This window comes from Polypterus senegalus, chromosome 1 (assembly GCF_016835505.1).
Source record: "Polypterus senegalus isolate Bchr_013 chromosome 1, ASM1683550v1, whole genome shotgun sequence".
Taxonomy (NCBI): domain Eukaryota; kingdom Metazoa; phylum Chordata; class Cladistia; order Polypteriformes; family Polypteridae; genus Polypterus; species Polypterus senegalus.
Window position 1 is genome coordinate 209856068 of NC_053154.1, and position 138414 is coordinate 209994481.

At 38.9% G+C, this 138414-nt stretch overlaps 2 protein-coding genes across 11 annotated transcripts in view; both read left to right on the forward strand.

Moving 5' to 3' along the window:
• Positions 1 to 4171: 4171 nt before the first annotated feature.
• Positions 4172 to 71988, forward strand: si:ch211-51a6.2 (neurotrypsin). Of its 2 annotated transcripts, none has more exons than XM_039768062.1 (14): positions 4172 to 4638; positions 12524 to 12572; positions 23085 to 23327; positions 23420 to 23555; positions 25396 to 25574; positions 27177 to 27324; positions 47921 to 48099; positions 48483 to 48624; positions 49801 to 50015; positions 50880 to 51021; positions 51411 to 51689; positions 63590 to 63712; positions 67349 to 67644; positions 67797 to 71988. In XM_039768062.1, the coding sequence occupies exons 1-14, from the start codon at positions 4567 to 4569 to the stop codon at positions 68126 to 68128; spliced, it is 2535 nt and encodes an 844-aa protein (XP_039623996.1). In that variant the 5' UTR covers positions 4172 to 4566; the 3' UTR covers positions 68129 to 71988. The 2 variants fall into 2 exon arrangements, with proteins under 2 accessions (XP_039623996.1, XP_039624002.1); XM_039768068.1 differs by having other exon boundaries at positions 12527 to 12572; positions 67797 to 71987.
• A 4260-nt stretch (positions 71989 to 76248) lies between these two features.
• zswim8 (zinc finger, SWIM-type containing 8) overlaps positions 76249 to 138414 on the forward strand; it is an 83995-nt gene continuing 21829 nt past the window's right edge. For 2 of the 9 annotated variants that reach the window (XM_039768081.1, XM_039768128.1), the window contains exons 1-17: positions 76250 to 76489; positions 78640 to 78905; positions 80961 to 81218; positions 85200 to 85353; positions 104674 to 104768; positions 118245 to 118417; positions 118702 to 118809; positions 118940 to 119021; positions 130572 to 130692; positions 131375 to 131576; positions 131682 to 131857; positions 132315 to 133476; positions 133647 to 133778; positions 133875 to 134057; positions 134311 to 134494; positions 134724 to 134822; positions 137294 to 137418. In XM_039768081.1, the coding sequence (XP_039624015.1) occupies positions 81041 to 81218; positions 85200 to 85353; positions 104674 to 104768; positions 118245 to 118417; positions 118702 to 118809; positions 118940 to 119021; positions 130572 to 130692; positions 131375 to 131576; positions 131682 to 131857; positions 132315 to 133476; positions 133647 to 133778; positions 133875 to 134057; positions 134311 to 134494; positions 134724 to 134822; positions 137294 to 137418 (3174 nt within the window). In that variant the 5' untranslated portion in view covers positions 76250 to 76489; positions 78640 to 78905; positions 80961 to 81040. Of the gene's footprint in view, positions 76490 to 78162; positions 78417 to 78639; positions 78906 to 80960; positions 81219 to 85199; positions 85354 to 104673; positions 104769 to 118244; positions 118418 to 118701; positions 118810 to 118939; positions 119022 to 130571; positions 130693 to 131374; positions 131577 to 131681; positions 131858 to 132314; positions 133477 to 133646; positions 133779 to 133874; positions 134058 to 134310; positions 134495 to 134723; positions 134823 to 137293; positions 137419 to 138414 lie in introns of those variants that run through there. The other 7 variants (XM_039768102.1, XM_039768137.1, XM_039768110.1 and 4 more) reach the window with 6 other exon arrangements.

Consider the following 138414-nt stretch of genomic DNA (forward strand, 5'->3'; position numbering starts at 1 on the left):
TATGTCAATGAAGTGGAGACTTTCAGCTTTGATTTAAGAGGTTTACCAAAAATATGGTATAAGCTGTTTAGGAATGACAGGCATTTTTCTGCATAGCCTCTCTTTTCCAAGAGCTCAAAAGTATTTGGACATTTGACTGACAAGCTGTTGCATAGCCGGGTGGGAGCAGTTCCCTCATTACTTCATTAACTATTAAGCATTTAAAAGGTCTGAAATTGATTCCAAGTGTGGCATTTGGTTTTGGAAAGTGTCACTGTCACTGTTAACTCACAATATGAGGTCTCAATATGACTGCTGACAGAAGTTGCAGGATGAATTCTGAAGTGTACAGGGCTATACTCTCTGCTGAGATTCAGCCAAATGCTACCAAACTGATAGGACGATGCTTCACAGTACAGATGGACAACGAATCAAAACAAGGCCAAGCCAGTCAACTGAACTCAACCCAATTGGACATGCATTTCATTTGCTGAAGGCAAAACTGATGGCAGAAAGTCTAACGAACAAGCAGCACCTGAAGACAGCTGCAGTAAAGGCCTGGTAAAGTATCATTAGGATGGGAACCCAGCACTTGGAGAAGGCCATGGGTTGCAGACTTGGCAGTCATTAACTGCAAAGGATTTTCAAGCAAGTATTGAAAATTATCATTATATTTATGATTATTTTAAGTTGGTCCAAATACTTTTGGGCCCCTGAAAATAGGGGGACCATATATAAAATATCTTTCTTTCCTAAACAACTCATACAATATTTTTCTTCAACCTCTTAAATCAAAGCTGAAAGTCTACACTTCAATCACATCTTGATTGCTTTGTTTCAAATCCAGTGTGGTGGTGTACAGGGCCAAAATTATGAGAATTGTGTCATTGTCCAAATATTTATGAACCTGACTGTATTTGGAGGGACTGGCATCCCAACTGGAGTCAAGAATGACTACCTGCCCGGCTGGAAGGCCAAAATGTTGTTGAGCCCAAGATTGGAGACACAACCCAGAGAAGCCACTTTTTTCTGCCTATTGATATACTGTATCCTGCAATTTTATTTCTGGCAAATACAAGTCACCCATCTTATCCAAACATGATCCAATCAAAGTTGCTGTAATACAAGGCCGCCCTCCATCTATTGCTTACTCCATAGGTTTAAACTCCTAATGACTCTCATCCACTCAAATTCCATCCCTTCCTTGATCCCCAAAACAGTTGTGCCCCCTTGCTTATCACCAAAAAAGGACCACAACAGTAACTCAAACAGCCCCTCCCCACTGACTTTAAGGCGGTGATGGTCCTCAGTTTCTGTTCCAGTTGGGATAGCCAAATAATGGAAGCGTTAAGGATAAGTCGACCTGTTGTTCCCCAGCACAAAAAGTGGCAGTGCTGCCCTGTCTGGAATCGAGTATGGTCACACAAAGAGTTGTCTGGGTATCATAGTCCAGAAGGGAAATCCTGTTGAGGTCCTTGGGCGCTGCAGGGTGGCATTGTGAAGAATGGACATCACTATTTTGGAGAGCTCCTGTATGACCTAGAAGTGCTTCCTGCATGCAACGCTGTGGCACTGGAAGTGCTCCCTAATGTCCGGCATAAAAGGGGCTGCACTGCCTTATCCCAGGGAGGATGGGGAAGCAGATAGTAAAAACTCATGTGGAGTAGTAAAAGGAGATGGAAGAAGAAAAGAGGGCTTTATTAACAACTAGTACTGTGCTGGATTGTTAAAGAAAGCCCGAGAATGTGTTTCTGGGTAACACAAATCTATTTATCCCTAAACTGTGTTTGGTGGATTTGTGTCTGGCGTATGGGGCTCCGTGGTGCCCCCTTGAGGTCAAAAAGTAAAGTATATAACTGATATTTAAATAAAGATGAGCATCCCTGGAGCCCTGAGATATTTAAACAGTACTTGTGACATGGCCGCTGTTGATCCCCACATCTTAAAGTCATGTCGCCTAGAGTGCTCCCTTGCCAGTCCTCTTTCCAGATGCACAGCTGCTGTGCTCCTCGGAAGGGATGACGTCATACCAAGATAAAAGCCTCCCTGATGAAGAGCACAGAGTCTTTTGGGACTCTTTGATTGGCGTATCAGATTAAATCAGTTAAACGGCTTTGGGAGTGAGGCCATGGTGGAGACACGCCCAGGCTTTCGAGTGTTTTGACCCTTAAAAAGCACGCATCTAATTACTGAATCGCCTTGTTCGCTCTCGAGAGATCATCGCTACTTCAAAAATGAGCTAACAGGTCTCAGGAGAAAGGAAGGCGAAGATTTAAATCACTGTGGTCAGCGAAATCCACGTCAGCGGCACATTTGGATCCACAAGCTTAAACCTGCCAATTAGTACGAGTGTCCGCTGGGGAAAAACGGCAGGCATGCGCGTCCACGTTTTAGGCCTACAGCCTGCTTGAAGAGCAACATTGACCGGTTAAAAAGGGTGGCAAGGTGGGTTCTCCGTTTTGACACGAGGAGCCTGATTGGTGCTTTTAAAGCGGTCGTGTGGGGACGGGCATACTGGTGTATGAGTGGTGGAGTGCCCCCATGCAGAATTCGGTCCATCCAAACCTAAAGTCATTGATTTTGACGAATACAATAATATATCAGAATACGATCCGATCAAAGAGAGATCAAGAATTGAGTAATCCAGATTTACGTAGTGTACTAATCAATTCATATTTCCATTACATATCATTTCCTAAAAAATCAACTCTTTTAAATCGCAGAGAGTTTAATTTGCATTCTCATACATAATTCTTTAGATTGGAATTATATAATTGCATCATGGCTTCGAATTTATACATTAATACACGATTATCACTTTTCATATAATCTACCATAACGTACCATGTTTGAACAGGTCTCATATTTAAAAAGCGTTTGTGAATGTAAATGTATACTTCTGTAATAACTCATACAATCGTATTGCCAAATATGATTAGACTATTATAAAATGAGATTAGGGCGCTGGACGTGAATTCTCTGTAAGACCCTGGTCAAGTCGCGAACTTGCCTGTGCCCCAGTTGTTAAATTGTCCATTCATCAACGTACAGTATTGTTTGCCTCGCTTAAAACCAGTTTAATAGTCAATCCAGTCGAAAGACAGGCAAAAACTGTTTATGCGTCCTTGTTTAGCAAATCGGCTCATTTATAACGATGGCTGCTAATGTACAAAATATTTGTAAAAATTGGCATTTTTCTGTCTCAACTTTATGGATTTCATCCAAAGGGCGATGGACTGGCACATGTATTTCTGCCTTGGCCATGCTGCTTCCGGGAATCTGGTGTCCCTAAAGTCCTTCATAAAATGAAGTGGGCTATTGTTCATGTAAATACAGCATACCAGTCGAAAAGGAGTTGTGATATACGGAAATAATGTTCATTGAACTGCCGTCTCATACCGTTCAGTCAGTCTCCTGTACAATTCAAGACTCCTAATCCGCAGATTATGAGAGAGTTACGAGTCGATCATTTCACGTGTTCCATTCCTCCAACAATCTTTTTTACCCGTTTATTCCACTAAAGGCAGGCTGGTGCCAGTCGCTTAAGCCTCAGGAGCAAGGAGGGAAACGGTTTAAACTGGACGTTTGACAATCGAATGGCACACACAGCCTTACTACTCTCCAATTAAATGAAAGTGCACGCTTTGTAAAGTAAAAGTAACAACCCAGACTTCAAAAAAAAAGGTGCCTCTGAGAGTGTTTTATCCGTTTTCATTCCCGCTTTAGGGTTGTCGGTCCTGAATAGTCTTTCACGTTCGATTGCAGAAACGCGGCATTACTGGATTAATTGGCCACAGTAAGAGGGAACGTACCCTGCAGTGAACTGGATTGGCTGCATGGACGGACCACAAAACCCCTAACCCCCGCACATCACCTATCTTTCTTACAACCTATTTCGAGGTTGATTTGTCCCAGGAGTAAAAAATATTCGATGAAACTACGTGCCCATCCGTTATGCCGTATACATGCAACTGGCAGTCCAACAAGCAAACCCTCAACTAATACTTGCACTTTACAAGACCCTTTACAGCCTTCCTGACCTCACGCGTGCACACCTACAATTTTATTTCTGTGGTTTCCATATGCGCGCACTCGTGTGCTCGCTCTCTCTCTCTCTCTCTCTCTCTCTCTCTCTCTCTCTCTCTCTCTCACGTGCACCGCGCTGTAGCTGTCAGATCTCTACAACTGAGAACGCAGGGACTGCATCTGTAGGACAGGAGGGAACCACCCAGCTAGACCGCTAGGTGCGTCAGCATTTGGGAGCCCTTGGTGCATCTTAATGACCATCACGTCTGTTGTGTGTCTCAACGAGCTAGCAGGGGCAGTGCCACCTGTTTAGGCTCACTGTGCGTGGATCTCTGCGCTGCTATCCACTACCAGCCGGCTCCTTCAGAACACTCGAGCTGCTCGTTAGGCAGAGTGGAGCGCTGCGGGCATCTCTAAAACGATCCAGGCAGAAGGGGGACCTTGCAGAACCACACCCTGGGACCTCTCGAGCTTTCCGCTGGGGTGGTCTTCAACCGGCTTGTGGCGGAGGCGATGGTGAGCGCTGCGTGGTGAATCGAGAAGTAGACCGGCGGTGCCAACATGGTCACGGAGCAGCAGGAAATACCCTCTTTGATCTTTTTGAGTACCTGCCTTCTTTTGGGGCGTTGCCAGGTATGTAACTGCGAAAGTGAAATTGACGCCTAGGAGGTGTGGCTCGACCACAGAGCCCACCAGGTCCCTTTACTTCTGGCGGCTAACAGCCACCGGCTTTCCAAAGCAATGTAGTGCCGTCCCCTATCTGAAAGAACCGTTATCCCTCCAACACTGCCACTTGTTTTGGTCTGAGTGTAAGAAACGCGCTCCAAAAATAAGAGGCTTTAAGTATCTGCAAGAATTACAGTGATGATGGTTATGATAGCCTGAACTTAACACCATACATATGGTGCTCACTTAAAAGTAGTTCAGCGGCACGAGTTTAATTTGCATTGTATTTCATAGATTATTCAGGACAGTGGATGGACACCCTCCACATATGGAAAAAAGGTTGCAATATATTCAACAAAATCAGCAAGGCATATTTAAATTATTCTGTAAGATATACAGTAATAAGACATCTTACTTCTTTATAACACAGATGATAAAGACTTCTTAAATGTTTCAGCGGCTCTAGTTTTAAAGCTTGGCAAATCACATTTATTGAAAATATTTAAATATATTATATTTAAATTTTATTTTAAGATTTTTTTTGCCCTACAACTGGTCTCAAAGTACTAGAGGTGTAGGATTTTAAAGCCATAACAGATTCTCAGATCCTTTAGGCTAATCACTATGAACAATGCTTCTGATTGCTTCTTATTTATAAGCCATTGATTTTGATGGATTATATTTCAAGGCATGTACTGTTCAAGCAGTACATGTTTTTAGTATTATTGTATTTATTTAAACTGATTTTGTAAAGATCTATAATTTTGTCTCCTTATTGTTGGCACACAGCTTATTTTAGAAAGCCATGCACCTGCTAATTACAGAGTATCACTACCTTAAAGATATCTGACATATAGGTGAATAGGAGAGGATAGGGAGATATCAAATCAATATCAAAATAAATTTGCACATTCATATCCATACGCTTCTTTTCTGTCAGTAAATTGATGATGCTCAGTTTGTTGGGTGGAGCAGCACACAGATGCTGCAACATCTCGGGGTTATCATTCTCTCCAACTCTCAGGATCATTTCCAGATTACATACACAAAGTGCCCTATTTATAGAATTGCGACTATTTCAGAGACAGAGAAGTATGTGTGCAAGCTGCTTCTAATTTAATTAACAGCCACTGATATACCAAAAAATGGATTCAGTAGTGCACACACAACTACAGTATTTAATCCCAGCAGAACAGCATCTCCATTACAGTATTAACACTTTGACAAAAAGAAAACGCTAAACCCAGAATCACTTTTCCAATCAGCATGAGAAGTTACTAGTAGAACAGGCAAAATGTAAGTGAGAAATAATTCTAGGAGTTAAGGAAAAAAATGAGTTACAACACATCAGTGTGGTGCTGTGGAGTGTAAAATTGAATGAATCTGGTCTATCGTGAAAGGTCATTTATAAGTAACAGAATTATCTACAGGGTGGGCCATTTATATGGATACACCTTAATAAAATGGGAATGGTTGGTGATATTAACTTCCTGTTTGTGGCACATTAGTATATGTGAGGGGGGAAACTTTTCAAGATGGGTGGTGACCATGGTGGCCATTTGGAAGTCGGCCATTTTGGATCTAACTTTTGTTTTTTCAATAGGAAGAGGGTCATGTGACACATCAGACTTATTGGGAATTTCACAAGAAAAACAATGGTGTGCTTGGTTTTAACGTAACTTTATTCTTTCATGAATTATTTACAAGTTTCTGACCACTTATAAAATGTGTTCAATGTGCTGCCCATTGTGTTGGATTGTCAATGCAAGCCTCTTCTCCCACTCTTCACACACTGATAGCAACACCGCAGGAGAAATGCTAGCACAGGCTTCCAGTATCCGTAGTTTCAGGTGCTGCACATCTCGTATCTTCACAGCACTCTCCAGTGACATGCGGCGAGTGCTACGCAGTGGGCTCTTGCTGAATGAAGCTAGGACAGCCACTGATGTTTCTTCATTAGTGACAGTTTTCATGCGTCCACATTTTGGCAAATCCAACACTGAACCAGTTTCACGAAACTTAGCAAGCAGTTTGCTAACTGTAGCATGGGAGATGGGTGGTCTCGTAGGGTGTCTTGCATTGAAATCTGCTGCAATGACCCGGTTACTGCGTTCACCAGACATCAACACAATTTCTATCCGCTCCTCACGTGTTAACCTCTGCGACATGTCAATGGCTGTACACAAAGAGAAACTTGTAAATAACTCATGAAAGAATAAAGTTACGTTAAAACCAAGCACATCATTGTTTTTCTTGTGAAATTCCCAATAAGTTTGATGTGTCACATGACCTTCTTCCTATTGAAAAAACAAAAGTTGGATCCAAAATGGCCGACTTCCAAATGGCCACCATGGTCACCACCCATCTTGAAAAGTTTCCCCCCCTCACATATACTAATGTGTCACAAACAGGAAGTTAATATCACCAACCATTCCCATTTTATTAAGGTGTATCCATATAAATGGCCCACCCTGTAGAACAGGGGTGGGCAATGCTGGTCCTGGAGAGCTGCAGTGGCTGCAGGTTTTTGTTTCAACCCAGTTTCTTAAAGAGGAGTCAATTATTGCTTAAGTGACATTTTGATGCTTAATTTTAGTGGTCTCGTTAGTTAAGGTTCCGCACCCTTAATTGCTTATTTCATACTTAAACTGCTGCATTCAGTGTTTTAATGGCTCCTTATTAGCAATAAGATGTAAATGACAAAGCAGTCAGCAGTTCTCCATCTAGCTTTTTCTTTAAATAATATCTGTGTGTGTTCATCATGGACAGTGTGATTTAATAAAACATTTTAAAGAAAAATATGACTGAAAATGATCCATTTTATGCTTCAAATTATTTGGATGATATCTTTGTAAAGAAAAAATCTACGATATAAGAACCTTACTTTGCGCAGACTAACAAGCCATACAATTAAATAAGGTCTGAGATTGGCAAGGATTGGTTTCTAATTAAGCCATTGGGTTGGAATAAAAACCCTGCGGCCCTCCAGGACCGACATTGCCCACCCCTAGTCTAGAAGTATCATCACATCAGACTGCCATTAACAGGCAAAGCCATCCAACTACTGTAGATTAAAAAATCTAGATAAAAACATTTGTGAATTTTGTCTGGATTGCACCATTGCTCTCATTGTCTCATGTCAGTATCTGATGATCATCATTCCCAAGGTTGAAGTGAGTCTTATTACTGAGTATAACCCAAGTTCATGGGAACCTGGCATCAGTTCAGACAGTATAAACAGTATTGAGTGGTCCATGTGAAATATTGTTGTAGATGCCATGAATGACAATCACCACTACTGCTTGTCATAGCACTTTTTGAGGCAACACCCTGCCAACCATGGAGGATGCCGCATCGCTATGTACAACTGAGAGCATTGACATAGTGTTGAGAATTCATTAAAATTATTGTAGTTTCAAATTTTAACATTTTGTACAATATTGATTGTTATTTTTGAGTTTACTATTTCTGTCATTATTTTGGTAACACCATTGTGTCACCATTGATTTGCATTTGTTTTCTCCAGGGCAGTGCCATTTTGTGTTTCGAGATTCCATGGGTGGTTTCACTTTGTGAGTCTGGCCATGCACTATAATGCTACATGGTTACTAGGGATGTGATGGACATGCTGTGTGACATATGGCATCACAGTCAAGATATGTAAGATGGCCTCTCATAATAAGCAGATGTCCAAACTTTCCAAAAAATATATTTATAGGAGAAACTCATAAAACAAAACCAATATTGTTTTAGGGAAAGTTATTATAGTTTCTAAACTTTTATTTCTTCAAAGGATTTTACTCAAGATCAAGTGGATTGTTTGTATAAGCCTTCAGAACTCCAAATTTACAAATTATCAACATCGTTAATGGGCCAACCAAGTGTGGACTTGGATGGACTGTTATCAATGATGGGTCATCAAGTGTTGAACTTTGGTTGGCAATTGCTACAGAAAAATCCCCAAATCTCTGCACTTTAGCTGAGACTGAAGAAGTAATTTGGACGAGTGATTAACCATTCCCCAAAACAAACGCTTTGTCCAATTGATGTGAACATAAAGACTCTGGAGTATTTCTACCTTAGATTTCTACCCTTGGACTTTTGGTTTGAGTGATAGCGGTGCTTAATTTGTAAATCATGACGTGCCGGAGTTTACAGTAACTGCCCAAGCGTGGAATGGGTGGGTGGGGGAGATTGTAGGCGGGAGGGAGGGTCAGCCAACAATGGCAATTTGACCACTTGAATGCAGCACGGTTAGTGTTGAAGTATGTCATGCCATGTAATACATACTTGGAATAGGCTTTCATATATATACAGTTGTGCTTGAAAGTCTGTGAACCCTTTAGAATTTTCTATATTTCTGCATAAATATGACCTAAAACATCATCAGATTTTCACTCAAGTTCTAAAAGTAGATAAAGAGAAACCAGTTAAACAAATGAGACAAAAATATTATACTTGGTCATTTATTTATTAAGGAAAATGATCGAATATTACATATTTGTGAGTGGCAAAAGTATGTGAACCTTTGCTTTCAGTATCTGGTGTGACCCCCCTTTGCAGCAATAACTGCAACTAAACGTTTCCGGTAACTTTTGATCATTCCTGCACACCGGCTTGGAGGAATTTTAGCCCATTCCTCCGTACAAAACAGCTTCAACTCTGGGATGTTGGTGGGTTTCCTCGCCTTAACTGCTCGCTTCAGGTCCTTCCACAACATTTCAATTGGATTAAGGTCAGGACTTTGACTTGGCCATTCTAAAAACATTAACTTTATTCTTCTGTAACCATTCTTTGGTAGAACAACTTGTGTGCTTAGGGTCATGTCTTGCTGCATGACCCACCTTCTCTTGAGATTCAGTTCATAGACAGATGTCCTGACATTTTCCTTTAGAATTCTCTGATATAATTCAGAATTCATTTTTCCATCAATGAAGGCAAGCCATCCTGGCCCAGATGCAGTAAAACAGGCCCAAACCATGATACTACCACCACCACCATGTTTCACAGATGGGATAAAGTTCTTATGCTGGAATGCAGTGTTTTCCTTTCTCCAAATATAACGCTTTTCATTTAAACCAAAAAGTTCTATTTTGGTCTCATCCGTCCACAAAACATTCTTCTAATAGCCTTCTGGTTTGTCCACATGATCTTTAGCAAACTGCAGACGAGCAGCAATTTTTTTTTGGAGAGCAGTGGCTTTCTCCTTGCAACCCTGCCATGCACACCATTGTTGTTCAGTGTTCTCCTGATGGTGAACATGAACATTAGTCAATGTGAGAGAGGCCTTCAGTTGCTTAGAAGTTACCCTGGGGTCTTTTGTGACCTCGCCGACTATTACACGCCTTGCTCTTGGGGTGATCTTTGTTAGTTGACCACTCCTGGGTAAGGTAACAATGGTCTTGAATTTCCTCCATTTGTACACAATCTGTCTGACTGTGGATTGGTGGAGTCCAAACTCTTTAGAGATGGTTTTGTAACCTTTTCCAGCCTGATGAGCATCAACAACTCTTTTTCTGAGGTCCTCAGAAATCTCCTTTGTTCGTGCCATGATACACTTCCACAAACATGTTGTGAAGAGCAGACTTTGATAGATCCCTGTTCTTTAAATAACACAGGGTGCCCACTCACACCTGATTGTCATCCCATTGATTGAAAACACCTGACTCGAATTTCACCTTCAAACTAACTGCTAATCCTAAAGGTTCACATACTTTTGCCACTCACAAATATCTAATATTCGATCATTTTCCTCAATAAATAAATGACCAAGTATAATATTTTTGTCTCATTTGTTAACTGGTTTCCCTTTATCTACTTTTAGGACTTGAATGAAAATCTGATGATGTTTTAGGTCATATTTATGCAGAAATATAGAAAATTCTAAAGGGTTCACAAACTTTCAAGCACAACTGTATATGCATGCATTAATGAGTAATTCATGTGGATATCTTGCAATCTTAAATTGATCTGCTGACCACACTCTGTTCAACTCACTTTTATTAGAGTTTTGCTCTCGCCATCATATGATGCATTGTCATTTACCTTGCCTCATGCTATGATGTGGTTGGTAATTTAACTTTTTGCTCATTTATTATTGGGATTCTTTGCTTCCCTTTTAGGATTATTGAAAGTGAGAAATTCATTTCTTGCTACAATGTCTGGTTTTGGTATTTGTATTTTATTTCCACTGGCATTTTATTTATGATAGGCATTACCATACTGAGTACCTGTTGGTAAGCCACTGCTGCTGTAGTTAATGGTGGAGTCTAGGGGGTCGTGGACAATATGAGGGGTAAAAGCATAATCTTCAAATACAATTCACTGCAAATATCTGAGTTTGCAGACCAAAAAACCCTCTTGTGCTTCATGATTTGAATCTTTGTTACTTTTGATCTACTGGTATCAGATCCTGCCTTTCCTTTTTGACCCTGATTTTGCTTTGTGCTATTGGCTTAGTTTATCTGTATAGTTGATCTACCAGTTCTTTGCCTCGCTTGCATTTGATAAAAATCTTCCTCATTATTCTTTCTGATACCTTGTATAGAACAATACCTTGCTTAGCTACATCCACTGTCCCAGAAACAGCTTTTATTTATTTATTTTTACTAGACTGACCTGCTGATTTATTTAGATTTGTGCAGCTTCCAGTGTTTTTGACACGCTTTTCTCTTTTTCCTAGCCAATCATAAATCAGATAGGCAAAATATTAATGAGGTCATTTGTAAAGTTTAAATAAAGTGTGCCTAATAAACATTGTTTACTTCAGTATTATAAAAAAAAAATTAAAAGAAAAACGTTACATAGATTTTGAGGTCCTAGAGCACAAAGGGCTTTAAATCCAAGGTACCAGCTCCAATTAACCTACGCACAAATTAAAAATGAGGTTTTTGCCTTATCCATTCTTTGTGTTATTTGACTCTTGAGTGGACTGGTTATCTTCCTGTTACTCTCCTCAAAGTCTAGTTGCATATCTTCCACATAAAATCTACTTCGATTCTGTTTCACTAGATTCATAATCAAGTCAACACAAGCATTACACATTGGTGCTGTGACTGCATGTTGGACAACCTGCTTGGGGTTTCCAGTTTTTGCCAGCACACTGCCTTGCACCCACCATGATCTCTAACATCAACCCTCTGTCATATCAATGAGGCCAAAGTATGCTGTGATGATTAGGGATGATCACCTAACCTCATAAAGATTAACAATTCATTTTCTTTTAGACTTTGTTAACTGATTGACAAAAAATTGTTCAAAAATGTTTGTTCTGCAACACCTACAGAATTGTCACATTATCACCTTGGTCTGACCAAGTCAGGATATCACCTTTCAATGGTAAACCAGATGAGTGTCTACTACTAGGTGACTGATGTGCATGCCTAACTATTTTTATTGATGGCCATACCTGTTCTCCCTTGCCAGTTTTCATGTAGTTTGGACTACAGCAACAACTTTGTTTTGACAGAGTATGTATTATTTTATTTATTCCAACCATTTAATAGTTAAAATGATCACTGACAAACAGTGTTGTGATTTAGATGCTAAGAAATGAACCTGTATGCTACTGGATAGAAAGACTTTGATTCTGGGAAATGTAGCTTTTACATTTAATGCAGTTAGTTCAATAGAAATATTAAAATATACAATAATCTTGTATAGTTACAAAGTGAGGAAAATAAAGCACCAGTATTAAAAACGACTCTGTAATTGCAGACTGTGCATCACGCAAAACATTGAATCAGAATATGTACTGCTACTTTAAACATGTTCATGAGTCAAAAAATAGATATTTTGAAACTCTTCATACAGTGCATATGTTCTGAAAGTCAAGTTTTTCTTTTTGTGTTAGCAGGATTCAAGGCACGGAGAAAGCTATCTGAACTCCTTATATGACACAGGTAAGCATATTCACAAATATCGACACCAAACATTGTTGGTCTCGACAAAGATTTGTGTTTAAAGGACAACTGCCGCTTTACTTACAGGCATGTCTGTACAGCCCATCATTGACTGTTTTTCATTTTTGACCTTCTTATAACACTCATCATTCTTCATACCCGTCCTTGTCTCAAGCCGTCTCTTGCCAAGATCTTTTTCAGCTTGCTCTTCTGTGAAGGAGATAAGCTAGGAAATCCTTTTAACAGAAATCAAAAAAGCCAATCTTGGTTAGTAAGGTCTATTCACAGACTACCAAGGGATCTCACCTGAGGCAGTGGGGTTTCTTTTTGCACGAATGGCTTGGTTTAATCTTTGCCTTTCTTTGCTCTTAGTCATTGTATTTCATATTTGAAACTGTTAGATGGAAGAAGTGTTTTAATACTCTTAAATATATTCCTTCTCTTCATTCATTTACCTTTTTCATTATAATTCATTTGCCCATTGTATTACTTTTTCTAAAAAATGTTAAAACAATTGAAAGTACACAGATGCATACACATGCAATAAACAGCATCTCATTTAGTGGTATTTTAATTTTTTGTGCATATATTACATGTCTGATCTGAATACAATTTTCAAAGGATATTAAAGAGATTCATTTTAAAAATGCCCTCTGCTCAATTTGCTTGCCAATCCCCGGGTATGGGTAACCAGATGTACATTTTAAAGTGATTGATATATTCATGGGAACTGTTACATATGCATAATAGACCTTAGTATTTTACATTACATTACTCCTGTTTGTTTCTGCCACGTGTAATGTGGAGGAATGTGCTTTTGCATTAACATCTGTTTTATTAAATCCAAAATAAGCCATCGATTTTGTATTTTTTGTTTTTGCCATCTGTAAAGTTTCAGCTTCTTCGCCTTCTTTAAATGGAATCATATTCTGACCTGGTAAATGAATTGGTAATAATTCAATAGAATGACTTCGATCGTACATTGGCAATTGCATTAAATGCCACCTGCTTTCCAATACACTGACATACCCAGTATCTAAATATGCTTGAATTTCATCCTAAACCTGTTCTTTGGATACATTCACGCGTACACTATCGTGCCTTTTATGAATGTACTTGTATATGTAACTAATACTCATAAGCAAAGCACAATACTCAACATTAATATGACAATCAAATCGTTTGAGCAAATACGGATTAGACATTACAATCATTGAATTATCGATCATCACAATTTTTCCATCTTTCTTTCCATGATAAGTGTGTTGTTCGTGACAAATATCTCTGCGCCGATGATCAGGAAAGCCAGCCTTAGTCATATCTGTTGAATTTACAAAAGCTTAAGGAAATTTCTTTAAACACTTTTTTCTTTTTAGTCCCAAAATACTGAATCTTTTAAATGAGGTCTGTGATACATGTGTTTTATGCGTTAGTACCATAATTCAGGACAGCAAAGTAACTAATAAATGCACGTGAGGCAAACCCTGTTTTTGAAATTCGACCGTGTAAATGTATGCTCTGATTTGACTGAACACCGAATCGAGTTCTTTGAATAAAACTAAGACTTTCTGATAAAACTATCTACTTAAAAAAGTCGGAATATTCAGAGCCAAAGTAGCCAGTGTCATTGTTCTCCAGATTCAACGAATTTCTGGCCACTGTGGATTGCAAGTCATTGTAATAAATAAACCTGTCTGACCGATAGTTTGAGATATTGCTATTGCATCATTATATAACTGTTGCAATGCTCTTGGACTACCTTGATATGATGATGGTAATATTACAGCTTTAAATTCAACGGAACTACTGATATTTGAATTTTGAACATGATCAAACACACCTTGCATATGTTCCGTTCTAAGTTTTGCTTGATTCAATTTAATAAAGAAGAGACGATTAACTTCGACTTTTATATACGCATTAATAATGTAATGTTGCAATAGATGTTGAGATGACAGAAATGGGTTAAATACTTTGGGACGTATTGCTATTTTTGACCCAAAATATTGTGTGGGTGTTATTCGTTTTTCGGATTTCGTGTGTTTCATATTATACGACCATCTTGTTTTACCATCAGGGAAAAGCAAAGAGTAAAGGACCTGATTGAGGCGATTAATTAGACAGACACAACGAATCTGGATAAACACGAAAATCAACTCTGTCTTTGATATCTCCGTCTCTCGAAACTATTATCGCTGACAATTCGTCACTTGTTGGTTTATTATAAATGCGAGCGTGGTCTTTTAGATTCATCTAGTAATCCAAAAAAACTTCTCTTTGTCCGTGTTTTAGAATGTATGTATTACAATACTGTCTATAAAAGCTTTTTTAAAGGATGAAACGGAGGACTTTTCCTAAATGTGGAAAACTTTTAAATGTGGAAAATGTTAAAATATATATGAGCTGAGAGCACAGGAAGCGAGTCTGACAAAAGCATTCACACGAATGAGAGTTGATTGGACAGTGAGCGAGGTTGAATATGATTGTGAGGAGAGCCGGACTTGAAATAATCTCCTAGCAAAAGTCTCATCTAGCGGGACTTGAAATTATCTCTTCGAGAAAGTTTCATCCCGGGATTTCCTTTTATAATAGAGAGAAATTGAAGCAGTCTACTGGCTAAAAGCATTAGAAACACAGATGACACTCCTGGCTTTTTTGTAAATTAATAGACAATGCAGGAATGGGAAAAACCACCAGCAAGGCCTGTGGTTTACTGCAATGAAAAGCAGTGGTGACAGAGGTCTGCTAGGACTTCAGTTGGGGATCCCTTGTCCAATGATTTAGAATACTGTTTGAGAAGGCCATTTTAGGAATTCTTTGTTTAATATAGCCCCTTTCTTCAATGAACATATTCAAATTGGAGATCTCTTACCTTATATTTTAGAGTTTTGTGAAAAACTCTTTATTTCAAAGCAGATGGGTTTAATTTATTTATTTTACTTTATTTATTTAAAAAGGGACAATAATAAAATGCAATCCAAAGAAAGAAAAACACACACATCAAACACAATGATACGTTCTGAAGACAATCTATAAAACAGAGCACAGCATTCAACTCCCACCCAACTCAGAGAACTACATAACAAGACAGCCCCATCTAACGTGGTTCTTCATAAAGAATAAAACAGCAACTAAAATACAAAAGTGCCAATGCCCACTGTGGTTACTTTTGCAATAACATTTATGAGTTGTGAAAAAGTTCTGAACAGATCCTTTTAAAGAATTTTGATTATTTTTCCAATTTGAGATAATATTGAACATCACATTCCCATGGAGTTATGGAGGGTGGAATAGGATTCTTTCTAAAAAGCCTCCGTGCGACTAGTGTGGTATAGGATGTTACAACTAATTTGTCTTTGCATAACATTATCCAATGTGGTTTTAAATCAAATATTGCAGTGGAAGTACTAGAAATGATCTTACATCCAAAGGCTAACTCAGACATTTGGATTTCCATTTAGACAATAGTGCATTCCCCAAACTTGTGATCTACCAATGTGGATGCTTGACAACATAACTCACAAATGGGATCTTATCCATTCAAACAATTTTAGATTAAATATATGAGAATGATGATCAAGTTTTAGTCAATTTAAGGTCTGCTTGGCAAATATTAAGCAGAAATATATTCTTTTAATAGAAAAAACGTTTTCCTTTAATTCCATAACATTATCAAGGGGTACATTCCTTAACAATTTTTTTTTTAATATTCAGAAGATGCATTCTAAATCTTCATACAAACTAGCCAGTATCACCTCAGTGATAGATACAAGTGAACGGGCATGTTTTATTTTAAATAGTGCCTCTCTGTAATGAACACCATTCCCACTATTCAGTTGGAGAAGTATGGCAGAATTGTGTGTGTGGTACACACAATATTTTCAGAGTTGGAGTATTGGTAGCTTAAGTGACTTGTTCAGGCACATGCATCTCGAAGAAGAGATTGAACTGGGTGTAATTTAAAGTCCAATGCCTTAGCCAATAAAGCATGCTTACTCCCTGCCGTAAAAGATTAAGGCTATATTGACGAGTTCCCTGTCCAGAGTTAGGTGTCCATTGCTAACAGGATGGGCTTCAGTTTCCTGCAATGCTAAACTAGATTGAATATGAAGGACTGAATGGACTCACAATATCTGAATCTGTGTCATTAACATAAACAAGAAACAGTCACAGCTTCTGAAGGCAACACTCTCCTATTAGATGAACTCTTTGTCTTCTGCCCACTGAGCAGCTCGCCCTTAAATGCAGGATCATATGACAGATTTTGAAAGTCAAAGTAAACTCTTATGTTATATGCCTTGCATTTTCTACTATACCAGTTTAACATTTAAAAATACCACATTTATTTTGTAGAATGCATCACCACCACATCACACTTGTGAGAAATTGTTTTTTTAACTGTTGATTATAACTTTATAATCTTATTAAAGCATTTTATGCATCGATTTTAACACCTCTCTACTAAAAGCTGACAAACAAACAACTTCATTTTGAATCATGGGTATAAATGAAGCCAAAACATTTTTTCTGTTCATTTTGCAATTTTGTTGTCTTATGAGACTTTTTTTTACAGACTTTTACATTAGTTCAATGCTCTTAGATTTAATATGCAATGATTTAGCATGTTTATTTTTAAACTGCGTCACACTTATGCCCAACCTATCAACTCCTATAAAGGAGATGACATATCTGTTCAAACGTTGTGCCCTTAACTCTTTTCTGAGGGATGTTTTTTTGTTAGCCATTTGCAGTTTCCTGCTTTTCAATGTATGATTTGCATTCATATCCTCCCATAGAATTTGTTTTCTATGTAGCAACCTCAAGACATGGTAATATACCATAACATTTTTCAACCTGCTTAATTCAATTCACTGTTACAGGGACGAGGAGTTTCAGAGCCTGTCCCAGCAGTACCGGGTGTAAAGCAGGGTAGCAGTCCCTTTGCAGGGTTCACTCACACTGGGTCAGTTATGATTTGCTAGTTACTTTAATCAAATCTATATGGGAGGAAGACTATACAGACATGGTGAGAACTTGCAAACTCCACACTGAGCTGTATGTTCGTGGAGTGGGGGGTAAAATCTTAAAGGAGCAGACTTTACTATCTTGTCTTGAATTACATGTCTATTTTGACAGCAACATGCTGAGATGGATAATCTACACACTATACAATATGCATCACTCCAAACTGGGACATGTATTGCCAGGTTCTAAAGGGTATGTGCTAGTTACAATATACAATCCAAATGGACCAGATACTATTGATTTAACACAGCAATACTCAATAATTCACAAATTCATTCTCAAACCCATTTATTTCAAATTAGAGGACAGAGTATAACCCAGCAGCCTTGGAAACAAAGCAGTCAGTCCATTTCAGGAACTAGTCGTGTACATACTGTACATATACACTGGGGCCAATTTATAATCACCAGTTAACCTAGCAAAGTTTTGGGGGATGAAGGAGAAAGACCTGAGTAAAAAAGTCAATTTTAAAGAAAACCAAATAAAACAAAAACTTGTTCTGGTAGGCTTCACAATCATTCATATCTTTGAATTAGTCTTAAACATGTTTTCACATCTGTATACTGCAGTACATCTGCACAAATGCTTTTGCTCATTCTCATTTGTAATATCTTTATAAACTCATATGGATGAGTACCATTAGTGAACAGCAGTGCCTCGATTGGTTTTTGCTCAAAGGCACTTTAGAACACAGTGCTGTCAGAGGTTTGGTGCTTCTTACATCTATAGAGAAACTCTTTTGCCAGAGATCCATTGTTAGATAATGCTAAATAAACCCGGGCAACTAACCCTTTAAGAGAGTAGATAAACCTAGTGTGTCAAATGCAGAGAGTTCTGTGTGGTAAAGTGGCTTTGATGGGCTCACCCTTGACCCCCAGAACTAATTTTGATTAGAAGCCTAGACATAACTCCTAGCTAGCCTTATCAGGGTTCAGAAGTTCAGAACAGAGGAGAACAGGATGCCTGGTGCCCAGGCAGGAAGGAGAAGTAGCCATACATTCAAGGCAAAATAGGGAGGCAAAAAACATAAGGAAGTGATGGTGGTGAGGAGACTGGAGTTCTAATGGGAAGACAAACTAGCTGACCCTTCTTTCTGTTTGAGATTCTGCATCAGTTAACATTAACACATATACTTTCAAACAGGCATATGCTCTGACTGCTCTAGTCTGTAAATAAAGAATGTCGCATACTCTCAGTCTATGTCTGCTCAGGAGATATGGATATTTCAGCTCCTATGACCTCTGACAAGGCATGGAAACTTCAATGAGTCAGAAAAGAATTAAAGTCAGAAGCAATTAAAATACATAGATACAGTGTTAAATCTGCCTAAACCAATTCCAAGGCTACATGGGGTCTGGAGACAATCTCAATAGCACCGGTCAAAAGGCAGGAAACAACCCTAGATAGGACAGGCTCACAGGCTACAACACTCACTCCCACTGAGGCCAACTGAGAATTACCAAAAAACTGGCATGCGTTTTGATACATTTAAGATGTGGGTGAAAACAAAACAGAGGATTCAGAGGAAAGTTCACACAAGTACAAGGAGAACACACAAACGCCACACAGAAAACAACCTGGTGTAGGGTTCGAACCCAAGATGCAGGATCTGTTTCTGTTAAGGAGCAGCAGCAGCACTGATCATGTCACTTATTTAAATACTCTTAACAAAAATGCAGAGTGATTTCTCATGTATACTGGGAAACTGTAGGATGAGAATGATGATAGAGAACATACCTGTAAGTGATATGATCAGAGGTATTTTGAAAGGTGGGGGCCTACTGAATCACGTGGTGGGTAGTATGATATGCCTTTCTAAGGTTTCTGTGAATTGTACTGCATCTTGACAAAGAAGTAGTCTCAATCCACAACTGTACTACCACCATGTTTCATGCAAAAGATAAATCTGATGTTATGCTTTCACCAACATGAAAAGTAATATTGCGCTCTAAAAGATAATTTTTTGTCACCTCCGAGCATGAAAACGTAGTCCCATTACGACACAAGGATTCTATTTTGTATTTCCTGCATTTGTAAACTCTTTCTGCAAGCTGCCTCTTTTACCTTCATGGTTTACTATATCGTTCAAACCACATGTTTAAAGTAAAAATAATTTTTGTGAGGTATATGCCCTCTAAAGGGTGGTATAATTAATGTCACATCTGTATCTTTGACAATGGATTAAGGGCATTCATTAAATGAGGCAGTGTATACAACGTCTGGTGTGACAGAATTAACAAGAGAAAAATTGCAACCGGTAAGACGGGTGCAGCACAAAAAAAAGGGGCACCCCAGGCAATACATTCAGTAATGGCAAGTAATACATTAATACATTTTGGGGTTGGGTTCACAGTTGATCACTTGGCACTTCAGACCTAGGAATGCATTCCCTTTTCTGAATGTGCAGTTGTGCTGGCTGTTAATTTTTATGTTTAATTAGCATCTCTTTTGTTTCTGCTACCCTTCTCCACTTAACAGAAGACACACAGGGAGGCACTCTACAGACTGGGAAATGCATATGTTAACAGAACACACACACAGAAAATAGGGCCATGTATTGTATATTAGCAAGCCACCCTAAGTTGTTACTGTCCCATAATTCAAAGTAATTTATTATTACTACTTTTAGTATTGTATGTTTAAGATTTTTATTAGTTAATGTGGTTTTTTGTCAAGATTCCATTTTATTTTTCTTCCCTGACCATACCCAGACAATCATGTTGTACGTTAACTTATTACAAACAGAAATGTTGTTTAGAGTCTGTGCGTTTAGGCAGTGCAGTGAATTGAATGCTTTAACTTTGGGGTTGTTTTCTGTACTGGTTGAAGTGGAACAAAATAACAGGTTGAGCTATGCTGTGGAGGCTTATTAAATGATTGGTGGATGTGCGTACGGCCCATTTCAATCACTGGTTTTTCTCCCTGTAAATGTATTGTAGTGGCGTCTTTGCTGGTAAAAAAAGGAAGGGACAGGAGTTTGAAATGTAAAAATAAAAAAAAAAAATTCATAAAGAAGTGAAGTTCAAAACTGGAGAGAAGGGTTTTACAGAATAGAACAGATACAAAGAAACAATCTCGTGACCTATAACTCCCTTTTGGTCACGTGGGACACGTTAACTGAGCAGCGCTAGTATTTAAAATGATCCACTCACTACCTACATTCTTAAAAATAAGGGTTCTTTAACAGAATTTTGTGGTTGGTTTGTGTGGTTCCTTGTTGAACCTTTGCTTGAGAAAGCACCATTTCGTTGTGGGACAGGTTCTTTGCATATAAAGTTAATACATTGCACTTTGAAAAACATCCTAATACTGTATGTAGAAAAAACTGAAATCATTAATGTATGGTAGACCACGTAGCAGGACATAATAAGAGTCCTTTTAAAATCGGGAAATAATTGGTATTTCACACGTCTGTTATTATCTCTCCATGGTTATTTTGTATATGGAGTGTGGTAAAAAATTAGGCAGTAGACAGAGTAAAGTTTGGGAATGGCCACCCCATATCAGCAAAAGAAAAGAAACACATCTTTACATAAGCGAAGTTTACAACTGAATTGATTAACAGGTTGAGTTTTCTCTATAATTATGGTGGATAGCAGGAAGAGGTGGAGACAGCCAGAACAGGAACTATTGTGGCAGATAGATGGAGTCTGGGTAATGGAAATTATGTTGTCAGTGTTTGGCAGAAGTGATGTCAACAGTGGTTGCACCAGTGGTGATGTCACTGAGAGGCAGGGCCTTCGGCTGAACTGCAGAACAAGAGGAGAGAGGATCAGGTTAGAGCACCAACCCCTGGTCTGATTGACGAATAACACTATTTGTGCCAGTAAACTGTCCCCCATGGACATGTGTGTGACAGGAACCTGTTGCAGATCTAAATAAATAAAGGTTCTTTCTGGAACCTTCACATAGGTAGGTCTTTTCGGAGCCAAAAATGGTTCCTCCATAGCAAGGGTTCTCAAAGTTGGTCCTGGGGACCCACTGTGGCTGCAGGTTTTTGTTCCAACCAGCTCCAGTTTTTAATTGGACTCCTGCGCTAATTAAGTGAACTGTTATTTCCCAGATTCTGTGTTTGGGAACAATATAGAAATTAGAAAACTAAGTTTGGTAAAAAGATATATTAAAATGTACTAAGTAGTTATATGGGAATAATGTATTTTTTTCTTTTTAACAATACTTTCATTTTGATTTTCATTCTAATTTTCCAGGTGTTCTAATTGTTTAATTAATCCATTATTTACTAATTAGTGGGTCTGACACTAAAGTAGTTGCAGCCTTTCATGATTCAGTGTCGTTTGTCTGGGTGTCTGTTCTGCTTGTTTTTAATGGTCATTATTAAGATACAACAAAGGGAGAAAACTGCACAAAGGGCAAAATATAAAGCAACAAAAGAGAGTTAAGCGTTTAAATCTATAGCAAAAATTGAAATATTTCTAAATGTCTTATAATAAATGTAAAAATCATGCCTCTGTGCTTTCTTAATGTAGAATAAAAGAAGAGATCAGTGTTAGCAGTTGTCACTGATTATGAATCTGTTTTAAGTAAAAACCTGAAGCCACAGTTTGTCCCCAGGACCGACTTTGAAAACCCCTGCTTTATGGCATCACTCTGAAGAACTACTCTGGCATCTTTATTTTTAAGAGTGCATTTGTGATGGACATGAGGAAACCCCTTTTTCTGTATTTCTCCCCCCAACCCCAGCAACCTGATTTGAGCTTCATTGCTAAACATGTCTTACTTGAGACATATCATCCTATCCAGTGGTTGAAGTCAAACTGTACAGGAGGTACTCTGTGTTGATGATGCCTTGTTCTTTCTTTCAATATGTTATATATTTTACATTATATTCTAGTCTCGCAGTCCCCCTTGGAGACTGGAGTCTGCGAGGCCAGTTACATCAAATGCTGTCACCAGTATGTGTGGACTGTATAAACTTGCGTGCAAATTTAACAAAAATAATGTTAACATACACCAGATGTTATCATTACACTATTTTTTGCAAGATAACATGTGGACTTTATCAAAATATAACTGGAGAATATAATTTGACAAATGCTCTCGAACTGGACCCGCGGACCTCAAAAGTGGGGCCCCTTTAGGCGCGGGGCCTGGTGCGGTCACCCCACTTGCCACCCCAAACGCCACTCTTGATTATTATTGACAAATATCGACAAATGAAAAATACATATCAGTTAATTTTCTTTTTTCTATAACATCACCAAATTTCAAGGCATTTTTGAGATTTTGGGTTATTTAGTTTTTCTGTTGTGGGGTTAACCCAAAAATGTTGATATTTTGAAATGTCCTTTCTTAGCAGATACCTACTGACCTAGATGTACCATCCTTCTAAATTTCAGCTGTTTAACTAAATGAGAAATAGTGTTTTTGTTGATGAGTGAGCGGGTGAGATTATATATAACATCTCAAAGTTTGTATGTATTCTGCAGCTATTCTTGTTTTCAAAATATTTCTTCTCTTGCCTCTCAGCACCTCTGTCCTGCTCTGAAGGTTTCACTGAACAAGGTTATTACAATGGTACGATTTCACAGACGGACTCTGGCTCAGAGTGCCTCAAGTGGACTGAGTTTCCAGACTACCTCATCCAGTACCCTGATCGTGGACTAGGTGAACATAATTTCTGTAGAAACCCTGACCGTGAATCCAGCCCTTGGTGCTTTTACCGTCAAAGCACAGGTACTATTGGATGGGCCTACTGTGATTGCCACCAAGGTACAGAAGTCTTCTACTGCACATATTGTATGTGTGCATGTCATCCATTATCTGCACATCAGCCTATATCTCATCCATCCTATTATCTCTAGGTGCTGTGCGCTTGATAGGAGGGTCATCGATCAGTGGCCGAGTGGAGAGCTATCTGAATGGCCACTGGGGGTCAGTGTGTAAAAAGCACTGGACGGACCAAGATGCCAGTGTCATCTGCAGGCAACTGGGTCTTGGGTAAGTGCATGTAATAACAGTAAAACACTGCAGCAAAACCTTAGATTTGTATGGATGTGTAACCATTATTTTGATTTTATTATTAAGTAATTATGCCTCATATAATCTGGAATTTTCTTGTCCCAATAATTTAGTGGTTTCATTCCTTTGCAAAGTACCATCCTAGCTTGCCAGTTCTTATAGGCTGGCATGCTCAGTGGATGAGACCTGAAATCAGAACAGACTGGGAAATGGAAATGTTTTTCTACAATTTCATACAGGTCCTGAGAACAACCACATGCAATATTGGGGTATCAAAGAATAGCAAGAAAAAATCCTGTCAGAAATGTTTGTACAACATTTATTGAAACAGGCTTTGGAAGCTCTAACATTTATAGTGATTTTCAACCCCAAAAAATGTGATTTTGGAAACAAGAGTGTGGCTATGTGCTGGCAAACGCCGAGCATCTAACTCTTTGTTAGCCAGTAAGTGAATAATAAGATTAGTTTGTCAGTGAAGCAAATGTGATAGCCATAGATGAGTTATAGCTGTCTACCTTAACAATAAGAGAGTGTCATAGAGCGGTGGTACGCTGCACTAAGGGACCCACTGAAGGGCACTTTACTGATACATGTGTGGTATTTATGTCAACTGGGATATCAGTTCATTTCATTTGTGAAGTATAATCCTGTAGCAAAGTTGGCGAGTTTTGCTTATTAAAGACAATTTTGTTTAATTTAGTTGTGAACTTTTTTGTGAAGTTTTTTTTTTTTTGGTGTGGGAGTCATCTGTGTCATTTACTGTATGTTTTTTATGTCCTTTTTTATTTGAGAAGAACTCATCTGTTATGCTTTAGCTAATGAACTTATTGGTGTCCAATTCTCTTTGAAGGGCTACCTTGGTCTGTCAGGGTTTAAGCTTACTTGCAAGTAACAAGCCATATCTAAAGTTAATGTTGCATCTGCTGTTAATGTGGTTCGTGTGTGTGTAGCTGTTTCACTGTGATATTGTCAGAAGGCTGTGCAAATAGCCAGGAAGTCCTATTTAAAATCTAGGCAACTTTACAGGAAGTGATTCTGAGATATCTTGAATTGCTTTTCAGATATCTCAAAATGCCTATGGACTTATTTTGAAATATCTTGAAATGTTATTTGATATTATCTGAAAATGCACCGGAACTTGTTTCAAATTATCTAGAAATACATTTGAGACCTTAAAATGGACAGAGTATCTTGATCTATCTGTGATATCTCACAATGCATTTAAGATGTTTTGAAACATAATTTGTAATTCATTTGAAAATATCTTGAATGCAATTCCAGATATGTAAAGATGCATTCTGAGATATCTCTAAATGTTTGCTTGACTGTCTGACAGAAATATTTCATGCTGTAGTCTGCCTCTGCCTGCATCTTGCCCTTTAATAAGGTATAATATCATTCTGGAGATCTTTTCTGAAATTTTTAACTGGACTGTGTTCTGGGTTTAAAGAAATAAAACATTTTTTTTAATTAAATTAGTGGTTATACTTGTCCTGTATATTAATAATCTGAACTAGAAATTTTACTGTTTTTCATTATAATTAGATATACTGTATACTCATTTATTATCAAACCTGTTTACCTGCTTAACCTGCTAAAGCAATTTAATTAAACAAATGTCTTACTTAAATTTCTAAACATTAATTTTCTGACTTGATGTTGGTTCATTTTAATTGTACACAGTTATTCCTGAATGTCAGTGATGTACTGTTAATTTTGTAAAGGATTTTTCTGCAAGTTACACATTTTTTGCCTTGTCCTGAGAAACACATTTTACCTGTTACCTGTTGTTTCCCAACTTGTTATATTTTCATCACAGGGAAATTGGTTCAGCACTGAGTCAGTCTTATTTTGGAACAGGATCTGGTCTTTATCACTATGAACGTTTGGGTTGTCGTGGGGATGAAAAGGTTTTATTACAGTGTAAAACAAGGAAGTTTATGACAAGTAATTGTGGCCCAGGAGATGAAGCAGGACTCATCTGTGCTCCTCCTCAGGGTAAGAAATGGGTTACTACAAGAAGAAAAGAAATGGAGAAATATGTTAACTTGATCAGATAGACAAAGAGACTTAAAAACACCTGCCTGACAAGATCTTGGAGAGCTTCTAACTGATTTGTTAGTATATTGGCTTTCTGATTCTCTGACTTCACTGAATAAGAAATACTACACTGACATTTTGCTCTATATGATAGTTTTATTTCAAAGCACTGAAACTCATCTTTTTATTGTGACATATTGTTTCATGTTAAAAGAGATTAGAGATATGCATAATTAATCAATTCCTAAGTTGTGGAAATAAACGTTTTACACAGAGAAACGACTTTCAGCGCAGGATGTAAAGTATTATTCAGTAAAATTAGAGAAATAGTGAAGAAATGGAATATTTTTACAATTTACTTAAAACTCTGGACTTGTAGCCAAAAATATCCAGTTTCAAAATCTATAATATGTCAAATAATGTCAAAAATGCTCATTCTTAAGTAAATGAGATCTGTGGCTATAAAACATAACTTGTATTTGTGTGAAAAAAGAATTGCATATTAATACAAAATAAGCATAGCAAACCTATAAAATATATATATTTGAAATCTTTAAGGCAACAGTGTGGTACTTAGAATTTCACAAGCATTAAGCAGTAATGTCATTCAAAGTAGATGCTGAATCCCCTTCAACATTCTGTAAGCAAAACTGAATAAACACATGCTACAACATATTCATCAACTACAAACAATATCCTATATAGTGATAAGGCTTAGATGCCATCATCATAAGCTTGATTTTTATTTTCCTCATAGTATTATTTAAATCAAAAACATTTTGGTGATGTTATGGTTTATGACTGGACAACATAAGGAGGAGTAGTTGCCTCAAAATGCTAGAATTCCTGGCTACACTGCCTTCTGTTTGGAATTCGATTCCGTTCCCTCTGCTTGCATGGGTTTCTTTTGGAACAAAGTTTTCCTTTCACAGTAAGGGGTATTCTGTTAGATTTACTCTAATAAAACCATGCATAAAGTGATTTTGTATGATTATGTATAATTTGAATCTATGACGGGCTGGCATACCACCCAGGACTGGTTTGTCTGTTACATCAGTGGCAAATGTGCCAGGCTTCCACCACCCTGTACTAGAAAAGTCAAATCCACAATGAATAGAATGGATAGATAGAAAGCATTTCCAGCATTGTGTATATATCACTGCAAATAATTTCAACCATGTTATGCTAGTTTGTTCTGAAGTACCATATGCAATAGTGTGGCACTGCAATTTTCACAAGCTTTAAGTAGTTGTCTTGTTCAAAACATTTTGTACAAGTTTTATATAGTGTCTAGAAAATGTTGAATTGCTAGCATATCCATCTATTACTTAAACCAGGTGGCCATTAAAAGGAATTAATCAAAGAATTTAAATGTCATAAATCTTTAGGTAAACCAAATAAGACAAAAATTAATTACAGTCTTAATTCTAATGCTCCTTAAAACATCCAGTGCAACTGTATAGAAATAAGACAACAAAGCTGAACCAAAAATGGAGCATTATCAAGTCCAAATTACAAAGTTATTCATATCATACTCTTATCATATATTCATGAACACAGGTTTAGGTGCTCCACTGAGGCTGGTAGGAGGCACTGAAGAATTTGAGGGACGTGTGGAAGTTTACTACAAGGGAACGTGGGGGTCCGTCTGCGATGATCAGTGGGATGACACTGATGCCACAGTAGTGTGTCGACAACTGGGACTCATGTAAGAATCATAAGATTATCTGAATATTTTATTGCATTAGATTCTTTAGTAGAGGGGACCACATGCTTAATACTGTGTGAATTTAAATTAGCAGGTTCTTGACCAATTATATACACAATGACTAAACTAGACAGGTAAGAATGGTAAATTTGCTCACCATAATGCATGGTGGTACAAAGCACTGTAAGTTTATGTATGTTTAGCAAGACACTTACTCAGAATTACAAGACAGAATACATGTGTGTGAATGAGAGGGAGGTCAGTGGAATAGTGAGGATGCAGGGAGTAGAGCTGGCAAAGGTGGATGAGTTTAAATACTTGGGATCAACAAGTGCAGGCAGGGTGTAATGGGTGGAGAAGAATGTCAGGATTAATTTGTGACAGACAGGTATCAGCAAGAGTGAATGGGAAGGCCTACAAGACGGTAGTGAGACCAACTATGTTATATGGGTTAGAGATGGTGGCACTGACCAGAAAGCAGGAGACAGGGCTGGGGGTGGCAGAGTTAAAGATGCTAAGATTTGCATTGGGTGTGACGAGGAAGGACAGGATTAGAAATGAGTACATTAAAGGGTCGGCTCAGGTTGGAAGGTTGGGAGACAAAGTCAGAGAGGCAAGATTGTGTTGGTTTGGACATGTTCAGAGGAGAGATGCTGGGTATATTGGGAAAAGGATGTTAATGATAGAGCAACCCCTAACAGGAGAAGCTGAAAGAAAAAGAAGAAGACTATGCAACCAGTTACTTTGACCTGGATGTGTTGTTCACTTCAGCCTAATTTGTGGGGGTGCCAGTGAGACACAGTCATTAATGTATGACTGTTTCACAGCCTAAAGTCTATTTCTTGCCCTGTCACTATCAAGGTTAGTGTTATATTGATGTAAAATTTTTTTGATGACTTTAAATTAGAACTGCTATAGGTATGTTTAAGTGTGCTCTATGATGGACTAGCATCTAGTCTGGAGTTAGTACTACCAAAGTATAAAATAATGAAATGGGTAGAGAGAGTTTAGAGCAGTGATTCTTAACCTTTTTAGAGTCACCGACCCCTTTAAGAATCTGATGAAAGCTATGGAACCCCTTCCCCAGAAATATTCATTTTTTTCAATGGGAAACCGTTGATTGGGACAAGGGGGAGGGCTGTATGGTGACCGATATTTTTCTTGCCCAACATTTTTCTCGTGAGTATGTAACTCATGCATTAGGCTTAGGAGAGATAAATACTTGCGAGAAAAATAATACTCAAGAAAAATAATGGTGAGAAACGTAATGCATGACATAAATCATGTAAGAAACTCATCACACAAGAAAATCAACAGTACCAGGCAGTATAGTGAATATAAATGTTAATTTTTATCTGACCCTCCCAGACCCCCTGAAACCCAGCCATGGACCCCCTAGGGGTTCACGGACCTCAGGTTAAGAACTACTTGGTCTAGAGACTGGAAGAATGAATTGATAAGAAACAAACTCACATTCATATTTTATAAAGTATGTTAAGCATGTGTATGTATTATGTTGGTGTGCACCTGAATAGCTTGCTTACCCCCATTGTAAACAATGGCAACCGTAGCCCTTTTAAAGGGGTAATAATATTTTTTGCAACTTTAAGGGCAGATTACCCATTAGCCATTTTCCTTGATTTGATGCCTACTTACAATACCATTTGGCATATTGTGTTGTTGGTGAAGATTAGCAGAGTTCTACCTATACCCATGCAGTGGAACTGTTCCTTTGAAGCCATCGATTCTGAGGTCATCTCGGTGAACGAATAAACACCTGGAGAATGCAGATAAATGGGATACCACAAAGCTCTGTCCTTTCGCCAACATTCTTCAGCCTCTATACAAACAACCTTCCCAAGACATCATCTTTAAAATAATTTATGCACACAGCATCTGTCCTTTAATTAGATGGAGTGTGAACTGAACAAGAAAATGACTACACTGGCAGATTACTGTCACCAGTGGAGGCTTATCCACAGTTCATCAAAAACTTTCTTGAGCACCTTTCACCTCCAACCCAAGAGTGCAAGCAAACAGCATTATATCACATTATTTCAGGTTTTTTAACAAAATATGAGAAGCAAGACTGCTTAGTGATATATGGCGACACTGTCCACCATCTAAGACTTTATCTCCTTTCCAAGCACCCAATTTGGCGGTTGTCTAGAGACGTTATTGTTGCTGAGGCATGGGAAAAGCTATAGGAGGTAGACCCTAATGAAAACTCTTTCCTGATCAGTGACCTGACCAAACGTGTCCCAGGTTTTGACCTTCCCAGGCTGGACTGGGTCACACTGAACCGCTACCGAACAGGGGTTGGCAGATGTACTGCAAACCTACATAGACAGGTGACAACCTGCTCTGTTCCTATGGACAACAACAAACTATAGCCCATATCGTCAATGACTGTCACCTCCTAAAGTTCAGTTGTGTTAAAACAAACAGTGAACAAAGTAGCAACTGATTATACATAAATGAAAACTGACAGTATCTGTCCATTAATTCATTGAAGAACTATGGCCAATTGAAAATGGAGGAGATTAAAATTCTAAAAGAGAAAGTCAAAAACAAAGTCAGACATAGTCTAGGCCAACTAGCCACTTACCTCCTCCCCTGTGCTTTCTATAGAGGAGTTTGTGCTGATGAGTGAATCTTTCAATCCAATGATTCCAATGCTGTTTTACCCAAGATGACTTTTCCATATGCAGAAGACCAGCCAGCAATAGAGCAGTGTCATCAGGTGCCACATCTAGATACCAGAAAGAGAATAGAGTAGGGTTATTAATGGTTTATAAATACTGTATTACTTTTATTTTTGTGCAAATGACTTAAAAAAAAAAGAAATGCAGTATGCACAGCTAATCAGCAGCTCTAGTCAGGGTATGCTAGATTAAAGTACTGTAATAAGTCTTAAGGCTGGATCTAAATGCTGAGTGCGAATGGGCATCTCTAATATTAGCAAGGTGATCATTCCACAGCTTTTGGGCCCTGTAACTAAAAGCTTGACCTTCCACTGTTATTTTAATCATCCTTGGAATCCTAAGTGGGTTGGCATCCTGAGATCTCAATGTGTGCTGTGGTTTGTAAGTAATTATATGTTCAGAAAAGTAAGCTGGGCCTTGGCCATTTAAGACTTTATATGTTAAAAGGAGGATTTTGCAGTCAGCCATAAGCTTAACTGGGAGCCAGTGGAAGGACTTGAGATGTGTCATTATGTGTTTGTACTTTTTGGTTCTTCCAATAATTCTTGCAGCAGCATTTTGAATTAATTGACAGCTAAATAAACAACGATTAGAACAGCCATTGAATAACATTTTGCAGTAGTAAATTCCAAGTGAAATAAATACTTGAATAGATTTCTCAGTATCTTGAATATTTAGAAAATGTCTAAACCTTTCACCATTTTTAAGTTGGCAAAAATGTGTTTTGGACAGTTTTGTAATGTGTGTTTTAAGTGACATACTAGTGTCAAGGACAACACCTAAATTACATGCTGATTCAGTAAAACTAATGGTAAAGCCAGCTGAGTCAAAAAGTGACAATGTTGTTGCAGTTAACATCATTCCCTGCAATAAAAACATTTTAGTTTTTCTGTATTTAGAGACAAGTAGTTCTCATCCCTCCACTCCTTTAACTCACTAACAGAAGTAATTAAGGACAGCATCAGGGAAACATCATTTGGTGTAAAAGAAAGATATAACTAGGTGTCATCTGCATACGAGTGAAAATGAATGTTATGTTTTCTAATGACAGTTCCCAATGGAAGCATGTAAAGTGAGCAATAAAGGTTCCTGTACTGAGCGCTGCAGAACACCATATTTAACTTACGAATATAATGAAGTGGTACTGTCAGCATATTTCTGTGAGTACTGGAATTGCTGCACTTAAATCTAACAGCATAATTACAGTGGAATTTCCTTTATCAGAGGATATCAGAACATTGTGTACAACACAGGTTAATGCATGTTTCTGTACCATGACCAATCTGGAGGTCAGACTGAAATTTCTCAAATTAAAGTGTGACATGTAAGGTGAGACTGAAGCTGCATGGTGACTAGTTTTTGAAGTATTTTAGAGAGAAAGGGTAAATATGAAATGGGTCTAAAATGATTAAGCATATGTGGGTCTAGCGCTGGCTTTTTAAGTAATTGTCTGATAACTGACACTTTTAGTTCATCAGGAACTGTGTCATTCAGTAATGAACTATTGCTAAGAAGGGGTTCTGCTAGAACATCTAATGACGTTTTTCTAGTTGAGTTGAGACTGGGTCTAAGGAACAAATAGTAGAAATTAAAGTAATGACTTCCTGTTCTATTTCCAAATTAAAATTACTAAAGTGGTATAAACAAGATGAGACAAGGTTTGCTAATCTAGTATTAAGTTTGTAAGGTGAAACTGAAATCTGGGGTCTTATACTGTGTACTTTCTCATTAAAGATGTTGTAATAAGTGGAGACCAGAGACGCGGAAAGGTTTGGGGCAGCCACCCGTTTATTACGGTTTCCCGGCTGCAAAAGTCGTTGAGGCATTGCAATAGTAGTTTACAACACAGAGTCCAAAACAGAACTGCCTGCCTAAGCCAAGGCAGTGAGCTTTATAGTGCAGAGGGCGGAAATGATGTCGTCCTCTGGGCCGGAACTGGAAGTGACATCATCCTTGGGGCGGAACCGAAGTGACCTCATTCTTGGGGCCGGAACCGGAAGTGATGTGTCCTTCCTGGAAATGGCGGTTCCTGGTGGGATTTCCCGGGTAAGACCTGCAGAGAACTCAGAAAGAGCGTCAGTGCACCCGCCCCTGGGCAGATGTATAAACAGTATTTCCTAAGCCCTTCAGCTGCTTCCCATGCACACGTGTGTGACAAGACTCCCCCCTCAGCCCAGACCCGTCGGGTCGGGCGACCTGCACCGAGAGGTCGTGGGCCGGGAGAGGGCATCGGCGTTGGCATGAAGAGACCCCTGTCGATGAGCGGCGTATACTTGTACTGCTGCAGGTCAAGAAACCACCTCGTGACCCGTGGATTCGACTCCCTGTGAAGGGCCATCCACTTCAGAGGTGCATGATCCGTCACCAGAGTGAACACGCGACCCAAGAGGTAGTACCGCAGCTGAGTTACTGCCCATTTGATCGCCAGAGCCTCTTTCTCCACCGCCGCGTACCTGGTCTCCCTGTCCAACAGTTTCCGGCTCAGGTACATAACGGGGTGTTCAACACCGTCGACGCTTTGGCTCAACACGGCACCCAAGCCTGTGTCCGAAGCGTCCGCCTGGAGGATAAAAGGGAGAGAGAAGTTAGGGGAGATCAAGATAGGTGCTGAAGTCAGAGCCCTTTTTAAGTCACTGAATGCAGCCTCCGCTTTATCAGACCATACCACCGTATTAGGAGCTCTTTTCTTTGTCAAGTCGGTCAAGGCGCGCTCTCTCGGAGAAGCAAGGCACAAACCGGCGGTAGTACCCGCCAAACCGAGAAAGGATTGGACTTGCCGCTTGGTTTTGGACGGGCCAGGCCATTATGGCTTGCAACTTGGAACACTGTGGCCTCACAGTACCCCGGCCCACTAGGTAGCCCAAATATTTGGCTTCCCTCAATCCAAAGAAACATTTCTTGGGGTTGATTCGGAGCCCGGCCTCTCCCAGTGTCCGTAATACTGCTGTGACCTGCTGTATGTGTTCCTTCCAGGTGCTGGAATAGATGACACGCCATCCAGATAGGCAGCACAGAACGAGTTATGGGGCGGAGCACTTTGTCCACCAGACGCTGAAAAGTCGCAGGCGCCCCGTGTAACCCGAATGGAAGGACACGATACTGCCAGTGTCCGCTAGGAGTGCTAAACGCGTTTTTTTCCTTCGCGGACTCCGTTAAAGGAACCTGCCAGTACCCCTTTGTCATGTCAAGTGTAGTCAAGAATTTGGCTGGTCCCAGTCTCGAGGAGGTCATCCACGCGAGGCATGGGATAAGCATCAAATTGGAAACTTGGTTAAGCCGACGGAAGTCATTGCAAAACCTCCAACTGCCGTCAGGCTTAGCAATCAAGACGATGGGACTGGACCAGGGACTACTACTTTCCTCGATTACTCCTAGTGCCAGCATTCGCTTGATTTCAAGTTCCACTTCTACTTTCTTTGCCTCCGGGAGTCTGTAGGGTCGCCACGGACGATCACCCCCGGGTCAGTCAATATGTCATGCGCAATCAGAGAGGTCCGACCGGGTTTTTCACTTACCACCTCTGGGACAGAGCGGATAGCTGCTTCGAGCTCTTGTTTCTGCCTGGGGGATAGCTGCTCGCGAAATTAAGGGAACTTACTTCGCCAAGAGAGAGCAGGGCTGTCCGGAGGAGGGATCGGGACCCTCTCCTTCCACGGTTTCAGCAGGTTTACATGATATATTCGCTCAGCTGGTCGGCGATTGGGCTGTTTCACCAAATAGTCAACCAATCCCTTCCTTTCCTTAATTTCAGTAGGGGCCTAGCCAATGGGGAGCAGTTTAGAGTGAGAAGTTGGTACCAATACCATGACGCGATCCCCCGGTTGGAACTCCCGGAGAGTCGTGCCACGGTCATAAAGGCGGGCCTGTGCTGATTGCGCCTCTATATGACTTTTAGAATCGGTCTTATTGCATCAAATCTACGCGCAATTGGGCGATATATTCCAAAATATTAGTGGAGGGCTGTGCCTCCCCTTCCCAGCCCTCTTTTAAAATATCCAATAAACCCCGGGGTTGTCTTCCGTACAGTAATTCAAATGGAGAGAACCCGTAGAGGCTTGAGGAACTTCCGATATGCAAAGAGGACAAGGGGAGGAGTTGGTCCCAATCCCTCCCATCCTTGCTGACTACCTTACGTAGCATTTGCTTGAGAGTTTGATTAAATCTCTCCACTAGGCCATCGGTTTGAGGATGATACACGAGGTCTTTAAATGCTTTATTTTCAGTAACTTGGCAGTCTCCTTGAACGTTTCCGAGGTAAAAGGCGTTCCTTGGTCCGTCAGGACTTCTCTAGGAATGCCTACCCGCGAAAAGACTCCTACTAGTTCCGTGCAATATTTTTGTGGTAGCCGGCGCAACGGAACGGCTTCAGGGAATCGGGTAGCATAATCCACGAGGACGAGTATATATTTATATCCTCGGCTGAGGGTTCTAGGGTCCTACTATGTCAACCCCAATCCTATCAAAGGGAACATCAATAAGGGGAAGGGGAACCAGAGGAGCACGGTCCTCCTAGGAATTTGCCGCAGTTGACATTCCGGACAGGAAACGCAAAAGCGGCGAACCTCCTCATTAATCCCCGCCAGAAAAAACGGAGCTTAATTCGCTCTAATGTTTTATCGGAGCCGAGATGGCCTCCAAGAAGGTGGGAGTGTGCTAACTCGCAAACCTGCCGCCGGTAGGTCCGCGGGATTAGCAACAACTTCGGACCTTCCCCTCATGTTCACCGACCCGATACAACAATCATTATCAACGACAAAGTGAGGTCCCTGTGGCATGGGCAAATGCGCGTTGGCGTTAACGAGAACCACTGCATTCTTTATGTGTTTCAGAGAGTCGTCATTCCACTGTTCTCTCTTGAAAGAAGCGGCGTCGCTCTAAACTGAAAGTGCAACTCAGAGAGCGGGTCCGGTCTGACCTCAAGGGGCGGAGATTCCTCCTCGCTGCCGGGCGCTAGTGGATGACGTAGTAGCCCGCGACGGTCCGGGAGTGTCTTCGTCACTCTCTTGGCCTACCGCCCCACTCCCTGTCGGCTGATTACACGGTGTGGAAGCAACTTGAGATGAATCGTTGTCATCTATAACGAGGCCATAAGTTTTTCGGGGAATGCTTACTAAACTACGCCGTTACTATCAGACCAGTCTCGCCCGAGGATTACGGAAACGGAGGATCCGGATGCACCGCCACGGTAAGCTGTCGAAGGGTTCCTCCAGACATATGTAACACCGGGCGGTATTGTACGCGGATATCTCCGTGTATACATTTTAGACTGGTCTTCTTTTAATCCACTGTTGCGGCAGAATAAAACGGCGAGCAACGACAGACACGTTACTGCCGGAATCGAACAGCGCTGTTATCTTATGTCCATTAATAAGAAGCTCCCCCGTATGTTTATCCGCCAGGGATTGCTAAGGGCACACAAACAACCCCGCCATTGTCCCCTACGGTCCGCCTTGTTCCCCGACAGGTCGCAAGCCAGACGGCCCGGCGACTTCGGAACAAGCTCTGGAATGCGTGGAAGGGACTGCTTTAGTGGGACATAGCTCCCGGTAGTCCACAGAGCGGCTGTTCTGCCCTCCCAGGTTTCACAGCCGGCCTCTGGGTTTGCAAGAGCTGCAGCAGCTCGTCCATAGAATGGAATTCGCCCCAGGCGGCTGGGCAAATTCCTGGGGTAGTATTTTCAGCAGCAGAAAACAGGCCACTTGCTGCACTATTTGTAAGGGGTTAACTCAATGGCGTAGCCACTCACCCACCTGTTGCCAGAGAGCCATAGCCTGCTCTGACAGCCCTTTGCTTGGGTTAAACTCCCAGTTTATGATTTCTTCACCTGCCGGCCTGGGGACAACCCATCGTTAACTGGGACCTTGGTCCCGATGGGCAGCTCGGCTTTCCTGCCAAGGAGAGCATACTGAGCCACTCGTGTGTGTTCCCCAGAAGCCAGCCCACGCCTGTGGGTCCCCTACGTTCTCCACGAGATGGGTGGTCCCCACCGAGTTATGCTCATGGAGCAGAGCCTGCACCGCGTCCTTCCTGACCCTCTGGCGCACTCCCCGCCCTGAAACTCGGCCCGGTACTCACCCACCTGGTTCCATGATAGTTCGTGTCCCGGGTTCATCGGGGACACCATCCTGCCGACTACGCCACTGTAATAAGTGGAGACCAGAGACGCGGAAAGGTTTGGGGCAGCCACCCGTTTATTACGGTTTCCCGGCTGCAAAAGTCTTTGAGGCATTGCAATAGTAGTTTACACAACAGAGTCCAAAACAGAACTGCCTGCCTAAGACAAGGCAGTGAGCTTTATAGTGCAGAGGGCGGAAATGATGTCGTCCTCTGGGCCGGAACTGGAAGTGACATCATCCTTGGGGCCGGAACCGAAGTGACCTCATTCTTGGGGCGGAACCGAAGTGATGTGTCCTTCCTGGAAATGGCGGTTCCTGGTGGGATTTCCCGGGGAAGACCTGCAGAGAACTCAGAAAGAGCGTCAGTGCACCCCGCCCCGGGCAGATGTATAAACAATATTTCCTAAGCCCTTCAGCTGCTTCCCATGCACACGTGTGTGACAATGTTTATAAAGTCTGTATTGCTAATGTCTGTAGGTATGTTGCAAAGTAGTTCAGAATTACCATGTGTTAGATTAACCACTGTTCTAAACAATTCAGTCACTGTTGTTTTCATGGTAGCTACCGTAACCAAGGTCAAATTATAATTTGATATTAGCTGATTTAAAGTATTTTCAACAATTTAGGCTTGAGTTTCCCAAAATATCTATACATTTTGATGCAAAGTTAGAATCTAGATTTTGCCCTGTCCTTGTTTTAATCTATATTGGTATACTGGTAAGGGCAGAACCAAATCAAACATAAATAAGTAATGATGAGAAATAACTTCATTTAAAGATGTAATATTTAAATTTTGAGTGTTAGTTCCATTATTAATAATAAGATCTAATGTGTGGCTATGACTGTGAGTTGGGCAACTGACAATCTGCTAAAATCCTACTTCGTTTAACAAATAAATAAAACACCTGCCGAAAGTGCCAGTTTCCACATCAATGTGTATAAAACCCCCGTCAACACTAAATGATCGTAATATATGGCTAAATCGGATAAAAGGCTGACAAATTTAGTCATGAACAATGAATATGTCCCTGATGGTCTGTAGACTGGTACTACAATTGTGCTGAAATCTGTTTTAATATCTAATGAAGTGTTGTAAAGGATGTCAATTTGCCTAAATTTTCAGAGACTGTTTGGGACAGTATGGAAAATGAAAAAAAAAAAAACGCAGTGATTCTTAAATTTACTTTGACTTTTGTTTCTTTGCAGGCAGTATGAACCCAAGATATTTTATGTTCTCTTAGGTCAACTTCATTTCATTTGTTAATATATACCCATTCCTGCTTTTCAGGTCTGCAACAAATTCCAAAAAAAGTTGGGCCGGGGGCAAATTAGGGACAGTAATGAGGTAAAATAATTAAACAATGATGTGATTTCAAACAGGTGATTGTAATCATGATTTGGTACAAAAGCAGTATCCACAAAAAACAGAGAGTCTGAAGAGCAAAGATAGGCAGAGGATTTCTAGCTTGTCAACAAATGTGTGAGAAGATTATTGAAATGTTAAACACAATGTTCCTCTAAGAAAGACTGGAAGGGATTTTATTAATATTTCTCCCTCTATAGTGCATAATATCATTAAATGATTCAAGGAATCTGGAGGAATTTCAGTGCATAAAGGGCAAGGGCACAAGCCTAAGCTCAAAACCTGTGATCTCCGATCCCACAGATGGCTCCGCATCAAGAACTGTCACTCATCAAAAGCTGATATAGCTACATAGGCAAGGGATTACTTTGGCAACTCTTTGCCAAGCACGGAAATATGGAGTTACATTCACAAGTGCCACTTAAAACTTCACTGTGCAAAAAAGAAGCCCTATGTTAACCATATCCAGGAATGACTTTGACTCCTCTGGGCTCAGAATCATCTGGGATGGACCATCACACAGTGGAAGCGTGTATTGTGGTCAGACGAATCAATATTCGAAATCTTTTCTGGAAGAAATAGAAGATGTGTGCTCTGGATCAAGGGGATAAAGGACCATCCAGAATATTATCAGCAACAAATCCAAAAGCCAGGCTCTTTCATGTTATCAGGCAAAGGTAATTTATACTTCTGTGATGGCAGCATTAATGCAAAGAATTGCATTGAGATTTTAGACCAACATATGTTCCCTTCAAGATGACATCTTTTCCATGGATGTCCATGCATTTTTCAACAAGACAATGCACAACCACATTCTGCACACATTACAAAGGCATGGCTGTGGAGGAAGAGGGTAAGGGTACTGGACTGGCCTACCTGCAGTCCAGACCAGTCCCCTATAGAAATTGTGTGCAGAATTTTGAAAAGAAAAATGACAACCCTGTACTGTTGCATACTGATGTGTTTGCAGGAAAAATGGGACAACTAACACCTGAAATTCTTCATCACTTGGTATCCTCAGTGCCAAAATTTCTTTTAAGTGTTGAGAGAAGGAATGGCAACATTACAAATCGGTGACTCTACTGTCCCAGTTTGTTTGGAATGTGTTGCAGGACTGAAATAAAGGAATGGATGTTGTGACCAAACACACCAGACACAGGCACAAGCGTTGCACAGTGCACAATTATTTCAGTGGGGAAGCATTTTTCACTTGTTCTCCACAAGCACCAAGCACAATTCAACACAGTCCTCTCTTCTCTTCTCTTTTTTTTTTCTCCTTTCATCTCCATTCCTCTACTGGCAAGCTTCGTCTGTCTTCCTCCCGACTCTGGCTCACCTAGTGAAGTGAGGCGGCTCTTTTTATGCTGCTCCTGGGAGTGTTCCAGGTGACTCATTACCCAGATCTGGAATCATGCCCAGGTATGGTGGAAGCCCAATACAGGGCTATGCAGTTCCCCCTGGTGGCCCTATGGAATCCAAAAGGGCTGTCCTGAACTCCAACTCCCATGACATCATGTGGGAAGCTATGGAGCCACAGCAACCCAAGAGGGCTGCCCTTTAGTGCTTCGGGGGTCCTGTGCACATCTGCTTCCCAGGTCCTTCTGGTTTATCGGCCTCCCGGCCAGGCAAGGGCATAGCTCTCTGTCACAATGTATATTAACAAATGTAATGAAGTTGACCAAACAAAACATGAAATATCTTAGGTTGAAAGTAAAAGTCAAAGTCAATTTAACAACAACAACAACATTTATTTATATAGCAAATTTTCATACAAAAAATATAGCTCAAAGTGCCTTACAAAATGAAGAATAGAAAAATAAAAGACACAGTAAGAAAATAAAATAAGTCAACATTAATTAACATAGAATAAGTAAGGTCCGATGGCCAGGGTGGACAGAAAAAACAAAAAAAAAACTCCAGACGGCTGGAGAAAAAAAATAAAATCTGTAGGGATTCCAGACCATCAGACTGCCCAGTCCCCTCTGGGCAATCTACCTAACATAAATGAAACAGTCCTGTTGGTAGTTAGGGTTCTCACGGAAGGATTTGATGATGATGGTCACGTAGACTTCTGGCTTTCAGTCCATCAATGTTGGTGCATCATGATGCTTTGAGTAGGTGGTGGTGGCGCAGGCCGCCACCACAAAGAAACCAGAAGAAGAAACAGAAGAGAGAGTAGGGGTCAGTACGGATTTTAGAGCCACTATGAATAGTTATTATGATGAATTGAACATACAGAGTATCAGGATTAAGTTAAAGTGAAGTTATGAGAAGACCATGTTAAAGTAATGTGTTTTCAGCAGTGTTTTAAAGTGCTCTACTGTACTAGCCTGGCGAATTCCTATTGGCAGGCTATTCCAGATTTTAGGTGCATAACAGCAGAAGGCTGCCTCAACGGCAAGGAGACACTCATTTGAGGATCTAAGGTTACGATTTGGAATATAGGGTGTCAGACAGTCCGATATATAAGACGGAGCGAGATTATTTAAGGCTTTATAAACCATAAGCAGAATTTTAAAGTCAATTCTGAAAGACACAGGTAACCAGTGTAGTGACATCAATACTGGAGAAATGTGTTCGGATTTTCTTTTCCTAGTTAGGATTCTAGCAGCTGCATTTTGCACTCGTTGCAAGTGATTTATGTCTTTTTTGGGTAGTCCTGAGAGGAGTGCATTACAGTAATCTAGTCGACTGAAAACAAAAGCGTGAATTAATTTCTCAGCATCTTTCAATGATATAAGAGGTCTAACTTTTGCTATGTTTCTTAAGTGAAAAAATGCTGTCCTAGTAATCTGATTAATATGAGATTTAAAATTCAGATTACAGTCAACAGTTACCCCTAAATTTTTTACTTCCGTCTTAACTTTTAATTCTAATGCATCAAGTTTATTTCTGATAACCTCATTGAATCCATTATTGCCAATCACTAAAATTTCAGTTTTCTCTTTATTTAGTTTGAGAAAATTACTATCCATCCATTCAGAAATACCAGTAAGACATTGTGTTAGTGTATCGAAATTTTAGTTTGTGGTAATTTAAGAATCACTACCTTTTTTAATTTCCATTTTCCATACCGTCCCAATGTTTTCTTATTTGTGGATGTAGAATTATCCCAAGACCACCTCCTCGACCCATATCTCTTGATCTATAAAAGAATATATGACTATTTGGTGATGCCTTGGCTAACAGAACAGTATCAGATATACTAAGCCAGATTTCAGTGAGAAGGCACAAATAAGATTTTTTACTTAATATAATATAATTTATCAAAGCAGCTTTATTTCCAATGAAGTGAATTTTAAGTAAGTAGCATTTTAAACTGCAAAGATGTTTCTGTACTGGTGTTATATGTTTTGTTTTATTTTAATTAAGTTACTAATACAGGTACCCCTAGTGGAGGATCCGATTTTAAATCTTGGCCTAATTATGCCCTTTATCCTTTAGTTGTCAAGTGATTCAGAATTTACTTAAATACTAAATTTATAAGATGTCCCCACAACAGGGTTTCTGGGTAGCACCTACAGGATATTAGCAGGTGGAATAAACAACAGTCCGTGATTTAAGATCACAAGGCTACAGCCTGGATTGAGCGCTGATCAGGCAGCCAGGCAGTTTTGCTGCCATATTTTGGGATTACACAAAACAATCCCTCCCATTAGGATGAAGACCATGTCTCTTGAAAAGTACAGACATTTCCCAAAAATAATTATTCACAAAGGCTTTGCTTTTATTTGCACAACATGTTTTTAACCAGTAGTGAAGGGAATGAAATCTGCTATAAATCACATCCCATCTATGTAATGGTGGTAAGGGGCCAGATACAATTAAATTCTGACATTTTATTTTAGCTCTTGAATACCTCAGATTGTGGCAAATATATATTATTAGTGCCAACATGCAACAATAAGGTTGACACTACATTATCGGCCAAAAGGTCCAATTTAGCCACTATGTCGGATACCTTCGCCCATGGAAGATATTTAACTATAACTGCTGGAGTGATATAGTTTAGAATTCTAACAACCTGCAGCGTGGTGTCACCAATTTATTGTTCTCAGCATCGACAGACACACTGTTGAGTGCTGAGAATCTGTTCTGAGTCTGAATAGACCCCTGTCTCACTTTTACCCACTTGTCCTGACGATGAACTGGTGCTGCTGATTTTGGCTGTGCACTGACTACTGTAGGACCTGGAGAGACTAAAGCCGAATCAGAAATGGCTGAATTTTCTGAGCAAATGGAGTCAGTCCAATTTTTGGTTTGCCTAATCACTATCAGATTCCTAATGTGGTCCTCTAAAGTGTCCTGACCAAAATGTTCCTGACCAACTCTAAGTTAACTATGCAGATTTTACAGTTGAAGCTGTCTGTATTGTCAACCGGAAAACCTGAACTGTACATACTGCAGGACACACAACATATAAATGTTCCCTCAACCTCAGAGTCAGTTATAAAACTTTTTTCAAAAATATCACAACTAATAAGACTAGTACTCCACAAAGCTTTGAGGAAGGAGTCAGTGCCAAAAGCATTATGTCATTATTACTTCTATATTTCTTTTCCACTGCCTACCAAAAACAACTAATTTCTCTTTTAAATACTGATTAAAAGGTCTTCACAAAAGTACTTACTACTGGACCAGAACATTTTTCATGGGGACAGACTTGTTTTTGGTAGGGCAAATGTAATAAAGTGAAACTCATAATAGTGAGGTTCTTTTGTAGCAAATCCTTCCAGCTGGGATTATATTTTCACAAAAACGATCTACTGGATTTGTAGACACAGCAACAAAAATACAGTATAAACAGAACTGTGCCTTTATTTATTCTTTTTCTTAGCTGCTTCAGTCTTGAAGGCTGACTAAATGACACTGGTAGAAAGTACTGTATGTGCTGAAGTTATAAACAAGTTAGCTTTAAATATGAAGCAGCACCAGTTGTTTTGAATGATATATTATCAGAACTGGCTTTGCTATCTGCTTCAGAAACAGAACTTTATTCCTTTTGAAGCATTTCATCTAGCACAAGGGAAAATAAGAACTGGAGACATTTCCTCAGGTAATCCATTTCATGGAGTCAAAGAATAATTTCCTTCCTGAATTTCAACTCACAGAAAATACAGCTCTACAATTATTACTAAAGTCCTCAGTGCCCTCTTGGCCATCCAGGCAATGAAATACAAAGGTGGCCTGCTTTTTACTGTATAGCTATATCAAAGGGTTTTGTTCAGCTACATAATTGATTAGCTCGAATATCTGTTCTCCAAATAGACTTTCTTGATGAGTTTCCTGGATTGTTTTTGTTGTGATTTATTTACCCCCTACCTGAAAAAAACAGAAATGTGAAAAGAGGCCTACACCTTCAAACTGGAGTCTCAGGCTGAAATGCTTGATGACTTTCTTACTCAAAATACCAAAGAGAGGCCTTGCCTTCCAAATCTAGTCCCAAGGTTTTCAGAGTCCTAGTAACAAAAACAGGCCTTTCCCTCAGTCAATAGCATACAGATCCAAAACAATACTTAACAATCTTCAGTATAGCATGGGTGTCCAACTCCAGTACTGGAGGGCTGCAGTGGTTACAGATTTTCCTTCACTTTCTTAATCTGACCAATTTTTTATTATTAATTCACTCAGTCTGTAGCCAGTTTCTACTGTTACTTGACTTTTTTCCCCTTAATTTTAACTGCCTTGTTTTTAACACTGAGTCCTCTGAATTGCTTTTTTCCCTTAAATGACAGTAAAAAAAAAAATGACCTATGCATCAACTCAATCGATGATTAGCTAAATTGGGACCCGAAAATCTAACCAATTTCGCCCCAACAAATTTCTTAATTAGAAGTCAACTCTTGTTAATAAACCCATTATTTAATTCTGTGACCTGTTGCTGCTCTCATTCTGCCACATCAGACATTTCCAAAGCTATCGGCAGCCACTGTGGACCTACAATATGAGATTAAGAAAGAGGGAGAGGAAACTGTAAAAACCACTAGTCCAATAATCAAAAAAAGGTTATTGAAAATGCTGATGAAGATCTATTAACAAAATGTTTTCACAAAAAAAAAGCAAAACAGGTATGCCTAAAAGGCAACCCAGAGTAAACATAGCAATCCTTCATCCATAAAACAAAGCAGAGTTATTAAAAAAGCTTAACAAACCCAATACATGCAAAGTTAGTAATACAACACCAAACTCCCATGCCAATCGAGAGAAAATGCACCTCTCCTTGGAATATACTCCAATCAGCCACAACATTAAACCCACCTACCTAATAATGAAAAGTAGTTCTGACCCATTGAGTAATGGACCCTACAAGACCTCTGAAGGTGTCCTGTGGTATCTGGCAACAAGACGTTAGCCTCAGATCCTTTAAGTCCTGCAAGAGGTGGGGCCTCCATGGATCAGACTTGTTTTCCCAGCACATCCCACAGATTCTTGATTGGATTGTTGATCTGGTGAATTTGGAGGCCAAGTCAACACCTTGAACTGTTTGTCATATTCCTCAAACAATTCATGAACAATTTATGCGCTGCAGAAAGAAGAAGAAGAAGTAGGGCATGACAGGGTAGACATTTGTGTGCAACATCCTTTAGGTATGTGATATTTGTCTGAGTAGCATCCACATAAATCCAGCATCCAGGAGGAATTCACAATGTTTCCCAGTAGAACATTGCCCAGAGCATCACATTGCTTTTTCCAACTTGCCTTCTTCCCCAGTTAAATGATGAACATGCACATAGTCATCCACATGATCTAAAAGAAAACATGATTTATCAAACCAAGCCACCTTCTTCCATTGTTCCATGGTCCGGTTCTGACACTCATGTGCTCTTTGTAGATGCCTTTGGTGCTGGACACATGTCAGCATGGGCACTATAACCAATCTGTGGCTACACAGCACAATACGCAGCAAGCTGCAATGCACTGTGTATTCTAACACCTTTCACTCATGGCCAGCATTAAGTTTTTCAGCAGTTTGTGCTACAGTAGTTCTGCTGTGGGACTACGCCAGACAAGCTAGCCTTAGCTCCCCTCGCACATCCAGTGAGCTTTGGGTGCTAATGACCCTGTCGCCGGTTAACCAGTTGTCCTTCCTTGGACCACTTTTGGTTAGGGATTAACAACTGCATACAAGGAACACCCCACAAGACCTGGGGCCTCAGTATAAACGGTGCGTATGCAAATAAATGTTGCGTACAAACATTTCCACGCTCAAATCATGATGTATAAAACCTAAACTTGGCGTAAAGCCATGCACATTTTCACGGTAGCTCCAACCCTGGCGTACGCAAGTTCTCCGCTCAGTTTTGCAAACTGCCAGCACCCAGCGTCAAAGCAGTGCTACTGTTTCTGTGTGGTTACTCTTTCTTTTTTAGATCCACATCCCTGACACAGCTTAATCATATACACTGAAACTAATTGCATATTGTTTATTAGTTTAATGCATCTGATTGTAATTAACCTGTAACAATATAATGGTCCACGGATTGACCAAACTGAGTGGGGAATCACAGCTCAGCAGCTGATTGGAAAGAGAATTATCGGTATACAGCATCCAGCACACGCTGCCACAGCCATGCTGCTGTCTATTGAACTGCTCTCAAATGGCAAACACAATCAGTCTATCAAGTTCTCCTTGTAGAACTGTTTGTACTTATAAATACAATTACCTCACTGTAAACTTGTGATAGTTATTGCATAACCTGAGCCACTTTATAAAGCGCGTATTTACATATGATGATGGTATCATTTTTAAGCTGAAATGCAGCAAAATATGTTTATTATATTATACAGATAAAACTTTAACTTCATTTAAATAATCTATATTGTTAATAATTAAACATGTGAGGGCATGGTGTTGCAGTGCTAGCAAGGAGCTGGCGCTCCGTTAATGAATTGTTCCTGCCTTGCACTGTATTCTTCTAAACATGTACTACGAGGATTTCAATATTCCTTAAAAGTTTTGAAGAATCGTCGTTCTAAGCTTACAGATGGCTTAACGTCTATTACAGAGCTGATTGTGTGGCGATTGGGTATTTGGAGAAAGAAAAGGAAGGACAGGAATTGGAGGTTAGTACGTTTAAAGAGACAGTACTGCTGCATTAAATTATTTCAATGAAGGTCGTGCATGGCAAAGCAAGCATCTTGCATGAGGCAGGAACAATTAATGCGCCACCATGTTCCCATGTTTAATAACATGCTTTAACTCCTATCATCATGAAAATGATATCACGTATACATCTCAGTATTTTAATTATTCAGAGAGCTGTAGTATTACAAATGTAATGGATTCTGTGTCCTGTCGGAGGAAGAGAAAGCCCAGAAGCACTTAGTGATTCACACACATAGAGCACATAGAAGATCAAATACAAAACAAAGCATTTAACGTGCTACTTTAGTTATGATGGGATTTGAGAAACTAGTCATTTAAACGATTTTAAGATGAAGTTTATGATGTTCTACTTTAATGACAAAATAAACCACAAGATTAAAGTTGACATTTCGTGCTTTTTTTCCCACTGTGTGTCTATTTATTTTTCCTGTGCACTGTGCGACTTAGTGAACTTGAGCTTTCGAGTTTCTCAGACACTTCATGTCACTCAATCAACTTCCTTTTGTTGTTTATACCACTTTTTAAACCAACAAATAGTACGTTTTTCCTTGCCACCACTCGGTATTTACTGAAATTCTTCTATTTTCCCCATGCTTTTGCCATTGTCTTTTCACAGAAGGCTGAGCTTAAGGGCTATTTATATTAATTTGTATATTCAAAGAGGTTTAATTCTGGGAGGAGTTGGGGCGGGACAGCAGGCGCGTGCACGTGCGTTACTTTTCACGCTGACCAGAATTTATGGAGTGGAAGAATGTGGAAGTTGGCGTTCGCAAAGATTTATGCATCAGGATTTTTTTGTGCGTATGAACATTTCGGCTTTTGTGCTTATGCCATGTTATAGCGTGAATTCTATGCACGCCGTTATGCATGAGGCCCTTGTTTTTTTTGGATGCCCTGATCCAGCCATCTAGCCATCACAATTTAGCCCTTGTGAAAGTTGCTCAGATCCTTACACTTGCCTATTTTTCCTGCTATCAACACATCACCTTCAAGAACTGACTGTTCACTTGCTGCCCAATATATCTCACCCCTTGACAGGAGCAACAGTAACAAGATAATCAATGTTATTCACTTCATTCTGTCAGGGGTTTTAATGTTGTGACCAATTAGTGTATAGGCAACAGGCGGTCCTTCAGAAACATTGCATTGACACTGCCCCCTGAAACTCTTTATAAAGGGGACAGGGCACATTTACCAAATACACTAATGTACATATGATACATAGATACTAAATAATTAATATTATTTAAGAAATGATAAAAAGATCACATAAAATTAACCTACCATTAAGCAAGGGTTGAGTCCCTGGCTAAAACACCGCAGTTTATGGAGAATTATACTTGCTATGTTATTTTCATTTGTTTCAGAACCCATTTTTGGTCTTGCTTTTCAGTTGTGTTTTTGTAATGCCTGAAAGGGAATAAAATTAAGAAGAAAGAAAAACTTCTGATTTGACAGTCACAGTCACAGTGAAATGTATTGCTGTTGGTATAATGGAGCCCCAGTAGCATTTCTTGAAACACTTCTGCTGAGTAATTCGTTGGCTGAAGGTACTCAGGGTTAGCGCGTCAGATATAGGATGTACTTCAGTTTTAATCCTCTCCTTTGTTACTACCTCCTGCGGCTCCGTAGTTTGTCCCATAACTGAGTCTGTCCTTTTATTTAGCTTTTTGATTCAGTGGGCCGTTCTTGAAATTATCTTAACCAGCTCAGCACACCATAGCATAGAAATTCAGAGTTTACCTAGAAAAAGACTGAGTAAACGAGAGACACATCCAAGCACAAGCTACCCTTGTCCTTGCATTTTGGTTTATCTCCTGATTGACACCCTACTGGATTTTTTCCTTCTAATCTGCATTTGAATGCTCTTTGTTTATTAACAGATTCTCAGCCATTAATTGCATTTATTTGAGTTAAACTTTAAGGAACCCCTATACATGCCTTTGATGCAGTGCAATCTTACCATTTACATTTGGCCTATCCTGCTTTTTTGCCCAATCCCATGGTGTCTTGCTTATTATCTAACATTTGGAAAAAAAAAAAAAAAATAGTCTCACTCCTTTTTCTTTTTTTTTTGTGGGTGGGGGTTGGGGGGACCGTAATTAGGATATGGAAATGTCTAAAAGTACTGTAGTGCTTTGAACGTCTGTCCAGAATCTAAATATCAAGATTTCACTACTATACACAGTCCTTTTTATCTTTATTTAATGCTCTTAACTGTATTATTATTTAGAGACCAGCAGCACAAATACATTGGCTGTGTTAATTCATACTAACAAGTTCATACTGTCATCTTTACTTCCAGGGGCACAGCAAAAGCTTGGTCATGGGCTCATTTTGGGCCTGGCACTGGTCCTATCCTATTGGATGACGTGGAGTGCACTGGCAATGAGCTTTCATTAGATGAATGTACTCATGGTGGCTGGGAAAAACATAACTGTGACCATGTGGAGGATGCTGGTGTGTCCTGTAACCCATATACTGGTGAGTCACATCATCATTGCTGTAGACTTACAGGGACCATTGTACTGCACACATCAACCTTTATGCTTGTGTTACCAGTGTGATAATCACTTAGCATGTCAGGTACTTTTGTGTTACATTTTCAAATCCTTCCTGATAATTAGGAGTCACGTGTAATATTGCTAACATATGTGGCTCATAATTGGAATACAGTTGACATAATTGACCAAAGGTTGCAGTGATGCGGACAGCCAGGGTCAATATGCAGTGCTGGTCACACTAGCAAGTATCACTGACTAATGAACTACTACTATAGCACTGCTGACAACAGCAAAATCAAATTTACAGTGTTATTTATTTGAAGAAAATGTACTATTCAAGCATGTTTCCTCACTCCCTCTTAGATGGAGTGGTACGATTGGTTGGTGGGGACACTGTCTTACAAGGAAGACTGGAGGTCTTTTATGATGGAAACTGGGGATCAGTATGTGATGATGGATGGAGTGATCTCAACTCAATGGTAGTGTGTCAACAATTGGGTTTCAGGTAAAGTATAGATGTAACAAATGCTTGTTAAAGCATGCTATTTGAGTGCAAGGCATGCAGTGCAGTGGGGTGTATAAGGGGTAACAGCACCTACAAGGCAAAACAACACCATATAATAGAGCTAAAACTTGAATAAAATGACAATCTCTTTGTCTGAAAATGACCAGAAAAGGCTTTAAAGTTACATAAAATATTCCTTTACTACAAAAATCATTTTCTTTTTTTTTAAAGCCACTTTTATTTTCCCAGAAACTAGCAATCACGGTCTTCTTCGAGGTTCAAGGTGTACATACATTTTTTGCCTGAGTGTGTGAAGAATAATCTGCCAAACAGTTTTTTTTTCTCCCCTAAGAGGAAGAAAGGCTTAAAAGTTACATAAAATTGCTCTTTACTGCAAAAATCATTTTCTTCTCCTTTAAAGCCACTTTTATTTTCCCAGAAACTAACAATCAAGGTCTCCTGTGTAGAAAATATGCTTAACCACTGTTCATGTCATTGACATAAACTGCCCAAAATACATATTCCCCACAGGTTCAAGGTGTACATACACCTGTTTTGTCTAAGTGTTTAAAGAATAATCTGCCAAACAGTTTTTTTTCTCCCCTAAGAGGAAGAAGGTATACTTTTTTTGTTAAAAATCTGCAAATGTAATTGATTCAAGGTACTGTATATCACTTCATTAAGAAAACTCTTTATAAATCGTTGTTAATGTGTAGCAAAACAGGAGTTAGCGTTAGCAATTTCTCATGGCTTTTCCTCTCCTCCATGTCCCTACAAAGTGTCTACTTTTGGGACCACCCTAATTTAGTTTGCTTGGCAACAAATTATTAAGCAATCACAAGATAACAACATTTATTTATATAGCACATTTTGCACTTAAAATGAGAATGATGAAACATGTTTAAGCTGTGAACTGTGCTCTAGTACTCAGTCATCATGTGTTTTAGACTTTGCTGATATATATGTGTTTGGGGAATAAGTCAGTTATTTCATATTACCCAACCTTTTGTATCTGAACTTTTTTTTTCTTGTTACATGACTTTTTCCCATTGTTTTTGTTACAGCTGTTATCATGCGTTCAATTTTTGTTGATCCCTGAGTGTTGTGGTAATATGCCAATTATTTCATATTAAATGACCTTGTCTACTTCTTTTTTTTTATTTGTCTGGCTTAAAGAGGGAAAGCTTCTACCTCTCCAGAGGGATTATATGGTATTGGCTCAGGACTAATCCTGTTGGATGATGTGCGCTGCTCTGGATCTGAACATTCCTTGCTCGACTGCTCTCACTCTGTCTTGGGACAACATGATTGCTCTCATAATGAAGATGTGGGAGTGCAATGTGAGACAGAGATTAAGAGTAATGAGATACTAGATAACACTCCAGATACAGGTAACGTCTGATGTAGATGATGATACCATGTCTAAGAAACTATAGATATAGTAATTCAGCCACAAGATTAACGAGAGGTAATGAGGTGGATGTTGAAACTCTGTGGAAAAAACACAGCAACAGTTGGCATACTTTGAAATAAAGTAGGGTAAATTCACAACTACACCAAACACATCACAAAGGTTGAGTATAAATCTGAAGATCTCACTGAGAGGGACTGGACATTACAGATGTCCAAAGCAAGTCAACAGCCATCTGTGAATAAAAGATGTATGGGCTAAAACAAAACACACATCTAAAGTTACATTATAGGTAAGCCCTGGAGAAAAATTGTATAAAGTTTTCTGTAGTTTGTAAAAGTGATGATGCTGATAGTGTACAATTTTTGAGCCACTGGTCCATCTGAAAAAAAGACAAATTTAGCAGTCATGGTATTTTGAATTATTATGGAAAAAGATGATCTACTGTGGCAACCCCTAATGGGAGCAGCCAAAAGAAAAAGAAGAAGGTATATTGAATTGTTGCTTCTCTACTCATATGTACTGTGTTGTGTTATCTCTCTTTCAGAAAATGTGTGCCATGCTTGTTTATAACTGCTTTGTAGTCCATGTCTACACAGTATATATACACTTACTCTTTGAAAGCTAGTATAAACAAAGGGAACAAGCTTATTTGTTGTTTTTAAAAAATACACATTTCTGCAATTCTGAAATCTGAATGATCTTACAAAGCAGATAATAATAAGATTACTGTTAATGAAAGATACTGGAAAGGTATTCTCACCATTGTCTTAGTGGAGTCAATGATGGGTAAGTACCTGAAAGAAAAATGTATAAGGTGTATAAACAGGTGTGATTTTGGCAGGTCTGCTCATTCGCCTGGCAGATGGAGAGTCCCAAAAGGAGGGACGAGTTGAGGTGTTCCAGAATGGACAGTGGGGCACAGTATGCGATGATGGCTGGACGGATCGTGATGCCACGGTAGTCTGCAGACAACTTGGGTTTGAGTACGTAGCCACATCAGTTTTTACTGCATTTGTAGAATACACATACTTGTAATTAGATAGTGCTGGTCACCATCTTTATTAAACAGTTCATCAGCTAAGCTAAACGTAACCCTTTCTCTGTTCATTGTATTTTAATTCTCTTCTGAATTGTCTGATGGCTATCACATCTTCTGCAAGGGTCAGTGCTCCTAACTATAACTGAAAGGATTTATATACCAGTAATCATACTTATTAAGAAATATTTTTTTCCATTTTTAAGGATTTAGACAGCATGTCCAATATTTACTGTAACTGTGTTTTACTTGGCTTACCTGAATAATGTTTCTATTATATTACTTTGATACCAATAAAATGTATATTAAAATATATCATCATACCATTTTCAACAGAGGTCTTGCAAAGGCACGCTCCATGGCTTACTTTGGGGAAGGTCAGGGTCCCATTCACCTAGACAATGTGAAGTGCTCTGGGCACGAGCAGACCTTGAGACAATGCGAGGCTCAGGAGCAAGGCAAGCACAACTGTCGACACAGTGAGGATGCTGGAGTAATCTGTGAATATTCTGAGGAGACGTTATTGAGAAGCACAGAGGAATCATTGGTCTGTGGTCAACAACCCATTATTCAGAGTAGAAAGAAGAGGATCATTGGTGGAGTCAAGTCACTCAGGTAGTATGCACATATGACAGACACAGTGGGCATAGTGGCAAACATATATAAGGATGCTCAAAATGTCATGGGCTGACAAGATCTTGAGCAAAGCTATTCAGTTTTTACATAGTGTTCTAAACTAAAGACTGGCTTAGAGCACTTACCCAAATATTAATTAAAAAATACAAAACCATTTAATATTAACACACATAAGCATTCTTATCTCTATTATAAAAAAAAAATCCTAGGAGAGAAAGTCTAGGGAGACGAGATGTGATCTTCAAGATCACGGAAAAAACACTTAAAAGAGACGAAAGAGATTGGCCATGGAGCATCTCGCGGGGACCTCAAACATACCAATAGATTCCAGGACCGCCTCGCAGGATGTAGAACATGAGATTAGCAAGACACGCCCTACTTACAACCAATATCAAATAAGACCATGGGCAGCAAAACACTCAGTCGTGTCAAGGCTTTGAGCACACACAGATCCAGGGCTCTCAGTGCATATAAAGCATATAAGGACAATACGTTATAGATGAAACGTTGATGACTAAGCGAAGACGAAAGAGCAGCACAAAGAAAAGAGACTCAAAGGCATTGGAGAGAAAAAAATGCAAAAAAGAAAAAGAATAATCTTAGTGCAAATTCAGAAAATAAGGTAATCAGCCCGGAACAAGTGGAATTGGAAAAAAAAAACAAGTCCAATCGGGCTCAGAATTAAAAGAAAAAGTAGAACTTCATAAAGACGTTCAAAACGTTGGCACTATACACATGCAGAGCAGGTTAGAGATTATAAAAGGAGTGGAATTTGAAAGGCTCAAAAAAAAGTTGGCGCGATAGAAATGCAGAGAAAATTAAAGAATATGAAAGCAGAAAAATTAGAAAGTATCAAAAAGAAAAAGAAAGTAAAGTTCATAGTAGCGCAAACAATTGGAAATTATTACTTGAAAAAGGAAAAATAATCACCACAGACCAGGGGCCTCATGTATAAACAGTGCGTACGCACAGAAATGTTGCGTAAGAACTTTTCCATGTTCAAATCGTGATGTATAAAACCTACACTTGGCGTAAAGCCACGCACTTTTCCACGGTACCTCATACCTTGTCGTACGCAAGTTCTCTGCTTGGTTTTGCAGACTGGCGGCACTCAGCATCAAAGCAATGCTACTGTTCCTGTGTGGTTACTCCTTATTTTCCTGACGCGGCTTTATAAATACACTGAAACTAACCGCATATTGTTTATTAGTGTAATGCATCTGATTGTAATTAACTTGTAACAATATAATGATCCAGGGAATAGCCATAGTATTCCAAATACCATAACTGCTTTAGCGTTGTTACTCTCACTACACCTTTTTTTTCTTCTTTCAGCTGCTCCTGTTAAGGGTTGCCACAGCGGATCATCTTTTTCCATATTGCTTTCATGGCACCACTCAGAGTATTTATATAACTATATCTGAGTGAGAAATCACAGCAGCAGCTGATCGGAAAGAGAATTATCGGGATACAGACTCAAGTACATGCTATTTCAACCACAGCAAAACGTTTCAAAACCTTTCCTGTACGGACCTCGCGGTTCAGAAACAGTTTCATCCCAAGAACTATAAACGCACTCAATCAATTGCTCCTTGTAGAACTGTTTGTACTTATAAGTACAATTACCTCACTGTTAACTTGCACTACAGTTATAATATTGCACAACCTGAACCACTTTATAAAGCGCGTATTTACATATGATGACGATATCATTTTTAAGATGAATTGCAGCAAAATATGTTTATTATATTATACAGGTAAAACTTTAACTTCATTTAAATCTATACTAATAAAAGGCAAAGTCCTCAATGACTGACTGACTGACTGACTGACTGACTCACTGACTCACTCACTCATCACTAATTCCCGTGTAGGTAGAAGGCTGAAATTTGGCAGGCTCATTCTTTACAGCTTATTTACAAAAGTTGGGCAGGTTTCATTTCGAAATTTTACGCGTAATGGTCATAACTGGAAAGTATTTTTGTCCATATAGTGTAATAGAATGCAGCTCGATAGCCGTGGGAGGCGGAGGTTCGTATTAAAATATTTAACCAATCACATTTCTGCCGTCATTTGTTGCCAGGCAGAGAGGCTTTCACAATCTGTTGTGGAGGCACTCTAACACAGAATAAATGTCGATTAACCTGTTGCTTCAACCAATCAGATTTTGAGTTGGTGTCAGTAGGGCCCTCTAGCAGGCGTACGGCAACGTCACCGTATTCAGACCCATTGATTGGATAGAAGCCGATATGAGGAACTCTCCGAGGCCACTGAACGCAACGCAAAACGCTCTGAGCGAAAGATCATTGCGCGCACTGCAGCCAAATCCATCGCAGGATTCTGGACAATATTATTTGCCAGACACAGACCAGTTTTCAAGACCACGAAAACCTGATGTTTGTTACGCTCCTCGAGCTCCAGACGTTTCAGGAATACAAGAAAAATTTCATGCATGCAGCCTTCTCCACTTCAACACAAGAGCCACGGAGCGCTTTTTGATCTGTCTCGGCTAAAAACAGAACTGACTGTAATGTATGCCATTGATGATTTTGCAGGAAAATCTCCCACTGATCTCCTTGACTTCCTTCATCAGAAAAATCTGAATGAGAGCCTGGGGCAGCTGTTCACATTGGTATATTTGGCGGTGAGCATTCCCGTGTACACTGCTTCTGTCGAGCGGACATTTTCAGCCCTAAAGCGAATTCAGACTTGTGCCAGAAATACCATAGGGCGGGTTCGCCTTTCAACATTAGCTTCGAATGCGATAGAAAGGGATGTTTTGATGGAACTGAAGCGCACGGATAATCCGTACGACAGAGTAATTAAACTGTTTTTGAGGAAAGAGAGGAGGATGGATTTTGTTTACAAATAATCCAAATTTTTGGTGAGTAAAATGTTGCGATTTTCCTAAATAATATTGCAAGTTTATGAGTTATTATTGATGTTTTTTATGTGATGTCGCGGCTGTGGCTGCAGTAGAAAGATACTTCTTCACCCCGGTTTGTCTATTTAATAAAGGCATTTATTGTGGCTATAGGAGTTATCTATATATACATATATACATACTGTCAAATAAATGAACTACACGCCGTGGCACAACACGAAAGGCTTCGCCTCTAGCGCTGACGTCCGAGGTTCGATTCCCGACAAGGGGTGCAGTGAATGTGTACGCCTGATGAGCCCAGAATTAGGGAGAAACACGTGCCGCGTATTGTTTGCATTATTTGACAGTAAAACTATTTCAATAAATTCAATATATATAAATCAGCGCTTCCCGATTCATTTTACCCTCCCACCCCCTTAGTTTGAGAAGTATGAAAAAATATGAGGTAAACGCAGAAAAACAGCTTACCAATTGAAGCTTTATGAATAATGGATACTTTATTCGTCATTAATAATTGTTTTGGTAAAGCCTTACTCAGTGTAATCCTCCTTTCATTTTCTAATTTTTTTGCGAGTACCCATTTAAATTGTTAAATGAATGGTAAAAAAGTAAGAGCGAAGCGAGGGTCACTTATTGAGGCAGGCAGGCGACGGCTCAATAGCTCGCAGGCTCGATGTGGTGCGCGTCAAGTCGCTCTACAATGCGCGATCAGATTCGAAAAAATATATCTTTTCAAGTTCTATTTGTATATAAGTAGGTTCTATTTAGTCGACAGAAATATCTTTGGTAGGAATGTAAGTTGAATTTAGTCTTTAAATTTCTATGGTGAAGAAAAATTTATGCAATGATGACTAAATTTAACTTACATTCCTACCAAACATATTTTTGTCGACTAAATAAAAATTACTTATATTTAAAATTTAAATAGAACTTGAACAGATATGATAGTTCATAATACCCACGCAGCCAAAAGGTATATATGTATGTGTGTGTGTGTATATATATATATACAGTATATATATATATATATATAGATATATATAAAGATATAGATATATATAGATATATATATAGATACATATATATATATAATGTGTGTATGTTTATATACAGGGTATAGATATATAGATATACTAGCAAAATACCAGCGCTTCGAAGCGGAGAAGTAGTGTGTTGAAGAAGCAATGAAAAAGAAAAGGAAACATTTTGAAAATAACGTAACATGATTGTCAATGTAATTGTTTTGTCACTGTTGTGAGTGATGAGTGTTGCTGTCATATATATATATATATATATATATATTTACACACACACACACATAAACATATATATATACATATCTATACATATACACATGTATACATACATATATATATCTACATAAACTGCTCACAAAAATTAAAGGAACACTTTAAAGAAACACATTAGATACATCAGATCTCAATATGAAGTTGGATATCTATACAAATAACGACAGGGCAATGTCTTAGGAACAAAAGGATGCCAAGTCTTTTAATGGAAATAAAAGTTTTCTGCCTACAGAGGGCTCAATTGTGTAGACACCCTAAAATCAGAGTGAATGAAGATGTGGCAGGCTAGTCCATTTTTTCAAAAACTTAATTTCTGCTACTCAAAATGCTTTTCAGTATCTTGTGTGGCCCCCACGAGCTTGTATGCATGCTTGACAACGTCGGGCATGCTCCTAATGAGACGACGGATGGTGTCTTGTGGCATTTTCTCCCAGATCTGTATGAGGGCATCCCTGAGCTGTTGTACAGTCTGAGGAGCAACCTGGCGGCGCCTAATGGACCGAAACATAATGTCCCACAGATGTTCTATTGGGTTTAAGTCAGGGGATCGTGAAGGCCATTCAATTGTTTCAATTCCTTCATCCTCCAGGTACTGCCTGCATACTCTTGCCACATGAGGCCAGGCATTGTTGTGCATTAGGAGGAAACCAGGACCTACTGCACCAGCGTAGGGTCTGACAATGGGTCCAAGGATTTCATCCTGATACCTAATGGCAGTCAAGATGCCGTTGTCTAGCCTGTAGTGGTCTGTGAGTCGCTCCATGGATATGCCTCCAAGATCATCACTGACCCACCACCAAACCAGTCATGCTAAACGATGTTACAGGCAGCATAATATTCTCCACGGCTTCTCCTGACCCTTTCACGTCTTTCACATATACTCAGGGTGAACCTTCTCTCATCTGTGAAAAGCACAGGACGCCAGCGGTGGACCTGCCAATTCTGGTATTCTATGGCGAATGCCAATCGAGCTGCATGCTGCTGGGCAGTGAGCTCAGGGCCCATTAGAGGACATGGGGCCCTTGGGTCACCCTCATGAAGTCTGTTTCTGGTTGTTTGGTCAGAGACATTCACACCAGTGACCTGCTGGAGGTCATTTTGTAGGGCTCTGGCAGTGCTCATCCTGTTCCTCCTTGCCCAAAGGAGCAGATACTGGTCCTGCTGATGGGTTATGGACCTTCTATGGCCCTCTCCAGCTCTCCTAGAGTAACTGCTTGTCTCCTAGAATCTCCTCCATGCCCTTGAGAATGTGCAGGGAGACACAGCAAACCTTCTGGCAATGACACGTATTGATGTGCCATCCTGGAGAAGTTGGACTACCTGTGCAACCTCTGTAGGGTCCAGGTATCACCTCATGCTACCAGTAGTGACACTGACTGTAGAAAAAATGCAAAACTAGTGAAGAAACAGTCAGAAAAGATGAGAAGGGAAAAATGTCAGTGGCCTCCACCTGTTAAACCATTCCTGTTTTGGGGGTCATCTCATTGTTGCCCCTCTAGTGCATCTGTTGTTAATTTCATTAACACCACAGCAGCTGAAACTGATTAACAACCCCTCTGCTACTTAACTGACCAGATTAATATCCCATAAGTTTCATTGACTTTATGCTATACTCTGATTAAAAAGTGTTCCTTTAATTCTTTTGAGCAGTATATATACACATACATACATACACACACATATATACACACACATATATATATATATACATACACACACACATATATACACACACATATATATACATATACATACATATCTACATATATACACACACAGCTATTTCGTATCAGTGCAATACGCTGCTTGTTAAAACGGATAACTCCGCTCTTACGCAAGTCTGCGTGGATATTATGAACTATCGTATTTGTTCAAGTTCTATTTAAATTTTAAATAGAAGGAATTTTTATTTAGTCGACAGAAATATCTTTGGTAGGAATGGTAAAACAGACAGGAATATTATTCGTGAATAAATCAACTCAAACCTTAAATAACTTAAAAGAACAAACATTCAAATTTCTTTACTCTTATGTAAATTTATATAAAAAATAAACTTAGATTTTAAATATCCCAAAAGATTTTGCTCTCCATAAAAATATATCCTTTCAAAATTATACAAATTCAAATATGAACATGCTGCATAACAAAACCTGGAAATATAAATAAAATGTGTTCCTTTCAGCAATAACAAATCAAATCATTCAGTTGTCTTTGCTCATATGTCATTTTAGAGCTGGACGCCTGGCATCTTTTTTGGCAACAGGTTCGTTTCTGTTTGCTGTGAGGTTCTGTGTTGTGGAGATTCTCAGGATGGATTGCAGGTGCTCATCAGTGAGGCGACTCCTGTGTGCTGTTTTGTTAGTCTTTATCACTGAGAAGAGCTTCTCACACAGATATGTGCTACCAAACATGCACAAGGTTCGAGCCGCATGTAGACGGACTTTTTGTTCTTCAAAGTCACCAAAGCGCCGTGCAAACTCAGTGCGCGCGCTCAGTTTATCAGCAAAGTGCGATTTGGGAACACCGTAGTGACGACTTGGTTTAACATTACTTGGCAACAGGGAAAGTTGCACTGGTGCATTTGTGTCTCCCATAAAAGCAACTTCACTTGAAATCACTTTGTGATTGTGCACGGTTTAAAACATCCGCTGAAGTGTCAGATTCTTATTTAATTCTTCTGCTTTCTGTATCTTCTGCATTGCATTCAGGTCTTTCAGCCTCACTGATGAGCACCTGCAATCCATCCTGAGAATCTCCACAACACAGAACTCCCTGATGTTTTGTCTCATAGTGCCATCTTAGATTAAATTCTGTAATTACAGCCACATTAGCTCCACAAATGAGACACACGGGTTCAGTAAACATATACTCAGCCTCCCATCGGTTTTTAAAGGCTCTATTTTCAGAATCAACTTTTCTCTTCAGCATCGTGTGAGCTAGCTTCGCAATAACTTGCAGCATCATAAGCTAGACTTGATTAACGCGAAAGTGTTCGGCAAGGCAGCTGAAGCGCTGCATTATGGGATCTGTAGTTTATTGTGTTACCAGCGCTTCATATACCCGGCCATTAATAACAATAATACAGTATATAAAATGATCTCGCGGGCCGGATATAATTACACGGGCGGATGTGGCCCTGCGCCCTTGAGTTTGACACATATGGACTAAATAGAACTTGAAAAGATATATTTTTCAAATGTGATCGCGCAATTCAGATAGAGTTGACGCGCACTACAGCCTGCATGCCTCAATAAGTCATCCTCCCCTCGCTCTTACTTTTTTACCGTTCATCTAATGAATACACTGAGTATGGCTTTACCAAAACAATCATTGATGGCAATAAAGTATCCATTATTCGAGTATGTAGATCGGGATATATATATACATATATATATACCCGCGTCGCAGCGGAGAAGTAGTGTGTTAAAAAGCTAGAAAAGAAAAGGGAACATTTTAAAAATAACGTAACATGACTGTCAATATACAGTATTTGTTTTGTGAGTGTTACTGAGTGTTGCTGTCATCAATGATTTGATTATCATTATTTCTTTCAATCAGGTTTGTATTTGTAGGATGTGTTGTGTTCAAGTTACATTCCGTGTTTGTCAATCGTTGTAAAGATGACAGGTTTCATTCATCGATTCGTTTCTTACTGCATCAATAAACAGCTCGTCTTCTTCTTTATCCGAGACCTGACACACTGCATGCACAGGTTTTTTTTTACACTGTCTTCCTTTAGCGGGACATTGACTTTTTCCACCGTGTGCTTTGTTTCCACAGTAGCAGCATTTATGAATATGCTTGTATGTATCAGACGCTTCATATTTTTGCTGCCTTTTCAATTGTGTAATTCGGTTTTGTTCAGCTCTTTGGAACTTTTGCTTTTTATCTATGCACTGCGTCAGTTCACGTGAGCCGCTCGGTGTACATCGAAGTTCCCCAGTTGTGCTGGTGCCATCTCGTGCTATGTCCATGGCTGTATTTAATGTTACCTTAGTCCTGGCACTTAAAACTTTCTCTCGCAGTTTTGCTGAGTTTGTGCCAAACACCACGCTGACCATCTTATCTTCCTCTGCATAAGCACAGTCCTTAACCCGTGAATATTTAGTGGAGTTTGCTATTGGATTGCCGCTGACGGACGGCCTTATATGGGCAGGCACTAAATTACAAACGCCAGCGCAGCCTGTCTATGAACTTAATTTAAGGTGTAGGTTTACATCGTGCTTTGTTTCCGAAGTAGCAGAACTCATCAATATGGTTGTATATGTCACTCGCTTCGCTGCTTATTGTTTCGCTGCCTTCTCAATTATATAATGCATGTTTTCTTAAGCGCTTTTTGGAGGTCTTCCTGATTTTCTATGTACTGCGTGATTACGTGTGAGGCGTGATGATGTCACACGAAACTCCGCCCCACGGCGTTCAAGCTCATCTCCATTACAGTAAATGGAAAAACAGCTTCCAGTTATGACCATTACGCGTAGAATTTCGAAATGAAACCTGCCCAACTTTTGTAAGGAAGCTGTAAGGAATGAACCTGCCAAATTTCAGCCTTCCACCCACACGGGAAGTTGGAGAATTAGTGATGAGTCAGTGAGTGAGTGAGTGAGTGAGTGAGTGAGTGAGTGAGGGCTTTGCCTTTTATTAGTATAGATATAGATATAGATATATAGATATATATATATATAGATAGATAGATATATTGTGTGTGTGTGTATATATATATATATATATATATAGACAAATATAGATATATAGACAAATATAGATATATATAGATATTAGATATATAGATTATATATATATATAGACATAGATATATATATATATAATGTGTGTGTATGTATGTGTGTATATATATATAACAGTGACAAAACAATTACATTGACAATCATGTTACGTTATTTTCACAATGTTTCCTTTTTTTTTCTCATTACTTCTTTAACACACTACTTCACTGCGAAGCGCGGGTATTTTGCTTGTAAACCATATTCTTCACTGGGACTGGCGTGAAGGATAAAATAATTAAACATGTACTACGAAGATAGTTCAATGTTCCTTAAACGTTTTGAAGAATTGGTGCTCTAAGCTTACAGATGGCGTAACATCTATTACAGAGCTGATTGCGTGGCGATCAGTTACTTGGAGAAAGAAAAGCAAGGACTGCAGGGGTGGCCACGCCAATATATATTAAATATAAAACAGAAAGAGAAAATAGCGACACAGCTAAAAACGCAGCGGCAAATTTTAACAAAAGTTAAACGCTTGTCTCATGAGCACGAGGCGGCTATGCAGTGTCCGCAACGGACGTGCCATCCGGCGTGCATAAGATACCATATTGACATTGGCAGACGAAGGGGCCACTGATTCTTTCTCTGCCCAGGGCCGCCACAAGCCTAGAGCCGCCCATAAGTACTGCTGCAATAAATTGTTTCATCGAAGGTCGCGCACAATCACTGCGCCGTGAAACCCATGTTTAATAACGTGCTTTAACTCCTATCATCTTGAAAATGATATCACGTATACATCTCAGTATTTTAGTTATTCAGAGAGCTGTAATATCATGAATGTAATGGACTCTGTGTCCAGCTGGAGGAAGAGAGCCGGTTTAAGAAGCAAGTAGTGATTCACACACATAGAGCACATAGAAGGTCATATACAAAACAAAGCATTTAACGTGGTACTTTAATTACAATGTGGTTTGAGAAACTGGTTAATTAAATGATTTTAAGATGACGTTTATGATGTTCTACTTTAATGACAAAATAAACTACGTGATTAAAGTGGAAATTTCGAGATTGAAGTTGACATTTCATGCTTTTTTTTCCCCACTGTGTGCCTATTTTTTTTTTGTCTGTACCCTAATAAGCTTTCATATGACACTCGGACTGTGGGCTATGACTCGTTTTTCATGGCGACTTTGATATCTGAGCTTTCAAGTTTGTCCAACACACTATGTCACTCGATCAACTTCCTTTTGTTGATTATACCACGGTTTATTTGAACAAATAGTATGTTTTTCCTTTGCCTCCACTTGGTATTCGCTGAAATTCTTATATTTTCCTGTGCTTTTCCCATTGTCTTTTCACAGAAAGCTGAGCTTAAGGGCAATTTATATTGATTTGCATATTCAAAGTGTTGGGGCATTACATAAAGCGCATGCACGAACGTTAGTTTTCACACTAACCGAGATTTATGTAGCGGAAGAACATGGAAGTTGGAGTACGCACAAATTCCTGCATCTGGATTTTTCTGTGCATAAGCACATTTTGGCTTTTGTGCTTACGGCATGTTATAGTGCGAATTCTACGCATGGCTTTATACATGAGGCCCCAGATGTCATTGAAAAAAAGTAGGACAAAGTGAGGTCAGAAATAAAAGACAAAGAGTACAAAGCAAAGTAAAGCGTCATAAAGAGGTTAAAAAAACAAGGGGGCCAAACACATGCAGAGCAGGTTAGAGATAATTGAAACAATGGAATTCAAAAGACTAAAAAAAAAACGTAGACGTGATACACATGCAGAGCAAGATACAGAATATGAAAGTAGAAAAAAACGACAGTGTCAAAAAAAAAAAGAAAGTAAAGGTTACATTAGCACAAACAAAGAGAAATTATTACTCTGAGAAATATCGAAAAGGCAAATAGAGATCGAATATATGGACATAGGTGATATGTCAGAAGTATGTAAAGATTGTAAGGCTTTGAAGTTTAAGTCAGAGAATTTCAAAAACGGGGTTTTCCTCACATGCATTTACTGGTTACTTCGCAAAACAAATTAAGTGCCGATGATGTAGATCATTTTGTCTGTGCTGAAATTCCAAACAGAGAAACCTATATTGAATTATGGTACAAAGTCATTAAACACGTCTCACGAACCTCATTTAAAAGATTCAGCATGTTGGGACTCAAAAGATTCCAAATATTGTTTTTAACAAAGTTCTGAAATAAAAGTGAAACTAATGAAATAGCAACAATTCAAAGAAAAAAAATCTTAAACTCGTGTATCTGAAAAACAAAACACGGGGGTTGGCGAGCGAGGCAAGCAGGGAGCGAAGCCCTCTAGTCTCTCAAAAAATTAAAAGAGGAAATAAATCATTCCAGTATATAAAAAATAAATCATATTAATGGCCAGTTGACAATGCATAAAAACAATGCACACCCACTTCAAGGTGTCCTACAATACTGTATGGTCCAACGTATTTGGTCGGTTCAGAATGACCTGTAGTGAGTAATCATGCCTATTGATTTCAACTGATGTTTCATGTGAAAGCTTTTTTTTTGACAAAAGTAAGTTTTTTGTAAAAGGCAGTACACTGACAGTGAGTTATACTGACAGTCTAATTTGTTGTATAACTTGTTAAATCCACCCTAAGCCTCTAAGTTGTTAATTTGTTTACTTTAATTTTTTGGCTAGTAGCTAGAAACCTTACTTAACCTGATATCAACTCTTGGTAGATGGCTTCCTGCTTCATTTTTCAATTAAGCTGTCCTGAATTTAAACCAATATTCTTTAATGATGCAGAGACCATTATTAGAAGAGAATATAAAAATTGGCCAAAGGAGTAACCTTAGCTTAACCAAAAGATTTGATTTTTTTTTTTAGCAATAACATACCTAGTCACTGTTACATGAGCTATTTCTCAAATGCATAATAGGATTAATTATGTACTCTTGCCCTTTTTTCTAGGGGTGGTTGGCCATGGCAAGCTTCTCTCAGGCTCAAATCTCATCCTCATTCTGCCAGGCCATTGTGTGGAGCTACTCTAATCAATGCCTGCTGGTTGCTTACTGCAGCACATTGCTTCAAGAGGTGAAAAGAATCATTGGGTGTTTATTTTTTAATTATGTCACTTGACAGGTTTAGCTGAAAAGAAGACATTAACCAGAAAATGGCAATGTCATCTATTAGATGTCTTTTGGACATACCACTGTTGAAACTATGAAGTATTTAGTGAAATTTAGTAAGCAATTCAGTCATTGTTCTTGTCAGTGGCTTGAGAGTTCACTTTTGTTTATCTCTATCTTATAGAAAGTTCAATTAATAGTTTCAGAATTTTGGGAAAAGTTATAAAGGAAGAAGGGTATTATTGTTTCATCTGACAGAAGGTTCACCCTTTGTGTCGTTAGATGATGTTAATGGACATAGTAAAACAAGTAAGATACAGTGCACAATAACAGTTTTTATTACAGCACCAAGTAAATGCCTAACCATGCCACAATCCAACATACCTTTCAAAACAGAAAACGTAAGGACTAAACTCTCAAACATTACTGAAAAACAGCAGTTAAACTCGCTACGAATGCTGGTTTCACATCTTGAGTCAAACACCTGATGAGGTGCAAGGAAATACATCACCAGTTGCTAAACAAGCATTTCTAGCTCCAAGAAAAATAAGGTAAACTTAGCTTGGGTTTGTACTTTCTCAGGCTTTCTAAACTGGTTACAGTTGGCTTGGTTCAGAAGAAAAGATCCAAAGGAATAAAGGCAAAATAAATTCAACATGACAGCAGCAAGATGTTAACAATACAGCAGCTGGATGTTGCATGTTCTCTTTTTTATCAGCTTATTCAAATGTTGTTTATAAAATAGTGTCCAATAAATGATGAATCTATAATATAAACCCTTCTTTATGCTTTAACTGTCCTTTTACTGAAACTTATAAAGTATTTTGAACTAAACACATGTTGTATAAAAGCATCATGTATATGGTTTGTGGTTTTATCCTTTTCTTGCAGTCTGTCTCTGTTGATGTGGACTTTGCAGATTGTCTGTCTGGTTGTACAAAATTGTCATATAAAGTTTGATTTTAATTAAAATCATTCATGTGACCCTGAATTGAATTAAGTGGATTGGAAAATTGTATGATATGGTTTTTCCTAGTACAAGTTAAACAATTTTTTATACCCTACTATATAAAATAAATACATAGATTAACATACAGATCTAGCTTTCCTAATATACAGTGCATCCGGAAAGTATTCACAGCGCATCACTTTTTCCACATTTTGCTATGTTACAGCCTTATTCCAAAATGGATTAAATTCATTTTTTTCCTCAGAATTCTACACACAACACCCCATAATGACAACATGAAAAAAGTTTACTTGAGGTTTTTGCAAATTTATTAAAAATAAAAAAAGAGAAATCACATGTACATAAGTATTCACAGCCTTTGCTCAATACTTTGTCGATGCACCTTTGGCAGCAATTACAGCCTCAAGTCTTTTTGAATATGATGCCACAAGCTTGGACAACCTATCCTTGGCCAGTTTCGCCCATTCCTCTTTGCAGCACCTCTCAAGCTCCATCAAGTTGGATGGGAAGCGTCAGTGCGTAGCCATTTTAAGATCTCTCCAGAGCTGTTCAATTGGATTCAAGTCTGTGTTCTGGCTGGGCCACTCATGGACATTCACAGAGTTGTCCTGAAGCCACTCCTTTGATATCTTGGCTGTGTGCTTAGGGTTGTTGTCCTGCTGAAAGATGAACCGTCGCCCCAGTCTGAGGTCAAGAGCGCTCTGGAGCAGGTTTTCATCCAGGATGTCTCTGTACATTGCTGCAGTTATCTTTCCCTTTATCCTGACTAGTCTCCCAGTTCCTGCTGCTGAAAAACATCCCCACAGCATGATGCTGCCACCACCATGCTTCACTGTAGGGATGGTATTGGCCTGGTGATGAGCGGTGGCTGGTTTCCTCTAAACATGACGCCTGGCATTCACACCAAAGAGTTCAATCTTTGTCCCATCAGACCAGAGAATTTTGTTTCTCATGGTCTGAGAGTCCTTCAGGTGCCTTTTGGCAAACTCCATGCGGGCTGCCATGTGCCTTATACTAAGGAGTGGCTTCCGTCTGGCCACTCTGCCATACAAGCCTGATTGGTGGATTGCTGCAGAGATGGTTGTCCTTCTGGAAGGTTCTCCTCTCTCCACAGAGGACCTCTGGAGCTCTGACAGAGTGATCATCGGGTTCTCGGTCACCTCCCTGACTAAGGCCCTTCTCCCCCAATCACTCAGTTTAGATGGCCGGCCAGCTCTAGGAAGAGTCCTGGTGGTTTGGAACTTCTTCCACTTACGGATGATGGAGGCCACTGTGCTCATTGGGACCTTCAAAGCAGCAGAAATGTTTCTGTAACCTTCCCCAGATTTATGCCTCGAGATAATCCTGTCTCGGAGGTCTACAAACAATTCCTTTGACTTCATGCTTGGTTTGTGCTCTGACAGGAACTGTCAACTGTGGGACCTTATATACACAGGTGTGTACCTTTCCAAATCATGTCCAATCAACTTAATTTACCACAGGTGGACTCAAATTAAGCTGCAGAAACATCTCAAGGATGATCAGGGGAAACACGATGCACCTGATCTCAGTTTTGAGCTTCATGGCAAAGGCTGTGCATGTGCTTTCTCAATTTTTTTATTTTTAATAAATTTGCAAAAATCTCAAGTAAACCTTTTTCACATTATCATTATGGGGTGTTGTGTGTAGAATTCTGAGGAAAAAATGAATTTAATCCATTTTGGAATAAGGCTGTAACATAACAAAATGTGGAAAAAGTGATGCGCTGTGAATACTTTCCAGATGCACTGTATGTGTTAATGTGAGAATTGTCTGCAAAGGAGCTTTACATGCTAAAGTTAAATAATAATATTGACAATCTACCACCAATAGTGCATATACTGCATGTATGCCAAGCTAAACCTGTCAATGTGAGAATTTAGGAAAAGTACAGCATACAGTGTATGTCTGCAGAGTGGCTTTCCAAGCTAAATTTATTTGTATTGTGAGAATATACTGTATCTCTGCAAAATATCTTTCCAAGCTAAACTTGTTATTGTTAGAATACAGCATAAACAGAAAACATACTGCATATCTGGAAGAGGAACTTACAACATATGTAAAACGTAACATATTGATTTGTTATTCATTATTTGTACTGCTTGGTCCAGACAAACCATTTCTAGAACTTTTTGCAACATCTTTTGCAGTTACAGGGATTACTGCCCTCTGGGAAAACCTGTTTACTCACATGGATATATAGAAGTGCTGCCAATGGGAGGCCTCATTTCTACAGGAAACTCCTGTTGGGTCATTTCCTATCCTAAGTAGTATTAGTGCCCATCCTGCAGCCAGCCATAAAGCCTATTAAAGAACTTAAAATACTTTTTATTGGAATGTACTCAAATAACTTTTTGTAGTAAACTTCAAAAATGATGTAATAAAATGGTAGCCTCAGTCTAAATTTGAGCTGCAATACTTTAAAATGTTTCAGCCATCTTTAAGTTCAATCTTGCACAACTGCTGTCATTTTAAAAAACAGATCACTTTAATCTGCAATGACCAAATAATGTGGAACACTTTGTTTTCAAAATTATGTGAAATTTGAGAAAAATAAAAGGGCTTTGGCATGCAGTTTGTGAAACATCTTTGTCCCTTTCTTTCTATTTCCAGGTTTGGAACAGACCCAGCCAATTACATTGTACGGCTTGGTGATTACCACACAGATGTGCCAGATGAATTTGAAAGAGAGGTGGCACTGGAAAAAGTGGTGACACATAGCAGATATCACCTGCAGAGCAGCGACTATGACATTGCAGTGCTGCGAGTGCGTGGCAGGGAGGGAAACTGCATTTCTTTTAACCCACACACTTCACCAGTTTGTCTTCCCCCACTCAAAGGCAACAAAGAAAGTAGAAACCTAAACAAAAAATCATCAGCTTGTGTTATTACTGGCTGGGGTGATACAGGTAAGAGCCGTCTCAGCTTCTCTCTAAGTACTGCATTATGTGTTGCTTTCTTCTATCCACTTTTTCTTTGGCTATTCAAGTTGCACCATGAATGAGAATTTCAGATGTTCCCCTCTGCTCTTTAACTTAGTCTCTTTCTGTTGTCTTCCAAGGATCCTCTTATTCTCGGACACTCTTACAGGGATGGATCCCATTGCTCTCACCCCGCGTTTGCAAGATACGCTATGGATGGCGCTTTACTCCCCGCATGCTTTGTGCAGGAAGGCTTTCACAAAGAAAGAGAGTGGACAGCTGCCAAGGAGACAGTGGTGGTCCTTTAGTGTGCCCAGGATTAAATGGACAGTGGGTACTGACTGGAATCACTTCATGGGGACATGGCTGTGGTCAACCTGATTCGCCAGGGGTGTATACCAGAGTAAGCAAATTTCTACGGTGGATTGAGAAAGTAACCAATGGACAACAGGATGTCAGAAGAAATCTGTAGAGGAAACTGAGTAGAGGATTAAGTGACATATACCCTGGATATTCTGGGCTGTGTGCCAGCTAGGCAAAGGATAACTGAAGCTCTGAACTGAAAATAATATAAAAGGACTTTTACAACCTGGGAACTGTCTTTCCAGTCATTACCATATAGGTATCAATGACAAAACCAAGAGTCAGAAGCAAGCCTCAGATGACAGCAAATAAATATTATGCAGAAATAGATGTATTTGGCAGAGGACTTAAGTCCACAGTTCTCTTAAAGTTCTACAATCTAGGTAAATTGGTGCAGCAGTGCTGCACGCCCATGTGCTGTGTCTGTGGGCAGCACTGTATAATATTGATAATGTTCCAATCTTCCAGAATAACTTACTCATTACACAGTTTCTGTATCCTGTACTTCACACATGTCTTTTATCTTAGACCACACACCACTAGTTGGCCTTGGACATGTATCATGTGCAGCACAGAGATTAGCATTTTCTCTTTTTACTAACACCCAGCCAATATAAACTGTAACACAAAATACTATGTCACTGTTCTTCACTAGATACTTATTACAGTATACGTTTGTTCAGTGCTGGGCACCAAATGCTCTGTGCTCCTGTTTCAACTGTGTATACTAACACCTCTGTGCCTGATTAAGCCTCAGTCTTGTGATGCATACAAGTGACACATTTTCTGCATTGCTCACAAATGATCTTAATACTAATGCCTCTTACCTGCACCGAAAGACCAGGTTTTGATATTAAGGAGGAAAGGCTGGAGTGATGCACATAATTCTGCATTGTAATTGCCAATACATTAATACCACTGGGAAGTAAACACTGGTGTTAAACAAAGATGACTTTAGGCTTAAAAAGAGGAGCTCTGAAATTCAAAGACTTGTGACTTCCAGGTAAACACAAAGACAGTCTTCAAAGATATTCCAAGTATAATGCAAAATACCAAGATAGGGTGCTTTAATCTATATTAAGCACTGCATAAAACAGTCACTGAAACTGACTGTAGATATACACTGTTATAATGGTAAGAGGTTACAAAGAAATAAGGTGTCTGACAAGCTCCTGAAATTGAGACACTAATTGAGACTAAACTGTTTATTATTTGCTTATTTTCCTTTTGTCTTGGAAATTTCATGATGAAAACTGGCCTAGTTTACAGCATACCACTACGAAGAATTATGAGAAAAAAAAAAGATTTGCTGGGGCATTTCACTTGCAACTACTTTTTTTTTTTTTTTTTTAAACACTGCACTGTCCACAACTGAAAAATATGCAACAGGTACTTTAGACAACCTCTTTATTGCACTATACCATTACCTTCTTGCATAATGCAACAAGAGATAATTTAAATGTTTTTAAAGGATTAAAACCTAGTTGTATTGTAGCAGTCCTTTTCGTGATCTGCTAATATTTATGTCGCAAGTCACTAGACCACGCCTTATGACAATGACATGGCACAGGAAAGCTTGTCCGTCTGTATATGTCTAAATTTTTATCCATGCATCTTACATGGTATACTCTTCATTTTGGTTTTAATGTCAACATTTCCTTAGTTTACTCAATTCAGACCGATAAGCACTACATCTTATTAAAGTCATATACCAACTCCTCTACCCATTAAACACGCTCAGATTCCAACTCCATATAGTGTCTTGGTTGCTGGGCCCAATCATATAAGCATCAGCAGTAGTAAACAGTTTACATATTGCCTTGTCAGTACCAAAGAAAATGTTAGCAAGTCTGTCCCTGCATTGTACATAGGACTAGGCTGAGTAAAGCAGGCAATGTGTGATGAGTAGTGATACAAATTTACATTAAGTGATATCTGCTGGATTTTAACAAGCTTTCAATCATTAAGCACATAACGGAGTTTAAAGTTAATCCATATAAATCATAAATGTGTCACTTTTCACTACTTTTTAGTCTTTTCAGTTTACCTTCTATTGGGACACTCTATATGTTGAGGCCTTCTTAGCTTACCTTGATTACTGTTCATTTACAATCCCACTATGTTTACATGTTTCTAACAAATATAGCCCACTGTCGCTGTCATAAATGGACATGTTGCTAGACTTACTGTGGCACCTGCTACCTTCCGCGGGAGTTTTCTACCTGTACATGTTAGCGGTGGGCAAAAACTAGGTCAGCTTATGATGAGTTGTGAGGAAATGGTCAAAACATTAGAAGAAAACAGTGATGTTACTCTCTTGACCATTTAAGACCTTTAAATGTAAATAAAAAATATATTTTCCAGATATTCTGTATTTACTTTTGCCACCCCTGCAACTGCTCTTTATAGAGTTTCTGCCTGTATTGCACTGGCAGCAGTGAAAAAGTAAAACGCTCAGCAATAATTTCTAAATTTGAGTTTAGGCACACCAAGGCAAACATACAGAGGTAGTGTAGCACAACAGTGGAAAAAAGGCTATAGGAGCCCCCTAACCTAAAAGTAGTTTTAAAAGGCATAGCTGACTAAATGGGGACTGGCTTGTCCAGGCTCCTCCATGGATGAGTTACTTAAGAAAAAGTAAAAAAAAAATTGACTGCATCTGCATCTATTAAGCAATGAATAGTTTATTATATTATGCAATAAAATAAGTTCATGAGACTCTTTAACATGTTTTTTTCACTGTGCTTGATTCCACTTGGCCAACTAACAGTAGTCAAAACTAGTTTCAACTAACAAAGCTTTGTAACAAAGACATTAAAAATATCCCTGACTTCCTGTCATATCTCTTAACTGCAGACCCCTATATGCTCATCTAGACCCTGAAAAAACATGGTGCTGGTTAGCTACGCCTAAAACAGGTCTATTGTTATTATTTGTGCAAGGCCAAACATACCAAATATAAGTTTGTCATTCTAGGTCTTAAACAGCTTAGTTTTAACAGCTTAATGGATCATTGCCAGTCTTGCAATGTCAGGATTAACCACACTTTCATTACACTGGGTCATATCCGTGTGACTGTAAGCATTAGTATTTTTAGATCTTTTAAATGTAATCCATAATAACAAGGTCATATACAGTAAATGGTATTAAAGTTAATAAACAAAAAATGCATATGTAAAGGTAAAGTGAAGAAGTATAAAAAAAGAATGTAGCCAAAATATCATTATTGCTGTGACACACTCCTTTTCACTTGTTTCCTCCTACAAAAAAAAAAAGTCAAGTCTCAAATATAAGAAAATATTTATTCAGGAGTGGGAAACATTTTACATGTAAGATTTGGGCGTTTATTTCCAGAAAGATGAAATGTTAACATATGCATCTAATGTTACCTTTATGATGTTTTCTTTTTACTTAAAATATACAAAATAAAGTGCATTGCATTTTCTAAGCTTCTTTCCCTTACTGTGTAGTACTTCAAACAGTAAGATAATCTAACCCTGCATGTTAGAATATTCTGTAAAATTAATTCAAATAATACATGGCATGTGACAGAAGTATGCCAAACACATTCTTATCATCCCTCCTCATGCCTTATGATATTTACAGTAATCTAAGGAGGACCTGGGCAATCTGTTCTTTCTTCATACTATCATGTGAGGTTGCCAACAGAATCTCTCAGTTGAGATCAACTCCATTCTCACTGGCTGGATATCAAGTTCTTACCTGGTGACAGCTCTTTCTGTTTGTTGTTATGCAGAATCTTCCCCTTGTGAATGGTAATCCAGTGGCAATACAGAAACAAATAAACAGTACTAACTTTAAAATACATCTAAACTTCATCATAACTGAATCAACTAATGGAACCAATAGGTTATCTAAGCCACATCTAATTGGTATTGAGCTACAAATGTATATGTAAATGACAGTACCTCAGCCTTCCAACAACATCAAAACAAAAAAATAATGCATATAAGAAAACAGATGTAGATTTCACTTTTTACTTTGTATTTTTTTTGTGTAGTGTTGATGGCCATTGTTCTCCTTATCAATTAAGTTCATTCTCAGTTCATAAGTATGCCTGAATATTATTTAGAACACAGATAAATGGATGACCACTTCACCTCATTATTCCTACAAAAGGGTCCTCTCCTGTTGTATTTGGTAGGCTCCTTTATTCCTCAATTTTAGATCTGAAATTAAAAATTACCTTGGAGGGACAGAAGAAAAACAGTGTGCTGTAGTACTTGAGAAGTGTGCAAGCCACCCTATCCAAAACACAAAGGATCAGGCCTTTATAAGGAACTCTATGGGTCACTATATTTATTGTTTTTTTTCCTTTTTTGTACTTTTATTCTCCATCCATTTAATTTTTCTTAGGTGTTTTTTGTAATGATAAAACATTATTTTTGTTTGTAATTCCTTATTTCTACAATGAACACAACTCAACAGTATACGGTTCACATATCAAACTTTCATTCATCTATTTTCTAACCCACATAACCATTTCAGGATTGCCCTTTCTGCAGCACTCTGAGCAAGATGAAAACCAACCGTGGACAGTGAAAATTTCACCCAGGCAGTGTTTTGAGATTTAAACCCTGGAACTCTGAGCCAGCCATATTAACAATTCACCCCATACTTGGTTTAGTTGAATAACATAATTGCAGGTATAAATTGGGCAGTTGTCATTTCTTGTACTTCATTTGCAACAATAATCCAAATCTATGCTAACAACACAAGATTCTTAAATGTCCCCATAATTATGAGAAGGAACTTTAAAAAAGCCAATGATATAGTAAGTTAAAAATCAATAATAATAAAAAGAACATAAATTTTATACATATAGCAGATGAGCGATTAGTAAGGGAAGAAAATTTCAGTATTTGTAGACAGGAACTACCACGGAGTGATAACCAGTAAGGAAATCCACTGCGGGACTAAGATGGTAGAATTAATGAGAATGGGCAGAAAGAAAAATTCCACCACAGGTCAAATGACACAAGAGAAGCCCAAAAGTGGTATACTCCAATCAAAAATGACATTTTTTTAAATGTTACATGCCCCATTTACTTTTTGGTGATGGCCAAGAAAAACTAAAGGAGAAAAAAAGAACTATAATAGATATAATAGAACCCAATAGTGACCAGCACTGCACAATGGAAAAAGATGTGATAAACATCAATGGAAAAAATAACAAAAAAACCTTACATTACTTGTAATGCATAATTCACATGTCCTTTATCCTGCCATTTACTCAACATGAAAAGCACATGTAGTTTTTGCTAAAATATTTTAAAAGATTTTTTCTAGAAAAATCAGCATACAACATAAGCAGGAAAAGCCCCATAATACTGTGCTTCACCTTTTGCGCTTATGCAAGCTTTGTAGATGAGGTCCCTGGAATTTTCATGAAATCCCAAAACAGGCAATCAGTGGTAACCCCCAGGGTGGCATTTTAAATGAACAACCCTTTCTAACTGCCAACGAAATCCAGATGAGTGTAGCTAGGGCAAGAAGTAAACTTCTATGATAGGTATTGCTGGTAGTTATTGCCGAAAAAACTGGTAGGTGGTGTGTACAGTACTTTGGGTGCAAGCAGGTGTACTAACAGAAAAATACAAAATAATGTAAATTACTTTTCATAAGAATTTTATGAATGCTCTGAAATCACTTCAGTATTTTTTTGTCTGGCACTTCCTAGAATTATGCAGGCCACATCAACTGACTCAGGAGTTCATCCCCTAATAAGATGAGGGGTCAGAGTTACTACTTTTCACAAAAATTTGAAAAAATTGGGATCAGTGCTATAGGCATGTACATTATCACTTTATGCTATTTTGTGGATTATGAATATATCTATTATTAAAAAAAAAAAATCCTGGAGAAACAGTAGGGCGACGAGACGTGATCTTCATGTTAAGATCACGGAAGACACTTAAAAGACCTGTGAGACTAAAGAGATAGGCCACAGAGCATCTTGCGAGGACCTTAAACATGAGACTTTGTGCCAAGAGATGGACCCAAGACCGTCTCGTGATGATGTAGAACATGATTCTTGCAAGACACGCCCTACTTACAACCAAATAAGAGCACGGGCAGCAACACACTCAGTCGTGTTTTGGCTTTGAGCACACACAGATCCAGGGCTCTCAGCGCATATAAAGTGTATAATGACAATACGTTATAAATGAAACATAGACGACTAAGCGAAGAAGAAAGCAGCGTGGAGAAAAGAGACTCAAAAGCATTGGACAGACAAAAAAGAAAAAGAATAATCTAGGTGCAAATTCAGAAAATAAGGAAAGTAATTATCAGCCCGGAACAAGTGGAATTGAAAAAAAAGCACATCCAATCCAGACGTTGGCGCTATACATAAGCAGAGCAGGTTAGGGATTATGAAAGCAGTGGAATTCGAAAGTCTCAAAAAAAAAAAAAATAAAAAAAATTGGTGCGATACACATGTGGAGAAAAGTTAAAGCATATGAAAGTAGGAAAATTAGAAAGTATATAAAAAAAAAAAAAAGTAAAGATGGCAGAAGTGCAAACAAACAGAAATTATTACTTGAAAAAGGGAAAATAATCGCCATGGACCAGGTGTCATTAGATAAAAAAGCAGGATAAAGTGAGGTCAGAAATAAAAGACAGAGTAGAAAATAAAGTAAAACATCATAAAGAGGTTAAAAAACAAGTGGGCCAAACACGTGCAAAGCAGGTTAGAGATAATGAAAACTGGAATTCAAAAGACTCAAAAAAAAAACGTAGGCGCGAAACACATGCAGAGCAAGAAACAGAATATGAAAGCAGAAAAAAACGAGTGTCAAAACAAGAAAGTAAACATCGCATTAGCGCAAAGAAAGAGAAATTACTAACTATTATATACTGGTCCTAGCCCTCTAACAGCCACTCCACAAAAGTTAAAAATGACAAATTTCTATTAAATTTGAACCTAAATGTAATATTGATGCAAGATGTAGGTTTTTTATTAGTGAAGTATTAGATAGTTTATCCCATGGTATTTGATTATTGGAATTCACTTACTGACTTAAAATATTTTTCATTACTTTTCAGTAAAATTTTAATTAATTTTTTTTCAATTTCAAGGACTTTCAAGTAATGGATTTTGGCTTGTTAATTTCTCAAGACTTTCCAGGTTTCCCAGGACCAGTACAAATGTACTGGTATTAAGTATTATGTACATCTACCTCATAAAATAAGTCATTGCATTTTATATGAACACCTTAAAATAGGGCATCTTATGCCAATCCAGACATTTTTGCTTACTTACAAGCACACAGAATTTATGTGTTTGGAAATAAACGAATTTGAAGATTATACAACAAAGATTAGTAATTCTTAGTGATTTGTATTCAGCTACTTAAGGAAAATACATGGTATTGGAAAAGGTGTAATATATTAAGTAGAAACCAGTGTTTTCAAAATGTACCTTATAACAAAAATTACACCACAGACCACCATAAAATGGAGAAAGATAAGATGTCAAGATTGATCAATCCCTTAACAATTCATTAACTTTTTGCAGTTCCTTATTAACAACCAAAACTTTACCAGTGTCACTTACATACAGCACATCTAACACGAACGTTTATTGCCTCATCCAGGTGAACGTTTGTCATTTACAAACTAAGTATTTAACATCCATTTTGCAAAGCACTTCCTCAGTGGAAGGTTACGAGAAGTCGATGCTTATCACGATAGCACTGGATGAGACCAAAACTGGACGTGTCTCAAGTGTACCACGTCTGCATCAGGAAAAATCCACGCAGTCACGCGTAGAATTACACTTGGCAACTATTTTAAAAATAACGTAACTTTTTTTTTACGTTAACCTGAGTAAAAGGCATCGCAGGTGATATATCATGACACCAGCGTTTCTTTTATGCGTGGTGCTGCGAATACTGGGCACTATCGTGTTATATACTTACGGTTCATTTAGTAGTGCAGTAGAGAATAAAAGCGACAAGTATAAAGGTGTGTTTTAATAACTGACGCAAAGCATGTTGTATAGGTTAGGCAGTAATATTTACTACGACACGATACTTATTGTTGCAAACGGGTTGCCGACTATCTTACACATCCGTCAGCTTCACACCTAAGTTCAGGAGTTTCTGCTACTTCGCTCATATCAACGTGACGGCCTCCAGGAAGCCGCGCGCCGGAAGTGAAGATCAGCTGACGCGAAGCCATCTTCAGCGCTGGGAGAAAGTGGGGGCTGTCGGGAGAAAAGCAAGAGAAGTGGGGGGGGGCTGGCACCGGTAGCGGTAGCAGTACCGACACCGAGCCAGGGTGGCCCTGCTTAGGGGGTACAAAGGAAGAGGGTTCAGAAAGAAAGACGCGCCGGTGTGTTGGGGGCTGACAGACATACAGCAACAATAGCAGTAGCAGTAGCAGCAAACACAACAGCAACAACAGCGAAGGAAAACAAACCTGAAAGCAGCTCGCCGGGCCAGGGGTAAGACAGCAGGCCGGGCTTGTGGGGCGATTGGGTGTCGAGGATCGGAGATGAGGTGTATAGGCAGTATCCGTGTTAAAACAACAAAGGTGTATGGGAAGTGTGAGGGGACTCAAGTAAGAAGGAAAGACGCTGTTGGGCATGTTTAAAGGGCGAGAGGGATCTGGGGCATTGGGAATTGTCAGGAATCCTGGGAAGAAAGAGGGCAATTACGAGTGTCAGAAGAGGAAGTGATCGCCTGAAGGGTAGTTGGACAGAGTGAACTGTGTAGTCTAGGAATGAGTTAGTTGTATTCTAGAGGAACTCAACAGATGCAAGTTTTTGTTTCAGAAAAACTCTTTTATCAATTTATTATTCATGTCTGTAAATTAACACTTTGCGTGGTTATTGTGAAAGTGTAGTTTCTGAACTCAAAATTAGCTTTTTTTTCTCAGATATATACAGAAAATGGTTCTGTTACCATATATTATCAGAGCGACTGGCTGTTTGCATAAAGTGTGCTCTTTTTTGGGCTTGGCACCCTAAATATTTTTAATTCCTGCTTTGTATCAATGCTGCTTATAACTGCAGTGCCCCCACACGATCCTGAAATGGACATGCAGTTTATAAAATTGATGGATAATGATGATAAAACAATTTACTTAGTGCCTTTTTTATGCTCAAGGCGCTTCACAGAGTCTCAGAAAGAACAGCAGGGTATATGTAACATTGGATACAAATTATATCCACATATAACACTAAAAGCAGATACATGCAGGATATAAAAAGTATTAAACAGAATAAAAAAATGTTTGTAAAGACACAGTTTTGAGTGAAAGTATGCTCTGCGCTGAATCAACAACTATATCTCTTGTATAATTTTCATTCTTACCTGTAGTATGTCATTAGAAACTGGCCATATAAGTCTGTCATATATTTACCAATCAAGTCACCAGTTGAGAAAACTGATGTAATGTAACATACTAGAAACATTTCTAATGTGAAAATAAAATTTTTTAGAATCTCCCATCTTTACAATGCAAGCAATTTCTTAATTCAATTTCTACGTAAGCTAGGTAATTTATAACCATTAATTAAGATTATGTCTGAATCAAAAGCATTAAACCTTCCAGGGCTAAAGTTCACCATCACTGATATAGGAAGCTTATGAGATCAGAGTTTGTGTTAAGTGATATATGCAGTGTTATGAGAGGTGGATAGATGCATAAAACACAATGAGTATTGCAATCTGTGTCAAAAAAGAGACTCCGTCATGAGTCACAATGTATGTTAGCAGAGATGAGAGGGACTTTTTAGATTTGGACTATTTATTAGTGTTGTCAAGGAAATGGCTAGGGCAAGGCCCATGAATATAGTTCATGGAGATATGATAAGAAACTGTTTGGGTGTCAGTTGGAGTTGGGGCTGGGGGGTGGGTCTAATATATCAGAGTGGCATTTAAATATTAGCAAGCACCTAAACTCTGCCAATTACATGCGAGTGCTGCTTTACCGCACCTGTGATCATGGTTTGATTACCTATCTTTTTAATTTTAATAAGATTGTACTCTGTTTCATTTTACTTACCAAAGACATGAATATTAAGTTAACTTGCTGCTGTGCATTTGTTTAATATAACAGAACGTGAATATCTGCATAAATATGCCCTTGAGAAATGCCCTCTTCATGGTGAATTCCTTACAATAAGGCATTTTGGATATGGAATAAACTATATGGCTCTGTGAAATCCAGTAATGGAAAAACGTGGCATGTATAGGTTGGTTGTCCAGAAAGTTTGAAAATGAGCAGTCAAATGACAGAAAATGTATGTGTCAGAATTTTGTTTTTTTAACAAGGGGGTTATGAGAAGGAAAAGTAAGTAAGACACCGCAATGTCAATTCTTGTGGCTTCCAGTTGTTACATGGCAGCATTGTCGATGGCAAGTGAGGTAAGATGATGGTTCTTGTTTTTTTGAATATTAATGTGTGCTTTTCCCATGAAACATTTGTATCCCTTCCCATAACTTCAGTGTCTTACTTACTTATGTGGGTGGGCAACATTAAGTGAGCAGGGTAATTTCAGAAAGTCTTCTTTGTCAGAATACATAGGGGAAAAATAATCTACAGTTACAAAGTTAATTATTGCTTCTGTGTTTCTTTTTTTTCCCACAGTTTGAAAAAATGTGATCTCAAGTGCTGGCTTTTATTTTTGAATGGTCGCCTTTTCCACTAGCCTGTGGCTGGTGTGCCAGATGTGGTGTTGGGTAAAACACCTCCTGAAGTTTTTTACATTTTGGTGAGAGAGAACTTGTTTGGTTTTCTTTTGGCATCATTAATGGCTGTACCAACGCTGGAACTATTGAAGAAAATTGGTTGACTGCACTTGGTTTTCGATAATTCAAGGAGTTAAAACCAGTTTTAGGATCTTGTTATTACTGGTTAGTTTTTTTTATATTTGCTTTGTGACTTTTTGAAAACTTGTGTGACTGAAAAAATGCATTACGTTCACTACAAAATAATCCCTGAAAACTAAGAAAAGCCTCATTATTAATGGATTCTGTAGAGCTTCCTGAAAGCTAACCAGAAATGTTTTATTTTTTAATGACACAAAATCCTAGATTGAATATGACTTGAGGTCTGTATGTGTGGAGTTTGTATGTTCTGTTTCAGATTATTTATCAACTTTAATTTGGCTTCATAGTTTGAGTGTGGACTTATGCATGTGATTGAGTCTTGAGATGGACTGGTGTGCTGTAGAGTGCTGATTTATGCTTTGTAGCTGATGTTGCTGTGATAGACTTGGATAGGCTGATACAGAAGATGGAATGATAAATGAGCACTAAATGAAATAATAAGAAAGTGATATAATTGCACTATGCTGAATTGCTTTTTCATTTTTTATAAAACATATTTGTACGATTTATGTGCTCGGAAACAAACTATAACTAATTGTGCAGAGAGTAACATCTCTCAAGGTTTCTCCAATCAGCAACAAGGCCACTTCTATGTTCTCAAAGAAAGAAATGACAAAAGAGAATGAAGGAAATGGATTTTTAAAGACATGTTGCTCTCAAGTGCTAAGTAGGAAGAGTGAAGCTTCTTGACTAGTTTGTCATTGTATTCCCAAGAAAACTGTGACATGCACTTTTTTCCAATAAAAGGTCCAGTGTATAGTCTTTCAGTGTTTACTTACCTGTTACTTGGTCATAACAATGGATGGATCAAGACAGCCTTTCATATCGTTTAAATATTTTTTTACACAAATACTTTTCTCTTCTGGGCAATATAAAAAACCTTCCGGATGTTAATTCCTGACTATTTTGAAGTAATAAGAAAAGAGGGGAAAAAATTTTATTGAGATGATAAAACTGAGTAACAAAGACTTGATTTTGGGTTGTTTCCCTCCCAACGAACATTATGAACGAGGACATTTTTTCAGCTCAAAATGTATTACAAATAATACTGGAGTATAATACATATGCTGCAAAAAAAAAAGGGGGGAGAGAACCCAACATGGGTTAGCTACCAAACACTTGGTTGGCACGATAATAAGCTTGGCCTAGGGTGCAATATAACATAGCACCGGCACTGACTGCAAAACATAATGTATTTTGAAAAACTAATCTTTCACAGAATCCATTATCTACTGGAAACTGTTTGTGGTAGAGAAATTCAGATTTCACAAATAGATTCATCTACTTTTTATCAGACCAGTGTAATTACAATTTTTAATCTCTTTTACATAAAAAACAAAGATATCGTTTCTTAGTAAAATATATAGAAAATCTCAACTTTTCATAAAATACCTTAATAGTCCTCTGTCAGCCCTACTTATAGCTGTACAAACATCCAAAAATGTAAATATATTCCATCCAGGTACCATAGAATACACTTGGCATAAATAACATTATGATATTATTTTATCAATGGCCAGAATGAAGAAAATGATTGCACAGATATTGTTTTTTGTTTATTTAAGCATAAAACAACTTGTAGGTTGCTTTTTTTTCTCGGCGTTAATTGGCATATTGTATAATTGTCATTTTATAATTATTTTCTTTGAAATATGTATTATTATGTAACAAATCAATTTGATTGGAAAATAAAATTTACTGTTTGCATCTGGAAATTTTTAAATATCACGATTAATGTTGAACTTCACTTGTACTACCAGAACTTTAGTTATAGGCAAGCCCAGTTGCTTCTTTTTAGTTCTGTCAACTAAAACAAATATTTAATGCTCTATTCTCTTTCAGCCAATTAAACCTATTACATCAATGCATATTTATTTTAAAGTAGGTGTGCTTATAGCTGAGCAACATTATGGTGTACAAAATAAAACTTAATAGTTTATACAAATAAGCTTTGCATCTGACATAGCCAAAATTTTATATTTGTCAACTAATCCTATTTTTTCATTGTACATTTTACACTAGAAGAAGTTAATTCGTCACATTTGTTCTTTTTCCTTTTTTTTGTATATACACATACAGAAGCAGTTGCACTGGCTTTTGTATTTCCTGTCATCCAGCCTGATCCTGATCCCAGGCCCCCTAACGCTGTTGGTGCCGAGATGGAATTGATGTTTGCAGAATGGGAAGATGGAGAACGGTTCTCTTTTGAAGACTCTGACCGCTTTGAGGAAGATTCTCTTTGTTCCTTTATCTCGGAAGCAGAAAGTTTATGTCAGAATTGGAGAGGATGGAGAAAACAATCTGCAGGACCCAACTCTCCGACTGTTAAGGTTAAAGGTGAGAAGCTGTATACCTCATATGTTCTACTGATTAAGTAAACTCCCTTATCCAAGTAATCTGAGGCAACAGACCTATTATTGTAACTGGAAATATGAAAATAATTAAAAAATATTAAATGCATAAATATCAATGGTTGTGTTATAAATTGGCCCTAGTATGTGTGTGTTCACCTTACGATGTACTGGCACTCTGTTCAGGGATTGTTGCTGCCTTGGTCCAGTGCTTGTAACAGGGTCCATCTTCTCTGTGACACTACCCTGGATAAATGGGTTGAAAAAATGAATGGAAGGATAATTATTCTTGATATTTAACATATGATTTAGCCTGCAGTATGGAGTACACGACAGCGGGAGGGAGCAAGTGAGCAATGTTTTAAAAACTTGCGTTTTCTTTTGTGAAAGATAAGTTGAACAGTGTTCTGCTCTGTGCACCACCAGCCTACTGATGTGCTTGTAAGCAGAACAAGCAGCAAGTAACACCATCAGTGTTTAAATGTCTGAAAGCAATATGTGTGCATTGACCTTGACAACTGTTAGAAATGATGAACATTGCTTATTTTACTCACCGTAATGTGTCCTCAATCTTAGAGTGCCTGAATATCTATACTCTACACACCAATTTCTCAGTTATTAGAGGAATTTTACTTCAACATTAAATAGCTTATATAAAACATTCTAGTAGCATGAAAATGTTTAAAATAAAACTGATGGCAACTAGTAGTTTAAACTTTATCACTATTTAATTTGTTGAATTGCTCTTGAATATCTGGGTTACATTTTTTAGAAAATCTGGAGAATAAGCCATGACATACAGAAATCAACTGCTGCTACAATTAAATATTGATAGGACAGTTGTCTGCATCTTGAGTCTTGCATCATGTGCAGAAAATTAATTCATAGAAATGCTCTTTCCTGCACTCCCTTTACAATATAAATATAAATATATATATATATATATATATATATATATATATATATATATATATATATATATATATATATAGTTTAAAAAGATTTGATTACCCCTTAGTTGTGACACAGATCCTTTGTTTATATTGCAGTACTGATCTCCAAATTGTTTTTTTTTCTTTTTGCCCAGCTGCTGCCACCTGTCACTGAGTGCACTTTGTCAATGGATATATCAGTGCATTTTTTCCTATTATGGGTTTGTTTTTCTTTTGAAATAACTTATCAGGGAGCACGGTGGCACAGTGGGTAGAGTGGGTCGGCGTGGGTTTCCTCCCACAGTCCAAAGACATGCAGGTTGGGTGCATTGGCGATTCTAAATTGTCCCTAGTGGGTGCTTGGTGTGTGTGTTTGTGTGTGTGCCCTGCGGTGGGCTGGTGCCCTGCCCAGGGTTTGTTTCCTGCCTTGCGCCCTGTGTTGGCTGGGATTGGCTCCAGCAGACCCCTGTGACCCTGTACTTAGGATATAGCGGGTTGGATGATGGATAACTTATCAGTCAAGTGAAATCTTAACAGTTGTGTCAAATTGCAGAGATTGGCAGGAAAGAAATGAATTATTTATAAGGCTGTCTCTATTATAAAAGAAAATCTTGAGACAAGACTATTGTCAAAAGAATTTTTCAAGTCCCGCAAGACTAGACTATTGCCAAGAGATTTGTTCAAGTCCATCCTCCTCTCAACCATTTTCAACCATGCCCTCTCACCTCTCCTTCGTGTGAATGCTTTTGTCAGACACAGTTCATGCGCTCTTATAAATTTTTAGGTTTTCCTCACTTTTAAGTTTCCAATAAATGTCTTATTGAAGAATTTCATCCCGAAAGGTTAACAACAGACAAAATGAGTACACAGGCAATCCTAGCACCAAGAAACAATGCAGTCAAATGAATTAACGCAAAAATTGTCAATCAGCTATATGGCAAAGTGATTAAATGCGTATCAATAGACTATGCTGAAACAGTTGGTGGTGAAAACATCAACATACAATATCCCATAGAATATCTACAACCATTAACACCATCCGGTCTTCCACCGGCTGAATTACTGTTGAAAGAAGGATGTATCGTAATGTTATTGCGTAATTTATGTCTGAGTGATGGGCTATGCAATAGTACAAGATTAGTTGTATTCAAAATTGGTCAAACAATTCTGACATGTAAAATTTTAACAGGTGACAAGAAAAGTATTGTTGTACATCTTCCGTGGATAACATTAGACACTCAAGGAGATCTTGCTATGCCATTCGTATTAAAACGTTTACGGTTTCTTGTTAGAATAGCTTTTGCTATGACAATTAACAAATCACAGGGACAAGCATTCGAAAAAGTCTTTTTAGTTATTAGAGAGAAAGAAATGATATTCACTCATGGGAAGTTATACGTTGCGTTGTCACGATGTAAGTCCAAACATGTAATCAAAATTCAGTTCGATAATGACGAAAAGTCAATTACAAATATTGTTTTAACTGAAGTTTTACAGTAAAAGTGTAAGTTTAAAAAGTATTTGCATGTTAATTTCAAAGCCAAACAGAACAAAAAAGTATAACACAAGGAATACCTCTAACACATCATGAAACATAATTTTCTTTCAATTTTTTACATTTTAATATTTTTTAATATGGTTAATTACTCACTGTAATGTAAAATAGTTCTATTATGCATATGTAACAATTCACATGAAAATAACAATCTGTTTAAATTGTACATCTTCTCCATACGCGAGCGGCAGATCCGCAAAGTGGATAGCACGTAGCTCCCGCCTGGAGGTTGGCGAGCAGGGGGCAGAGGCACCTAATCTTTTACATATCTGACAAAAGTTATTAGTTGTACTTTTTGTAAAACATCAATATTTTCATCCAGCTGTAGCACATCACTAGTGTAGACTTTTATTAATGCTAGTTATCAGATTTGTTTTAGGATGTCACAAAACTGGCAACTAGCATAATCTGAAAGTAGAATTTCATTCATTTTTGTTGTGGAATTTTTATATATAATTTTCAGTATGACATGTGAAACAGAAAAACAGTCTGTTGCTGTTGTGTAGTTTGTCAGAGTATTTCTTATTAAACTGCAAAATATTTACTTGTCAGAATGGTGTATTTTCTCTTTCATGTGATGCTGTTTAACCGTTGCATCTGCTTTACAAAAATTGCAAGCAAATATGAAAGTTTTTCTGCTAATTTAAGTATGATATTTAAAAAAAATGCATGTGAGATATAGAAATATTCTAAGCTTTAAGATTTTAGTAATACCAAGAAGGAGACTGATTCTCTTATAAAAAGGAAACTTGTATTTGCTGAATTTGAACCATTTTAATTATCTTGATTAAGCCACAACTAAAATCTGTTATTTTAATATGCTTATTTTCATGAAGAACAGTAAAAACTAGGTCTTTACACTGCAAGTGTAATGCATGAGAACTCCAAATTGGAACTCTTGTTGTCTGTGCCATTGTTTTTTCAGCTAATTCAAACTACATTAGGGAGAAAGCTTCTAATGAATTATATAATATCAAATACAATGTGACCAATTTCGGGCTTTCTTCAGTCAACAAAGATGACCTGGTTTTTGAATGTGCATATTTCTGGATGGAGTTCTGAATGTGTCCAGAGCTTTAATTTATATAGTACATATACTGCATGCTGGGAGAAGTGATTGGTTGGTGGCAGGCAAGTTATCACTACAGATATCTGATACTTGAGGTGGCTTGGCAGTGCCGTGGGTAACACTAAACCACGTTTCCAATGCTATCTGTTTCCTGGATTTGGCACCTACTGTGTCTTTGTTGGTTTTTCTCTTGCATCACTAAGGAGGTGTAGTTTAGAATAGTTGTCATTTCCATGTTGTTTCCTTTTTGAGTGTTGAGGTGTATCGGAATTACCTACCTTGTGCTCAGTACTTCCCCTCCACTGCAACCTTGAATTGAAATTTATATTTGTCTGCAGTAAGTGACGACTTGTAGATAAATACTTTATGCCTTGCTTATTTTTTTTTCTTCTCTTCCTCATCCATTTTTAGATGGCCAAGTGATACCTCTTGTGGAGCTATCAGCTAAGCAGGTGGCATTCCACATTCCATTTGAGGTAGTGGAGAAGGTTTACCCTCCTGTACCTGAGCAACTACAGCTGCGTATTGCATATTGGAGCTTCCCGGAGAATGAAGAGGATATCAGGTACAAAGACATACAGGGAGGATGTGGGTGCATATCTTGCTATGGGAGAAGTATGATCTTTAGCCTAAACACCAAAGACATTGTTCATAGAAACAGAGAAAAAAACATAAGTTTTCTTTTCATTAAATTTCTGTTACTGATACTTTTATTTTGTCCTGGGTATAATGTTAAACTGCATCCGGCCCCGCAAGCAGTCCACCAACTTGGATGGAAATCATGGGGGTTGGTGGCGGGGATTGGTACTCCAGCCACTGTTAAAAAAAAAACTCACACAGGTCCAAGACGACAGAAAGGACTCCTTTTTGCCCTCCGCGGGAGTAGCTCTGCTGCAGCTGCCCGGACTAAGGCTGTTCGCATCATGAAGGGAACAGGGCAAAGCCCTCAGGAGCCCCATCCCCAGAAGAGTCGAAACCGTTGGAGAGCCAATGGGGTCAGGTCTGTTGGGGATCGGAACTGGTGTGGTGCTGTGGCATTGTCCGCTGCATGGCAGCACTCGGGTCCCAATTTGAGCCGGCCCATCCGTGTAGGTGCCTGGAACGTCTTGTCTATCCGGCAAGATGATCATCTTACTCTGCCGTTGGAGGAGCTGCGTAAACTCTGCATTTCAGTGGAGGCACTCGCTGAGGTTTCCAGACCTGGGACTGGCCAGATCTCTGTAGGTGGATACACCTTTTATTGATCTGGTCGCTCTGATGGCTGTTATACTCAGAGTAGCTGTTGCTGTAGTGGATTGGCTTCTTTCAATGGTGTCCGATGTTACTTCTTTCGACGAGTGTAGTATGAGACTCCGATTACGGCACTCCCTGGGTGCCTTGTCTGTTGTCTCGGTGTATGCTACGACCGTGATGAGTGATGTCTTAGTGAGATAGACATTTCATTCGCAACTTTGCTCTGAGGTTGATGGGTGCCCATGAGGCGACACTCCTCTGGTCATGGGTGACTTCAGTGCAGCCATTGGCACTAACAGGGCTGGCTATGAAGATTCTCTCGGTCCTCAAAAAAACTTTTCAAAGCTGATCCTCTGGCTAGGACATTGGACATCTCTGGGTCCACGATTCTTGAGGCTGATCTTCCAATTAGCTGTGAACCACCCAATCTCACTGAAATTGCGTAGGTGGTGAATTAGCTGAGGGGAGGAAATGCTGCAGGGATCTGTGGTATCTGGGGTGAACCTCTCCAGGCTGGTGGTAAAGCTGTCCTCCTGGCATTGCAAGAAATCTTTGCTTCCTTTTGGGAGACTGGCATCATCCTAACTGACTGGAAAACGAGACTTGTCATCCCTATCTGGAAAGGGAAGGGTGATCACCTGGATTGCAGCAACTACACTGCTCTCGGTGCTGGGTAAGGGCCTTGCTAGGGTCATCTTCAAAAGGATCCGTGATCACTTGCTCACCTGACAGTGACCGGAACAGTTTGGTTTTACGCCTAAGACGTCTACCATCTACCGCATCCTGGCACTGAGGGTTTTCTTGGAACGCAAACACTAATATCAGCAGATATTGTTGATTTTCATAAAGTGTTCGACTCAGTTGATCGAGCTGCCCTGTGGGGCATCCTGAGGGTTTGCAGGTTCCCCTCAAGGTTGCTGAATATCATGAGCAGCCTGTACACGGGTACTGTGACTGCTGTGGAGGCAGAAACTCTGTTTTTCCCAGTTGATTCTGGGGTTTGTCAGGTGTGTGTTCTTGCTCCTTCTCTGTTCAGTGCTTTTATGGACTGGGTGTTTGGCAAGGTCGTGGGGTCCAGCGGCTTTGGGGTATCTGTTGATGAAGAAAGATTTACGGATCTTGACTTTGCTGATGATGCTGTGATCTTCATGGAGTCAATCGAGGCGTTCAAGAGACTGAGCGAGGAGTCTGTGTCTAGGCTTGCGAGTGTCCTGGATAAAAACCAAGATCCAGGCTTTTAATGACCTCTTAGGCACAGCCATCAGCAGTGTGTCTGTCTGCGGAGAGAGTGTCGACCTTGTTGAGAGGTTTACTTACCTTGGCAGTGACATTAATGTCTCTGGTGACTCTTCCTGTGAAGTTAGTTGATGGATTGAGAGAGCAAAGGGGGTCATGAGGTCGCTAGAAAGGGGTGTGTGGCGCTCCTGATATCTGTGCAAAAGGACGAAGGTCCAAGTCTTTAAAGTCCTGGTGTTTCCTGTCTTGCAATATGATTGTGAGACATGGACGCTATCCAGTGACATGTGACGAAGACTGGACTCCTTTGGTACGGTGTCTCTCTGGAAAATCCTTGGGTACCAATGGTTTGAATTTGTGTCGAATGAGCAGTTGCTCATGGAGTCCTGAAGGAGGCACATTACCTGCATTGTGAGGTAGCGTCCGTTACGGCACTACGGCCATGTGGCACATTTCCCTGAGGGTGATCCAGCTCGTAGGATCCTCATTGTTGGGGACCCGCGTGGCTGGACCAGGCCAAGGGGTCGCCTACATAACACATGGCTGCGGCAGATAGCGGGTCATTTCCGGAGGGTGGGACTGGACCGCGGTTTTGCCTGGGGTATTGCCAACTGGGATCCCAAGCTGTTTCATCATGTGGTGGGTGTGGCAACGCACTGTACCAGTGTATGCTCCCCAACTTAACTTGATACTTTTATTGATACTTTTATCTAGAGCTACTCAGTATCTATCAGATACTTAGAATTTCAGTATGACTGTTTACATATTTCTTTAAGGAATTGACAGGTCATGTGCCTTGTATGCAGTCACACAATATAGTGATGGCAGATAATAAAACTAGTTGCCTTCAGGTTTATAATCCAGTGCCATTGAATTGTAAGTTGATTTCTCCTGATGAGACATTCAAACATATTCTCATGTTTGGAATGTTAAGATTGAGAAGCTACAGTGCATTCGGAAAGTATTCACAGCGCATCACTTTTTCCACATTTTGCTATGTTACAGCCTTATTCCAAAATGGATTAAATTCATTTTTTTTCCTCAGAATTCATACACACAACACCTAATAATGACAACGTGAAAAAAATTTACTTGAGGTTTTTGCAAATTTATTAAAAATAAAAAAACTGAGAAATCACCTGTACATAAGTATTCACAGCCTTTGCTCAATACTTTGTTGATGCACCTTTGGCAGCAATTACAGCCTCAAGTCTTTTTGAATATGATGCCACAAGCTTGGCACACCTATCCTTGGCCAATTTCGCCCATTCCTCTTTGCAGCACCTCTCAAGCTCCATCAGGTTGGATGGGAAGCGTTGGTGCACAGCCATTTTAAGATCTCTCCAGAGATGTTCAATCGGATTTAAGTCTGGGCACTGGCTGGGCCACTCATGGACATTCACAGAGTTGTCCTGAAGCCACTCCTTTGATATCTTGGCTGTGTGCTTAAAGTCGTTGTCCTGCTGACAGATGAACCGTTGCCCCAGTCCGAGGTCAAGAGCGCTCTGGGGCAGATTTTCATCCAGGATGTCTCTGTACATTGCCACAGTCATCTTTCCTTTTTCCTGACTAGTCTCCCAGTTCCTGTCGCTAAAAAACATCCACACAGCATGATGCTGCCACCACCATGCTTCACTGTAGGGATGGTGCCAGGTTTCCCCTAAATGTGACACCTGGCATTCACACCAAAGAGTTCAATCTTTGTCTCATCAGACCAGAGAATTTTGTTTCTTATGGTCTGAGAGTCCTTCAGGTGCCTTTTGGCAAACTCCAGGCGGGCTGCCATGTGCCTTTTACTAAGGAGTGGCTTCCGTCTGGCCACTCTACCATACAGGTCTGATTGGTGGATTGCTGCAGAGATGGTTGTCCTTCTGGAAGGTTCTCCTCTGTCCACAGAGGACCTCTGGAGCTCTGACAGAGTGAGCATTGGGTTCTTGGTCACCTCCCTGACTAAGGCCCTTCTCCCCGATCACTCAGTTTAGATGGCCGGCCAGCTCTAGGAAGAGTCCTGGTGGTTTGGAACTTCTTCCACTTAAGGATGATGGAGGCCACTGTGCTCATTGGGACCTTCAAAGCAGCAGAAATTTTTCTGTAACCTTCCCCAGATTTGTGCCTCGAGACAATCCTGTCTCGGAGGTCTATAGACAATTCCTTTGACTTCATGCTTGGTTTGTGCTCTGACATGAACTGTCAACTGTGGGACCTTATATAGACAGGTGTGTGCCTTTCCAAATCATGTCCAATCAACTGAATTTACCACAGGTGGACTCCAATTAAGCTGCAGAAACATCTCAAGGATGATCGGGAAACAGGATGCACCTGAGCTCAATTTTGAGCTTCATGGCAAAGGCTGTGAATACTTATGTACATGTGCTTTTTCAATTTTTTTATTTTTAATAAATTTGCAAAAACCTCAAGTAAACTTTTTTCACATTGTCATTATGGGGTGTTGTGCTCCCAACAACGTTGCGCGTGTTAGAGTTGTTTGTGAAGGGCTCCCTGTTTAAACGCGGCTGCGTCGTGAACTCGGCCCTTCGTCGCTCAGCATTATGATTTTTTTATAAGGGAAACAAAATTACAAAAGAAAACTCTTGGACATTGATTCGATAGGAACGGCCTACTCGGAATCACTGTCCGAATAGTAATTATGTGGTGGTTTAGAAGCATTTCTGCTTCTGCCCGTTCACAGTCCGTCTTGTTTTCATGACGCTGTCGTTTCCTCTCACGATCTCTTCTCAACCTTTCTCCAATCTTGAAGGTTGCTTTGTGGCAATCCAAAGAGTAAGGCAATATACATGGAGCAATGGTTATAAAAGGGATAAATAGGTATCCAGGCTCTTTAAAGCATAAATAGGGATCACTTCACTGACATGTGAGCAAGCCATGGTACAACTGTGAGACGCGCAGCACTCGCCGGCTACAACGTAACAATAATAATTTCTGGAACGTGCTGTTACGTTGTCATTCATTTTACCCACTGTCTTTCTTTCATTCATATGTTACATAGGCATGTACCTTTTATCTTCGGCAATCTCATTCTCTTTCTCTAACTCTCTCTATGTGTATATACTAGCAAAATACCCATGCTTCGCAGCGGCAAAGTACTGCCTTAAAATTTTTATTAAGAAGAAAATTAAACCTTTTTAAACTGAGGGAAAATATACCAATAATTTTTGTTAAGGATCTCTTTGTATACCACATTTTGAGTTCGGCCCTCCGGTTGTAATATGACCAAGCTGTGCGCTGAGCTTACTATTAAGCATGCAACGTACAGTTGGCCATGTGAACAGTAATCTTGTTTCAAATCTCACAGCTGGGATTGCTGCTGTCATAATCGGTTTGAGTTTCATGGTTTGTTTTTAATGACCACAGTATTTGCAGGACTTGTGTTGAAGTGACATTCGGCATCTGTCAAGCGTTGTAAGCATACAACCGGTTTCATTGATAATTTCACATCCAGCTTTTGAGAGTTTAAACATTCATAAACATCAAAGTGTCCACTACTGAAATCGTCACCTGTGAGTCTAAGATGTTTAAGAGGCACTGGCAGTTGTCGAAAGATGTAAAATATTTGGCCATTTCGGTACACTTGAAAGCGACAACCGAACAATTCAGCGGCAGCCATCAACTCACATGCAGAACCATAGGTGAAGGGCTTAAGCATTTCACTCTTATAGTGCTCCTGTGTAGTATAATTATCTCCTGTACCATTATCAGTCCACACCTTGAACCTGTCCCAGTCATTCAATACATAAGACACAATGTTCCTTCGGATATCAAGAGTGAGCCTGATATGGCCGTGCAATATGTAACACAGAGAATGGAAAAGGTAGGTGCCATCTCCAGGCATGGAAACCACTCGGTAAGTGACAGTTCTTTGATCGATGGCGATCACCTCGATAGATATGTTAATGGGGGTACGATTGGAATGATAAAGGAAATGGGTACCTGAACAATGTAAAGTAAGTCTAAAATACTTAAACAATAACTCTAATCGTAATAAACAAACAATAAAACAGCGGAGAAGCCGTGGATTAAATTAAAAGGCTGAAGTTATCAGCAGGGAGACATGAATCCCGTGACGAAGCAAGGAAGGGAATGTAGAGACGGTTTAAGAATGGCCTTATATAGGCAGGCAGCCAACAACGTGGGAGGCATTGGGATGGGGGACCCAACGCCGCCTCACACAATGAACCAAGCTGCAGGCTATGGACGTATATATGTACATAAGTAGGATTCAGTTAGCGTTGGGAACCCGCGTACCAAATTTCTTGAAGATGGGCCCATAAGTAGCAAAGACCGTTGAAAAGTTCAATATGGCGGCCGACAGTGGCATCATACCACCGAAATAAGTACGTACATCGGTTTTGGTTAGCGCAGGGAAGCCACCTACCAAATTTTGTGAAGATGGGCTAGTCCATTTTGCCAAAATTTAATTGCAGCAACTCAAAATTGTACGCAGCACTTTGTATGGCCCCTGTGTTCTTGTATACATGCCTGACAACATCGGTGCATGCTTCTAATGAGATGACAGATGGTGTTGTGGGGGATCTCCTCCCAGATCTGGACCAGGGCATCACTGAGCTCCTGGACAGTCTGAGGTGCAACCTGGTGGCATTGGATGGACCAAAACATAATGTCCCAGAGGTGTTCTATTGGATTTAGGTCAGGAAAGTGTGGTGGCCAGTCAGTGGTATCAATTCCTTCATCCTCCAGGAACTGCCTGCATACTCTCACCACATGAGGCCAGGAATTGTCATGCACCAGGAGCCACTGTACCAGCATAGGGTCTGACAATGGGTCCAAGGATTTCATCCTGATACCTAATGGCAGCCAAGGTGCCTTTGTCAAGCCTTTAGCGGTCTGTGTGACCCTCCATGGATATGCCTCCCCAGACAATCATTAACCCACCAACAAACTGCTCATGCTGAATGATATTACAGGCAGCATAATGTTCTCCATGGCTTCTCCAGACCCTTTCACTTCTGTCACGTGCTCAGGGTGAACCTGCTCTCATCTGTAAAGCACAGGGCACCAGTGGTGCATCTGCCAACTGTGGTATTCTATGGCGAATGCCAATCGAGCTGCATGCTGCTGGGCAGTGAGCTCAGGGCCCATTAGAGGACATGGGGCCCTTGGGTCACCCTCATGAAGTCTTTCTGGTTGTTTGGTCAGAGACATTCACACCAGTGGCCTGCTGGAGGTCAATTTGTAGGGCTCAGGCAGTGCTCATCCTGTTCCCCCTTGCCCAAAGGAGCAGATACTGGTCCTGCTGATGGGTTATGGACCTTCTATGGCCCTCTCCAGCTCTCCTAGAGTAACTGCTTGTCTCCTAGAATCTCCTCCATGCCCTTGAGACTGTGCAGGAGACACAGCAAACCTTCTGGCAATGACACATATTGATGTGCCATCCTGGAGAAGTTGGACTACCTGTGCAACCTCTGTAGGGTCCAGGTATCAGCCTCATGCTACCAGTAGTGACACTGACTGTAGCCAAATGCAAAACTAGTGAAGAAACAGTCAGAAAAGATGAGGAGGGAAAAATGTCAGTGGCCTCCAACTGTTAAACCATTCCTGTTTTGGGGGTCATCTCATTGTTGCCCCTCTAGTGCATCTGTTGTTACACCACAGCAGCTGAAACTGATTAACAACCCCCTCTGTTACTTAACTGACCAGATTAATATCCCATAAGTTTCATTCACTTTATGCTATACTCTGATTAAAAAGTGTTCCTTTAATTCTTTTGAGCAGTGTGTATATGTATATATATATATATATATATATATATATATATATATATATATATATATATATATATATATATATATATACATACACATATATATATATATATATATATATATACTAATAAAAGGCAAAGCCCTCACTCACTCACTGACTCATCACTAATTCTCCAACTTCCCGTGTGGGTGGAAGGCTGAAATTTGGCAGGTTCATTCCTTACAGCTTCCTTACAAAAGTTGGGCAGGTTTTATATCGAAATTCTACGCGTAATGGTCATAACTGGAAGCAGTTTTTCCATTTACTGTAATGGAGATGAGCTTCAACGCCGGGGCGGAGTTTCGTGTGACATCATCACGCCTCCCACGTAATCACGCAGTACATAGAAAACCAGGAAGACCTCAAAAAGCGCTGAAGAAAACATGCATTATATAATTGAGAAGGCAGCTAAACAATAAGAAGCGGCGAGTGACATATACAACCATATTCATGAGTTCTGCTACTCGAAACAAAGCACCATGTAAACCTACACTTTAAATTAAGTTCATAGACAGGCTGCGCTGGCGCTTGTAATTTAGTGCCTGCCCATATAAGGCCGTCCGTCAGCGGCAATCCAATAGCAAACTGCCACGGGTAAATATTCACGGGTGAAGGACTGTGCTTATGGAGAGGAAGATGAGATGGTCAGGGTGGTGTTTGACACAAACTCAGCTAAACTGCGAGAGAAAGTTTTAAGTGCCAGGACTAAGGTAACATTAAATACAGCCATGGACATAGCACGAGATGGCACCAGCACAGCTGGGAACCTTCGATGCATGTACACCGAGCGGCTCACGGAACTGACGAGTGCACAGATAAAAGCAACAGTTCCAAAGAGCGCTGAACAAAACCGAATTACACAATTGAAAAGGCAGCAAAAATATGAAGCGCCTGATACATATAAGCATATTCATAAATCCAACTACTGCGGAAACAAAGCACACGTTGGAAAAGTCAATGTCCCGCTAAAGGAAGACAGTGTAAAAACCCGTGCATGCAGTGTGTCAGGTCTCAGATAAAGAAGAAGACGAGCTGTTTATTGATGCAGTAAGAAACGAATCGATGAATGAAACCTGTCATCTTTACAACGATTGACAAACACGGAATGTAACTTGAACACAACACATCCTACAAATACGAACCTGATTGAAAGAAATAATGATAATCAAATCCTTGATGACAGCAACACTCAGTAACACTCACAAAACAAATACTGTATATTGACAGTCATGTTACGCTATTTTTAAAATGTTCCCTTTTCTTTTCTAGCTTTTTAACACACTACTTCTCGCTGCGACGCTGGTATATATATATATATATATATATATATATATATATCCCGATCTACATACTCGAATAATGGATACTTTATTCGCCATCAATGATTGTTTTGGTAAAGCCATACTCAGTGTATTCATTAGATGAACGGTAAAAAGTAAGAGCGAGGGAGGATGACTTATTGAGGCATGCAGGCTGTAGTGCGTCAACTCTATCTGAATTGCGCGATCACATTTGAAAAATATATCTTTTCAAGTTCTATTTAGTCCATATGTGTCAAACTCAAGGGCAGGGCCACATCCGCCCGGCGTAATTATATCCGCCCTGAGATCATTTTATATACTGTATTATTGTTATTAAAGCCCGGTATATGAAGCGCTGGTAACACAATAAACTACAGATCCCATAATGCAGCGCTTCAGCTGCCTTGCCAACACTTACGCGTTAATCAAGTCTAGCTTATGATGCTGCAAGTTATGCGAAGCTAGCTCACACGATGCTGAAGAGAAAAGTTGATTCTGAAAATAGAGCCTTTAAAAACCGATGGGAGGCTGAGTATATGTTTACTGAACCCGTGTGTCTCATTTGTGGAGCTAATGTGGCTGTAATTACAGAATTTAATCTAAGACGGCACTATGAGACAAAACATCAGGGTAACCTGAATGCAATGCAGAAGATACAGAAAGCAGAATAATTAAATAAGAATCTGACACTTCAGCGGACGCTTTAACCCGTGCACAATCACAAAGTGATTTCAAGTGAAGCTGCTTTTATGGGAGACACAAATGCACCAGTTCACCTTGCCCCACTTTCCCTGTTGCCAAGTAATGTTAAACCAAGTCGTCACTACGGTGTTCCCAAATCGCACTTTGCTGATAAACTGAGAGCGCACTGAGTTTGCACGGCGCTTTGGTGACTTTGAAGAACAAAAAGTCCGTCTACATGCGGCTCGAACCTTGTGCATGTTTGGTAGCACATATCTGTGTGAGAAGCTCTTCTCAGTGATAAAGACTAACAAAACAGCACACAGGAGTCGCCTCACTGATGAGCACCTGCAATCCATCCTGAGAATCTCCACAACACAGAACCTCACACCAAACAGAAACGAACCTGTGCCCAAAAAGATGCCAGGCGTCCAGCTCTAAAATGACATATGAGCAAAGACAACTGAATGATTTGATTTGTTATTGCTGAAAGGAACACATTTTATTTATATTTCCAGGTTTTGTTATGCAGCATGTTCATATTTGAATTTGTATAATTTTGACAGGATATATTTTTATGGAGAGCAAAATCTTTTGGGATATTTAAAATCTAAGTTTATTTTTATATAAAATTACATAAGAGTAAAGAAATTTGAATGTTTGTTCTTTTAACGTTTACTTTATTTCTAACTTGTATAATTTAGACAGGATATATTTTTATGGAGAGCAAAATATTATAAGTTGTTTAAGGTTTGAGTTGATTTATTCACGAATAATATTCCTGTCTGTTTTTACCATTCCTACCAAAGATATTTCTGTCGACTAAATAAAAATTCCTTCTATTTAAAATTTAAATAGAACTTGAACAAATACGATAGTTCATAATATCCACGCAGACTTGCACGTAAGAGCGGAGTCATCCGTTTTAACAAGCAGCGTATTGCACTGATCTGAAATAGCTGTGTGTGTATATATGTAGATATGTATGTATATGTATATATATGTTTATATATGTGTGTGTGTATGTATGTATATATATATATGTATTTGTGTGTATATATGTGTGTATGTATAGATATGTATATATATATGTTTATGTGTGTGTGTGTAAATATATATATATATTATATATATATATGAATGTATGAATTCAACTGGGCAAACAAACTGAGGAAGCATGTACCACAAATTAAAAGACCCATTGTCCGCAGAAATCTGCGAAAAATCCGTGATATATATTTAGATATGCTTACATTTAAAATCCGTGATAGAGTGAAGCCGCGAAAGTCGAAGAGCGATATAGTGAGGGATTACTGTATATAAAGTCAAAACTTGTTTCTGAAAATATAAAGTCAAAACCTGAATATATAAAGTCAGCGTCGGTATGCATAAAGTCAAAACTTGTGTGTGTATATATGTACACATGTATGTATATAAAGTTTTGACTTTATGTATACCGACGCTGACTTTATATATTCAGGTTTTGATTTTATATATTCCAGCACTGACTTTATATATTCAAGTTTTGACTTTATATTTTCAGAAACAAGTTTTAACTTTATATACAGTAATCCCTCGCTATATCGCGCTTCGACTTTCGCGGCTTCACTCTATCACGGATTTTAAATGTAAGCATATCTAAATATATATCACTGATTTTTCGCTGGTTCGCAGATTTCTACGGACAATGGGTCTTTTAATTTGTGGTACATGCTTCCTCAGTTTGTTTGCACAGTTGAATTCGTACAAGGGACGCTATTGGCGGATGGCTTCGAAGCTACCCAATCAGAGCATGTATTACATATTAACTAAAACTTCTCAATGCTATAAGATATGCTTCCCGGGCGGTGCTTGATTGTTTGCTTGTCTCTGCCTCTATCTCACCCTCTCTGACATTCTCTGCGCCTGACGGAGGGGGTGTGAGCAGAGGTGCTGTTTGCACCGAAGCTGTTTGCCTAGTGGATACGGACACTCCTAAGAAATGCTGCTTTATCGAGGTGCTTCCGCATACTTAAAAGCACACTTATTGATTTTTTGATTGTTTGCTTTAATCTCTCTCTCTCTTTTTTGATTGTTTGCTTTAATCTCGTCCTCTCTCTCTCTCTCTGTTTGCTTTAATCTCGTCCTCTCTCTCTCTCTCTCTGACGTTCTCTGCGCCTGACGGAGGAGATGTGAGCAGAGGGGCTGTTTGCACAGAGGCTATTTGCTTAGAAGATACTGACTCCTCTAAAAAATGCTGCTTTATTGCGGTGCTTCGGCAAACTTAAAAGCACACGTATTGATTTTTTGATTGTTTGCTTTTCTTTGCGAGCAAGCTCTCTCTCTCTCTGAAATTCTCTGCTCCTGATGCAGACACTCCTTTGAAGAGAAGATATGTTTGCATTCTTTTAATTGTGAGAAAGAACTGTCATCTCTGTCTTGTCATGGAGCACAGTTTAAACTTTTGACTAAAGGGTGTTATTTCATGTCTAGAATAATGTTAACAGTGTGGGAGAGTTAAAAGGGCTTAAAAGATATAAAAATAACCATACAAACATATGGTTTGTACTTCGCGGATTTTCACCTATCGCGGTGGGTTCTGGAACGCAACCCCCGGGATCGAGGAGGGATTACTGTATACCGACGCTGACTTTATATATTCACGTTTTGACTTTATTTTTTCCGACAGTGACTTTATATAATCAAGGTTTGACTTTATATATTCGGGAATGACTTTGTATATAAAACTTTTGACTTTATATAGTTAAATTTAGTCATCATTTCATAACTTTTTCTTTACCAAAGAAATTTAAAGACTAAATTCAACTTCCATTCCTAACAAAGATATTTCTGGCGACTAAATAGAACCTACTTATATCCAAATTCGAGCTATTGACCCGTCGCCTGCTTGCCTGAATAAGTCAACCTCGCTTCGCTCTTACTTTTTTACCGTTCATTTAATCATGGCTAGTGGCGGAAAAATGATCAAATGGAAGGAGGATTACACTGAGTATGGCTTTACCAAAACAATTATTGATGGCGAATCGATTATTCATAAAGCTTCAATTGGTGATCTGTTTTTCTGTGTTAACCTCATATTTTTTCATACTTCTCAAACCAAATGAGTGCGAGGGTAAAATGAATCGGGAAGCGCTGATCAATGTAATCGGTGTACCAGGAAATCATGCATTGACAGAAGTTCCCTATTGCTTGTATTGCAAAGTGTGATTAAATGCGTGATTTTTTTAACGCGTTATGGAGCATATGCATCAAAGCTTCTCAGCTGTGCTTGTGCTAAGAAAAGGAAACATTTTAAAAATAACGTAACACGATTGTCAATGTAACCCTTTGTAAGTAGTGCCTGGAGGATTCAGTGTGGAGAAACTGTAGAGACAGCGTGTGTATTAACTTGTGGATTTTTCTGTGAGTATTTGGTGGCAGCGTCACAAAGTCGCCTGAACACTGCGTGTGTTAGCTGCGGAGCTCAGCTCAGAGCGAAATGAGGTGAATGGGAGGGGAGATGATGACGTGACTCCCCCACCCACCTTAACTGTCAATCCCCCACAAACACAGTCTGTCAGAATTTGCATAAGCACAGTCCTTCACGTGCAATTTTAACTTAGTTACAAAGTGATCAAAACTCTCGTTTATATCCTGCGTCCTCTCATTAAAGTTGTATCCCACATTACCCGTGGGCATGACAAACGCCAGCGGCAGCCTGTCTATGAACTTAATTTAAACTTTAGGTTTACACCTTGCTTTGTTTCCAAAGTAGCAGCACTCATGAATATGGTTGTATATGTCACTCACTCGCTTCTTATTGTTTCGCTGCCTTCTCAATTATATAATGCATGTTTTCTTCAGCGCTTTTTGGAGCTCTTCCTGGTTGTCTACGCACTGCATTGACAGTCAGTTCACGTGATTACGTGGGAGGCATGATGATGTCACACGAAACTCCGCCCCCACGGCTTTCAAGCTCAACTCTATTACGGTAAATGGAGAAAAATAGGTTCCAGTTATGACCATTACGCATAGAATTTCGAAATGAAACCTGCCCAACTTTTGTAAGTAAGCTGTAAGGAATGAGCCTGCCAAATTTCAGCCTTCTACCTACAAGGGAACTTGGAGAATTAGTGGTGAGTTAGTGAGTCAGTCAGTCAGCCAGTGAGGGCTTTGCCTTTTATTAGTGTGTATATATATATAATATATATATATATATATATAATAATTCTTTTCACGCTTAAAACGGAAATTACATATGACCACGGAACATATTATAATACAGGAACTAATCACTTCGTTTGTGGACGCCATTTTTATATCATCTTTATGAATTGTTATTATTTGTGTGAGAGTTATTTTACTAATATTGAAAAGAAATAAACACAAACACACCGATCTATCCTATAGAAGTGCGCCCCGCGTCACCCTCTCCTCTGGACTCCAGCGCTGAGCTGTCCGCCACCAGGCTCGTTCTGACAGAGAAGTTTTATTTAATCGTCCATGTGACTGTCACGGAAACTGCCACATTATAACTTTCTTTTAATTGGCAGTACTTGATAGTAGAACAGATGATGAAAACAGCTTTCCGTCTTTCTACTTTTTAATTGTGCCGAGCTGTAAAGAATGTGAAGACGACACTGCCTTCTGTGGCGTGAGGTTGTGAGAACAAAGTGGATGCTCGGATGTGCAGAATGTCGGGCTCCTCTGCCGGATTGAGAGTTTCGCAGTTTCGTGCGGTGTCCTCTCTTCTCGCATTGTTTGTTACACTTTAAGTGCCCCGTCGACTCCTGGGAGAGTGGAAATCTTTGCGAATAAGTGTGATCGGCTTTGTAAATTGCGCTGCATGCCTATTTACTGTTCCTTAAGGTGAGTTCAGGTCACTAAAACTCTGCAACATTCAAGGTTGCTTTTGTGATTAATTCTTTAAAGAAGATGGAGGGTTTGCATCTAAGACGATGTACCAACCTCTTCATGTTAAGTTTTGGACTTAGGAATTGTTTGGACCTTCTGCCTGTTAAGCAGGGAAGGGCAGCGTCCGTATTTCTCAGCATAATTTTTCTCTTAAATCACAGGCACGTAGTGCAACGATGTCGGGCAGAAATTTGCAGGATCGTATAGAAAATGTAATTTCTATACCACAGCAGTCGTGTAGTGCCTTTCACAAGGGATCTGCTACCAAGAGATGATCCAAATACATTTGAGCTTCTGTTAGTGCTACTTACCTGTTGTGTTATAGCACCTTTAAAATGCACTTTACCCAAAAGCACTCCAGTACTGCTCAATGTATCTTTACTTCTTAAATGTTAATGTTTTACTGTTTAATAATTTATATACTGCATTTTATTTTTTCCCCTTGCACTCAGTGAGCATAGCCACTGGGTATAATCAGCTAGTTGCATATAAGAGTGTCACTGGTTTGAAAACAGCATGAAAAAATATACAGTTGATAGTGTGTAGTGGAGAGGAAAATGGGCATAATTTGCTTTAAAGAGTCATTAGAGTTGCCTGGAACGTTACAAGCATGGAGTCATTTTAGATTTTGGCAAGTTTTCTAATGCTGTCATTTGGCTCTGATTGGAGAAAAGATCAGTTTATTACTGATTTCATGAATTAAAGCAGATATGTGTATATATGCTAAACCAGAAGAAAACCAAGATTAATCTCCACCTTGCACCAGATTTGGAGAGCATTGGAAAGTAAAGGTCTTTAATTACCCTATCAAAGTGTATAGAAGTCTAGAGAGGAGAATGGGGTAGAAAGAATTAGGTTCAGTATGAAACCAGAATGGTAGTTTATGGGAGAGTTTAACCAATTCTGTACTGTAAGTTCTCCTTCCAGAATTTTGTGAATTAGCACAGAGTGCTTTATTGAAAGTCTGTCTTCATTCCAGATAAAGACAGAGAAAAGAGATTAAACTTCCAACTAGTGTATTAAGAGAAGAGAAAGATGGAGCAAGATACAAACAAAATTCAAAGGCAGGAAATGGATTCCTTGACGGTCTTAAGGATATTTTTGTAATTAGATGTTTAACAATGTCTAGCAAGAAAGGAGAGATGTTGATGCCTAGGCATTTAAATGAACCGGTCAAGTGAAACTGAGGTAGAAAAGCAGGTTGACAGCATAAGGAATTTAAAGGCAAGAGAATGGATTTAGTCTAGTTACTTTTATAACCAGTGTAACATGTAGAGGATGCCAGGGATCACACACTTTGGAGTTCAAACAAAGAATATTTATTTAAGCAAAACCACTCTCCACAACCGCCTCACCAAAATTTAGACAAAATAAAGCAAAAATAAACCAATTCTTCCTCCTACTGTCCTCCCATTGGATTTTGCCGTCTGTCTCCTGACTCTGACATTGGTGGCAGCAGGCTCCCTTTTAAGCTGGAAATGCTTCCGGTTCCATACCATGTCTTTCTGGAAGCACTTCGGGTCATAAAAAAAATATGGAGGCCTTTATCAATCCCCAGGGACCCTGACAGGACTGCATTTCTGGACTCCACATCCCAAGCACCACTGCAGGTGTCCTGACTGCCACCTTGCATATAGGGTATGGAACTGTTTCCAGTTCCCTGCTATTGCTGGTCCATCCATTATTTGATACTGGTAGGACACAAAGTAATTTTCTCCTCCCACCGGGCCAATACATTTGTCCTACTGCTCTTGCCTCCTGTCCAGGTATGAATTCTCCTTTCTGGTCAGGATGGCTGTTCTCCTCCTTACACCAGACAGTAGCACAAAAGAGTTGAACAAACTAATGGATGTGAGGGAGGTAGAGGGAGTGTTTCTAAGAAATAGCAAAATGTTGTCTGCCTATGTAGAAATTTTATGTAAGGTGCTGTAAGCAGCAATATGTGAAGTTGAATCAAGATTGCAAGGAGCTGAAGTGTGATATTAAAACTCGGGAGGAAATGGGGCAACCCCGTCTGACTCATTTTGGATCTGAAAGAATTGAGAATTGATGTGTTTTTGAGAGTTACTGCCATGTGGGAAGAGTGCAGTTTCTGGTCATTTTAATATTGTTACAGCTGGCCTATAATGGGCACAGTCTTCAAAGTTCACCACCCACTGTTGAGGTGAATGAGTTTTTGGAAAGGTTTGCTCACATCATACTGTACCTGTACTTGGATGCACCTAATCCAAGAAAACACATTTAGACAGAATTCAGTAAAAAAAAAATACATATATATATATATATTTATGTTGGACAACACTAAATTCTAATAACATACAACAGAATAATATATTGCACTAAAAATGAACTTTAAACTTTTGGCCCGCCCTCTCTTCTACAAGCAAAAGAAAATGTATATGAGCTAGGCCTGGGAAAGTTAACACGTTAAGTTTTGCAATTAATATGGCCTGATTAAGTTTCTGTTCTATTTAAGCTAATACTTTGCTAGGTTTGACTGAAGACACAGAATGACAAGCTCTTGTATGGTGTATCTCAAATTTTAATTTTGCAGAAGTATTGTATTTAATTCAGAGTAATCTGATTATGAAGTCTTGAACAAAACCCTTTGTAGCCAACCACACACATGCAGGATTTTTAGTGGAACAGGAGTTAAATTCAGTAAACAATTTCAGTTTAGTGTCTAGATTGTTACAAGAAAATCAGTATTCTTGAGCAGTGAAGAATTAAACATCCAGTGGGCGAAAGGAAAATACAGCAAGAGAAGAATACATTTAATCAGCACATACTGATGGTCAGATAGACTATCCATCTCGTCACCCATTAGCAAGAAGTGTAGCAAGCAATTTAGAAATTAAAATGTAATCAAGTCTTAAATCCCTGTGCTAAAATCTTTTTTTCTTTTCATCTTGGCATAATTCTTATTCAGCAACAGAAAAGAATCAACCAGGTTTAAATCCAAGGCAAATTTGTAGAGTGATTGGTTCAAGGAATGAATATGCAGGAGAAGGGAATTAGCAATTTTTTTCTAATGGGGGTTCATGAAAGTATTAGTATCTTTATCTACAGCGCTATTGTAACCTTTCAGATTTAAGATCTGTCTGGTGAGCAAACATTGCAGAATATACCAGCCTCCTCTGCATTGATGACAAGCATTTTGGCTTACAATTGGATCAGAGTTGCCTCTCCCAGAATTTGCTGATACACAGGCTGCTACAAAGGAATGTTTATTAGCAAACCTGGGCACATCATTGGCTAAAATCCTGGATTGCTGTAAAATGTCTACTCTTGAGAATACATTCCCATTTATCTCTGAATCCCTGCATGTTTCCAAGAACCCACCTTTTGTTTAGCTATAGTACCCTCCTTGATGTTTGGAACAAGACATATTTTTCCTTGGTTTACCCCTCATCTCCACAGTTGAAAATTACAAGTCAAACAACTTAGACATGATTAAGTTGCACATTGCAGACTTTCATTTAAGGGTATTTGCATGTATTTTGCTCACATCATGCAGAAATGCACTGACCCCCCACTTCCCAATTTCAGGGCACCATAGTGTTTGAAACAATTGGCATCACAGGTGTTTGTGATTACTTGGGTGTGTTTCACTGTTTCATTAGTGTAGGCATAAGAAACTTAGGATTGCTTCTGTCTCCAGACTACCTCTGGAATCTGTAGTTGTTGCTGTTCAACACGAGGACAAAAACTGTGCTAATGAAGGTCAAAAAAGCCATTATGAGGCTGAAAAACAAGAACAAAACCATTAGTGATATCAGTAAAACCTTTGTATTACCTAAATCAACTGTCTGGAATATTATTAAGAAGAAAGAATCCACTGGTGAGCTCAGTAATCGCAAAGGGGCTGGTAGGCCAAGGGAGACCTTCACTGCTGATGACCAATGAATCCTCACTATGATATAGTAAAAGCCCCGAATGGCTTTCCGACAGATCAGAAATGGTCTTCAGGAGGCAAATGTGTATGTGTCAGAGACTACTATACACAGAAGACTTTATGAACAGAATATACATAGGCCACACTGTAAGCTGCAAACCAACTAGTTAATGATCAAAAACTAAATGGCCAGATTACAGTTTGCAACAAAAGCCAACAGAATTTTGGAAACAGGTATTGTGGGCAGACAAGACAAAGATGAACCTGTATCTGAGTGATGACCAGAGCAAAGTGTGAAGATGACAAGGAACTGCCCAAGGTCCAAAGCATTCCACCTCATCTGTTAAACATGGTGATGGTACTGGCACACTTATATTCATTGATGATGCAACTTCTAACAGGAAGTTTCATGATGAATTCTGAGATGTATACAGACATCTGCTGAATTTACAGTAAATGCCTCCAAACTTGTTGGACAGTGCGCTATCCAACAACCAGGTAATGATCCCAAGCATATTGCTAAGACAACATGGGAGTTTTTCAGAGCTAAAAATTAGAATAGATATAGATAGTAGATATTATCATTGAAGATGTGGTCTGTTGAATGGATTAGGGGGTTGTCCCTGTTGTAAACTTAGTGAAAACAGGCACTTGACTTCCTTGTCACCTTTACAGTTATTTACTTCTAGATTTTGTGTAAAATACTGTAGTCTTCATTAAATTAAGAGACCATATTGGAGTTACATGAGGTAATAAAGTTGGGTGAAATTTTCATGTATGGAGAAGCAAGAAATTTTAAATCATTATGGAATAATATACAGAAATCCTTCACACAAAAACGTCATGGCTTTTCTTCCACCAATAGGCTTTATTCCTGTCTGGCAAATGGCAGTGCAGATGAGTTCCAGCGGGGAGAGCAACTTTACAGAATGAAGGCTGTCAGAGATCCCCTACAAATTGGTAAGACTTGTTCTGTGCATTAGTAATTAGTCATAAAATATGCGATTTAGATTTCAGAGTAGAACTGTTAATAGCAGTGCTACTGTTTTAAAATGCTGGCATATTTTCATTTTGCAAATGCTGCTCTGATCAGTTTGTAACTTTGCACGTTTTATGTACATTGCTTGCCATCAAATGGGGATTGGATTTGACTATATTTTAAACATATTTGTAATGGTTAATAGTTAATTATGCATGATTTAAAAATGTTACTGAGTTACTGTCAGTTATAAAAGAAATTTAGATTTTTTCAGTAAACTGTTATAGTAATCAACATATCCAAATTAAGGAAAATTGAGGGGAGATGTATGTTGATTTGTAGTGGCTAATGTAAAGAATTGAGCATTTCTATAACTCATTGTTTTCTAAATACCATACCAAAATATTTTGGAATAGAAGTCTGATAATTTCCTTTAATGAAATTACTAGCAGATTTTTTTTTGTTCCTCTGAAATGAAAATTTAGAGAAAGGAGTTTGTTTTATTTCTAAACCCACTTTTATTATTATTTGTTTTTGAGATTGATGTACATATATATTTTGAGGTTATTACTCAAAATTATTATATTCATAGAAAAGATTTTTGGACATTTTTAAAAAACCTATTGTAAACATAACATTTGTATCGGATTAATTTCAGTTAATAGTTTTATTTATTTACTTATTTAACCTGTGTTTGACTTTAATAAAGAAATTGTTAAAATGAAAACAAGGTCAACATTTGGAGACAAATTGCTAAAATTAAGTAGAGAGTGTACTGCAGAACTATGTAGGCAGTGTTTTATTAAAACAACAGGGTAGCACATGGAATATATATATATATATATATATATATATATATATATATATATATACAGTCAAGATAGATTCCAGCAGGGTACATACACAGTCACTTTAAATCTATCAGTCTGTTTGACTCTCATAAGATGACTTTGCTGCCATACTCATTACACATTTTCCAGCATCAAATAAATTAATTATACAAGGTGAGCCAAAATGAAGTACTACATTTCTCAAGGTCATTGCACGAGGTAGAGGCAGCCAACTGGGTTGGGGTGGGGGACCTTTGATAAACAATCCCATGTAGTTTTCAGCCAGCAACATGCCTTGGTCCAGTGCGCAACATGCTTTTGCTGTCAAAGTGTTCTTCAAAAACAATTAATCCATCTTCACTACGCACTGCGCCTTCTTAACGCACTTCAGCATTCGTATTAAGGGTAATATCACAAATTGGAAAACAATTCTTCAGTGAGTGGCTAAATTTAGTACAACATTGAACAGAAAATCTCCAGGCCGTCCTCAGACTGTACGAATGCCTGAAAACATCCAAGCTGTAAGGGCATCAATTTTGCAGTCTCCTAGATGTTCAGTGCACAAACATGCTTCTACCTTAGTTTGGGTTACCAGACGTCCGGCAAAAGGAGGACATGTTACTTCAGAACGTTACATTGAAATGCTAGCGAGCATTTTGTGGCCCCAACTAGGGGTGTGCGATATTTGGGGAAAAAAAAAGTATCTCGATATTTTCTGGAACTTTGACGATAACGATAATTCTAAGATAATGTATTATTTGAAATTATATCGAATTATATTTTTATCATCTATAGCTTTACTTATTAGGTCTTTTTGTATTTTTAAATGTCATAATAAATAAGATCAATAAGAGCAATTTAACCTGAACTGCATTTTATAGAGTTACCCCAACTTACTCACCAATAGCAATATGAAGCCTATACCCAAAACAAGGTAGCCTTTTCCAGTTATTAATCCGTAGTGCACTGACAACATTAGCACCGCTGTCTGTTGTCATGCAAATCATGCCATCTTTTCACAGTGACCATGATGCCAGCACATCTTTTAGACCTTGTGCAATGATGTTGCCAGTGTGATCTTGTGGGAAGTAGGATGTTTGCAAACAGAAGCTTTGCAGTTGCCAGTTTTCGTCAATGAAATGCACAGTAAGGGAAAGGTATGGTTCGGATGTTCGGCTTGACCATAAATCCGTTGTTGTGGCAAAATATGAAACCTTTTGCAGTTTATGCGTCAGAGTTTGGCGACACAAATCATACAACTTAGGCAGGGCTGTTTGACTGAAATATTTTCGGCCAGGCAGTGTGTACCTTGGGTCTAAAGTATTCAAAAGTTGTTTAAAATCAATCAATCAATCAATCAACATTTATTTATATAGCACATATTCATACAAAAAAATGTATCTCAAAGTGCTTTACAAAATGAATAGAGAAATAGAAGACACAATAAAAGATAAACATAAGTCAACATTAATTAACATAGAATAAGAGTAAGGTCCGATGGCCAGGGTGGACAGAAAAACAAAAAAACTCCAAAGGCTGGAGAAAAAAATAAAATCTGTAGGGGTTCCAGACCAAGAGACCGCCCAGTCCCCTCTGGGCAATCTACCTAATATAAGTCAAACAGTCCTCTTTGTATTTACGGTTTTCATTGAAGGACCTGATGATGATGGTCACGTAGACTTCTGGCTTTCAGTCCATCAATGTTGGTGCATCATGATGCTTTGAGTAGGTGGTGGTGGCGCAGGCCACCACCACAAAGAAACCAGAAAAAGAAACAGAAGAGAGAGTAGGGGTCAGTATGGATTTTGGAGCCACTGTGAATAGTTATTATGAAGAATTGAACATACAGAGTATCAGTATTAAGTTAAAGTGAAGTTATAAAAAGGCCATGTTAAAGTAATGTGTTTTCAGCAGTGTTTTAAAGTGCTCTACTGTATTTGCCTGGCGAATTCCTATTGGCAGGCTATTCCAGATTTTGGGTGCATAACAGCAGAAGGCTGCCTCACCACTTCTTTTAAGTTTAGCTTTTGGAATTATAAGGAGACACTCATTTGAAGATCTAAGGTTACGATTTGGAATATAACGCGTCAGGCATTCCGATATATAAGATGGAGCGAGATTATTTAAGGCTTTATAAACCATAAGCAGTATTTTAAAGTCAATCCTGAATGACACAGGCAACCAGTGTAGTGACATCAAAACTGGAGAAATGTGTTCGGATTTTCTTTTCCTAGTTAGGATTCTAGCAGCTGCATTCTGCACTCGTTGCAAATGATTTATGTCTTTTTTGGGTAGTCCTGAGAGGAGTGCGTTACAGTAATCTAGTCTACTGAAAACAAAAGCGTGAATTAATTTCTCCGCATCTTTCAATGATATAAGAGGTCCAACTTTAGCTATGTTTCGTAAGTGAAAAAATGCTGTCCTAGTGGTCTGATGAATATGCGATTTAAAATTCAGATTACAGTCAACGGTTACCCCTAAATTTTTTACTTCCGTCTTAACTTTTAACCCTAATGCATCAAGTTTATTTCTGATAATCTCACTGAATCCATTATTGCCATTATTGAGAAAATTACTATTCATCCATTCAGAAATACCAGTAAGACATTGTGTTAGTGAATCAAAAGAGTCAGAGTCATCAGGTGCTATAGATAAGTACAGCTGTGTGTCATCAGCATAGCTGTGGTAGCTCACGTTGTAACCTGAGATAATCTGACCTAACGGAAGCATGTAGATTGAGAATAACAGCGGACCCAGGATAGAGCCTTGTGGAACACCATATCGGATATCATGTGTCTTTGAGATTTGATTACCACAACTCACAAAGAAATCATCTCTCTCAACCACTTGAATTGGCACCATATCTTTTGCGATGTCTTTAACGGCAACCGATTTACCACATAGTTTGCAGATTACCTTCTTTTGAGCAACATCAGTCTTTTCAAAATGAAACCATCTCTGGCAATTAACTCTGATGATGTAAATAGCGAAGCTATTTTATCATCTGGCGCTGTTTGTTCACTCATTTTGAGGCAGGGAGCGACACTGACTTGCGGCTTGCAGGATGTGCACGCCTACGCAAATCGCTTTGCGCACACGCAGTGGTCTATACTGTTGCATTAGTGAATGAACTTGTTTCTTTCTAAGAGCAATTAAGATATAATCATAGACGATGTATATCGCACACGCCTAGCCCCAACTGGAAGAAATGGATGTGGTGGATGCCTGGTTTCAACAGGATGGAGCAATAGCTCATATGGTGCAGAGATTTATGCAAGTTTTGCGGGAGATGTTTCTGCACAGCGATGTTGGGTGGCCTTTATGTTCGCCTGATCTCGCTCCATGCAATTTCTACTTGTGGGGCTATCTCAAGTCGAAGGTATACACACACTGACTTCAAAACCTTCAAACCTTCAAGTATGCTGTTCGCCACAAAAATCACCACTATTCCCCTTGAAATAGCTGAATGAGTCATGCGAGCATTCAGAAATCATCTTGAAGAATGTTTCACTAAGGATGGCCACCACCTTGAAGACGTCATTTTTATAACACAGTGGAAAAAAAAATCTATTTTGTATACCATTTCTTGTGTCCTAATGAAATTTATTTTATCTTTTAGCGTTTTGGTAGAATAAAAATTTGAAATGTGGTACAGTGACCCCTCGTTTTTCACGGTTAATCCGTTCCAGACTCTACCGTGATAAATTAATTTTCGCGAAGTAGGATTCTTTATTTATAAATCGAATATTTTCACAGTTAGAGTATAAAAAACCTGTTTACGACCTTCTAAATACGTTTTTTAACATTATTAGAGCCCTCTAGACATGAAATAACACCTTTTAATCACCATTACACTCGTATTACCCAATATATTAGACAAAATAAGACATATTAGACGTTACAAATATCATATTACTAGGCGCACTCGCCTTTTAAGGCGATCGACTTTTATCCTCAATTTTTGTGTGCTCCATGTGTACATCAGGCATGTAAGTGTAGGGAATGGGAACATTAAAGTGCCCATTCATAACATCACCCGAAATCCTAACACACAGAGTTCTTACACACAGCCACTAACCTATGAAGGCACGACCTCAGTAGGAGAGTCTTCAGAGGTGGTGCAGTATCTTCAGCAGGTGCGTTATTGTCTTCTTCCGCTGAAGGAGTACTAGGAGTAGGCAGTGGGTGTCTGGGTGCGCGGCTGAAGAACATCTTGATAGGCAGTTGCTGGCGCTGTCTTTTCATATGCGTGAGGAGGCTTTTGTAGGGTATTGCCATCTTTAATCATATCCATAAGTTTCACCTTCTCCTGGCTAGTAAGCATCTTCCTCCGGCGCTTAGTTTTATTTTCAGAAAAGCAGCACGTTTAGGAGCCATCGTAGGGCTTAGATAAAAGTTCTCAGAAAGCGCATGCGTAGTGACGTAAGCGTGTATGAGAAAAAAATTGCGATAGAATGAAGCCGCGAAAGTCGAAGCGTGATATAGCGAGGGATCACTGTACTTCTTTTTGGCTCACCCTGTACTTTAATTGCAGGGGACTATTACCCTTTGTATTAGTATACCACCAAACATAAAGCTCACAAATCTTATAAATGCATTAAAGCATAGAAAGGCATAGTGAGGTATACATTAAGTGAAAGGAAGCAGAATAATACATGTAGCAATTATAAAGAGAGAATATTGTTTTCCAAAGTGCAGTGGATATTCTGTCACAAGATCTGTTTTGGTTTTTATTGGAAAGTGGACTCGCATGTAATGCTATACAGTATAAATAAAATATTATTAAAGCACAGTTTTGTAGCTGGCTTACTACATTCACAGAGAACTAATCAACACTGTTAATGCGTTTTGGTATGACAGGATGGAGGTAGTTGTGTTCCTCCAGTTTTTTTGTATTCAATATGAGCCATTTTTTCTCTTTTAACACAGTTGTTAATGTATAAATTCTCTGCAAAAAGTCTCACTGTAATCCTTCTATATAAAAGCGGTCGGGATTGTCCTTCCGTCCCGTACCGGTATTCCGCTTATCACAGACTTACTACTTGCAGCTTGCGGTACAAAGCGACATGATGTGAGCAGAGTTCTGGTGCTCCCATCGTTCCCTTGCTTTTGTGTGCGATGCGCTGGAAAAATAGACAAAATTATGTCTCTGGAAATAATTAATGTTGATGGAGTACAAATGCCTCACTGTGTAGTAAATATCAGGGGAGTTCAAAAGGGCGACCTCAATATAGAAAAAAAGTTTAAATTTCATCACAAAAATAACAGAAACTACGAGTATTAAAGTAATACCGCTCAAATGCAATATAACCAAACTAATGACTTTGTATAAAATATCAAATTGATCTACATATTGAATTGCCTTAAGAAGTGGTCAACTTAAAAGTCGGTCGCCTTAAAAGGCGGGTCAGCCTAGTACACTACAAAAGCTGCAATTGTGAGTTTAGCAGTCTTGAAGGGGAAAAACAATACCACTAATTGCAAAACTGCAAGTATCTGCTCAAGTTGGAACATATTTAGATATTCTTCATATTTTGTAAATAACAGATATTTTCTGAGCAAGAGACTATTTTTGCCTAAATGTTTGAAACTCCTTATTGCTATTTTGTCAAATTTAGTATCCTTTTTAAAGGAAAAGTTTGATAAGTTGGTATTTTTAAAGTCAAAGTTATTTCTTTACAGTCATGCCTTTTTCCTGTTTAAGCACCGAATGTATGCCTATAATGTCTCATCCATTCTTGTGCAATGCCTTTCCCACTAACCCCGATTCAAAAACACCAAAACCCTATTACTACTGGGCTAGGAGATCAAGGGTACTGTGGAGTAAGATGAGTGGGAAGTTGGCAAAGACATAAGGTCTCCTTTTAAAAAGGCTAAATATCGCAACAATGGTTTGTTTTTTTTCATTCTTTAAATGACATGGATATGGTGTTTTGCAATACAGTAATCCCTCCTCGATTGCGGGGGTTGCGTTCCAGAACCCCCCACGATAGGTGAAAATCCACGAAGTAGAAACCATATGTTTGTATGGTTATTTTTATATATTTTAAGCCCTTAGAAACTCTCCCACACTGTTTATAAATATTCTCCGCACAGTTATACAGTAAACCCTTGTTTATCGCGGTTAATCCGTTCCAGACAGATAAATGAATTTCCACAGTAGGATTCTTTATTTATAAATCTAATATTTTCACAGTTAGAGCATTGAAAACCTGTTTATGACCTTTTAAATATGTTTCTTTTAACATTATTTAGAGCCCTCTAGACATGAAATAACACCCTTTAGTCAAATGTTTAAACTGTGCTCCATGACAAGACAGAGGTGACAGTTCAATCTCACAATTAAAAGAATGCAAACATATCTTCCTCTTCAAAGGAGTGCACGTAGCAGAGAATGTCAGAGAGAGAGAAAAGTAAATCAAAAATCAATAGGGCTTTTAAGCATGCGAAGCACCGCGATAAAGCGTTGAAGGGATCAATGTGAAGGCAGTCTCAGCATTTTTTAGAGGAGCCTCCGTATCTTCTAAGCAAGCAGCCCCTCTGCTCACACCCCCTCCGTCAGGAGCAGAGAATGTCAGAGAGTGAGAGAGTCAGAGAAAAGCAAACAATCAAAAATCAATACGGGCTGTTAGAGCTTTTAAGTGTGCGAAGCACCGCGCAGGAAGCATATCGTATATCATTGAGTTTAAATTTTAATACTTAATATGTGCTCTGATTGGGTAGCTTCTCAGCCATCCGCGAATAGCGTCCCTTGTATGAAATCAACTGGGCAAACAAACTGAGGAAGCATGTACCATAAATTAAAAGGCCCATTGTCTGCAGAAATCCACGAACCAGTGAAAAATCCGTGATATATATTTAGATATGCTTACATTTAAAATCCACGATGGAGTGAAACCGCGAAAGTCGAAGCGCGATATAGCGAGGGATCACTGTATGTCTGTTATCTCAAGAGGCAGGTCAATACTTGATAAGATTCTTAGCTTCAAAAATGGACATCTTTGTTAAATTTTGAGACTTTTCTTCACACATGGACACAGGGTTCCATAGAGCTCTACTGTATAGTAAGCTGCAAGAACCAAGTATTTTTTTTTTTAATTTATTAAAATAACTAGGGGGCTTTTGACCGGTGCTCACTTCGCTCACCCACCTCCTCCCATTCCCCCACCAGGGCGCGCTACGCTCCAACCTCTTCACGTCTCTGCCGCTCCTGTTGTTAAGGAGGGGGGTGTGTCTGAGCTGAACACACACTGAGGAAATGCGGTCTGATCAGCTGCTGTCTTTCTGCTGCCGAGCTGCGTGATCTGCTTGTTGCGCTGCATGTCAATCATTGTAAAGCCTGCACAGCAGTTGTCCTGTAACGTCATGCGAGACAAAGGGCTGGGCGGTCTCATGGTCTGGAACCCCAGCAGATTTTATTTTTTCTCCAGCCGTCTTGAGGTTTTTTTTGTTTTTTCTGTCCTCCCTGGCCATCGGACCTTAGTTTTATTCTGTGGTAATGAGTTTTGTCTTATTTTAATTCTTACTTTCTTTTTTCTATTTCTTCATCATGCAAAGCACTTTGAGCTACATTATTTGTATGAAAATGTGCTATATAAATAAATGTTGTTGTGATAAAAGTGTCTCTCGTGGGACTTCAAATTGTCTTCCAAGAAGATCACGTATCGTCTCCTTCCATGCCTTCCAAGATTTTTCTTTATAATAGAGAGAAATGCTTCACTCTAGAGTGCAATTTTATGAGGCATATTAATATATGCCATGATTGTGAAGAAATAACTTCGATTTGAAAAATACCAAACTTTTTCTGTAAGGTTTGAGAGTGTTCGTTGTGTTATGAATAGAATTAAATAGAGGGAAGTTGTGGATTTTTATGAGAACTGTTAACAAAGCCAAATCATTTTTCATTAAGCATTCCATCTACCTTTATAAGTTATGCAGTTTTGGTTGAAACTTCTTTCTATGTATCATTGTTTGTTCTGTGCTATGAATACAAATTTTGGATGTTAGAATCTTTCATTCTCTGTTATCAAGTTGCACTTTTGGCAGAACATCTTACTGCTGTTTATCAAAATTATGTAGTTCATGTGCATATGGGAGAGCTACTACAAGGCTGAAAATAAAAATTAAGTTCATTATGAAAGTTGATGTTGCTTACAGCTGGCTAGCTGATATTACAGTTTATATATAAAGTTTAATTTTTATACAAATTTTTTTTTTTTTAAACTTATGATCACTTGTCATAGAATTAGTAGTGTTTCCTATACATACCGTGTTTCCCTGCAAATAAGACCTACTCCGAAAATAAGCCCTGGCATGATTTTCTGGCTGCTCTGTAATATAAGCCCTACCCCAAAAATAAGCCCTAGTCAAGATCGTCAGCTGAAAAGTAAGGCGCTTAAGGCCAGGTTAATACTTCACGCGATGTGACGCGTGTGCCCGAAACATCCGAGGACACCTTGCTATAATATCTCTGAAAAAGATGTTTAATGATTACATCCATCAATTTGGGGATGCGCCCATTCCAGCAGCATCGGCGCAAGACAGAAACAAAAGCCCTGGATGGGGCATCAGCTCATCACAAGATGAACAGAAGAACACACATACATTGGCATCATTGTAGCTTCACCAAATCCCTATACCTTCATGTCTTTCGATGGAAAACTGAACCCACTGTGGAAACCCACCAGGAAAACATGCAAACTCCAGCCAGGGATCACAAGGAACGTGACTCCCTGCGAGACAGCAGCGCAACCGCTCTGGCCACTGTGCCACCCCATATATGTAACTATTAGCAGTATTCATTATTTAAACAAAGTTAATGATTTATCTGTAAAATGTAGCATACATATTTTAATGCATTTCATCATGAAAGTGATAACAAGTATAAATCTAAAATTTCTAAATGTGCAGAGAGCTGGAATATTATAAATTTATTGTGTTCTGTGTGGCGATGCTGCTTGCCGCTGCTGTTAGGTCTGGAGAAAGCCCCAAAAGTACGTAGAGATTTAACTGGGTTGGTTTTAAGATGATGTTTATGAGGGTCTACTTTAATGACAAAGTAAACTACGAGATTAAAGAGGAAATTTCCGCTTTAATCACAAAATAAACATTTTTATTATGTCCTTATTTTCTTTTTCTATGTGCCTCAAATACGCTGCCGTGCATTCTGATGGTATTGTTAAAGGTGCACAAAAAAAAAAAAGACGGCACAGAAGATGGTATGTGAGACTTTTAAAATGTATTGTGTCATTACTTTGGGGAATATGCGACGCTTGAATATCAAAGCTACCATAAATGCATTTGTATGTCGGCATTTTGCTTCACCACATCGACCCATTAATCAAACATCGAAGCACACATATCGATCCCGGAGGATCCTAAAAGTTTAGCAAGAAATTCAGGCTGAAATTCAGGGTTTGAATGTGGAGAGTTATGACGATATTCCAGAAGAAGATGACATGACTGTAAATGTATGTTGTTGTACATGAATACATATAAGATATTCACTGAAAATAAGCCCTAGTGCATCTTCCTGATATATAGGACATGTTAGTGTTCCATTGTTTGTCCTGTTATCGTCAATTCGTTGAAAAGTTTGTAGTGAATAGTGTTGAAATCCGCTGCAGCAAAGTCCACTGGGCTTCTTCATTAAACACTTGACCCAGATTCCTGCAGTCTGTACACTTATTCCTGCTGGGGTTTCAGGGAGAGAGTAAAAGAAACTGAACAAAAGACTTGCAACTAAGGTAAAATTAGAAGCTAAAATTACAGTTAACTGAAGCACAGTGATACAATTTGTTCATTGTAATGAGCACTACTTCTACATGTAGGCCATGTTTGAGAAGTTCTTCTGTCTGCTATGCTATTTTTCTGTCATCTTGACTATTGCATCACAATATGGCATAACAACAGCAAGCTGAATTTAGATGAGCATTGTGGTCTAAGGATATACTTCATGCTGTGGCTATATTTTGGCATGCTATGTTTGCATTTCCAATTAGGTAGTGATATTCATTTAGATGTGTTGTCAGAAGGTGGATTGTGTGCAGCCTTGTGCTTCTACGGGTGTAATTATGCATATTTGTTGATTTGGGTGTTTCGAGTATGGAAATCTGCATCTCCTGTGGCTCTTGTTTTCAGCTGTATTAACAGCAGTCATTTTGATGGGGCGTGATGCATACGTTTACTTCGTATTCATATTTTGATGAACATAACTGACAATTCTTTCAACCTTGCATCAACTACACTATTGGCATAACTATGAACAACAGCAAGCACACATATCACCTATTAGTATTGTTTACTTTTGCAACTAGTACATTGATTTCTTTGAATGCCAGTATATAATATGATGTTACAGAGAAGTTGTTTTGCTTGAGGCAGGTTATATTTGTTTTTAACACATGCAGTGTGCTCTGTGCACATGTGACCTATTCATATACAGGTAAAATTCCATTACAACAAACTCCCAGGGACCTAAAAAATATTTCATTGTAAAGAAAATTTTGTTATAATGAGATTCTGTATTTGTTACTATTGTGCTTTCTTTAACTTGCGTTCAGGTGTTTGCAATCATTTCAATAGCTTCTTTCACATTAATTTTAATCTCCTCCTGCCTACAAGTTATGCTGACGAGAATTTTTCTCAGCATTTCCTTGCCATAATACACTTTCAGGGTGCAAATGATGCCCAAATCCAATGGCTGAAGCACTGCTGTGCAATTAAATGTGAGAGGAATTCAACGCGAACATTATCTAAATGTGGAAGCATGTTCTGTGCAGCACGGTTATCAATCAGAAGCCGAATCATCCTTTTCTTCCTCATATTGTGAGGTTTCTGAACACTTTTGGGACCCCCCCCACCCATCAGGAGTGACGTTGAAGTGCTTCCAGAAGCGCGATTGCAGCGTTTGTGGAAGATTGTTTGTCCGTTGCTGGGGCAGGGCAACAGCAGGCTCACAGCGCTTCAGTGAAGTGCCACAGAAGCAAATCATAAAAGATCGGGGTCGCGCTATAAGTCCCTGTCTTGCACCCCCAAAGCATGAGGCTTAGTGTCAGTATTTTAGCAAAACCTGCTTTATTCAGCTTGAAACAGGAACGGCACAGTTATTTATTGTAGCGTGATCTGCCACTCTGCTATACACAGACACAGCAGTCAGGCAGGGTTGTGGCCAGATCAGTGACCAAGTAATCCTGTTATCTACATTTAGAATGTACATGCTCCTAACCTTGCATCACCCATCGAGATCTTTTCTGTTTACTTTGAGCTTGCTGTTGCCCTGTACAGACACGGAGATTGCACTTCGGGACGCTTTTCAGCATGCTGTTAAGATGGGGGAGGTCCCAAGAGAGTTTACAAACCTCACATTTTCTTGAATGAGTGCCGAATTATTAGGAATGTTTCTTGAACGAGCATCACTGAACCACATAAAAACTGCTTTTTTGATGTCTTCAAATGCAGCAGTTAACTTACGATTGCAACCTGAGATTTTTCTTTTTTTTTTTTTTTTGTTCAGTCTTTCAAGAAAGTTGACAGTGTCGATGGCGAAATTCCGAATTCACTGGCAACGTCTTTTTTTCTTTTTGCTGCAATCGAGAGTTGCAAAAATGTAAAGTTTTTTTTTTCTAATATGAACTTATATCATTTTTTCGTGTCTGCTATTTCTATATGACAATGAGTTAAATTCCAATGGATGTTTTTCAAATGTTGACGAGCAATAAGCAAAAGGTATCACTGAAAACTGCAGGAAACAAAAAAAGGCAAAAAAACAGTACGAAGAAAGTTCGAAGAAAGAAAAATAAATTACAGTGGTTCTTTTTAAGGATCGTTGTTCATAACTGAGCTGCGGCCATAGATCTAACTGCTCTGTGGATGATTCATTCAGGCATTTCAAGGTCTTTTGTGCACTTCATTGTAATGAAAGTATCTGCTGAATGTACTTTGTAGTAACAAGATTTATATAGACTTGTGTCATATGGGAAAGCTGTCGGGACCATAAAAATACTTCGTTGTAATGAAAATTTCATTGTAAAGATATTTGTTGTAACGGAATTTTACCTGTATTTAAGAGGTCTTTTTAGGAGACTTTTTGGCTGTGCACAATTTTTCGTAATCAGAAGCTTGCTTACCTTCAGACCTGGTTAACTAGAGCAGTGCTGCTCTTTGCAGTTCAAAATCACTACCCCTGTTTTTGAGTGTCACCTTCATGAGGCATTGGGTTGTTTTAGAATTGTGATACTCAGTGAGTGTCTAATTATTCCCACCCAGTTATAAGCACAATTCACTCGTGGTTGTCTCCAGGAGTATATATTATATGTTGGGCCCTGCAAGACTAGCTTATTTATGCTGCTATGTTTTATTTTTGGGATGATCAAATGTTTTAAAGAATGTGACAATTTCTGAGTTTTCTTGTAGAGGTTTGGTAAGTTAATCTTAACTGAAAATATGTAAGCTTATGGACATTCACTGGTTTGTAGCCTGTCTTAATTTAGATATATGTGGAATTGTTTTTTCATTTTTTTTTTTTTTGATAAGAAAAGAATATAGTGATGAATCAAAATATCACAGGTACCAATGAAAACATTAGATAAACCCTCTCTAACTCTCACTTTTTGTGTCATTCCTTAGGTTTCCATCTCAGCGCAACTGTTCTTTCTCCTCAAGTGGTCCAGACAAAGGGGGCATATAATGTTGCTGTAATGTTTGACCGCTGTCGCATCACTTCCTGCAGCTGCACCTGTGGAGCTGGCGCCAAGTGGTGTGCCCATGTTGTGGCACTTTGTCTGTTCAGAATACACAATGTAAGTCTGCAACACAGTATTTTGCTGGGGAAAGGCATATGAATCTGAAAAAGTGTCATCGTCATTTGCTTTAAAAATTTTATTTCAGCTAGGAAAGTTATAGTACACAATGTCCAAGCACAGGTGAACCTTGAGTTTAATAGTAGTACAGTTTATATTTTTTACATTTTTTTAAGTAAAACTTTTCTCAGCATATTTTGGACATTAATTATACTTCATAAACCTCTCTGTGCATGGTTCAGTTTCATGTTGAAGCATAATTTTTTTTTTCTTCTTTGCCACAGGCGTCTGCTGTGTGTCTGCGTGCTCCGGTTTCAGAGTCCCTATCTAGATTGCAGAGAGATCAGTTGCAAAAGTTTGCCCAGTACCTCATCAGTGAATTGCCACAGCAAGTAAGAGGATGGTGAAGTGCAGTTGGCGTTATTTTTTATTTATTTTTACATATTTGGGCTTAGTGGTAAATAATATTTGCAAAAAATAATGTTACAGGATTTAATTTAGGTATTGTCTATTTTATGTCAGATCCTTCCCACAGCGCAGCGCCTCCTTGATGAGTTGCTGTCATCTCAGTCCACAGCAATTAATACAGTCTGCGGAGCACCAGGTAAGAACCTGACAGGACTGTACAGTTACAGGTAGTTGATCAGGCTCAGATCTTGCTATTTAAGAAACCTGTCTTGCACAACTTAAAACCGCATTTTACTTTTGATGTAGCTGAAAGCATTTTTCATAAATTACATTTAGTTATAATGCAGTGGTTAATTATAGTCAGGGGTGCACATAACTGGCACGCTGGTACGCAAGCGTGACAAAAATTGTAACTGCGTAACGTCATCTGTGTCCCTACCGCACCAATGTGTACCTGACAGTCAGAGAGGGCATCCACACCTCATATTGCTAATATACGTTGTTTTCTTTTCTGTTTTGATTATCTTGTGTTGCTAATATGTCTAAAAAACAACAGACATTAAACAGCTACTTTGTTGTTTCACCACCTGCAAAGAAACAACAAGCCGAGCCAGAGCAGAAAGAGTTTTTTCTGAAAAGTGGCTCCAAGATATGCCGTGGCTTGAAGCTAATGATGAGTGCACTGAAATGTGGTGTAAGTTGTGCCTCTCGCATCCACGTATTGCAGACAAAACAAGTGCCTTTTACACAGGCTCAAAGAATTTCAGTCAATCCATTATTTGACAAACATGAAAAGAGTAAGGAGCACATGAATGTAGTACAAGCTATTTCTAGCAAACAAGCTAGTCAGGAAGAAATTTCCACTCGGCCTCTAGCTAGATGGCGAACAAAGGTAAATGAAGAACAATGGCAAGCTCTGTGTAATATTTTTCTCCTTGCCTTTCATAAAGCTAAACATACTCATCCCCTATCTTCCTATGCTGAAGATATTCCTTTACTGGAGCGGCTAGGAGTAAATGTCGGAACTGCGTATCATTCATGTGAGGCGGCCACATGGATAATGCAGACCATCGCGTGCACTATCAGTGCGGAGTTAAAAGCAAAGTTGGAGTCTGCTGAATTTTGGGGACTGATTTTTGATGGATCAGAAGACATCATTAAAACCTAGCAGGAGATCGTTTTCATTGTGTCTGTGTCCAACATTGGGCAGTTTACCGCGGAGTTCCTTGGCCTAATCTAACTGGATGCTGACCGATCTGCACAGGCTATAACAGACGGACACATTAAACTATTCCAGGAAGCAGGCTTGGACAACTGGAAGAGAAAGTTGGTCGCTGTGTGCACAGACTGGGCTGCTGTTAACATCGGCATATACAACGGCATTGTTCCGAAAGTACGACGACTGGCAGCAGTAGGAGATACACCCTTGTGCACATTTTGTGCACCGCACCCACACTAGAAAACTGCGGAAAATCAGCTGATCTCAACGTTCCACTCCGTGGTCAAGCTGCTGCAGTTTTATTTACAAAAAGGTGCAGCAAAAATTACGGCTGTGCTTAAGAAGTTGTGTGAAGAGAGCGGGATCTCCTTTGTGAAATTTGGTAAATTTCATAATATCAGATGGTCTGCATGGAGGCATGACACACTGCTAAAAATATCAAGATTATTGCCAGCCATTAAAATGCAACTGGCCACGAGTGATAGCAGTGATTTGCAGCATGTCTGCACAGAACAATTTCAGTGTTTTCTGGGCAAGATTTTGAAGACCACATCCATTGTGTTTCAGAAGGAAAAGCTGAGCATTGGAGAATGTAAGGATGAACTCATGGTGGCCATAGGACAGTTTACACATTTGCTTGATGCTGAAGGCCACTACAGAGCATATACTGTTTCTAATGCTGATGCTGACAGGGACAAGATAAACTCACTCAGGAGGCTAATTGATTTTGGAATCAGATATGACTCACTGAAGTCATGTGATCATTTCTTAGTATTTGATCCATCAACTTGGCCTCAGGAAATACAAGATTTACATTGTTTTGGCAACACAACAGTTTGTACCATTCTTCAGAATTAGAAGCCACATTGAGTCTTGACAAACACAAAACTGTCACAATATGGATGCCCTTAAAGCAAACCGGCAAACACTTGGCAGCATCCTCTGTGTATGACTTGGTCCAGATAATAAATGCAAGCAATCCAGATCTTTACTCCAACATTGTCAAATTGGTTAAACTGTCTCTTATGCTGCCTTTGAGCAGTGCAGCCTGTGAGAGGGCAAATCTTAACATAATAAAAAACAAGCACAGATCTCATTTGTCACATGCTCGCCTCATGGCCCTAATGCACATCCACCAGTCAAAGAAGACCAGAGAGACATTTGACCCAAAACCAGCGGTTGACCTGTGGATGAAAACAGCTGTGAGGTAGACAGTGAGGAGGACCGTGAGGAAGGTTGCACTTATTAAAACCTTACTCTATATAGAGTGATCAGGTATTTCTGATTCTTACCTCTTTTTAAGCTGCTGCTATATTTTTATTTTATTATTATTGTTGTTGTATCTGTATTTATTTTTTACCCTAATTCTTTACCTTACTGTTTTATTTCAATTTTTTCAATTTCTTTAGCAAAACTGTTTATGGTCATGCCAATAAAGAACTTTGAATTGAATTGCGTACCAAACTCCATCTGATGAGTAACTCACTGACAAAGTTATGTGCACCCCTGATTATAGTCTTTAATATTCCAAATATTTTTAAGATCTTTGTTTTAATGGTACAGATTTGAAAACTAAGCAGTAGCTTGAAAAAGAATGACACTTCTCAGGGCGAGCATATGTGGTCCAATCCTAGAGCCATCAACCTTTTAACACTGGGGTCTGAGTTCACAAATTTGGTGGGGTTTTTTTTCCTTCCCTCTCTCGGCTGTCCACCTGCCTTGTCATAGGGGCCGTTTGTCTCAAAATTAAGTGATGCTTGATATATAACACCCTGTTTTGTGGCTAGGATAATATATCTAATGAGATTAATCCATCTTTTTGCAACTAAGGTATTGAGAGTATCTTTGAACTACAGTGGGCTTTTTGACTTCAGCTCAGCCAAAAGATCTTGTCTTACCTTCATTGACCTATCAAATGAATAACAATTGTAAGACAGTCATACAGTCAAATGAAAGCAATTGTCATTAAATGATAGCAGACATTTTGGAGTGGGAATAAAGCAGATCTTTCAACATATAAATAGGCAGTGAAATCTATCTGTATCATGAGCAAAATGAAAATCTAAAGGTTGAAACATTAAAACTTTCTCAAACTTTGTGAACTCTCATGTAAGTTTAGTTTGTTTTTATGAAAGTTTTTGAAGAACACAAAAAGGCCAAAATCCTAGAGAAACCAAAGGCTAATTACACGTATAATAACATAGCAGTCTATATCTGGTGGCCACCCCATAACATAATCCCAGCACTAGCCCTGTGGGGTTCAAAATTCAAAATGGTAACAAAAAAGTAACCTGGGTAGACTGATAGCTGAAGAGCACCACTGCACACACTTCATTGTGAAGGTTAAAAAACTTCTAGTCATGGCTATAGAGAAGACCACGGGGCACTACCTCATAGAATGAATGATCATTGGTCAAATATTTATCAATATGAAAACCAGATTCACCATTGGTCCCTGCCAGGAGAAATTTTAAAAGTGTCAAATTAAAAAGATTTCCAGACGCAAAGAGAGTGTGGGCAATGAAGATTTAAAGCAACATGCAATGGCAACTTTTACAGCAAAAACCCTCCACTGGCAGATAGATGATACGAAAAAAGGTATACAGTAATTCCTCCTCGATCGTGGGGGTTGCGTTCCAGACCCCCCCGCGATAGGTGAAAATCCGCGAAGTAGAAACCATATGTTTGTATGGTTATTTTTATATATTTTAAGCCCTTATAAACTCTCCCACACTGTTTATAAATATTCCCTGCACAGTTATACAGCATAAACCCTTTGTATTTTCTTAGATATTAGGTAAGATTCATTGAAATTATGTATGTAAACACACTGTTTATATACAGTAAAACCTAAATATTATTTTAAAGATATCGAGCGTCTCTGATATTGCATATGTTACAGCCATTACAATAGACAGGCCACCAGCAATAAACATGTACAATGCAAGAAAAATTGTATACAGTCAATGTGTGTACAGTGACACTAAACGTACGTATTTGTACTAAGTATCTGTAAGTAGAAAATTAATTATGGTTACTCACCAACAATAACACGATGACTTGTCCGATAATGATGAGTTTAGTTTTACTGCACAACAAAGGAGAGCGTTACAGCCCTTCTAAAGGAGCCTCTTCAGGCGACTGTGTAGCACCGCCATTGTTGTTCTTCCGGAAGTCTTCAATCCAAATCCCTAAAGCAGATTTCATCCAGACTACTGCCTTATTACATCCCCTTACAACTCGTTTTGCACCCTGTTTAAAAGGACACTGCGGCCGTAGATCTTATATTCCTTTCCTACTTTTTAAATAAAAAGAATCGTAGCCTCATTGATGCCGTAATGGCGTCCTACAGCGGTGTAGCTTTTCCCTTCCTTCAATATATCCAAAACGTTTACCTTTTTTGCAATTGTTAACATCTTCCATTGGCGCTTGGGCACGGCCCCAGAAGCATTAGCAGTAGCAGGAGCAGATTGTTTTGGAGCCATAATGAAGGGCTTGACTATGCACAAAGATAAACACAAAAGAGCACAAAAGTTAACTCTTTACACAGCAAAACACGTTGATGCTGAATGAGCGAGACAAGACTTCCTGGTTAACAATGCATTCAGCACACAGGAACTTAACTGTGTGCTCTGATTGGTTAGCTTCTCAGCCATCCGGCAATAGCGTCCCTTGTATGAAATCAACTGGGCAAATGAACTGAGGAAGCATGTACAGGAAGTAAAAAGACCTATTGTCCGCAGAACCCGCGAAGCAGCGAAAAATCCATGTTATATATTTAGATATGCTTACATATAAAATCTACAAAAGAGTGAAGCCGCGAAAGTCGAAGCACGATATAGCGAGGGATTACTGTAACAGTAGAAAGATATAAGGAAGAAGAGGAATGTTCGTAAAGGAATAGATGCAAGAAAATTAGACAAGGCAGACCAATAACTAAATGCTTAAGGACAATCCAAAAGCATACTGTGTGCATAAAACTGCCTGATATGTTCAACAAACAAGTAAGACAGTGTCATATATCAGGATGAAATATAAATTGTAAATAGACTTGAACTGGATTTACTAATAATTTGGATTTCTTGACACGAAATACTTTTTTAAAATTACTGCACTAATTTAATTAGATGTGATTACATTATAACAGCATCGTTTGATCTAACAACCCTGTTGTTAGGCACTCTGAATAATGTATATCCAAATTGCAGCCTATGCGATATGCTAATCACATTGTTTCAAATCGCTGTTTCAGATATTAAATCTGTGAATAGTTCAGCTTTAGTGTGATTAGAGCAGGAGTCTGCAACCTTTTTCCCCTGAAAGCTACTTTTACAAAATGAAAATGGCCAAGAGCTACTCATGTTTTCTAATGTTTATTCTCATAGCTTATTTCAACCCAAACAAACTGAATAAGCTTGTTTTGCCTGAACATTTACAAAATGTTGGTGTCCACAACTCACATTTTGTATTAAAACATCACAAAAAATATTTAGTTCACCTGCAAGTGCATTTTGTATGTCTGTATGCATTTTCTAGTGTATCTCACACTATTGAATTAAAACATGAATGCTGTCAAAACAAAATAATGCAATTACAAATACACAGATATTACTTATTCATTTGTCATGTTGTTACATGTCACTGTTGATTGCCGATTGATTATTGGGGATGTTTGTTTCAAGAGTAACAGACTGCATGCATCTTGCTGTTGTTTACCCAGAAATTCCACTTCCACATTCATCCGGGAAATTGGACCATAAATCAAACACCCATTGTAGTCTTTTTTTATGTTTTAGAAGGAGAATAGTTAAGGACAAATTTTAAAGAGGGATTAATTTTGTTAATGGAGTGAGTATTGTTTAACATTGGCAGATATAGAGGCTCCAGATGGCCCCAACAGGCAAATAAAACCTCGGTCAGTAATCTCTGGGCCAGGAACCCTATTAGTTCGTAAATACTCCAGTGATTGTTTCAGGTAAGTCTTGGCATTTGAAGAGTTAATATTAGTAGACTGTGCTATTTTTAACCATGAAAAAGGGTAGATTATCAGAAAGAGAAGAACATTCTGAGTGGAGTGGCTGGAATTTTCAAGAAATAATTTTGAGTAATTCTCATAAAAGGTTTTGTTAATATAATATTTGGCCAAAGGTACAGTTAATCACAGACTTGGTCTTTTGCATGAGAAGGGAATTTAACTTGGATCAAAACTTAATGTTCAGGGTTCATCACTCAGGGGTTTATTTCTTTAAGAGGTGGTAGATGCACTCCTTGATGATGCCTCTGGGCTAAACCAGCAGAGCAACCAATAGTTAAATCCATCCATCCATCCATTTTCCAACCGCTGAATCCGAACACGGGGTCACGGGGCTATGCTGGAGCCAATCCCAGCCAACACAAGGCACAAGGCAGGAACCCATCCTGGGCAGGGTGCCAACCCACCACTGGACACACACAAACACACCCACACACCAAGCACACAGTAGGGCCAATTTAGAATCGCCAGTCCACCTAACCTGCATGTCTTTGGACTGTGGGAGGAAACCGGAGCACCCAGAGGAAACCCACGCAGACATGGGGAGAACATGCAAAATCCACGCAGGGAGGACCCGGGAAGCGAACCCAGGTCTCCTAACTGCGAGGCAGCAGCGTTACCACTGGGCCACTGTGCCGCCCAATAGTTAAATCCTTTATACCATTTTCAACACCGATCCAGACATAAATAGTCTCATCAACAGAATTAACCTCCTTGGCATTCATCCTAGGCATGACATGGGGACAGAATTTTTTGCAAGTATGGTTAACTTAAATCAGACTTGCTTTATTAAGCTTGAATAACTCTAGGACAGTATTCTGCTGTTATGTTGTGGATGAAATAATATCGTGCTGCAAAAAAACAAAATTATTTGTATGCTTTCTGCCAATTAATGCAAAGGTAACAAATCAGTATTCATGAATGGGGTGGGTTCTGTAGTGAAAAACATAATGGCAAAAAAAATTGTAAAGGCAGTTATAGAATGAATTTAAACCTAACGATTGAATCGAGATATGGTAATGATGATGTGTGACTGGTCATCACACATTGACAAGGAAAGTGAAACTGATGCATGATACAGCATTGTACGACTGAACCAGCTTGATATGAATGGTGGATTTTATTTGTGTAAAGCACCATCGTGGTTCAACAATACTTGTGTGACATAAAGGCAAAATAATTGTGGTTAAGTGCAAGGATTATTAGCCTCCTAAGCTAATGCAGCAACTGTCAAATGTCTGCGTCAGGGGAAACGTGGAGGTAACTAAGCCTTGTGCTGTGATAGCCTGCAGTAAGCGATATGTTGATTGTGTGGAATAGGCACTGACTTTCTACCATCTCATGCGAAAGCAGCAGAAAAAGATACACAAAGTACACAAAGAAACTCGTTTCTACTGTCCCAAATGTGACGTCAGGCTGTGCATTGGTTATTGTCTCAAAATATATCACATAAATCTGCATCAGTATAGCAGAGGACATACCTTCTTTACAGTTTTTATATTGATATTTTGGTATTTGGATGTTTCTTTTACATGTGATAACATTTTATTTTTGTTGAAAAAGATTAGAAGCTTAGGCCTACAATTGGCATTCCTAAGTAATAACATATTTTAAAGTGACAGAGAGAGACAGCACAGCAGTGGTCAGATAAAGAAGATGTATCCTATCCGGAATCAGCCAGAGATGATGCCAGCAACTGAGAAACAAATACATAATCCGGCCTAGATTGAGTCTGATAATGAGGGCAAAATTAGGGAAAAAAAACAAGCATTCATCAGCTGACAGGAGTCATGTGGTCTACCATGTAATAAGGTATAGATTTTATTGTTACCAGATACCAGTAATAAATCCTTACCTGATCTTACATTATATTTTTCAATTAAAAGTTAAATTCCTGAATGGTTAGTAATTGTCCACCTGCCTGAGCAGTGCTTTGCTGTATAATTGTTAGAAACATTAGAGTCAAAGGCAATCTCATCATGAGCATCCTTATCCATGCAGGCATGAGTAGTATTTGAAATTATAGCCTCAGATAAAGGGCATGATTAACATATAGGTGTTATTATCCATCTATCCATTATCTAACTTACAGGGTCACGGGGGTCTGCTGGAGCCAATCCCAGCCAACACAGGGCGCAAGGCAGGAAACAAACAAGGTGGTTATTATTTAGTGGCAAAATGATGCAACTTTTTTTTTCTTGAGTGGTAAATTTGACGAAGATATTTATACATTTTGTGGCACATCTATACCATAAAAATAGATTTTTTTTTCATCAAAGAAGGAAATCTTATGGTTTTTGTTGTGGTCCTTCCTGAACCTGCACCAAGTTAACAGGTTGGTTTTCCTTGTCAGTAATACAATAAAATGATAATGACACACTACTTAATGTGCTTAAAGCAGTTGTCAAAATGCTTATTGCATGACTAAGCAGGTTACTGTTACTGCTAATTTTACCCAGTTGTAGTGTAAGTTTGAAAATAAGTATCTATGTAGTTAGTTAACTGTGAATTCTATCTTAGCTTTTAGTATCTCATGATTACCTAGCAAAGCTGACACTAGGACAAATGAGAGAAATAGAAATGATAATAAACGGATCATTCTCTAATAAAAAAATGAACATGCGGAGGATGCAGAAATTCTGTGTTCATTATCTGAATGTAATGCATATACTGCTATATTCAGTAAAAACTGAGGCAAGCTTTAAGCTCATCTTTACCTGTAGCTAGTCTATAGTATTAACAAAATAAACTGCTTTATATACCCTGTTCACCCTAAAATTAAATTTGTTGAGTTTGTGTATCACTGAAGTGGTTTACGTTGTGATATTGATTTAAAATAGAAGCACAAGGCAGACAGATATAGCTCAATCTCCTAGATATCTTAACTTACTAGTGCTGATAAAAGCATAGTAGCACCACTAAATTGGTAGTACTTATTGGGGGGTTTGAAGACAATAGAGCATGTGTAAGTACTACAACTTAAGTAATAAAGCATTAACAGCATATACAGTAATTTAGTTTTTTCATCTCTAGTTTCAAAAATAGTTCATCTTAGAAAAGTTAGATTGAATAAACAGCAAAGCATATAGGTGTATGATTTGTAAAGATTATATAGTTTGCTTAAATATATATATATATATATATATATGAATATATATGAATATATACATAGTACACACACACACACACCATATATATATACATATACATGCTATACGTGCTTGCTAAGAAACAGTTTTAAAAATGTTGTGGTCCAAGCACGTTTTGTCTGTATGTCTGTCCTTTTTTCATGAGAGAATTAACGGATTTAGATCTGGTTGTTTTCTATAATTTGTTTGAGTTTCCGGTTGATTTTGTGACTTCTGTCATCGTGCTAAGTTCCATAGTTTGCTTGTGGTACCGATGTGTTTATGCAAATCCAACACAGTAGCTGTAGGCTGAGAGCAGGGGGGCGTGTCCTTTCTCATTCCCTCGCCACCCTCTGTTTGAGTAAGTGTATGTCGCACCATGTGTTGGAGTGCACCTTTCCTCCACAGCTAGCTTTACCTGTCTGTTCAACAGATACTATCATCTACAGATTGTTAAAGAGTAAAGTTTGACGTTTTTGAGAGAGAGAGATCAGAGCTTTGTGTATTTTAGAGGGTAGCTACTGATTGCCAGAGATATCACAAGCATGTGCTTTTCTCCCCATGCGGGGAATGCTTTCCCATCAGAGCTGAACACGATCAGATACAGTGTCAACATCTATTGATTTTTAAAGTTTGTCAATGTGTGTGTGTGTGTATGTATATGTATGTATGTTCCAGCATCACTTCCAAACGGCTGGACTGATTTTCATGACACTTGGTGCTCATGTTTGTCATTAGACGACTTGTAATACTGTAGGGTGAAATCAACCCTAACCCACCCTCTTCTGGGTATGGTGGGTTGTGAACTTGCAGTCTTGTATGCATGTTATCATCCAGTTGACACTCAGAGTGACCACCAAAGGGTGAACTGGAGGTGACTGCCGACATTCTTTGTTTGAGCACCACCACGCCCCTGTTGCTTTTGACATTAAATAGAGTTGGATGATAATATGCGTACAAGACCTCAAGACAAGCTCATTAGTGAGTCTTCATTGTTTGTTAATTCTCAAACAATAATATTAATAAAAAAAAACCCTTTATTTTCCTCCCGGGCAATGCTGGGTATTTCAGCTAGTATAATTTATATATTTTGTAAGATGTTTTAACCATAATTAATGTGAAACTTCAGTGGAGAACGTATGAGGCATGTTCAATAATTTATCTGCCAGTGTATCAGTGCTGGTGTTAAAGATCTCAACTAGTCACTGGAGATCAGAACAAGTCTTGGCATGCCACACATGCGGTTTGAGGACGTATCATAGCAAGCATTCAGTGAGTCTATGAAGAAACTGACAGATTGGGAACATTGTTTCGCCAGTTAATTCCTTACAATTGTCAAGCAGTTTAAATAGGGTTGGGAGTCGATTGATGATGACCCCCATATGAGGCATTCTGTGGAGACATCTTCACATGAAATGTGCTAAAATGTGTAGACCATGATTATGGAAGATGGTTGTGTTACGGTTAATGTTATAGCCCATGCACCAGGCATTTCAGCTGGCACAGTTTCCACAATCGTCCATGCTTATTTGATGATGTCAATGGTCATTTCCTGATGAGTTTCCTGAATGCTGACACCGTATCAAAAAGCCTGTTGCCAGGAATTCAGCAACAAGAACTTGGACCCTCTTAGAAAAAAATTCCATTGACTTTTTCTCACAGATTATTACTGAGGATGAAACATGACTTCACCACAATGCCCCTTAAACCAAACAAGAATTCATGCAATGGAAGCATAAGGCGTCCCCAAACCCCAAGAAGTTTTTTGTGCAGCAGTCAGCAGGAAAAGTAATGACGACAGTTTTCTGGGACACAAAAGATGTTGTTCTGTTGAAATTCATGCCACACAAGTCATCCATCTTTGAGGAAACCACAATGAAACCATTACATGAGGCCATCCAACAGAAACGTTTTGGGAAATGGTTATCAGCCATGTTGCCGCTTCTTCACAATGCACCATCTCACAAATCCCAAAAATTGAAGGCTGCTGTCGGGACATGTTACTTTATATTGTTTATCCACCATACAGTACAGTTTCGAACTGGCCCTGAGTGTTTTATTTTCTCTTACGAAACCTGAAGAAATTCCTACGTGCACTGCGATTTCCCAGTGATAATAACCTCAAGGAGGTGTTAAAGATTTAACTAGAGGACCAAGATGAATCCTTCTATTCTGAAAGACTTCGCAGAAGGCAAAGTGAACCAAGTGTTTTGAGGTCAAAAAAGTAATAGGGCTTTTTTTTTTTTTCCATAGTTGCAATATTTAAATTATTGAACACTCCTCATAATTGGTTAATGTGTGTGTGTTCTTTTTTTTTTTTTTGAATGCTCATACTTTTCTGACAAATATGTATATTTGATGAAACAGATCCAACAGCCGGACCTTCTGCTTCTGATCAGAGCACATGGTATTTAGATGAGTCCACTCTGAGTGACAACATTAAGAAAACCTTGCATAAATTTTGTGGACCTTCGCCTGTAGTATTCAGGTATGACAGAAGAATGTTTATTATACTTGGGGTGGGCATAGCGATTCAGTATCTGTTAAGGGAGGGAAAAAGTACAGGATACATGTTAGACATTTCAGAAAAACCACAAATAATTAATCTGTACAACCCTACATTCCTGGGAATGTAGTCTGCTTCTAAAAACACATTTTAATTTTTGCTGTACAGCTTATTTATTTGTAAATGAAATAGAACACAAATAGCAGTATGCTTTATCAGAAAAGTAAAACGGAAGTGGAAAAGAATAGTTCTGTAATTGAGTATGCACATTTGAGGGTGATACTTCTGAAGCAGTTTCAACCAGCTTTAGTTTAGTTGTGTGTGAGTTAAAATTGGTCCTAAGAAAAATTCTGCTAGACAGTGGCCCCCTGCAAAAAAAAAAAAAGAAAGAAAAAAAATAAATAAAAATTAAACAGCTGCTTGCCACTGGCCAGGAAATAGCCACCCACAATCCTTTAATAATTTTTAAAGTCCTCCAATAAGAGATGTGGCTGTTTCTTGTTAGGTTGCTTTTAAATTCTAAATATTGATATGTGATTACAAAATAAGTTGGAAGTGCCCATCCCAAAGGTATACTGCACAGTTTTGGAGGCTGATTTCATCTTCTTGTAATAATGTTTTAAAATTATGAATCCCTTTTAATATGCTGATTTAATCCTGATAGTGATGTGAACTCCATGTATCTTTCATCCACTGAGCCACCTGCTGCTGCTGAATGGGCATGCTTGCTCAGGCCATTAAGAGGTCGAGAGCCTGAAGGAATCTGGAATCTCCTTTCAATTGTAAGAGAAATGTTCAGAAGGCGTGACAGCAATGCAGCCCCCCTACTGGAGATCCTTACTGAGCAATGTCTAACTTATGAACAGGTAGGCAGTGGGACATGGGTTTGGCAGTATACATTTAATTGAGCAGACACTTATTGTTGAGCTCTTAAATTGGTGTGACAATTCTCTGGTTTTGCTTCCTTATAGATAATTGGCTGGTGGTACAGTGTTCGAACTTCAGCCTCTCACAGCAGTGCCAGTGGACATACAGGCCGTAGCAATGGGCAATCTGAGGTGGCTGCACACGCATGTGCCAGTATGTGTGATGAGATGGTAGTGCTTTGGAGGTTGGCAGTGCTTGATCCTACCATGAGTCCTCAAAGGTTTGATGAATACTGATCAATGCTTTTCTGTGTTAAATTCCAGGAACAATATTAGATTAGCTACAGAATAATACACTTTTCTTCACAGAGACACTTGATATTTGAATTCTGATTTACTGAACACTGTAATTCTGTGTATCTTTAATCTGCTGAAAACCCTTTCTTAAGGAAATCTGACAAGTAGTGTTTGCAGATATAAAGTTACACCTTTACATAGATTTAAAAAATATCATGTTTATTCCATTGTTTAGCATTGCTTATTTTTTAAATTTGATACTCTGTAGTGCTGTCAATTTAGTCCCAAGCACTAAATGGTGGTGATATCCTTGATAAGCAATCAGGTAGCACCTTTAAATTATTTTGTTCAATGTATACTTGTTTGTTTATATAAAGATAGCAGTAAGAATGCAAGAATTCATCCCCATCTTTTTCTGTGTTGTTTCATTGCTTTCTACAGGCGTTGGGAACAGCTGGCTCAGCTGAAACAATGGCATTTAAAAGTGATAGAAATTGTGAAACGTGGTCAGCACAGAAAGTCGCTTGACAAACTTTTTCAGGGCTTCAAGCCAGCGGTGGAGTCCTGTTATTTCAACTGGGAAACCGCCTACCCATTACCGGGTATCACATACTGCAATGCTGATAAGAGGAGCATCTCTTATTGTTGGTCAAGAGCAATACAGTATCAAAGGACATGTCGAATAGGGACAGGGGAACCCCTAGGACCAGGTGGGGGAAGCAAAGCAATGATGAAAGATGACCACAAGAACAGAAATCCATATTCTGTTCAAGAAGTGGCTGTTAGACCTAAGGAAAATAGTATTGGAAGAAGAAAGGGGACTGGGGGTGGTAGTGGGGTTTTAGTTCTTGGGGGACGTTTAAATGGAAGTGCTGGTGTTTCATTAGCTTTGGACGACAGTGTTAAAGGGTCATACAAAACTCAAACTGGCATGGCTTCATTCCTAGGAGGCAAAGTAAAACTTCCTCAGACTGCAAAAACAAGTAACAGTCCTGCAAATGCTGGAGGCAAGCATAGTGGAGGCAAAAGACGAACAAGTAGTGAAGATAGTTCTTTGGAACCAGACTTGGCAGAACTCAGCCTTGATGATGGGTCCAGTCTTGCCCTTGGTGCTGAAGCTAGTAACACATTTGACCTACTTCCTTCTCCTTCCAGTCCAGTATTAAGAGAGCCACGCCGATATAGTGTCAAAGACTCTGTGTGTCAGGGAAAGAGGAATTTAGTACCTGCAGGAACACATGCTACTTCAGAGCATCATCCTTCAGGTTCAGCATCCTCTGCAGAAAGGATTGAAGATCGAGAAGTGGAGTTGGATGTGGAAATAGAAGAGGCTGAACTTGTTAAAGGCCCTTCTGTTTCTTCTACTTCCCACAAGCCTTCTAGAGAACTTGGTGAGGAACAAAAATTTAGAGGTGAAGTGGTGTTAGAGTCAGGAGAGCAAGCAGAGTCAGAAGGGCAGGATGATTATCAAATGTACTATCCCAGTGCTGCATCTGAGGAAGGAGCAGAACAAGGGGAAGGAGGTTGCCCTGATGGAAATCCAGAGGAGGAGCTGGACATCTTTGATGGGATTAAACCCTTGGAGCAAGAGGGGCGCATGGAGGTAAGGTTTATCATATTAACGGAAAATGTCCATGTCTGTCGCATGTGGGGAGCTCATCAGCACATTAATATTCAAATAATATCTTCTAAAATTTTTGTTTTGTTAGTTTGTGTCAAGCTATATACAGTAAGGTCAAAGTTAGCTTTTTTTTTCTTTTCCCCCTAACTCAGATATTGTTTGCCTGTACAGAGGCTTTACATGCTCATGGTTATAGTAATGAAGCATGTCATCTGGCTGTGGAGCTAGCAAAAGATCTTCTTGCCAACCCTCCTGATCTCAAGGTTGAGCAAGCACAAAGTAAGGTGTGTTAGCTACCAAATATTTTTTGCCCTAATACCTTGACATTAAAAAGTATATATTTTTATTAATTTTAATAAGCTATGAATATTTTGCCTCAGCAGGGAAAGAAGAGTAAGGTGTCTACAAGTAGACAGACACAAGTGGCCACAAGCACTTTGTCAAAGGCAGCTTTTCTACTTCCAGTGCTGAGTGAGTGGCCAGAGCATCACAATCTGGCTTTTAGTGTTGGCATGTTCTCTCTGGAGCTGCAAAGGCCTCCTGCTTCCACCAAAGCACTAGAGGTAAACGACTGCATACTTCAAGATAATCTAAACTAGTAACACCTATGCCTGCATATATCTGAAACAGCATTGTATTCATTGGGCTTCTTTGTATTGCATTCTCATGTATTTTAATTTTCTGGTTGTGGATTCTGAAGACAGAGGAGTGAGATTTAGTAGTAGCCCAGTGGCAGTCATATCTAACTAAAACTATTTTGTTTACTCTGTTGCTTTAATTTTTATAATCTGTAGTAAATTATATACCTATCTGCAGGTTAAACTTGCATACCAGGAATCTGAGATTGTGGCCTTGTTGAAAAAGATACCACTTGGTGCTGTAGAGATGAATGCTATCCGTGATCGGGCTGAGCAGCTCCGAGATGGCAGCTTCTGTGACTACAGACCTGTGCTTCCTCTCATGCTGGCAAGCTTCATATTTGATGTACTTTGCACTCCAGGTCAGTGCAACATTTGGTCCTGTTGGTGCTGGATAAGATTTTCTTTTCTTCTGACGTGGTAATGCCTGAATCCAAAAAACACTCTTAATTTCTAATCAAACCATCAAAATCTATTTTATAGCTTCCCTACACTGATCTGATATATTCTTTATACTTCTGAAAGTTTGTGTGATGTGCTGTATGCTTTGTCTAATGTTTTTAATTCTAACTTTTCTCTCACTTTTCACAGTTGTATCACCAACGGGCTCAAGACCTCCTAGTCGAAACCGTAACAATGAAATGCCAGGAGATGAAGAGCTTGGGTTTGAAGCTGCAGTTGCAGCCTTAGGTATGATATTTGAATGTTTGTGTTTTTGTTGTCTGGAGATTCCTGTGGAGAATGTTACAGACATCCTGTAAATTAATTTAAATGCAAACAAAAAGTCTGCCTAGGAGAAACAGGATTCCTTCATCAATTAATGTGCAAGTGCAGAGAAACAGAGCAGCTTAGTACCATGGAATTTATTTAGAGACATGAAGTGTGATAGTGGTTGCTGCTTTTTGCATCATCTAGTGCTATTAGCTCATAATGAGACAGATGCTTTTCTCTTCTTTGCACAATTAGTTTTGTTTCCTGAAGTTGCATGTTTCATTGAATTCAAAGTTTTGTTTACATCTGTCTTTCACTACAATCACTCTAAAAAAGTGAAATGTTTTCATAAACTGGTACAGATTTTTTATTTTTTTTAAATCATCAGAGTTGGAATTCACTTTATTGGTCAGGTACACTAATGTGCACTAGGAATTTGTCTTGATAGTAATGGTGCAACATACAAGGATAACACAGAATTTTCTTCTACAAAACATAAATGTAGAAAGACTAGGAAGTGCCGCCTCCTATCTTGTGGCTGAGCCGCTTAAAAGGCATCGGGGCATTAGAGAAAGCGATTGTATTTAAACAGGTGGTATGTAGAAGAGTATGCGGGGCAAAGGGGGAATAAGGTTTGGTCCTCAGTTATAGATAGAAATTCAGTTACTTGAGTATTTCACTACATATTTTAAATACCAATAAATAATAAAACATACTTAAAAACACATAACAGAAAGCATTACATTAATGCCTTGTCTAAAACAACATTATGAATTATTTTATCCTCTAACTTACATTCTATAAACATTGTTTTTTTTTTTTGCATTTCTGTTTCCATATTGTTCAGGATATTTCTCTTTCTCGTTTATTGGAAGATTCTCTTTGTTCTTCATTTTTATTATATGCAGCTCATTTTTGATCATTTTCTTTTTTTGACATTCATGATCAGCTGTTGCTGTTATTTTTCTATCGCAATCTAAAATTCATTGTTCTTGAATACATAATTTGCTTTTCTGCCTTGCAATTATAACCGACTGCATTGAAGAGCGAGTTAGCAGCACTTGAGAGTGTCATGGGGTGGTACGGAGAGAGGATGTGCGCAGTAGAATTAATGATTGGGCGAGTGGTGTGGAGGGGAGTGGTCAAGTCTGAATAATGCAGACACTACATAAAATGTTTTAATATAATAGAGAAAGTATAAAATGATAAAATATGATAAAGCGTATAAGATCAATACAAAAAAATAAAGAGATAGTAGGATTAAAATGTCCAGGAGGTCTAGTTTGCAGAAATATCTAGATATTGAGTAGAAGCTCAGACTTGATTAGTAAGATTAAGTGCACATGGAAAAAAACTGTTTAGGTGATGGGTTGTTTTAGCTGTTTGCCAGAGGGAAGTCGTTGGAACAGGTAATGTCCTGGGTGAATTGGATCAGCAATCATCTTTGCGGCTCTTTTCCTTATCCTGGACTCATATAGGACTTGTGTGGTAAATTACAGCCTATGATCCTTTCGAGGGCTTTGATTGCAGATTGTTGCAGATTGTTCTTAGCCTGAACAGAGGCAGCACCAAACCAGACATTTGTAGATGAGGTCAGAATGGTCTTGATGATGGATGTGTAGAAGTGGACCAATATTGTGCCTCTGCATCTGTCAGCACACACAGCCAGATGGTTGCCCAGGGGTTTCCGAGGTAGAGATGTCTGTGCAGCCAGAGCCTGAAGATGTGCTGGGCACAGCAGCACCATCATCTCATCCTTGATGTGGGGGTCAACTTTTATAATATGGTCTGAAACAGAATGAACAGTTGGTGCGGCTGTGACATGCCTTTTCACGCACCTTTGATATCTGACCCCTTTTTTTTTTTTTATTATTATTATTATTTTGGATACTGTGTGACTTTCTGAACTTGAACTTTCGAGTGTCTCCACTGCACTATATCACTCCATACCTTCCTTTTGTTGCTTATAACACTGCTCAAGTCAACAAGTGGTATGTTTTTCCTTGCCTCCACTTTCACTGAAATTTTTCTTTTTTCTACGTGCTTTTGCTATTGTCTTTTAACATAACACTGAATGGAAGGGGCTATTTATATTGATTTGCATATTTACATATGCAAAATATGGGGAGGAGTCAGGGTGTGGCTTTAGGCACGTGCACTTGTGTTAAATTTCACATTTATTGGATTTATAAAGGGGAAGTGAGTGGAACTTGGCACAAGTACAGATTTATACATCTGGATATTTTTGTGCATACGTACATTTCCAGTTTTGTCCGTATGCAATGTTTTTTGTCTGAAGTTTACACACACTGTTATAAATGAGGCCCACTGTCATAGCTTTTTACTATGGGAAGACAATTGCCATTAAGAATTAGTATAAAATGAGGATGCTGTTTTCAGAGTTGGCTTTTTTTCCTCTTTTTGATGCTAAATGTTTGTCTTGTACACAGGTATGAAAACAACTGTAAGTGAGGCAGAGCATCCATTACTCTGTGAAGGGACTCGCAGAGAAAAGGGCGATCTGGCACTTGCTTTGATGATCACCTACAAGGATGACCAGGGAAGACTCAAAAAGGTATACAGATAATATTCAGCAAAAGCTATACGGTTGCTAATGTGTGTTTTTATTTATTTATGTAATTAGTTGAATGTGTTGTAACCAAACCCTACCCTAATAATGAAAGTAGAAATACAGAGTAAAACACTAGAAGTAAGATGCTTTTTGTTCCTGTGACATGAGCAGCAGGAATGCCTTGTACATCCTCTGAGCTTTGATTGTCCAAGGTGTTCTGTTTTATATTTTTAGTATAGCTTTATATTTCCCAATGAATTAAGAACATATTTTTCAGAAAATTATGTAGTAATCTGATTCAAAATGCATTTACTTTCTTTTTGTTGATAAGAGGAAAGTAGTGACCAGCATCTAGTCATGGAACAATACATACTCACAGTGAGGACATGGTGGGGCATTGGGGGGATTTTGGTTTGCTATAAACACCTTGTATGGGGGTGAATGAGGAAGCAGAGTGAGTCCCAAAAATAGTTGGGGTGCTCCCCCGTACCAGCTTTTTTGGAACGTGTTGCAGGCATCAAATTCAAAATGAGTGAAGATTTGCAAAACAACAATAAAGTTTATCAGTTTGAACATTAGATATCTTGTCTTTGTAGTGCATTCAATATAGGTTGAAAAGGATTTGCAAATCATTGTATTCTGTTTTTATTTACGTTTTATACAACGTCCCAACTTCATTGGAATTGGGTTGTACATAAGTATTCACAGCCTTTGATCAACACTTTGTCGATGCACCTTTGGCAGCAATTACAGCCTCAAGTCTTTTTGAATATGATGCTACAGGCTTGGCACACCTATCTTTGGCCAGTTTTGCCCATTCCTCTTTGCAGCACCTCTCAAGCTCCATCAGGTTGAATGGGAAGTGTCGGTGCAATGCCATTTTAAGATCTCTCCAGAGATGTTCAATCGGATTCAAGTCTGGGCTCTGGCTGGGCCACTCAAGGACATTCACAGAGTTGTCCTGAAGCCACTCCTTTGATATCTTGGCTGTGTGCTTAG

Coding starts and splice junctions, on each gene's coding strand:
- si:ch211-51a6.2 (XM_039768062.1), top strand. CDS start 4,567: ATGGTCACGGAGCAGCAGGAAATACCCTCTTTGATCTTTTTGAGTACC. Junction 27,325..47,920: donor TGTCGACAACTGGGACTCAT/GTAAGAATCATA, acceptor CTTTACTTCCAG/GGGCACAGCAAAAGCTTGGT. Junction 51,022..51,410: donor TGCAGACAACTTGGGTTTGA/GTACGTAGCCAC, acceptor CATTTTCAACAG/AGGTCTTGCAAAGGCACGCT.